This window comes from Anastrepha ludens, chromosome 4 (assembly GCF_028408465.1).
Source record: "Anastrepha ludens isolate Willacy chromosome 4, idAnaLude1.1, whole genome shotgun sequence".
Lineage (NCBI taxonomy): Eukaryota > Metazoa > Arthropoda > Insecta > Diptera > Tephritidae > Anastrepha > Anastrepha ludens.
The window spans coordinates 16,803,418-16,947,596 of NC_071500.1; the positions used below are offsets into that span (position 1 = coordinate 16,803,418).

Genomic DNA, 144,179 nt, shown 5'->3' on the forward strand with positions numbered 1-144,179 from the left:
AAATGAAATGAAATTGAAATGCAGCATGGAGCTCAACACCCTGTCTTACCAAGCAACACCACACACAGATATATGAGGTAAAAGAAAAATTGAAAGAAAATCGACACGCAAGAAGAACATAGCATAGAAGCAGACACCTTGAGGACAAAAAAACACTTTACTCACTTACTCAAGAACTCAAAAAAATCCTTAAAAAAGAACACAAGTCTCAACTCCAGAACTATTTCAGCAAACCCCTGCCACCGACTACTCTATGGAAAGCAACAACAAATTTGAAAAGGCCAACCATTAAAAAGGAAACTAACAAATGGGCTAAAACAGATCTCGAGAAGGCAAATACATTTGCTCGTTACTTAACCCGAGTGCTCTGCCCCCACGAAATCGAACCATCTCTAAGTACTGCTCAAAAAGTAAAATATACCTTAGAACACACACACCAGATGGACCCACCCATAAAAAAATTCTCGAAAAATGAAGTTAAAGAATTGACGAAGTGATGAAAAAAAGAAGTCCTCTGGACCTCATAAGAGGAGAAGTACTGAAACAACTTTCAGAATAAGGACTCACTTTCCTTACGCACATATTAATATATTTTAATTCTAACATTGTTCCCCCTCAAAGGAAAGTAGCTGAAGCAAAAATGATTCTTAAACCAGGTAGAAGCGCTGAAAAAGTTGAATCATATCGGCCCATCAGCCTAGTGCCTGTTGGATCTAAAGTAATAGAATCCCTTTTTTTCAAAAGAATGATGCCTATAATTGAAGACCGAAATATAATTCCCTATCACCAATTCGGTTTCAGGAACCACAAGGCATTTGAACAAACAAAATATTGCACAGCCGCTTTTCTCGATATATCTCAAGCCTTTGATCGTGTTCGGTATGATGGTTTACTCTGGAAATTAAAAGAAATCTTCCAATAATTTATTACATATTTATTAAGTCATACCTGCTCATACCTGCAAAATAAATATTTCTTTGTAAAAGAAAACGAAGAACAGTCTGAGCTATGTGAAAGTTCAGCGGGTGTACCCCAACGCAGTATTATGGGCTTCATCCTATACTTGATATACGCATACGATCTACCAGCTTCTGAAGAAACAATAGTCGGAAAGTTCACGGATGACACTGTCACCCCCCAATGTGACCTCCCAAAAACTACAGAAAGGACTTGATACAGCATATCTTTGGTTGAAAGGATGACGCAAGAAAACTGAGACAAAATCTTTCCAAGTTACTTTTACACTAAATCGAAAAACTCGCCCACCCGTTCGACTCAATAATATAATATAATTATCCCTCAAATTAACGTCACAAAATATCTCGTATGCATCTTGATAGCAAATTTACATGGAAAACCCATATTTTCATTAATGGAAGACTTTAGGAATACAACTCAGAAGCCTATATTGGTGACTACATCGAAATTCACATGTTAATCTCGAAAGTAAGCTCTCACTATACTCAGATATCTTGAAACCGATATGCGCATATGGCATCCAACTTTGGGGCGCTGCAGCTAACTCAAACATCGAAATACTTCAAAGATTCCAGTCGAAAACTCACAGAATGATCTCAAACGCCAGTGATCATGTCACAAATGCTCAAATTCATCGTGACCTGAAAGTAGCTACAGTAATTGAAGAAATTAGAAAGTATGCAACATCACACCACTCTAAACTCAAATGGCACTAAAACATCCTTGTCACAGAAAAAATTGTAAGCCCCATAACCCTCATCAGACTCAAGAGAAAATCTACAGCAGCCCTCCATAATAAATTAGTATATACAGGGCCCGGCACTCGAAGTGCAACCTATTAAAAAGGCCATCAATTTATTTTGGAAAATTACTTTTCTTCAATTCAAAATAATACAAAATAAGGAATCCATTTACTTTTGCTCGATATGATATGCATATGATATGCCTTGCCTTTGGTCTTGAGACGGTCCAGAAACGAATTGTAAGCTGCCCGAATGTGACTTGCAAGTATTTTGGCCCACTTCCGGACGATGACTGTTTTCAGCACCTCGATACTGGTTAATCTTATAGTTCGGACCTTACTCTCCAAAATGCCTCAAAGAAAATAATACATCGGATTCGCGTCTGCTGAATTTGAGATCCATTGTGTGGCCGCTATGAAGTGCGGAATGTTGTTTTTTAGCCATTCTTGATTTACTCGAGCTTTGTGAAATGATGCCGAGTCCTGATGAAACGTCAATGGTCTGCCACCGAAATATTTGTCTGTCCACTGCTTCAAAGTAACCTCCAGAAAACTTTCCCGATAATATTTCGCATTTACCTTGACACCAGGCTCGATGAAAGCGATTGCAGGTTACAGCGGCCCAAACCATTACCTGTGGCGGGTGCTGCCTCTTGGTGGACAATCGGTGACTCAAATTGTCGTTTGAACGGTCCGTCAAATAAAATCTATCGTTTTGGGAGTCTACGAATTGCTCAATTTGAAAAATTTTCTCGTCAGAAAACACAATGTTCGGAAATTGACCGCTTTCGGCTAAGTGAATCAACTCCTTCGCTCTCTCAAGTCTGACTTGTTGCTGCTTTGGTGTGAGATCATGCATTTTTTGGATCTTGTAAAGCTTGACTTTGAGATCATTTTTCAGTATGCGGCGAATGCTACGGTCACATATTTTCAGTTTTTTCGCCATTTGATTGGCACTTCGTCGGGGATTTCGTTCAAGTCGCTTCTTCACTTTCGCACCATTTCAAGTGACGTTGAAGTCTTTTGATGACCACCTCCATGACGTTTCGCGATGCTACCAGTAACGAGTAATGGTGCGATGAACAAAAACTTTATTTACTTTAAGGTGCTCAAGCTCGAAGGAACAATCGCCTGTTGTGATTTTCCAGCCAAATATTATATAATGCAATCACACTATTCGGAATCCATTACTGATTTTTTTTTTTGCATTTACTCTCTGCAAAATGCTTCCGCGCGCTTGTAAACAATACTCTGAACTGTCAGTTAGTCAACTAACAGACATCTGATGTCCGTGCATCAGCTGCGTGAGCGGTCTGAAGTTGTTTGCACTTCGAGTGCTGGACCCTGTACTATTAGTTATCATAAAATTAGTAAATGGTTGCATCAGTGGTGTATTCCATAAATGTTTCTTGAATGAATTAAAGAGCTTGAAATAAAAATATTGCTGAGTGGCTTAAAAAACAGATCGCAAAACAGAGGTGAATTAAAAAAAAGATTTCCTTTGGCAAATAAAACAAATGGCTTGAACCTTTTAAATGATGATTTTATCCATTATTCATTATTGTATATTTTCCGCTACGAATGGATTCATTTCGCAATAATTTCACATTTCAAAATTCAATTCTTTTTATTCAAATTTAACCCATATTTTTTAAATGAAAACTTTACATGTGTATGTATTTTTGATATTTTGCAAAAACTAATTTTGTGCATCCGCGGAAAATGCTGAATTTATAAGTACTTACATATAAAACACGTGTCTAACATTTCACACAACATAATAGAATAATAAACGTTTATTTAAATTTACATAAACCACAGACTTTTAATTACCCTTTGCCACGCACATTGACACCATTAGACAATTATGCCTCTATATACCCAACAGGAAAATGTTCTACTACCGAACTGCTTTGCTTCTTGTAAGTTTGACAGTTGGACTAGTTTGCGGTAATACTCAAGGTATGCATACGTTGACGTTCGCAGAAGTATCATATTTGCATTTTGTTTTGATAGTTCAGAATTTATGCCATATTCAATAGATTCTGATTTTACAAATATCCAGCATTGGTGCAGCTGTCGCATTATGCAACACAAGAGCTATCGACTGCTATCGAAAAAATGGATCTGAGAAGTTGCATAAAATTTTGTGTAAAATATGGAATGAAGTGTTCAAAAACACTTGAAATGTGGACAGTGGCATACGCTGAGTGTACAGATGTCTGAGTAAAACAATTTCTACAAATGGTACAAACTTTTCACAGAAGGTCGGAAGATGTGAATGACGACGTTCGTTCTAGACGCCTCAGCACATCAACGACCGACGAAAATGTTGAGAAAGTGAAGAAAATTGTTATGAAGAATTGTCGAATCACAATTAGAGAAGCTGCTGAGGGTGTCGGTATATCGGTTGGCTCATTCCATGCAATCATTTCGAAAATTTCGGGCATGAAGTGTGTGACAGTTCGTTCCAAAATTGCTGAAACAACAAACAAACAACGTCGCATTAGCATCGCTCAGGAATCAATGATGATCCAGATTTACTTAAAAGGGTCATAACTGGTGACGAATCATGGCTATACTCATATCGAAACCAAATTCCAATCGTCCCAATGGAAGAGTTAAGGAGAACCAACACCAAAAAAAGCTCGCTAAATTCGATCAAATGTCAAGATTTTGTCCCTGTTTTCTTTTTCTACTATGGCGTAGTGCATAAGGAGTTCTTACCACAAGGGCGCACGGTAAATAAGCTATGCGCCATTTGTGTGAAGCAATATGAAAAAAACGTCTAGTATTGTGGAACAAAATCATGTATTTTGCATCATTAAAAAAGCACCTGCTCATTCATTTCTGCTTGTGAGAGATTATTTGGCAAAAAACAACACCGTTATTATGCCTCAACCACCGTATCCACCAGCTGTGGCCCCCTGAGACTTTTTCCTATTCACAAGATTGAAGAGACCCATGAAAGGACGGCGGTTCGCGACGATTCAGGTGATAAAAACTGAATCGCTGAGAGAGTTCAAAGACATACCAAAAAGTGCATATCAGAAAAGCTTCGAAAATTGGAAAAAAACTGGCACAAGTTTATTATATATATCTGAGAGGGACGACTTTGAAAGAGATAAAATAGAAACTGATGAATAAATAAATATTTTTTAAGAAAACTGAAAATACACCTTATTTTTTGATCACACCTCGTTAAGTATAGGATTACTTAAGACAAAATAAAATAATTGTCTGAAAAAGTATACCTACCCTATAACCTCAGAGTACCGGGATTGTTAATTAAAACAAAATAGAGTTAAATTTGAGGCAAATTTATTTGAGCTCCTCGAAAATATGACCAGTCTGAAGCAACACACATGTGCTAACGTTTAACCCAATCCTCCATGCAACCCTGGTAGGCCGACGAAGTGATGGCCTTCAGCTCCTTCGTCGCATTCTCTTTGATCTTTGGTGTTTTTGCACGAAATTCAGGTCCTTCGAAACGAACCTGGCTGGAACGCGTCTCATACCCAAAGCATCAACCGCAATGTGTTGGGCCGTTCCATATGAAATGCCAAGTTCACTAAAAATCTCTCCTAAGCCGGTATGATGATTTTCAATCACGATTTCTTACACTCTTTTCACCTTTTCATCGGTGTTCCACGTCGATGGGCGTTCGAAACGAGGCTAATCTTCCACCACTGTCCGACCACTTTTCAAGTCTTTATACCACTCGTATGCTCTTGTTCTTGATAGAGCGGAATCGTCAAATGCTTTTTGCAACATTTTCAGTGCATCGGAACACGAAATTTGGTTTGCGACACAAAATTTCAAACAAACTCTTTGTTCAACAAAATTATCCATGGTGAAATGCGACAAATTGAAAAAAGTTCCCCGATGTAAACAAACGCCAGTCAGACACTAATGATCCGATGGCGCTAATGGTTAATGGTAGTAAAGCGTTAAGGTATGAGCCTTTAGCACTGCGACCATATTGATCTATTGTGCATCCTATGCTGTCTATTGACTGTTAAGTATGCTTATGAATTGTACCACCTCCTTCTGAGGGAGTGATTGAAGGTCTTCATCTATAAGCATGAACTTGTTTAAAAACTTTTTCCTTCTATGCGTCAGCCCCGGACATTCGATGATGAGATGTTCTATGGACTCCTCATCTTCGCAGCAAAATCTGCAGGTGCAGGTGCTAGTTGTGCCTAATTTATGTAAGTGTTTGTTGCAGGTGAAGTGACCCGTACTACCAACGGTTGATTTAAATTAAACATTCCCGGAACTTTTTTATCATAGGGTATATCACAATAGCCTAACTTACTCTATATTTCGAGTTTTCTTTTAATATACAATCAATTCTCCGAAATTAACGCTTGGTTAAAAAGAGTAGGAAATTTCGTAGGTAATTATAAATATGATAGAGTTTGAGTTTCATGACCATCAATTGCCTCTTAACAGCTTTAAGTCAATAGTCAATCTAATTTCTGACCTTTATTATTGCTCATAAGGGTCAATTCGATGTTAATTTGTGACAACTGTGATACTTTTTCTTCAAATCAAAAATTGCAATACAGCTAATTTTTATACAATTAAATGTTCGGTCACAAATACCTACAAAGCTGGCTAGTTTGTCCTATGCGAAATAATTCCATTGCATTTACATTAAGAGTAGATGAAGAGTTAAATTGCAGGTGAATAAATTAAAAAAATAAAAATATAATATAATAAAACAACACGCAGGACAAAAGTAAAGCAAAACGAAAACCACAAAATCAGCAAAATGTACAAAACAAAGGCACAATAATGAGGGGTAAAAACAACAATTAGTGCATTTTATGATGCAGGCGCAATGAAATGAGCACAACAACGCCAAATAAGGGCAACACATGTGCCTACGCAAAATTTGTTGATACTGGCAATGCTTGTAGGGGTATGCGCATGTAAGGACGTGTATGCTCTTCTTTGTATTTGAATGCATGGCTGAGCTAAATATGTGTTGGAAAGAAAATGACTGAACTGAAGAAAGTACAGAAGAAATGCAGAACTAATGCACAACAACTCACAGCTACAGGGGTCGACAGCTACAAGGATGGCGTAGATGTGTATGTTTGCCTATGCGAACGACTAACATGGACATGTTTTGTGGGCAACAGCTGTGTGCAGAGTTAGTGGCAAATGTATCCGCTCATTTTTATTAAAATTTGCTTTTGTTGTTGCTCTTATTGTCGCAAGCTGTTGGCAGTTGCTGTAATGTTGTTGACAGGAGCACAACCGCAACCACAATTCAAAACAAGTAAGGCGGTACAAAATGCGGCACGAATCGAACTTTATATGCCCGGGAACATTTCAGTAAAATTTTAATTTCGACTGGCATAGATAAAGAGTGCTGTAGGTTGTAACAACAGACGGGTGGTGATGTGGGTTTTTTTTCCGACTTTGATTTCCTCAGACTAATCTCAATGGAAAACCGATTGATCTCTATGCAGAAAATCGGGCCGCAAACTCAGCTGTGACCGGCTTACCTTTAGAAGCTTCGCACACACCTCTGTTATTGGGATTGCAAAGGCAAATTCAGATTATATGGTTCCAGTTACCAGTTTTGGAAAACCGCTAAAGACCCTTATCGAAGACAACGAATGACGCACAGGCTTGGTTAGTGAAGTAGGAACTTGCTTTGATTCTCGGCTTTGGCGAATCTCCTAGAACCACCCAATCCCCTCTTTGCTTCATATTAATATACCTATAGCACCATTTCTCTTCTGACGATTCGGAACAAAACGCGCTGCTTGTGACTGCGTGTTGCTCGATGGCGGGCGAGATGCTGAGCAGCAATTTAAATGCGCATTTCGTTATGTTTTTCGTTGAGCTCTTAAGGCACTCTGTTTCACAATTTTTCGGTTCCGTTTTCTTTCAAAAGTGACTTGAGATATTCTTCATCGAATTCAAAAACCTTCCGCGGTGGGGCGTGCCATCGACGTCAATGTCGCGATTTTTGAACTTTGCAGTTGCGTGCTGTAGACTCGCCTATGGCACCTTCTCTGTACACGCTGCAAATATCCCGGATTGCTTTGGCAGCTTTGTGACTTCGATGAAAAGCGGTATTCTTTGCCAATGCTGATGTTTGCCTCCTGGGTATTCCATTTTCAAGCCACAAAACTTACTCTCCAATCCAATATTTACCGGTTCTGTGTATTTGGGCTCCGGTGCATAAAGGCACAGAGGGGAATGAGATAGTGGACGAAATAGCAAAACAAGGCGCGAGACTTACCGCGGATCAAATAAGTCAGGTACTTAAACCCCCACGCACAATTTGAATAGAACTAGAGAAGCACATGTTGAGAAAGGCGAAAGGTAGATGGCTTAGCTTAACTAATTGCAAAATTGCTAGAATCATGTGTTAACGCGCATATGATGATAGGTTTACTGAATCGGTTGTATCGTTCGATAGAAAGAACTGTAGAACTTTCTAAATTTAACGCTTAACGATGCTTGCAGGAAATGTAAAAGAAACGCTGGAGCATCTCCTATGCTGTTTGTTCGCTCTCTCTAAAACTAGACTATTCTATCTGGGTGCTCTCAGTTTTGAAAGACTACGATGTATCCCTGAATTGAAGCTTGAATGACTCCTAAAATTCGCGAACAGTACGCGCATCTTGGGTGCTGCATATTTTCGCTAAAATAGGACTCTGAGATGGTATCGCTTAGGACCAAAATGTAAAGTGATCTCTGCGTGGTTTCGGCCAGCCAGTGTTACCTAACCTAACCTCAATAATAATCGAATCTAAGTCTGGTGGGGAATAATACGTGCACCAATTTTGGACGAGTTTTATTGAGTGGTTATCCAGATACACAAAATTACACGAAAATGGGTGTGGCTCCGCCCATTTTCCATTATATTTCTTTCTTGATATCTTTTTTTTATTTTTTTTTTTTGTATTTATGAAATTTTTTAGCAGAGATATACAATTTTTTTTCATATAGATTGGCTTTCCATCGGAAGTTGGCTATGTTGCATTGAAGTATGTTTCTGCTCGAGGTGTAGAGCGCACGATGGCTATGTAAATCGACTCCTTTCTTCCCTCTAAGCATATTCGTACACTAACATAAAAATATATTTATCTATATCGATGCCTTTATGCTGTTACATAAAACCGTTATGTGTACAAAATCATAATACCCTTATGCACAAGTGTGCGTGGGTATAAAAAGAATAACAACAAAGCAAAAAAAAACTGACAGATAAGTAGTTGCGAAGGAGGGCAAGCCGTATAAAATATGAGAATTACGTCTCACAGGAGGTGATGCATGCCACATATGTACATTATGTTGTTGACTTTTTCACGCTGTCGAATATTGCACAGTGAGGCGTTTTCGTAGAAAATCTACCTAGATTTTCGAATCAAGCACAAATATGCACAAAACAATGATAATATTTCTATTGTGGTTTGAAATTAAATTTAAACAAGCGTTAAATCAGCGCTCAAAGTTTCGTATAATTACAGATGACGAAATATTTAACTTACTTTTTCTTTATAAACCAAAAGAGGCCAATGCAATTTTTAACAAAAGATCAATGCATCAATCAATCAATCTCATAGGCATTACAGTCCTGGGTGGACTATTGGCTCCTCTAAAATGCGTCTCCATTCTGCTCGACAGGCTGCTTTCGCTCTATGTTGTGAGATTCTCATCTTACGTATGTCGTCTTCTGCGTCTTGCAACCATCGTCGCCTGAGCCGGCCTCCCCTTCTTGCTCCTTGAGGATTTGTTTTAAACATTTTTTTGGTCGCTCTTTCGCTGCTCATTCTTAGGACGTCTTTGCGATTTTATAAACCGCGTTAAATTTCGTCCCGCGATTAAAACACTGAGCTCGTGGTTATACCGTCTTCTAATCGTATGGAGCCGAATATTTTTCTGAGAATTTTTCTTTGAAATCGCATCAGTAAATTCACGTCATTAGCTTTAAGGATCCATGTTTCACAGCTGTAGATGAGAACCATTATTATATTTTGGTGCATCTGGAGCGTTTGTTCTTTTTATATCAATGAAGACTCCAACAGGTTTGACATGACCAAAATTATGCTCTGTTAGTTGCCTGATATTGATAGTTTTGTATTGATAAGGATGGATCCTTGTTTATGCTGAGTACTACGCCTAAGTATTTCAACTCTTGCATGAGCTCAAAAATATAACTTCCGATTCTGATGCGTGTCATGTACTTCGTATTTTCTTCAATTATCTTGTCGCCCACTGGTCTTTTTACATATAATTTTAACTTATAAAAATAAATAACCAAAAATATATTACATTTAAATTCAACCTACAGCATTGACATATTACGTCGTTTGCCGAAAAAAAGATCAAAATTATTTACCTAAAATAGATTGCCTACATCGTAAAGCACCAATAACACCGTAAGACTCTCGAATCTGGATCATCGATAGCGTTCAGCTTTCACATTGAACTAGAGAGTGTTTCTCAAAAGCTGCGTGCCGATACAATTTTTATATGCGGCATCTTCCTAAAAAATGCTGGATTGTTTAGGTTTCATTTAAGTTACAGATGGAGCAGTTTTTCTTAAACAACCAGTTTAGCATAATGCATGCACTCCTAGCCTTAAAAACCAACGAAACTCTGTACCTATTCAAATCGTTCCTAGACTAATTATGCCCTATTTTTGTATATACTTGTGCAATTCACTTGAGAGCACAGTGCATTGGCAAGGGGCTGTTATTTTTTCGGGGTCCCATGTGATGTCGGCTTTTGCTAGATCCTGCCACATCGACCTTCTCCGAGTATTATTTGGCCGACCGCGACCTCTGCTCCCTTACAGGTTCCAGTTCAGTGCCATTCTCGTGATGAGACTTGGTGGTTTTCTAAGCGTGTGATCTATCCATCGCCACTTTCTGCGTTTAATTTGCCATAAAATGGGCTCCTCATTAGTTTATCTCCACAGCGCGTCGTTGCTGATGGTTTTTGGCTAGAATATTCTACAGATAATGCGGAGGCATTTGTTGACGAAACATTGTAGTCTCTGTGTGATGGAGACCACCCATGTTGCACTTCCATATAAGAATTCAGACTTCTCATGTGTACTGAATATTCGCAATTTAGTGGGCCTGGAGATTTACAAACTCGCCCATACTGAATGCATTCGCCCGAACGTCGTCTTTGCTTTGTTTAACCTGCAGTTCACATTTTCATCTGCTCCGCCATTTGTCGAGATAGTGCAGCCGGGCTAGCTGAAGCTTTCGGCAAATTCCACCGGACCCCGTCAACCATTATAAGTTGTCTTGTTGTGGTTGACTCTTGTCGTCTTTGTCCTGGCGATGTTGACCTCCATTCCGACATTTCGTGCCAGCGCGACTAATCTTTCAGCCTTCGCTAGCATGTTAGTGAGACTGTGAGAGAGGAGGCAAAAGTTATCGGTGAAGTCCAGGTCCTAAAAATGTCTGATGAAACACTATACGAAGCCTTTTTTGTGCAGGGTCAATTGGCTCATAACGTTGTCTAGGATGATGGCGAAAAGAAGGGACGACAGGTAACAATATTGCCTTACGCCTGCAGTGGGTCGCTGATGTTGTGATTGTGGAGCATTGCCAGTTTGGAGTTCTCGTAAAAGGCTCTGATGAGGGGGAATATATTAGCGGCAACTCCCTTTCTACTCAACACCAGCCATATTGGGTATCGTTTGATTGTGTCGAATGCCTTTATAAAGTCGACGAGTAGCATGTAAAGTGGGGACAGCCACTCAACTGATTGATCTACTATGAAGCAAAGAGTGTTGCCTTGGTCAACACCGCTATGGTGAGTGCGAAATCCAGCTTGTTTGTTTTTGAGGAGCATTCAACACATATGTGTCCTATTTTAAGATCTCAAAGCTTATATATCCTGCCCGTACTGTTCGCTGCACGTTGCCACATTTCTTCTTTGTTGGCCATTTTAATGCTATTCTGCATTATTTTGATTTCTTAAGTTTCTCATGTCGTTCTATTTTAGGTCATAAGCGTTTCTTATTTTGATGAGGTCTCTAACGCAGAAGATTTTTCGCTTTAAAAACGGAATTTGACAGAATATGAGACATCCTCTCATTCTTGTCTTCGAATAACGTCTTATCAAAAGCTCATTCCAATCCCGTGTGAATATATTTAGATAGTGTCAGCTAATTTGAAAATCTTCTTTATAAATTTACATCTGCATTTTATTTATTTATCTATATACATATATATATAATTGGCGCGTACACCCTTTTTGGGTGTTTGGCCGAGCTTCTCCACCTATTTGTGGTGAGCGTCGTTGTTCTACAAATGGAGGGACTTACAGTTTCAAGACGACTCCGAATGGCAGATATTTTTATGAGGAGCTTTTTCATGGCAAAAATACACTCGGAGATTTGCAATTGCCTGCCGAGAGACGACCGCTATTAGAAAATTGTTTTTCTTAATTTGGTGTTTCACCGAGATTCGAACCTACGTTCTCTCTGTGAATTCCGAATGGTAGTCACGCACCAACCCATTCGGCTACGGCGGCCGCCCATTTATTCATCAACTTCTTCAAATAATCCATGTACCCACCCACACCTGAGCAGCATAACTTTGAGTGGCTCGATAAACAGCCTAGAAAATCTTCCACTTACCGCTTATATCTATTCTCTTTTTTCTGAAAAAGTTATTCCATTATTTTTATTTTCGAAATCTCTTTAAAGAACATTTTTGGTATTAATAACAAGCTGAAATAGCAACACTCATTTATGTTTATTATCTCCATGAATTTTCCCATACTTTAACTGTGAGTCGATTTTCTTCATATTTTTTCGCCATTGGTAAATGGCTACTGAAATATACCCAATTGAGAATCCCTGTCTTACCACTGTGCCACGTTTTCTTCGCTATTCACGACGCTGCTTGACTTTCCATCACCAACCTCATTAAAAGCCTCAAATAATGTTATTATAAGTGTATTTTGGAGAGCAGCAGCTAAGTTGGCAACCTTTTGTCTTGAATGTTGTGCCTGCCAACTGTTTGTGTGTTCCCCTGTTTGTTTTTACATTGTACTTAACTACTTTTGCCACTGTGCAAACGAAACATTCGAGAGCGCCTACGAAATATGCACGAACTAGGCATATTATGACAGTTGAAGTGATTGTGAGTGCTTTCATACGCTCGCGGCGTAAAAGTCAAAGTCAACAGCCGCACTTAACCGACTTGTTGCTGCCATTATATATGTAAACTTGTGCCCCCACTTACATACTTGGATTTACATAAATTTTTCCGCAGCTATGCCCATACGAAAGGGGCACTTGTAGACTCATTGTGTACTTGTGGGCGCTTAAAGCCATTTTAAATACCAGCAAATTATGGCGCTTATGCGTTGCTGCTGTTAGCATAATAATTACCAGTAAGAGTCTCATAATTTTGTAGCTAAGATTGAGCTGTTACGTCAAACACTTATACTCTGGCAAGAAGAAAAGCTGGTTAAAATTTGTGTGCTTTTTTTTGTTCTTGTGTCTGCCTGATTTATTTGTAAGAAGTGTGGTGTGAATCTAAATGGTTATGCCGTAAATGTATGCATTTAAGTTGAAGCAGATCTATGCGCGAGGACTAACGATAAATGTGTGGAAAATCATTCATTGAGTTTCCTTCATTTTAGTCTCTCTAGTCGACATGTACACTGGGGCTTGCGTAACTGAAACGTCTGGCGCAGGTCAAGGACTTACGCTCGGCTCCGATCCCTGGAATCTGAGGTCCGATGAGGCCTTGAGCATAGAAATGCCAAAAGATACATATCTGTTGGGATACGCGGACGTTAAAGTAGCAGTCATACCAGCTCGGGACACTGAGGACACTAGGAGGCAGCTGAACCAAGTTATGATAAGGACGCAAATATGGATTGAGTATTAGGGCCTGGAACTCGCCAATCATAAGACCGAAGTGATCCTTATGACACGAGTTCAAATACCACATACCACTCGAGGTCAGCATGTAAATAGGCGACACGTCCTTAGTGACCCAAAAAGTAGTGAAATACCAGACTACAGGCTTACTTTCCGGACCCAGATACGGCATGCGCTACTAAAGCAGCAAAGATCAGGGGAACGATAAGTAGATTAATGGCAAATATCGGTGGGCGAACGCAGAGCAAGAGAAGGCTAATTATGGTGGCCATAAACTAAATTTTCCTGTACCGCAGCGAAGTATGAGGAATTGTGCTAAACTGTAAACCCAAGCGCAATGCATTGGAGACTGTGCAACGAACAGCGGCACTCAGAGTTGCTTCAATTTACCGCACTGTCTCTGGCGCTGCAGTCTTTGTGAACAGCGGGGAGATACCCGTCGACCTCATGGCTCGGGAATGAATAGAAGCGTGGGAGCCCAATAAGAAACACGTCATCTCTAGCTCCGCGAAACGGAGATGCCAAACCATGTTGCGGTGGCAAAGCCGATGAGGTATTGAGTCCATTGGCAGACGGGCGGCGAAACTTATGCCAAGAGTAATCAAATTGGTGCAAAGGAACTTCGGGGAAGGGAACTATTTCCTAACTTCGTTCCTCTCGGGTGACGGCATATACTTCGAAGCGCCGAGTGATGACTTTGAACACACGTTGTTTAGTTGTGGCAGATGGTTTGCGGAAAGAGGTGCTCAAAGAAAGCAGTTTGGCGACATCCCGCCGAGCAACATAATCAGCAAAATGCGTAAACGCGAGGACAGCTGGAACGCGCTAAAGAAATACATCGAGAACGTACTGCAAAAAAAAAAAGATAGACCTTGACACAGTGCAACAAAGCGAAACCACATATATAGACAAACTAGAAGACGAGACTATAGCATGAAGCTGGCTACATATATGGTGAACCCAGACGTGGGTTAATATATATAATTGGTGCTTCATGGATGCCGTTCTGGGCCCTCGCGAAGTAATACAGCAAGTAGTACCGGGAAGGGTGTCTCTCGAGAAGGAGAAGAGGATTTGTTTTAGTGGCCACACCACTCGACGCAGTAGACGACGGTCACTGTAAGTGCGAAGGCATTTGAGACCTACCTTATCCACCAAAAAAAAAACTTACATCAGTTCCCTCATGACCCTAAAGCTTTGCTAAGTATAAAGTGTTTTTGTAATTTCTGTCCAATACACCCTGGAAAAACAAGTATTTTTTTACATAATCGATGCTCTCTTCGAAAACATATTTTTCTAATAGCAATGGCCTATTGAAAAAGTATGAGAAACTCCTGAATATAGTTCAGAACAAAAACACACCAAGAGTCGAAGGACTAGTGGAGCTAAATATGTATTAGTATGTACAATATATTCACAGCGGCCGCCACGGCTAAGGCGGTGCCTTGGTGTATTTTTGCGCATTACCTCACATAAACGAACTGATTCCAGGCAAATTGAATGCATTTGTCATTAAGTAAGCGTTACGTTTCCTGGAGATCTAACTTGTAGTTACGTCCTAGAAAATCCTTTGAATGAAATTACGGTAGATGGAATTTCGGTGGCCCCTTTTTATTCGATTTTTAATAAATTTAACGCTGACATCATAATCGGGTATCTTTCAATAATTTAATCCTTGCATAAGAGGTAGCCTCTATTAACCTTTTGGCTGACTATATTTAACATTATAAATGTACCACTCACATATTCAGAGGCACAGTCACCCAATTTTGATGCAGTTATTTTAAGTTTACTTTTGAGCCAATAAATGGATATTTCTCTTTTGCCGCCTAAAATTCACTCAATGCGTACGCATGGGAGGGTGTAATAAAATATGTATGAACCAAACCCAACATTAAGTAATGGAAATCTTTGGTTGTTGCCATTTTTAGTAAAACTGCAAACATAACACACTGAAACAAACTTATTAATAAGAAAATCAAGTACCCAGCAGTGAAATCTGAGTTTGTTCTGAGCTACCTTATCACCAATTTGCTTCACCTCACCTTCTCTAGTTTGTAATGAGCAACTGATATTTTTAACATGGCGATGTTTTGCGAAATGTCAATTTTCAGTCCCTGCATCAACATTTTACCAGTTCTTCTTTATCCTTATCAATGCTGGATGGACCACTCCTTCCGCAACTATCATCTTCCAGATTACTTGATCCGCCACCAGTTTTGCTTTATTTGTTTATCTTTTTGAGGACGTTGATAACTGTATCTGCTTATCTTTTCATTGGTTTTCTCTTCGCTCCCTTTCCACACTGCTATGTCTTGAAGGCTCGTTTTGGTGCTTTTTGTTACGGCATTCTTTTTGCGAGTCCAATCCAGCGTATTCGTTGGAATTTTATGTATTTTACTTTATCATGTTTTACCACTGAATGGGGTGCACAAGTTCAGAGTTGTGTTTAAAACAATCCATCACATCCTGGCACCTCCATCTTCCAGGTCGATTGTACCATATAAAGGCTTTACATAACCCCACATTTAAAAATCCAAAGTTGTGATATCATACGATCTTGGTGACCAATCCACTGGTCCGAGACGAGAGATAAATTGCTCACCGAAACGACGACGCAGTAAATCTATTGCTTCACGGGCTGTATGACAAGTAGCGCCTGCTTGTTTTGGAACCATGGGTTGGATGTTGTGGAGAACACGCGTTTCAATTTCCGTCATCAAAAAGTCGTTTAACATGGCGCAATAGTGTTCGCCCTTCATTGAAACATTAGCGCCCGCCTCGTCTTTGAAGAAATATGGGCCGGTAATTCCTTCAGTCCATAGGCCGCACCAAACTTTTGTTTTCAATGGATGTAATGGCTGTTCTGGAATCGCTTCGGGTTGCTTCTCATCGCAGAACAGCTGAAGGTGGCCTAAGCGTGGGATGAACACTTATCACAGAACGTCAAATTTCGTAATCAGCTGCCCGATTTATAAACGTTGTTGGGGCGTAAGTTTTTCCATGATGAATACTGGAAAAATTATGTATTTACAATAGTTGTGACTACTGCAAAAACAAAAAAATAAAACGCTGTTGGAAAAAGTACCTCAATCTGAATACCTTGCTTACTTACTTATATGGCCTGATCAAGGATCACAACCTTACTTATAGGCCTGATCAAAGATTACAACCCATTATCGGATTAAGGCCGACTGTAACAAGTCTCGCCAGGCGTCTCTGCATTGCGCGTGCCTTCTCCAATTTATTGCAGCAAGCGATGATAGTTCCCTCAACTTGATTCTTCCATCGGAGGCATGGTCTTCTTCTGCGTCGTTGTCCTCTAACTTGCCATCCGAACACCTTCTTTCCTGGAGCTTTTGTATCCATATGCTCTACCTGGCCCAGCCAGCACGAGCGCTGAATATTGATGCGCTTCACTATGTCCACCTCGACGTTGAGCTCGTACAGCTAATGGTTCATTCATTCATTATCGCCAACACGAAGAGGACCGAAGATTTTCCGAAGAATCTTTCTTTCGACTACTCCAAGAGCTGCTGCATCAGTCTGCGACACAACCCATGCTTTAGCGTCATAGGATAGCACGGGAAAGATGAGCGTGTTGTAGTCTTGATGGGCTAGAGAGGTGTCTGCTATGCATTTGCTTACTGAGACCATAGCAACTCCTATTAGCAAGCGTGATTCGTCGGTTTATCTCCAAGCGGGCATCGTTTGTTGTTCTGATGGCGGTGCCAGGATAAATAAATTCTTTGACGAAAGGTATAGTTGTTCGCTGAGATGCTGGAACCAAAACGCCGCGTATCTTTCCAAGTTTACAGCATATACTTTGTCTTGCCCTCGTTAACCGCTAGTCCCACTCTATTTAACTCTCTTTCGATGGCGGAAAATGCTGCGGTATCATCTTTCTTGCAGTTCCCTACGATGTCAATGTCATCAGTATATGCAAGGAGCTGGACATTTTTGTGGTGAAAATAGCGCCATTTCGATGAACACTGGCTCTCCGCAATACCCTTTCTATGAGGAAGATGAAGAGGTCGCACAATAGCGGATCGCCTTGTCTGAAATTTCGCTCGGTATTGAAAGGTTCGGAGAGGTATTTTCCTACCTTGACAGGGCTGGACGTGTTGCTCATTGTCATTTTGCAAAGTGGGAATACTGAATTCAGACATTGTGGCATATAGGCGATCCCTTATCGGGCTATCGAAAGCAGCAGAAGAATCGTCCTGGCCACTCCCAAATGACCATCCCCTATCTCAATCTGATTACTCTTTAGTTTTCTAAGTATTTTCTTTTGAATGCTGCTATATAGTTCACGTCTTCATCTTCATCAACCACACTTCACACAACTACATATATAGTTTCTGGTTTCTTGACAGGAGTTTGGACTTGAATAACTTTATATGCGCAACGTATGCCCTCTTTGCTGCTTGTAGTCGGCATTGTATAGCAATATTTATGTCGTCATTGGTGCCAAGCTCCACTCCAATATATTTAAGTTCCTCGACAATTTCGTGTTCGACTGAGTCATGTCGTTCGAATGGATACAAATGCTCCGGCTCTGACAGTATTCGATGCGGTACCAGCTGGAGAGAGCAGTGGAAGAGGAAGGCCCCCTCTGCATTGGAAAGATCAGGTGGAGAAGGACTTGGTTTCACTTGGTGTGTGAAACTGGCGCCGGTTAGCAGGAGAAAGTAACAACTGGTGCGCTTTGTTAAGCTCGGCCAAAAGCGTAAGCTGTTATCATGACAATGGGCATGGCAGCGCCCATCTCCATAATTCTGCTTCGTCGATTTTGTTTTTTTTTTTTTAAATCATTATTTGTATGTACTTATATGAGTAATTTTGCTTATATCTAGGAAACTGTCTAGAAAACTACAATAATTTTTTACTTTACCAATTTTCACTACCGTCCTACCTCGGACAAGAAATAATATGCGACCCAAGTTTCATGAAAATATATTAATTTTCCCCCGTGTTATCGTACGCGGATGCACAGTCGGTTAGGCGTATCAAAAATGACTGCTCTCATCATTCTGAGTGTTTGGGTATATTTATTGTCTATATCTATGTCGATTTTATTATGCTATTACAGGCAACTGTTATATGAACAAAATTACATTTCCCTCGGGTACAAGTGCACTCGGTATACAAACCTTACTAAATGCGAGCACATATTGTTTGTTAACCTTTTTCAACAGCCAACCTTTAAAATCTCATAATCCACTTCATTTTTTACACTCGCTTGTCGCACTTGAGTTGGGTTGACAATAGTGAAGTACACAGCTGGCAAAGGGAACGAGGTCACAAATGTGTTTTACACAGACAAAGAGTCCATACATACATACATATATTAGGCGGGTGCACTGTAAACAAACCAAATCGTCGTAAATTTTTGTTTGACAAAAAAGTTCTATTGTCGGTTCATTTTTATCTCAATTTTGTGGCTCACTTTGTCGGGTATGGTGTGAGTTGTTACTGTAGTACTCATGAAAAAGCGATTTTTTTTTAATTTTGATATACCCGTGCTCATCTACATTTGCTATTTTTTTATTTACTTATGCACCACGTTTACATAATGATTTTAGGTTTGCTATTTAATATGCAAGCAATAAAAACTTATCCCTTCGACGTAATACATAAATTTCATATGTAAGACTGAAACAGCTCAGGTAGTCACCAAAGCCAAAAAAAACTAAATAACCGAATAACCTATGAGCCACTTGTGATAACTATGAGATTTTAAGTTCATTATGGTTAAGCTTTAAAAAAAGTGTGCTCTTTTTACTACAAAAACGCGTTCTTTTATTTAGGGGAACCTGCACTGTCAGCACTGCCTTATGATGGCGCATATCAACAAATTCTCTATGCAGAAATTGTTTCATTTAAAATAAAGAGAAATTGAGCACAAACATTTCAGTCTTCATTGCTCTGTTAGTTGGAGGCCTCTTCCTTCATCTGGTACTCCCCGCATGCCACATGACACCAAATACTTCATTTACGCAAATTAAATTGCAGCATAGCCTATCTGGTACTGTTCTATTATGCCGCAGTCAAGCGAAACTACACACAAATCCTCACATAATATTTATTCAAGAACCGTGGGTACCTAAATGACAAATACAGGGCTCGGGAGATATAAAGTGGGGGTCTATCCTTTATAAAGAGGGAGAGGCCCATCCGCGCACGTGTATTATTATGCCAGAAACGGTTGATTGCACTTTGTTAAGACAACTCTGCTGTCAAGACTTAGTTGCAGTCAAGATAAATTATCGATTAATGGGCAAAGAGGTTGAGACAATCGTCGTCTCGGCTTATTTCCCTTGCGACTTCATTCTCAATCCCCTACGAGGGAGTTTATGGAAGTTGTGAGATATGCTGAACCCATGTGATTAGATCTAATTGTGGAATGTGACTCAAATACCCAAAACACATTCTGAGGTAGCACGAAATGTAATTTCAGGGGCATAAACTCATAGAGTTCATTTTGTTATCTCACTTGGTTATACAGAACGTTGGCACCAGCCCGACTTTTGTGATCAGACAGGAAGTGATTGATATGGCATTATCTCACGATAAAATATCAGATAATATCACTGGTTAGAAAGTACTCAATCAAGATTCCCTGTCGGACCACCGCTATATAGAGTTGAGGCTTGCGGCCGAGACAATCTCGACCCCAGCAGACCGGAATCCTCGAAAAGGGTATTAGACACGATATGAGGATGTCACTAAAGAGGAAATCCGTGATGTTCCCAAAATCCGGACAATAACTGCGATTGAAGAAGCCACAAACTCATTGGGGCGAACTTTAATCGAGTGCTATAATAAGGTGTGCCCGGAACGTAGGAGAAGAGAGGGTAAGACAGTCCCTTGGTGGAACGCCAAACTCTCGAAACTCCGAAAAAACTTCCAGGAAACTTCATAACAAAGCTCTTAAAACTCAGTTGGAAGAAGATTGGGCTGCCTACCGAAAGCTGAGGAAGGAAGATAAAAAGAAAATTAGATCGTCTAAATTGGACTCTTGTAGAACCTTCTGCAGTGAACTGGAGGAACGGAAGTGTTCAGCGAGATTATGCAAGACCCTCCAAAGAGACCGGACGGCTAGGCTTGACTCACTTCTCAAACCAGATGGTACTTATACAGACTCAATATCAAAAGTGTACGATGTTCGCTTTTCAACACATTTCCCTGGTTCCAGGAATGTTGTTGGTCAAACTTCTATCGATCAATCTGATCATGTCGATATAATTACCAGCAGACGTGTTTGGTTCATTGCATTAGGATAGTTAACGAGGAAGCGATAAAGTTCGCCTTCTCGTCATTCGAAAACTTTAAGCCCCCAAGACCCGATGGCTTTTACCCAATCATGCTCAAGCATGGCGGAGAATAACTAATTAAGGTCCTAAAAAGAATCTTTACGGCATGTTTTGCGCACGCTTATGTTCCATTTTTTCGACCATATTTAGGAAGCTTTCAACGATATCGCTTCATAAGCACCCGAACATACGGAACTGCTATAAAACTTCGTATTTCCGCAATTGTGATGGTCCAGTGTGTTTTCAAGACGCGACGTGCCCTAATTATTGATTTACTATCCAAATTGATTTACTTAAAAAAACAACCTTTTAAACTTCCATGGCACACTTATCAACTTAAAAAACTCAAATAATCTGTTTTTAGCATCTAAGAATGAATCTATCTTTATAAATTACAAGCATTGCTTAAACAAATTCAACTGTTTAAATAAACTTTTATACAGGAACTATATTCTGCGGATTGAAGAGAATATTAAGTCTAATCCTAAGGTCTTTTGGCGATTTGTTAAATCTAAAAAGTCAAGCGCTCGAGTCCCTTCTGCGGTTCATTATTGCGACAAATTAGCGTCTAATCCTGTGGACGTAGCCAATTTGTTTGCCGATTTTTTCAAATCTAATTTCACTACGGATGATACGTACTCGTTTTCTCCTAGTCATGATAATCCATCTTCATCTTTGAGTTTTGGCTATTTAAACCTGGTTTTTTTGGACATTGAGAATGGGATTTTGGGTTTAAAACGTAATTTTTCTTAAAAATTGCCCGGCTATTGTCATTCCTCTCAAATTAGTTTTTAATAAACCTCTATCTTCGGGAGTTTTTATCAACAATTGAAAAATCAGAACTATCACCCCTACTTTCAAGAGTGACAAAAAGAATGATATGTCCAACTATAGGCCGATCTCGAAGCTTTCTATTATTTCCAAACTTTTCGAAGGAATTGTAAAAGAAAAAATGTACTTTGCTACTAAGAGCTTAATCTCGCCTAAACAGCATGGATATATCTCGGGTAGGTCTACAGTTTCCAACCTGGCTGCTTTTGGTGAATACTGCTTTGAAACTTTTGCTGAAGGTTTTGAAGTCGATTGTGTTTACACGGACTTTTCTAAAGCATTCGATAGAGTTTCTCATACAATTCTTTTAAGTGAATTAGCCTCGCTTGGTTTCCATTCCGCCACAAGGCAATATTTTAGGGTCTCTTCTCTTCGTTCTATTTATTAATGATATTTGTACCTGTTTTTCATTTGCCAACTTCCTTTTGTATGCTGATGATTTGAAAATATTTTCGGCCATTAGAAAAAATGAGGATGTTCCTATGTTGCAAACGGAAATTAATGCGCTCGTTCGCTGGTGCAGTAACTCTGGCATCCCTCTAAATAGTAAGAAATGTTTTGATGTCATCTTCGCTAAAACTCAAAAGGTTTTCCAGTCATCTTACAGCACTGATAATACTTTACTTCAGTCTGTTCATGAATTCAAAGATCTAGGGGTAATCTTTGACTTACATTTTTCTTTCAACAGTCACATTCTCTTTATTGCGTCCACTTCTTACTCAGTCTTAGGTTTTACTATATACGGCGTAATAGCTCGATGTTCTCGGACTCTTACACTCACAAATTACTTTTCACTTCCTTCGTTCGCTCTAGATTAGAATATGCAACTATTATCTGGAGGCCTTGCCACCAATTTGCTATTGAGAGAATTGAGCGTGTAGAGAAGGTGTTCCTTAAATATGCTCTCAGGTCGTTAAAACTCTCAAATCCTATCCCTTCCCATCATTCTCGTTTGATTTTATTGTAATTAACTTAAAGTCTCTAGAGAGTAGAAGGTCTATGCTATCACTGGCTTTTGTTTTTAGTGTAATTAAAGGAGAAGTGGACTGTTCATCCCTATTACGTTGCATTTACTTCCATATTCCTACTAGATCGTTACGCAATACTTATCCATTTCATCTTAAATTTCTTAACACGAATTATGCGCGTAATGCTCCTATTGCCAGCGCTTTAAGAGAATTCAATGAGATCTCGAGTTCTATTCCGCTTGACATTTCGGTTTCAAAGAATGAATTTTATAAATTTCTAAACCCTTTTTCTAATTTTTTTAATTATTATAATATAGTAAAATAGTAGTAATTTAAGGGGGTAGTATAGTATTTTTTTTTTTTTTCATTTTTTTTTTTTTTTTAAAATTATTCTATAACATCTTAAGATTATTGTGTGAAAGTTTGAAGTGCATTAGAGTAAAATTGACAAAGACACAAAGGATTAAGTATCTACCTCTCCAACCGGATTTCACGCTGTAAAAATCTTCACAAATCTTTAAACGCGTTTTTCTCACACTTGCCTTTTTTACGGTCGGTGTCCACTGTAGATTCATATCTACTGCACCGATTCTTTTCAAATTTGGTTTTTTTGTTTATTTACTTTATTCACGAGGTAATGACGTCGAGTTTTTTTTTTTTAAATTTTGTCATATTTTAAAACAACAAAGTTTTCAAGTTTTTTTTTATGAAAAATCGGTGTTTTGACTTCAAAGCGCTTTAAAAAATTTAAAAAAAAAAAAAAAAAAAAAAAATTCGACGTTGTTACCTGCGAAACTTTATTAGCTGATGAAATCAATTTGGCTTTTTGATTTTAGTTGATCCAGTAATGAGTTCTGAGGGACACCGCAATAAAACTTTTTTATGAGACGTCCGCGAAGATTCGCTGCCACCAACTCATTTCTTCATAAAAATCAATGAAAATTTCACACAATATTCTTTAAATATGACTTTATAATGATGTAATTTTAAAATTTTGAATAAATCAACTGTGTCGACAAAAAAAATTTCCAAAAATATGCTTGTTTTACACCGAATTAACCATACTACCCCCTTAAGCTCATATTAGATCTAAGTGGTCTGTGAAAACAATAATTATGTTTTAGACTTGTAATAAACGAAAACTGTTGAAGTCGATCAAGCGGTTTTCGACATATTTCATAGCAAAAGTTTGAATTCCGTCAAATTGACGGGTTCCGTATACCCAATGTTAACGTTCACGGCCTAGTATCTACAAGTATTCATATCGTATCTGCGCTTACTCAATGCGAAAATATTGCTAAGGGTTGGTGACAAATTCAGTGTTCATTTTTTTCTTTATTCGCTCCTCTCCGGAGCATAGGGCCTCGACAAGACTCATTCTTGCGTTAGTTTCGTTAATCTATTTCGTTTCTGACAAGGTGGGTGATTGGCCTGCCGCTACCAGTCCTAAATAGTGGGAATGCCCACCTGTCGTTGCTTGGGAACATAACATTCTTACTGCTTGGAGCGCCATCTGCGTTTCACATTTTTCTGCCAGAAGGATCGCACAGATGGACTGCTTCTTCTTGCTGGCGCCACTGATGAAATGAGTAACTGTTTGTTTTTTCCTCTGTATTTGCTTGTTTTAGCAGCCACAATGCAAATAATGCGTTGACTATTATGTGGGATTAAGGATAGAAAGGATGAGTTTTTGGGGTTGAGGAATGCTAGGTAGGTAATTTGGAAAACCGCAACCTCTGGGATGGCAGGCTAGTGTACTTACGCTAGACTACAGAGGCCGCTTATGGACATGAAATATTAAATGTTAAAGAGTTTTTTCTGTCGGTAAATCTCCGAGTGGATTTTTGCCTTAAAAAGTTCTAGCTCCTATTAGAAAGTTGTAAATTGTAGTATCCACCATTCCTTTTGTGAAAACTCATCAAGAAATTAAAAAAGAAATTAAGGATAAAATTAGAAAAACATCTAACCGTTGAAGAACTTTGACGCAGACTGATAAGAGGACAAAGAAGTATTCTCTTGATTTTAAAAATAATATTTTGATGCATATAAATACGTACAAACATCCAGATATATTTATGTCTCTATCTCGATTCTTTTATGCTGTTGCAAATAGCAGTTATGTGAAAAAAGTTATAATATTTCTTAATTTTTGATATTCCGCTGCATGTTCCCAGTGAAACGCCCTTCGATTTAGTTGTGATGAGAGATTTTTAATAAAGTGGAAAATCAATTACTACTCAATAAACAAAAGCCGCAAGACCCATCAAAATGTAACAAGAAAAAAAGCAAAGCACAAAAAAAAATAAATATTGCACGTCACTAATATCAACCACTTCGAAACATATCAAATCGACATAATCACTGAAGCGGAACCGAAAAATAGCACCACCAATGCACGCATAACCAAATCAGAGGCGTGCCCAGAAGCAAATACTTGGAAACACAAAAAACAAAACTAAACAAAAATTGGTGAAATTGGGTGGGGGCCCTAAATTATTTGGTTAATATTACTCTTTCGCTTCGTATCGACGCACAGCTGTTAAAATGTTCATAATTACGGTCGTTAGGTTGCTACTAATTGCGCTGAACCTCTTCCCCAGCCGCTATACAAATCGGAAAGTGATGTTCCTCATCTATCTAACAAATCTGGTGACACATGGTGAGTAGCCGTTCATGTAATGTCATATCAAATATAAATTTTTTTCATTTGAATTTCTTTCCGTTCGAGAGTTGGCTAGTTTAGTTTTATGCTTCGGCGCTAATTGCATGGGTAATTAAAAAGCAACATTTTTTTTTCGGAATAAAGGAGCACTTTTCGAATATGATTGGTGAGTGAAGTCATTTTTCAAAGCTATGATATACAAACGTGCTGTAATTAGTGAGTGTTGTCTAATGGGCGAAAAAGTTGAAAGCTAATTTTTGCTAAATTCGAAAAACAGTCATACCTTATTTGATACAGTCACAATTTTTTTTTTGTAAAGTGTTCTATATTTAATATTATAATATTTTGGGAAAATGGGAAAACAGAGTATGAGATATTTTATTTATTTTGTTTTATTTCATTTTCCGACATAAAATAGAAAAAACGTTCCACTCTTTTCATTGTAATGCAAAAAAAACAGACATACAGAGAATTCACGCCACAGCTCAAATGATACATTTAAAAAGGGCAAAAATTCATTTCTAATTTTTAAAACTTGAAGGTAGTTAATACTTTGTTGGATATCCTTTATTGTTACTTACAGCTTGAAGTCTACGTGGCATGGAATCAATCACTTGTTTTGTGTATTCTAGACTAATTTACTTACTTACTTACTTAAGTGGCCATAACAACCCGTTACCGAGTTACGGCCGACCTCACTAGCTCTCTCCAGGCGCCTCTGCTCCGCGCGCGCCTTCTCCAATTCTGTGCACCAAGCGAGCATAGGGTTTCCTCCTGGTCTTTCCACCAGAGTAATCGTCTTCCTCTGCGTCGGCTCCCTTGGACTTCGGCCTCGAACACCTTCTTTGCTGGACCTTCTTCATCTATACGCACGACATGCCCTAGCCAATGTGGCGATGCGTTGAACTACGTCAATGTCAGCGTAGAGCTCATACAGCTCGTGGTTCATTCTTGAACGGTAGTCTTCGCCAACGCGCTCAGGACCGAAGATCTTACGAAGAACTTTTCTCTCGAGCCCCCCAAGAGCGGCTGCATCGCTTTGTGACACTACCCATGCCTCTGCGCCATAAAGGAACACGTGTATGATGAGCTTCTTGTAAAGTGTCAGTTTGGTCATGCGAGAGAGGGCTCGACTACTCAATTACTTACTTAGCCCATAGTAACACCTATTAGCTAGAGTGATTCTCCGTTTGATCTCCAGGCTGATATCGTTGTTGCTGTTAACGGCGGTAAATAAATTCTGGCACAACTTCGAAGGTATACCTAGTTGTCCGCAATGACGTGCGTTCCCACACGCCTTGTGTTCCACGTTGTAGACAGCATATACTTCGTTTTACCCTCGTTCACCGCCAGACCCACTCGTGATGATTCCTTTTCGATAGCAGAAAACGCAGCGGTGACATCTCATTTACAGCGGCCGATAATGTCAATGTCATCGGCGTACGCAAGGATCTGGACATATTTGTAGAAAATAGTGCAATTACGATGAACACCTGCTTTTCGGAGCACCCTTTCCATCACGAAGTTGAAGAGGTTGCATGACAGTAGATCGCCTTGTCTGAAACCTTGAACGGTATTGAATGGCTCGGAGAGGTTATTTCCTACCTTGACGGAGCTGGTTGCGTTGCTCAACGTCATTCTGTAAAGCCGTATGAGCTTCGCTGGTATACCGAACTCAGACATGGTGGAGTACAGGCAATCCCTTATCGGGCTATCGAACGCATCTTTAAAGTCGACAAAGAGATGATGGGAGTCGACTTGTCTGGGTCATGGGTCTTTTCCAGGATTTAGCGTAATGTGAAAATCTGGTCGATGGTGGACTTACCACTTCTGAAGCCGCACTGATAAGGCCCGATCAGTGTGTTGGCAAACGGCTTAAGTCTTCCACATAGGACGCTAGACAGGACCTTGTAAGCGATGGTTAGAAGACTGATGCCCCGGTAGTTGGTGCAGATCGTCGGGTCACCCTTCTTCAGTACAGGACAAAGAACACTGAGATTCCAATCGTCGGGCATGCTTTCTACTAGCCATATTTTGCAGATGAGCTGATGCATGCTCCCTATCACCACATCGCCGCCAGTATTGAACAGCGCCAGCCGCTTTGTTATTCTTGAGCCGCTGAATGGCAACTCTAACTTCGTCATGACTACGTGGTGGAACGTCCAAATTATCGTCGATTGGTGGTATCGGGTCATCTTCTACTGTGGCGGAATTGTGTGCATCATCGCCAGCAAATAAATTGCAGAAGTGTTCCCTCCACATGCCCATAACCAGATTTTCGTTTTTATCTCTGCAGGCTGATGTTTCGGTCTTGAAACCTTCTGTCAGACGCTTGACTTGTTGATAGAATTTTCGAGCATCATTCCTGCCCCTGTACTTCTGTAGCAGGTCACGCTCACGCTTCTCCTATTCTCGTTTCTTGCGTCTGAAGAGGCGCCTCTCTTCCGATCTCTTTTCCCTGTAGTTATATCGTATTTGTAAGCTGAGTTCTTTCTAGACTAATTTGCTTTACTCTTTTTAAGCTCAGAGTTGTTAAGGACGTGACGTCATAGTTTCTTATATTTGTTTAAGAAACTGATCAAAAATTTTAGTTTTAAATCCGATTTTCATACTACGTGAAAAGTTTCATAACACCAGCACCTTAATGCCTTTCCTCTGACGCGAACAAATTTTGTTTTTAATTTTTTGCTGCGTGTCAAATTTTTATTCTATTCTAATATATATAAAAACGTTCGAGTACTTTTTTAACATTTTTAAAGCAATACATACTTAGTGGCCGTTACCAGCACTCGTTTCCTCTAACCTCCCCTAAAATGGTTGGTAAATCGTATATCGGTAACACTGCTGCTTGACTTGCCGCAACAAATCAGTGACGCAATTTAGGTGTTGATCACTCGGCCAAAACACCCGGTCGTGATTCAACCAATCCTGTAGACCATTACTTGAGTGCACCACATTTTAATAGGATATTTAGTACTATAACTGAAGCTAGGCATTAGTTAGTTGACAATTTGAAAAACTGCTTACGGCTCTTTACTGGCTCAAACCTTGACGCTATAGTTGGCTTTGGTGCCTACTGTAAGAAGCCAAAAGTAAGCGTTTCTGCTTCTCTTCCCAATCACTGTAGCGTATCTCGAGCTGAAATTTTAGCCATTAATGAGGTAGGTAACTGTTTGGCTAGGAAAAAATGTGACGTGACTACTGACATGACTTTAGAGAAGTCTAAATTTATTCTGATAGCCAAGCGGTGGGGTTGTCACCAATTCCATCATTGCTTGGAATGCTCGGAATATTTCCGAATCCATTTAATATGGATGCTAGGGAAATTCTAAAACAGACAAATTAGCAAGAGAGGGCACTACCAATCTCCTCTCTCTTGGTATGGAGATTGTAGGTACATATACCCTTCTCCATCTACAAACTGCGTGGTGTAAGTAGCGTTGTCACTTCGTTGTAATGCTACACAAAGAATTTGTGTGACTTTAATCGGTCAAGGAAAAACGTATTCCATGTTAGTTGCTTTGATCACCGACCACTTCTTCCTAGGTCGAACTGGTCAAAGATTGAATGTACCTCATTTTGGCTACGTATTGTCGAAGCTGCAAGAATGTAGAGGAGGAAGATCCTTTCAGACATCTCTTTCACCGTACTGCGTGGCAGGCCATTTGGTTTAGATATTTTCCCTCATCGTTCTTGAATTATACAGATGACGTTAGAGATAAAAGTATCAGCCACATCAATAATATAAAGGCACTTTTGTCTGAAATTTTTGGTGAAACAAAACTCACGCGCACTCTTTATCATGACGCGCAGGTTCCTCGAAACTTGTCGATGTGCGGCAAAACAATGCCGACAGCGGCGAAGGAGACAGAAACTTATGGCTCAGAAGATGTTGAATGACATTAGTTATTACGTATAGCAAATAGATTTGAGTGCTTTGCGTGCGATAAGTTGTACCACCGCATATTATTATTTTAATAAGTCTTGATAGGTGATAGCGGCTTCCAAAAATTAATTTAGGAAAATAGAGAAAAGAATCGCCTTCGTTATTTAAGTAACAAAACCGATTAGCCACTTGACACTAATTCGAAAATACCCTACCTTCGGTAGGTGCCCTTGGATATGCAAAGTAGACTTATTATCTTTTTGTATCATCCAAATCGATTATTATTACGAAGGTTCCTTGCTGATGGTCTCTTTTGTCTTCAAGCTGAACATTTCGTAATGCCAGTTATGAGTGAACTCAGAAATCCTATATGCTTTCCAAGCGGATTCTGGCTGCATATAATATTTCCGATGCACTCACAGATCATATGGCTCATTCTGCTCCACCTGACTATGGAGATACTTCAAAAATCTGAAAACTAATCACCGTAAACCTAATTTATAGTTATCTGTATCGAGTAACAAGTGTAAAAAAGTCATGGACGTATACCTAAAGTCTGTTTCTGTTTATAGTTAAGGCTCAAAACTAAACAGATTTGCATATAGAAGGAGTCCCTCAGAAAAGCTATCATTTTTAAACGAAGTTATCTGAAATTCTTTGCAATGAAATTTGCTAATCTCTCATTCAATGTAGGAGTTTCATAAATGATATTTTCCAAAGGTGCATCATGAGCATGGTCTAGATGAAACTCCGGTGATGTTGCTTGTAGTAAATATAATAGTATAGTATGAGGGCGGGTCAATAAGTCCGTGACTTTTTGCATTTCCGACCTCTTTACTGAAAAATAAATACTGCTCCTGTCAACAAGCATCTGTCAGTTAACTCCTGTCAAAATTTGAACGTGCTGCTTTAGTTAGTTTGTGTTTTACAGCTACCTTTATCAGACTAGCTGTTTCGACAGGTTGGGTCCAGAGAGAGAGGGGTGTTAGATGAGTGGGTTTGATGGGGCATGTGAAAAGGTGGTTAGTGTCGTGTGGGTTGCCTTTACATGCCGGACATATGTTTAGTATGTCGAGGTGGATTCTGGATAAGAAGGAGTTTAACCTGCCACAGTATCCGGAACGTAATTGCGCCAAGGTTACGCGGGACTCTCAGGGAAGTTGAAACCCTTCGTCTGCGATTGGTGGTGGTTGGACTCCGATAACGACATTCGGGGTTGGGAGCTTAAAAAGGTGGTAAGGGTCTCCCGATGAGTGTCGTTTATGGCCTGTCTGTACACTGTCCGATCCAGTAGCTGTCTGTCTGTTTTGTCTTGGATCTCGTCCGCATAGTTGAGGAAATGCCTCCTGGTGTGCCTGGAAGGTGGCTTAGGCTCAAGAAGGCGTCTGCATGGGTGAGGCCTGCGGTAACACCCTAGCAGAAACTGTTTACTGAGCAACTTGTTATGCTCCTTAATAGGCAGCATTAAGGCCTCATCATGTAGATGTTGTATAGGTGACATCAGAAGACATCCTGTCGCAGTCCTTATTACAGTGTTTTGCCAGGTCTGGAGCTTCGTCCACTGCGAATCACTGGTTCCAGGCGACCAGACAGGCGCAGCATAGTTTAGAACTGGTCGGCCTATTACCTTGAAAGTCGACAGCAACATTTTCTTGTCCTTGCCCCAAGTGCTGCTTTTTACGAAACACCTGTCCCCAGGCTCTCACCGCCATGGTTTCCGAAGAGTGCATAGCACCACCACTGCACTCACCGTCATTAACACCCAGGTAAACCGCTAGCTCATCCAAAACCGTCCCTGCCAGAAGACTGTCCTAGTAGCGTTGGATCTAAAAAATGCTTTCAATACAGTCAGCCACGCCACGCTACTAGATGACATTTCACAGTCGACACTCCCGCCAGGGCTGAAGAGGTGGACCGCGAACTACCTGAGTGGTCGTCATTCGTCGGTGATATTTCGAGACCAAACATCTAAACAGTGCAAAATAAAGCAAGGAGTACCGCAGGGTAGTGTCCTTTCACTCTTGCTTTTCAATATCTATAGTATATTTCCCCCAGCCACCAGAGCGAGTCTTCCTGGTCTCATACGCCGACGACTGCACGATAATGGCGTGGGGCAATGATATAGCTGTCCTATGCTTCAAAGTAAACGACTTCCTCGCCCGTCTTTCTCGCTTCTTCACTGCGAGATCTTACAACTTTCCCCCACTAAATCCACGGCGACCCTTTTCACCACCTGGATAAAGGAGGTCAATCTACAACTTAAGGTAAAAGTCGATGACGCACCAATTCCGACGGCTAACAACCCAAAATACTGGAAATTACCTTTGACAGCTTGCTCTCCTTCTTAGCGCATACATTTGAATATATATGTTTATATCTCTTGTGGTGAGAACTCCACTCCATGATAGCAAGAATTTCAGCTTGAAATGCACTACAGTGATCCAGTAGCCGGAATGAGATGTTGGCATTCATTTCCTCAGAGTGAAGGCCTCCGCCTACTTGTTCATTTAGCTTGGAACCATCAGTATAGATACTGATTCCACTTCTATTGTCCATTACCCCATTGTCCCAATCTTTTCTCGTTGGGAAAGTTTTACCACAACAAGGATGTGTTTAAATGCAGCTCTACTGAGCTATAAAAGTCTGTCGTTTGATGTTAGAAGTACGTGACCCCTCCTGTTAGTGATTAGGTTAGAAGATTCTCTTAACTTAAGTGCCGATTTCGCCGCCAGCTGCTTGCTATAGGTCTCAATATAGCAGTGCCATATGACAATCATCGCTGCCGTGGGCGTAGTCTTTAATGCCCCACTTTTGCAGAAACTAGCACCTCTTTGAATAGTTATATATGGACTTAATATATTTTTCGAAACACGAGTATATAATTACTAATCAGATTTTTTTAAGATAAGCAAGCATTCAAAAATTTCTGAATAGCTTTTATTCTTACTTACAATAACATAATTTGAGTATCCCAAGAATAGTGCTGTTGTTGTTGTATCAGCATAAACACTGCCCATACATATACGCGGAATGCTGCTAAAGTGACAGTCCTTGGCCGGATATAAATTCGGGCCGTTCCGATTATGTAGAACTGACTGTCGTGGGCACGCAGAAATATTACTCATACGACGTGTTGCTCCGTTGTAGCCTCTCTATTATTTTTAATTTAATTACAAACTCTCCTTAGAGTATAAATAAAGTTCTTTTAATTTAAATATATGAAGCCGCTTACCTACATTGACACATTTATGCATGCAAGCAAATTTTGATTTCTTGCAGTGATGATGGATGAACCACGATTCGCGCAGCCGATACCAAATGTAACAGTTGCTGTTGGCCGAGACGCCAATTTGCCATGTGTAGTAGAACATTTGGGTGGATACAAGGTAAATAGAAATATATTTCTGTGTTATTGTTATTGCGATTTAGTTCCACTGTTATTGCATAGAAATATTTTCAATATTTCACAATGCGCAGGTTGCCTGGATTCACATCGACCGTCAAATGATACTCACCATTCATAGGCACGTCATCTCGCGTATACCGCGCTACAGCATCACCTATGACAATAGCAATACGTGGTTGTTGCATGTGAATCAAGCGCATCAGGATGACCGTGGCTATTATATGTGCCAAGTAAATACGAATCCAATGATTAGCCAAGTTGGCTATTTGCAGGTTGTGGGTGAGTTAAGTGAATGTGTGAAAATAGTAAAAAATTAGTAAATTTAAAACTCTATTTCCCACTTTTTGTTTTGTAGTACCACCGAATATACTCGATATTGAGAGTACACCCTCCTCAGTGGCTGTGCGTGAAAATCAAAATATTAATATGACTTGTCGTGCCGATGGCTTTCCAACACCGAAAATCATTTGGCGACGCGAAGATGGCGAAGAAATCGCCGTCGAAAAGAAGAAGAAAGGTAGATACAATACAATTACTTATATATAGTCGTAGATGTAGGTAGTTATGTGATGAATATATTACTTTGAGCACACACTGTTTTATAACTGGAATTTATTTCTCCTTTCCCATTACAATTACAGTTTTAGTTTACGATGGCGAAGTGTTGCCATTAACGAAAGTGAGCCGCAATGAGATGGGTGCTTACCTCTGTATTGCCACTAATGGCGTACCGCCGTCAGTGTCGAAAAGAATTATACTGGATGTTGAATGTAAGTATGACGAGGGTGGTTTTGTACAAATTCGTTTCGGTAGATACACTTAGCAGAAGCGGGGAAGTGCTTATGAGCTTTGTCATGGCACAAGTAAATGCTTTAGGTTTAAGTATTTCTAAAAACAAATATATTTATATTTTTCTATTTAAGTCAATATATTATATATTAGTTGATACGCCGAATAAACTACCAACAACCTGCGGACATATCCACAAACTACTTGCCTTACATTAAAGCTACAACAAACACTGCTACCCGAAAAACTGTTCGGAAAAAAGTAGGCTTTAATAGTGATTTTGTAACTATAAACCCCAAGGCGCATTCTTTAAAGGTTGTGACACTAGACCAACAACATTATTTTATACATTTGATTATCAAAGAAAAGTATTGTCGAAGTAGAGAACAAAGAAGAAATTCGCTTCATTCTGGACTGACAGCCACATGGACACGGCGAAAGAAAAAAAACCAAATCAGCTGATTTACCGATACCACCTTTAATAGATTCGCCTTGATAAAATCTGAAATACTCTTCTTTTTTAACTGTATAAAAGCTATCACAGTTTTTGCACACAATTTTAATTCAATTTATGTAATGAACAAAAAACTGGAATGAAATACGAATCGAAAAAATTAATTGAACGTAACAACTTTAAAATCAAGCCCCAAACACAACGAGATCAAGCATTCGACTTGATATGAACCTATATTAATATTGACTTATACATATTTATATTTAAATTGTGCCTGCGCGATTAAGTTCTGCGGCTCGAATGATCCTCTCCAACATTAGGTTAAAGAAGTCACACGACAGCGAGTCACCCTGTCTGAAACCTCGTTTGGTATCAAACGGCTCGGAGAGGTCCTTCCCGATTCTGACGGCGCTGCTGGTGTTGAGCAACGTCATTTTGCATAGCCGTATTAGTTTTGCGGGGATACCAAATTGAGACATCGCGGCATACAGGTAACTCCTTTTCGTACAATCGAATGCAGCTTTAAGGTCGACGAAAAGATGGTGTGTGTCGATTCTCCTTTCATGGGTCTTTTCCAAGATTTGGCGTATTGTGAATACTTGGTCAATGGTAGACTTACCAGGTATGAAGCCACACTGATAAGGTCTAATCAGTAGGTTGACGGTCGGCCTCAGCCTTTCACACAATACGCTCGCTAGAACCTTATAGGCGATATTTAGAAGACTAATCCCGCGGTAATTGGCACAGATTACAGGATCGCCCTTCTTATGGATTGGGCAGAGCACACTTAAATTCCGGCAGGCTTGCTTTCATCCGACCATATTTTGCATAGAATCTGATGCATGCACCTTACCAGCTCCTCGCCGCCATGTTTGAATAGCTCAGCCGGCAGTCCGTCGGCGCCCGCGGCTTTGTTCTTCCTTAGCCGCGTTATCGCTATTCTCACCTCGTCATGGGCGAGTAGTGGAACGACAATTCCGTCGTCAACAATTGGGGTATCGGAATCTTCATATTATCTGTGACATGCGCATCGATCACTGTTTAACAGGCTCGAGAAGTGTTCCCTCCCTAATTTAAGATTACTCTGTATGTCAGTCACCAGTTCGCCGTCTTTGTTCTTACAGGAAAACGTCCCGGGAGAATTTTAGAGCATTGTTCCTATTGGCCTCGCACTCACGTATTTCGGCCTGTCGGTTCTTCTTTCGTATATTACGTCTCTCTTCCTTTTTTAGCTCTTTGTAGCGATCCCACATGGCTCGCGTTGCGTGCGATCGCAGCGTGACTCTATAGGCGGCATCTTTTCTTTCTGCGGCAGCATGAGATTCCTCGTCGTACTAACAGTTTTTTCCGGGCTCGCCGGAAACCGATTCCTTCCTCGGCGGAGGTACGTAGAGAAAGAGAAATGTTGCTCCATTGCTCGTGCATGCTGGTTTAATGGGCAGTACTCTCTGAGAGCAGGAGTGAGAGTCGAGTGGCGAATCTTCTGGCTGTATGTTGTGATTGCAGCTTTTCGATGTTGAACATTCTGTGCGTTGATAGATGTACGTTTTGTGCTGCACAGAGGCGTGCGCGTAGTTTGGCTTGATTCGAGTCGATGTTGGGTCCTCCGATCGTACGTACATCTAAAACTCTGGAAGCGTGTCTTCCATCTATCACAACATGATCGACCTGGTTTCGCATTTTCCAATTAGGAGACAGCCAGGTAGCTTGTTGTGTCTTTTCATGCTGGAATCTGGTGCTGCGGACTACCATGTTTTAGGCCCCGGCGATGTCGATCAGCCTCTGTCCGTTACCGGATGTTTCGTTATGCTGGCTGAATTTCCCGACTGTGGGACAAAAATTCCCCCCTTGCCCACCCTGGCTTTGAAATCGCCATGCACGATTTTTATGTCGTGGTGGAGGCGGCGCTCATAAGTACGTTTCAGGCACTCATAGTAGAAATCTTTGGTCGCATTGGTGGTCCTTCTCTTCTGTCGGGGAGTGGGCGCAAATTAGCGAGATGTTAGAAAAACGGGCTTTAATGCGGATTATTGCGAGACGCTCGTCCATTGGGGTGAACGACACTACTTGGCGATGAAGTCTCTCTCCCACAACAAATCCAATACCGAATTTACGCTTCTTTACATGGCGGCTGTGGTAGAAGTCGGGAGGTCCTATGGTTTTCTTGCCTTGCTCCCTTTATCGCATCTTTTGAATGGCAGTGGTGCCAACCTTTACTCTCACGAGGACATCAGCCATCCGGGCAAAGGCACCTTCCACATTAAGGGACCGGCCATTCCAGCTGTATGCCCTCAAATCGTAGTCCTTAGTTCGTTTGCAGGGGTAGTCATCTACACTGGAGTTCTCATCCGAGGCTTTGTTTGATTTGAATTCCGGGGAATTTTTAAGTGGTGGGTCCTAAACCCAGCGCACAGCCCGCTATCCAGCTGGAATGGGTGTTCGAAAGCAACCCGGAAGATACATAGGCTAATCCCGGGAGTTGTGAGCTGCTTGAACCATATGCAGAAGAATCCTCCTGGCCACTCGCAAGTGAATGACGATCAGTAACTTTCCCCACTGGCGTGGACTGCTACATATGGAAGCATCCTAAGAACTAATCTTATTTATTGAAAAAACTTGACTTTTGGAGGGATTTTCATATCGATCCAGCTAACGGAAGCATTATTATTTTCTCTAGTTAATTTGGCGGAAGTCTTAAAATATGAAACATTTTTTAATTCCAAGCGAAAAACTGTGCCGATTTTTGGTGAATGGTGCATCCTAATATACACAATTGGCTCGTACAATATTTGTTGGGTATTTGGCCGAGCTCCTTCAACGATTTATGATATGCATTTTGATATTATTTTACAAATAAAAAAGACTTACAGTTTTGTGCCACCTCCGAAAGTCGTAGTGGTATTTTCGTGGCTTGCAGTGGGTTGCGAAATCAGCTCTACCGCATGGTAGTCACGCACAAGCCTATGAAGCTACGTCAGCTTCCAATATGTCAAAACGCCAATATGTCAATCTGTCAATATACCAACATGTAAACTTTCTAACATTTTTTAAGCAATCAATCATGCCATGGCCGATCGAAGTGATACGAAGACAAGCAGTATTGAGAGTGTACTTGGTTGGTTGGTTTAATTGGTGATTCACTAAGCATCCAAATAGAGTTTTCGTACCATTTGTTTGCCACATTTTCGATACCAAGATGTTTACTCGAGTGTACTCATTGGCGTGTAATTTAAAACGAAGCAAACAAAATTCCTTGCTGAATAGAAACAATCTCTTACGACATCCCTCCAGCTGCTATAGAAATCAATATGCGGGCATCTAATCTAGTGGTTCTACGTCCATATTTCTCTTTGGTATACCCCGTGGGAGCCCAAGCATTTATTTTTGAGAGCCTTAGGCAGCTTCGTGCTGCTCATTGCTGAAATATGAGCCAAATGCTGTTAGAGATGCTGCAGGTGTTCAAGTTAATTCACCTGCTATTGCTATACTTTTCTCCTCGACGGCCACAGTGTATCATATTTCTCTTTGTTGGATCGTTAATTACCACTATGTTTCGGAACCCAGTATATATTAGATTAACGCTGGGATTTTGGGATGCCCCGATATTGTTGATCATATTTTGGCAATTTTTTTTCTTAGTTAGAAATTCTACTAATTTTTGAAAATTGTCATAATTTGGATGGCGAATTTGGCTACTGGCAATTTTAAATATATATATCTTTACGCATGGTTTGCATCGATGGGTAGTGAGACATGACCATCATCATCAAGTAGCGATTACAGCTCAGGGTGAGCCTTAGCTTCATCCACAATCCACTTCCAATCAGCGCAGTTCCTACCAATAGATCCTCACCTCCTTACTCGTAGTTTTTTCAGGTCGGCTATGACTTGGTCAAGCCAGGTTAACATTGAACGTCCTCGAGCTCAGGTCATTAGACAGTTCGTTGTTCAAAAGATTTTTGGGGGCGACTGCATTCCATGCGCACAGTCTGCCCTAACCATTGAAGCCTTTGGGATTTAATGTATTTCACGACGTCTTCTTCCTGGCATAAGTTCAGCAACTCATCGTTGTAGCATATTCGGTACGTTTCATTATTGCAGCGTATGGGCCAAACAACACTTCGGAGCCCTTTTCGTTCTAAAGACATTCCTTAGCATTTGATTTGTTCGGAACTGAGTTTTGAGCTTTATGGATAAACGCTAGTACTCGTCCAGAACTAGTAATAGGCCAGTTGGTGTAGTTTGCTTGGCAACCCTAAATATAGACATAGCTACCTGCTTACATATATATAAGTGTTTAGACATATTTAAATGCATCTTTTTAATAAATAATCATTTATTTTCAAATTTACCCTAATCTATTTTTCCTGCCTTCTTTTATTTTACTCTTAAAAGTTTCGCCCATGATTTGGGTACCCAATCAACTTGTCGGTGCGCCAGCTCGAACAGATGTCACAATTGACTGCCACACGGAAGCACATCCCAAGTAAGTTTTTAATACGCGTGTGTATGTAAGTGAATGTCTTGTTAGGCATACCAAATTAAATGTTTTCTGCAAAATTTAGCTTTACGCTAATAAGGCGAAATAATAAGGAAACTTTTAATTAAAATATATTTTGACACCAATTTTCTCCTTTATTTAAATTTTTGTATTCCATTAAATATTTATCAGGAAGGAGTAGAAATCATCACATAACTATTTAGCATATGTACTTGTGTAAACTACTAACAAAATAAACGAATATACGAAATTTCTCAATTTTCGCAAAAGCAATTGTAAGAAAAGAAATTTAGAAAAAAAAATAGTTTTTGCACAATTGGCAAGTGTAAATATAATCATACAATTATGTCCAAAAAATGTTTATCATTTGTTAATATACATTTTCTTTAACTTGGTACCGTTAAGTTAGGTTGACGTGGTTGCTCTGTGGCACACACTCAGGCTCATAGCCCATTGTGATGCCACGTGGGGAGCTTGTCACTATCTGTTCTAAAACCAGTGTGAGCTTTTCAGAAATTTTAGAATATCTCTGATTTCTGCAAAACTGAGATCTTCTAACTCATTAAAAAATTGTCTACCTAGAATAGTAAACCTACGTCTAGATAGAGAGGGACACTGGCACAGTAGGTGCAAGTTTATCGCTTCCTCTTCCTCATCAAGACAACTTCTACAGAAGTCATGTGTTCGCAAACCCATCCTACCTATTAGGTAGTGCCCCGTTAAGACTGAAAAAAATGTGCTAAGACTGAGCCTATTTTGGCTTAGCAGAGATTCTGTGCGTTTAGCATTCAGAGTCGGCCACAGTTGGCGTGCGATTCTGCAGGTGGTTTCATTACGTCATCTTTCAATCGCAGCCCTTACAATTTCCTGAAAGATAGATAACTTGTCTCTGTAGGTAGATAGCTAGGTGAAATGGTTGAAGTGCCAGTCTGGCACTCCTCAAGCGCCACTAAAGCGCCGTTTTGATACCATTATGAGACCTCCAACAGGTAGATATCTACAGCCACCCAGAGCTGTTGTTGTAATGGAGAAGATTGATGGGATTTAGGTTGGCGCACCGCCCCAGACTGTCGAAGAAAGGAGCTCCCAGTGACCTTAGTCGTCTCGCTGTCAAACTCGGACATATACAGTGAAAGTGTTCTACAGTCTTCTTCTCTGAAAGGTTCCCGCAGCTTCTGCAATGAGGGTTAAATGGTAGCCCTAGCTTTTCCGCGTGTGTGCCGATCATTAAGTGACCGGTGAACTCAGCTACGAGTGGAAATTGAATGACGAGGAGTCCAAAGAACTTTCTGAGTCCTTCGTATATCGCGTTGAGGCCAAAGGGTTGTTGAAATAGCACATGAAGAAATGGAGCTCCATCTTTTCTGCGCTTTCCTGAGAAATAATTTGTGCAGCTCCCCTTTAATAACTATCAGTGGGAGCCGGTGACCGGGTAGGAGGTCTCTAAGGCCAATTCAGTCCCCTTCCCGACAAGCACATCAGCAATTTCATTTCTCTTTTTGTGCCTATGTCCTGGATCCCAGATCAGAGAAATTTTATCTGCACAGCCAAGAGATTTGATCTCCTCCTTACAAATAGAGAGTCACTCTCAGTGTTCCGCTGTTAATTGTCGCATGCAGTTGTGTCGCTAGAGGTTCGTGAAATGCATGGTCTACGTATGTATGCCGCGCGACCGATTACGTAAGTATTTTAAAATAGGTTTTATGCTAATAGCTAGTTATACTTTGTAAAGAAAAGTGGACTTTTGGCATACTTTTTCATTTTACAATTTTGTGGAACTTTTCTGATAATATTTACATATGTATGCTACTCTGCTGAAATGACTTTGGACGAACAACTCTTGTCCTTCAGAGGGCGTTGTTCTTTTCGGCAGTATATTCCAAATAAACCTGCTAAGTATGGGCGGAAAGTTTTTGCACTTGAAGATGTTCATTACCCCTACACCTATAACTTAGAAATTTACGCCGGCCAACAACCCGAAGGTCCATTTCGGTTAAGCAACGAGAGATTTGATATCGTGATGAGAATGGTGCAACCTATTTCGAATAGACATATCAATATTACTATGGACAATTGGTTTTGCTCTCTGAAAATAGCAAAGCAATGATTTGATAATGGAATTACAATGGTTGCTACCGTTCGAAAAGATAAAGGAGAAGTTCCCCGAGAATTTAGAATATCTAGAGGCAATCCAATATGCTCCTCAAAATTTGGATTTCACTCTCCATATACTCTGGTTTCTTATATACTAAAAGCCAACAAAGTGATAATAGCCATGTCTACAATGCACAACGATACAGCGATTCATTCTGACACCGGAGATCAACGGAAGCCGCAAATAATAACATACTATAATCGCACTAAAAATGGCGTTGATCTGATTGACAAGATGTGTTCTCTTTATGACGCATCTAGGAATTCGAGAAGGTGGCCGCTGACTAAGTTCTATAATCTTGTAAACCTCAGTGCTCTCAACGCATGATGCATTTACACTGCAAACAGTAACTATGAATCTGTCAAAAGGCGTAATTTTCTCATAGACTTAGCCTTGTCTTGGATGAAACCACTGGCTCACCAAAGATTAACACTTACCACGCTACCTAGAACACTGACATTTAAAATAAAAGACTTCCTGGATCTTCCACAAGTTGTAACTCATCAAGGTCCAAAGCACAATAACTACGTCGGTCGTTGCTACGATTGTGGAAGGGCCCGTAATAAAAGCACCCGTAAAGTGTGTAACGCTTGCAATAAACGCATTTGTCCTGATCATTCCAAGGCTGTATGTTTGTCATGTTTGGAAAACAATTAAAACATCTCTATTACCTTCTTATTATTTTATATATATTTTATACTTTTGTGAAGTATCTTAATTTTTTGTTAAAAAATTAACTTTTGGTTTTTATTTATTTTATGTAAGAACAGAAAGTTTATTTATGCTATTTTTGATTAATATTAATAAATTAAACAATAACAAGAATATTTAAAATAAAAGCAACGGAAGAATTAAATATTTATCTTTTGTATTTTGAATTTTAAAATGGATTACATACATATGTAGACCGCGCGACCAATTACGTCAGTTTCAGGGGCGCGACTACTGTAGGGTTAAGAGCAGGTTTTAATGTTTCCTCCTAAACAGTATCAGATTCGTGTTTATTGTTTCAATTAATTAATCAAACATCTCTTGAATCATTCGCTTCAAATGTGTGGAACTCCATAAAACAAAATTTTTCATATACAAATTAATTAATTTGAGTTCTATGTGTGAGTAACTTTTTTATTAATTAAAAGTAAATTGATTTTTTGATGATTTTAAACTGAATTTTGGCCCGTAATTGGAGTAAATGAAGTGAGAAAGAGAAACAAGGATGACAGTAATTGTTTGTGTTTGCTATTTTATAACAAAAATGCTGCCAAAAACTTTGTACTTTGAATTACATCTGAGTATATGTACATGTTTAAAGTTGAAACAATACAACACTCCAAATGTTACACTTACATACAAATACATATGCATCTGAACAACACTCGCACGTGTATGTATGTGTATGCGTGTGTATGCATGAACACAAATCTTGAAGCTAACGAAATACCTTCTGACGTGCATATTTACCTATTATGCTCATTAAAATCGTTTTCTACCAACGTAATTTTGTTTGTTTTTATTCTTCTTCACAGAGCCATCATCTATTGGGTATATAATTCGGTTATGGTGTTGCCAAGCAAAAAATATAAAACGGATTACACAGAAAATTCATATCGGTAAGCTTCTACTCCAGATTTCTAGATGTGAATAAATTTTAAATATTTCTAAATATTAAAAACTTTTTATTAACATTTACCTTTGCTTTTATAACAATGGCAGTAGTTAGGTGAACTCGATTAATACATACGAGGTTGCTCAATAAGTTTTGCGGTTCAATAAGAAGAGTGAAATTTTATGGCGTGAAATACACTTTACTATTCCATTCAGTATAGTCCTTCTGAACATTAAGCGACTTTTCCAATTTCTAAATCCATGCTTGAAGTGAACATCTGGAAGGGCTGCAAAATACGCTGTTATTACCTCATCATTTGATGAAAAACGCCTTGCACGCATCATTTTTTTTTGGGTCTGCGCACAAATGGAAGTCTCCAGGGGCCAAATCTGTTCAACAGGGCGTATGCTCCAACAATTCGAACTTCAATTCATGGGTTTTAGCCATTGTCGAAATACTTTTGTGACGCGGTTCATGGTCCACATGAAAAAAAAATTTTCTTCTTTGTCAAACTGGGTCACTTTTGACGAATTTTTTCCTTTAACTGATCCAAAAAGTTAGAATAATATTCAAAATTTATTATTAAACCAGTTTGCAAGTAATTCACAAACAAAATTTCTCTCGCCTGCCAAAATACTGATGCTAAAACCTCCATGGCCGATCTCCGGACATGAAGTCGTTTGGGAGTCGAATAACCAGGTTCACACCACTCTTTAGCCGCTTGTTTTGATTTAGGATCGTGTTGATAGAGCTCAAGTCTCATCCATAGTGATTAATTGATGCACAAACTTCACTTTATCCTCTCGAAAACGCTCCAAATGTTGGTTGAGAAATTCGCATTCGAATGTGTTTTTTTGCCATTGTTAGCGAATGCGGCACCCGTCGGGCACACAACTGTCTGAAACCCAACACTTCAGTTAAAATATTGCTTACACTCTTCTCATTCGATGACTTTCCAATACAAGATATCTTTTATTTTTTCTACGGTTTCTGGTGTTGCTGTTTTTGGCCGCCCTTGGCGTGAATCGTTTTCTAGGCTTGTACGACCACGTTTAAATTTAGCATTCCATCTTTCTACCAATTGATGGCTAGAAGAAGTACGCGATTTTCAACATTCGTTCATAAATTTCCGTTTCTTTTAAACCTTCCAAAAATAAAAATTCTATCAACGCACGATACTTAATTTTTTCCGTTGTGACACGTCGATACTAAATCGCTTGTAAACAAAGAATGAACTGACAGACTGAAAAGAAAAATTGCATAATTTTCATATGAAGAGTGAATACAAAAAAATATTTGCTAGTAGCTCTTTCTTACCGAACCGCAAAGCTTCTAGAACAACCTAGTATGTATTAAGTACGTTCGCTGTAGCTATCAAACTCGAAATAGATTCCACATGGCCACATTTTATTCAAAAAATACGAAATCATAGCTTTTGTTACTTATTTATTTAAGGAGTTAATTAAAGGGGATTATCTAAAAACAAAATAAAACCAAAATTGCAGTTATAAATGATACAGGTTGGTTGAAAAGCTTGAAAGCAAAAACTAAATAACGCGAATTTTTTAACTAACTTAGTTCTTTCGTTCAATGCAATCGCCCTTAAATTGCGTACATTTACAAAGAACGTTGAAGTTCTTCCAGTTAGCCTGGAATTGTATACCATTTTTGTAATGTTAAATACATTTTTTTGAAAGTTCTGCAAAACACTGGTGCACAATGCTTTTGCTGATTTCCTAACTAGTGTGATACTAGGTTAGGTTTGGCAGCCGCATCGCATATAGAGACAACGATCCCACTTAGACCACGAAATGGGTCCGTTGTGAGCCACGGGGGCTGGGTTACATTTCCCTCTCCATATTGAACCATCCTGAGCTTTTGACAAAGCGTAAAAGGTTGTTGATACCTAAAGTGTATAGATTATCTATATTCGTTAAGAAGTAGGATTTTAAAAATCGGTTCCTGCTTCTGGCTAGAGCTGGGCATGTGCAAAAAAGGTGTTGAATTGTTTCCAACTCCTCCTCATTTCTGCAGCTACGACAGAAATCATGCGTGTAAACGCCTAATCTTCTTGCATTATTTCCTATGAGACAATGTCCTGTGAGGGCCCCTACTAAGGTCCCGATTTGAAGTCTACTCAGTTTTATAATACTCTTTAACAGACGTAAATGTAGCCTTGGCCATGTTTTCCTAGCAATTTCAATGGTGTTAACACTAACTCATCTTTGATTTGCAGAACTGATTAGTGCGTCCTTAATCAGAAGCTCACAAGTTGCGAGAGGTATCTCCATAAAATTATTTATGTCTGGTATACAGATACCTTCTCTTGCAAGTTGGTCTGTCCTACAGTTCCCTGGTATGTCTCTGTGGCCTGGGACCCAGCATAAGATTGTACGATACTACTTGGCCATCTCACTTAGAGATTGACGACAAGGTAAGACACTCCTTGATGTTGTTTGGAATGCATCCAGGGCTCGTAGGGCAGCTTGGCTGTCTGATAGAATGCAGATATCCGTTGATGATATTCTGTTTATCTTTAACCATTTTAAGGCTTCATGAATAGCGTTTATTTCCACTTGAAAAACACTACAGTGATCCGGTAGTTTAGAGGATTCACTAATAGAAAGCTCTTCGCAAAATAACCCTGATCCTACACCGGTGTCCATTTTAGATCCATCCGTGTAGATCTTAACGGGTGTGTTGGGTGTTGGATCTTCTTCAAGCCATTCCAGTCTAGAAGGGATTTTCATTAGGGAATTCCTTTCGCAGCAAAGAATGGTTATCACCCACCACAGTCACTGGGTATATCCGTGCAGGAGTCTAAGATGATTGAATGCTCATGTGAGACAGTCCTCCACTGTGAGCTCGCTTTGAGCCTTAAAGCGGAGCAGGCCGCTGAGTATTTGCAGAAGAGATCTGGGGTGACAGATGTAGTATGATGTCCAAAGCCATGGATGGCGTGGTTTTCATGACGCCACATATTGCTAATTCCGCTGATCTCTGCACCTTATTCAATAAATTAGAATAGGTTTCTTTCTGCATAGCACACCACCAGACAACATTTCCATATAGAAGAATGGGTCTGAAGACAGTAGTGTAAAGCCAATGAGCTACCGTAGGTTTAATTCCCCAGGTCTTACCTAAAGCTCTTTTACAGGCATAAAAAGCTAGGTTCGCTTTCCTGACTCTTTCAAAGATGTTTGTCAGTCAGTTTCCTATCTGTGTTTAGTCCCAAGTACTTGGTTTCTTCCGAAATCACAAGACCTTCCTCTTGAGCATAATTGGACTTAGCTGAGGGATTCTGTGTTTCCTAGTGAACAATATGAGTTGTATTTTGTCTGGGTTGACTCCTAGACCACACTTTTCTGCCCACCTAGAAAGTATATCTAGAGCATTTTGTATTAGGTATCTCAATGTAGATACAAATTTACCAGCGACAGCAATAGCAACATTATCGGCGTAAGCTAACACCTTACAGCCCACCGATTCCAGCATTAACATAAGTTTATTTACAACTGCGTTCCATAAAAACGGTGAGAGGACTCCACCTTGCGGTGTACCTCTACTTACCAATCTCCTGAGCACCGATTCTCCTAGTTTCGCTTCAATGATTCTACTATTTAGCATTTTGCTAATGAAGCCTACCCAGCCCGGTTCTACCCCAAGATCAGTAAGTGCTGCAGTAATTTTGCCACAGTGCCCGCCCAACTATTATCCATTTTCTTAAGGGTTCAAGTATATAAAAATATTTTAGGCTTAGTTAAACTCACATCTTCACAAACAATATTATGCACTCGTTACAGCATGCCAGGAAGTGATCGACAGAACTGGTTTCAGCTATCTCCAGTTTAGAGGTGGGTGTCCCCTTGACCGTTGTTAAAGGGAAACTGCACAATTTCTTTCTTATAAAAATGCTGATGGAGTTCTATCTTATCGTATTCAATCTCAAGCAGGACATTTAAAGTGCCGTCATTCATTTTCCAAACTCATAGCGGTATTCACCGGTTACTGGGTGATCGGAAGTCATACGTAGGTAGAAACTTGGACTTCCATACAACCCCAGTTGCAAAAGCTGTGAGAATCCTGCAAAGAAATACACTGTTGACAACTTTATTTGTAAATGTCCAGGTTTGTCCGCTAGACGTTTGAGGTTTCTTAAGTTGCTTTTCGGGCATGCTCTGAGTCAGTTCTCCAGCCTATATCTCATACCTCTCTTTCACTACATCAACAGCACTGGATGGCTGTAAATGGCTTTTCTTCCTTTAAGTTTTGTAATTTTTCACAGGTACTGAACTCTAGCGCTCGGGTGAGCTTCTGAGGTTGACAAAATATCAGCTCTCGAATCTCGTGAGTTTTCTCACAGGTCACTATGCGCGAAGAATGCATGGTGTGAGATTCGGAATTACCTCAAGTCGTTTTTGCGATGGATGTAGGGAGGATGAGATGGAATTATCTCAGCACCTTCTCCTTAGCTGCCCTGCTCTGGCGGCGCTAAGATCCAGACATCTTGGCTCTTATTTCTTTGCTACGCTTGCTGATATAGCTGGCGTTGGCATTCAAAATCTGATGAGTTTCATCAGCAGCGCAAAGCGGTTGACGCAGCAGAGTCATCACTCGTAGTTCACACACTCTAAACCCACCCTCCTAACCATCCCAGTATTTATCATAATTTCCTTCACAACTTTCCTTTATCAATTGGACAAATTTTTGTATATCATATTTCTCCAAAAATAATAGCAGATTATCTGTAAAACTAAATTCCTTTTGTAAGTCTTTACTTAAACTAAATAAGAAATGATTACAGTAAAACTATTCAAGAATAAGTTTTAGAATATTTCTTGGGGAATACAATCTTCCTCTGCTCAGAGACAAGAAGGTACTTCGGTCTTATCCCGCTGGTCATCTCATATAAAAAAGGAGGGAGAGCGGAAGGTTTGCAATCTGCAAAAGGAAGCACTAGATGTACTCGTATGTACTTCTAGAAGGAGTTTCAGGTTCTGGGTTGCTTGAATTCAATTGAGCGAACAACCTTCAAATCTTTATAGAACTTAGCCTAAGAAGCGGCTATATAATTCACGGATGAGTTTGTGGAGGAAACATTTGGGAAGAACGACCCATTAATGAGTGGTCGATTGGCTGCACTCTAGTGTAATGCTGTTTAAGAGATGGACATCTATTCTTACAACGAGGTGGCGACCAAGATCCTAGACTCGGGGGTAAGGCCACCAGATTCAATCTACAACAACCTGTTAGAATTACTGTAATGATTATAAAACTACTTCTTTTTAATTCCATATCATCTTTAAATTGATTTAGGTTAGATCTACCTATCATTGGTTTTTATTGCGATAAACCCAGTAGATTGTCCCAGTATGCTATTTTTGGTATTTTGTCAACTTTCCGAACAAGAAAGGTGAAAATACCATTTCTTAGGACACAAAATGGCTCTTGGTCTGTAAATCGAGGGCCACCCTTTTTCTGGCTAATTAATTTGCCATTTCGTTGCCAGTAATTCCTATGTGCCCTGGACGCATAAGATACGCATTTGATTGTTCTTACCTAAGATGTTCAGCTTTTTATGATATTTGAATGTTGCATGAGTATCAGTAAGGACATCTACATATGTCTATGTTGTTATAAACGCGTTTAAGGTTTAAGTAAGCGCATCTCTCTATTGCGTAGACTTTCACTTGAAACGTACTTGCATTCTTGCCTATATTGCTTACAAGTATCTTTCGCCGGTCCGAAGACACCTGCCCGTACACCTTCCTCTGTGAGAGAGACGTACATGCATCATGTCATCATATTCAGATTTATCTTGGAAGTTTTAGATAACCCTTCCAAAGTTTATTTAAGTATTCATAGAATACGATTGTGCGTATTTTCATTAAGTGTATTTAGAAGTGGGTACTTTATAAGATATGAGTTCGAGATTAAATGCTCTGACTTAGAAAATGATGACAGATGAGAACATTTCTGTTGAAGTTGAAGTAGATTCCTCAAAGTTGTTGAGATCTGATTGAGGATTGTATGAATCGGACACTCTTAATATAATATTAACAATTTTTCAGTCATCTGCATATAAAATAAACTCAGAGAAATGGAAGCAGTCAGATATGTCATTAATAAGAATTACGAAAAGCAAACAACGCAAAGTGTTGCCCTGAGGGATATCGGAAGAGGCAATAAAATGATAAGAAGATACGTTATCGACAATATTCACGATTGAAAAGGTACGACCTTATCCGTGTAAGGAAAGTAGTGTGAAACCCAAATCTGTTTAGTCTGAAGATGAAGGTTAAAACGCGTGGCATTGATGTTTCAGGCACCTAGGATTGCGGTGAACGCCTGAACCAATAGTAGCTTTGGTTATTCTTAGGTTAGCTCTTCTCGCATGGAATTCCATATGAATGTGAAGGGGTGTGAGTTCTACAGGAGTATAATAGATGGACAGGAAATCAGATTATTTATTAAAAAAAGTACTGACCAATTGCTTTGAATAACGCTTATAAGGTACAAAAAAACAGAAACACTCCAAAAAGTTTTATTTGTATGTTACATATTTGTATATAGGATGTGAAATCAATAATATTTTTAATTTAGTCAAAGAAAAATTTACATTCCTTATATTACGTACTGTTCACTTGCGCCTACTCACAATTGTTTGCTGTTATTACTAAATTTTTTTTTCTTCTATTTACTTCCATCTCACAACAAAAATTGACTACGACAACAACATTGTTTGGATACTACAGAGCTCACATGAAACTGACAATAAGAAATTTACAATACGGTGACTTTGGCAACTATCGCTGCATATCTAAAAATTCGCTCGGCGAAACGGAAGGCTCCATACGTGTCTACGGTAAGTGAAAATGATAAGGATATGATTTCGTATTAAACTTATTCTGAGAGGGTACACATCTAAAAATAATACAAATAAATGTTGTGTTTTTAGAGGTAAAGAAAGAAGAAGATATTCACTATATTTGAAATTTTATTATATACTTCAATTATATATTAAAAGTAATATTGGCCAAAATGCACACCGCGGCACCTGCCAATTAGGTGAGCATTGCGCACAACTTCTTAAGAAATAGTCGTAATCACTTGAAAATGTCTGAGCATTTTGTTCGGTTATTAGCGATACCTGAACTAGGTTGCGGAATAAGTTCGTAGCGTTTTTACCGAAGAAATAATTATATCAATAAGCTAATCAAAATATGTTCGCCGTTACTCTTTACAACCTATTCCCACTTCTCCACCAATTTGTTGATGCGGTTCCGCCAAAACTCGCTTGGTCTGGTATCAAAGAAGTTGTTGAGCCAGTTTTTAAGGACCTCTTTTACATCACAGTTAACCCCTTTTATATGATTTGACAGGGAGAAAAAAAGATGGTAATCAACCAGTGCAAGGTCTTGAAAATACGGCGGATGCTCAAGGACCTCCCATTTAAGCTCTTGGAGTGCGGCTTCGACGACTTGTGCAACATGAGGTCTGGAGCTGTCTAGAGGATTCTAGTTTGACCTTGTCGATCATTCACGCCGTATAGCTGAGCAATTTTGTTTTTTCTGGAAGGAGTTTGAAATCAAAATGTCAGAAACATCTCAGAAGTGCCGTCACACCAATGGTATGTGGGGCATGAATACCATAACTTTCCTCCACTTCGGCTAATTCTACCCTGGGAACACAAAAGTATAACTTCTGAGTAGATGCATGTTTATTTTCGAATACACAACAGGTACCTGCGTCCAGGTTCCTCTCCTGCAGGCATATGAAGGCTTTACACCGTCGATAGCTGAGCAATTTAGAACTCCTTGTTGACCGTGGCATTCTTTTTGAGCATTTCGCAGTGCACCATGCCCTCTCAGTCTCATCTAACATATACTATATCTTCTTTGGATGCAGATCCGGCTTGACTCTCGGCTTTAGTGTATCTCTTGGAGCCACCCATTCCTTTCTTTGCTTCATCTTGATGTATAGGCACCATTTCTCATCTTCCGTGACCTTTCGATACAAAGAGCGCTGTTTATGACCGCTTCTTGCTCGATGACGGGCGAGATGCTGAGAAGCAATTTGAAGGCGACATTCTTTATTTTTTTTGGTAGAGCTCATGAGACAGCCAGGCTCCCAATACTTCGCTACATCCCATTGAATAAAGGTGATTGAGAACCGTTTTATAACCGCAGTTCGTTCCGCGACTGGTTTGGCGACTGCTCTCCTTCAAAAGTGATTTGAGACGTTCTTCATCGAATTCAGAAAGCCTTCAGCTGCGGGACGTGTAATCGATGTTCTGCAGCACTGTCCCCTTGTTTGGTAATGGCAAAACTCCGAGTGTATTTCTGTCATGGAAAAGTTCTTGATAAAAACCATTTGCCATTTGTAGTCGGCGTATAAACTGTAGGCACCTCCATTTGTGGAAGAACGTCAATACGTACGCCATATACAGGAGCTCGGCCAAACTCCCAATAAAGGAGGGAAAGCGCCAATGTTATAAGTGTGTATGTATTTAATTTTTTGTCTTTTTTGCCTGTTATTTCGATTAGATATCTTCTTTTTCATTATTGGCGCGATAACCGTTTACGCGGGTTTGGACGAGTTTAATAAAGTGTGCCAGTCGTTACACTCCCGAACTTACCGGCCCCAGTTGAAACCCAGCAAGTGAACCCAAGTCCTTCTCCATCTGATCTTTCCAACGTGGAAGAGACCTTCCTCTTTCTCTGCTACCACAAACAGGTACCGCATCGAATACTTTCAGAGTCGGAGCGTTTGTATCCATTCGGACGACATGACTCAATCAGCGTAACCGTTGGGTCTTTATTCGCTGCGCCTTGTCTATACCATCGTAAAGCTTATACAGCTCATCGTTCCATCGCCTGCGATATTCGCCGTTGCCAACGTGCAAAGGTTCAAAAATCTTCCACAGAAACTTTCTCTCAAACACTCCAAGCGTCGCTTCATCGGATGTTGTCATCGTCCACGCTTCTGCGCCATTCGTTAGGACGCGGATGATGAGAGCCTCATAAAATGTTAGTTTTGTTCGTCGAGAGAGGACTTAACTACTCAATGGCCCACTTAGCCCAAAGTAACGCTTGTTGGCAAGAGAGATGCTACGTTAGATTCAATATTTATAATGGCTTTTTTAAAACCATTACATGATTAAGTCATGCACATCATCTTGTGAAAAAAACTTAAATTATTTGGTAGAAAATTGATATATTAGCTTATCATCTGAAAGTTACATGGGCCCCTAGAGGGCTGGTTGGTTTGTTGGTTTAAGGGTGACCCCGCATTGGAGTGCCACATAGACTGCGAGTTGGGTCTGTTGTGTTGCCCTAGCCTCATTATATTGTATGATTTCCCCACCTAACCGAGATTTTTATTATAGATTTTGGTCAAAGATATTAATTCGTTTCGAGAATTTGATGAGAGATTCGATTTTCAGATCCGAGAGTACTGAAAGATTGTCAATTGTTGGAGAGCCTAGAAGAGCGAGTCGACTTCTGGCTAGACCGGGACAACTGCACTCGATACTTCCTCATCTTCGTCCTCGCAGTATCTGCACAGGTCGTTTTGAGGAACCCCGAGCCGACGTGCGTGAGTGCCCAGTTCGTGTATGCCTTAGTTTGTGTTTCGAAAGACTTATAAGGGTTTTTGTCTGTTTGTCTGGATGGCCAGATTTGTCTGGTCGTAACGCAAGCAGTTTCCACTCGCCACCTCCGATCAGCAATGCTGTGAAATTCTCTATCAATGATCATTTTACATGTTGCGAGCGGAATGTGGATTGTGGGTAAGTTACTAACATTTGATTGCGCAGCTCCAGCTCTTGCGAGCTCATCAGCTTTGCAGTTATCTTCGAATCCACTGTAGCCCGGTATCCAGATAACTTGGACAGAATTCTGAACACTTATCTCGTTAAGAGATAAGAGACAGTATCGAACCACATCTGAGTGGGTATAAGAGGAGCTGAGTGCTCGAACGGCCGCTTGACTGTCAGTGAAAAAGCGGATATCCTCAAGTGATATTCTCTTTTCTAAGATAGTTTTCGCAGCATACCAGATAGCGCATACTTCTGCTTGGAATACACTACCGTAGTCGGGTAATCTAAATGATAGATTGATGTGAGGGGAATTGGAAAAGATTCCAAATCCCACTTTACTGTCTTGTTTTGAACCATCTGTATATATTATATAATCAGAGGGCCATCGATTTCGGTAAGATTTGTCTTCAATTCTTCCCTGGTTGGGAGTGAACAGGAGAATACCAACCCTAGAGGGTTAATAATGACATTTTAATCCTGAATTGAAATAATTCCGTACCTAGGAAATGACTCAGAATTTGTTGCACGTGCTTACTTACCTTTACTTGGTGATGTCTCTTACTTTTTAGCGATTTGTGTTTCATACATAAATTATGTGTTATTCTCAGCGGTCACTCGCTGGCACTCAAGTTTATAACTTTTCTATCCATTTGCAAGAAGTCTCGGAACCGAAGTTAAGTATGTGCATAAGCATATGCGGAGTGGAGAATGTGTAGTTTTTTTATTATACCACCACTATTGTACTTGTGTATTATTGCACACCGGTCTATTTTAGTACATATGTATATAAGTACCTACGGATGAGCACACTGTTCGTGTTGTTCCGATACCAAAGCAATACATAATATAAAATGTTTTACACTCCTCTGCATGCGCATATTGAAGGTATATTTATCAGTCCGCATGCTCCAACATTTTTAAATCCTTTAAAAGCTTGCTTCACATTCAAAGTAAGTGCTTCAACTTCAACTTGAGGGGATTACATTTCTTGTTCGGTATAGTATACTTACATATACTCGTATGTATTTTTGCTTACACACATACGAGTATGTATTCATTTATATGCCCGCAATAGTGGAGCGAAGTCGGGTGCGCCGTACATATGGTTTGGCATTGTACTCGTACAATGATTTTATTTAATTCTTTTTACTTGAATTTTAAATTTCATTTTCTCGTTTCATTTTGTAAGTAGTTTTACAAGATTGCTCAAATTTTTTATAGATGCACACGAGTCTAGACAGAATAGTTGTGGGATACGGATTCGGTGATTCACAAACCAGTGTACAAGTATAAGTGCACATACCTTGCCATACTTATTAAATTACTTTAAGTGTAAAATTCAATCGAAGATGCTTTAAACTCTATGGTAGGAGTTATGTAAGGTACCAGAGGAAGTCAATAATTCACTGAAAATTATATTTAAGGGTTGCATACGTCCAGCAGCGCCAAAAATGCATTAGAAGAATAAATGTTTTTAGAAGGGATAACAATAGAAATAGATATAAAAAAAATGTACGCATTTTTTATTGGTACTTAAACTTTATAAAAAAATTTATTTTATTTTTTCTTTACAAAAAATAATACACAAAAAATTACGTGACCCAAAGTACAATGAAAAAAAGTTGCTAAACTCTGCATCATTTCTCCTTGAAATGTTGATGGATCTAAAGTATTGTAATATATAAAAAGTAAAAAAGTTCTTATAAAATAAAGTTGTTGTTATAGTCTGTCGAGCCGGATTTTTGAATTTCAAAAAAATTACAATAGCAATTTACTGCATTTAAAAAAAAAAGTATGTCGTCACAAAGGTCCCAATTTAATTATGTTTATATAAAAATGATAAAACTATTATAAATATTATAAAATTTTGTAATAAAACAACCAAAAATCCGGCTCGACAGACTATAGAGAAAGCACTTCCGAATATTAAAAAATAAACCGCATCAAAAAATATTAAGAACTGTATGAGTCATCATGCGAACCGTGCCGGAAAAAGTAGTTTCGGGCAAAAAGAGTTTAAACTTTCAAGTGCATTTCGCTACAGCTACCTGTGCGCATCAAACTTCCGTCAGGCAGTTACATCTTCTACCATAACTTTGTATCCATAGGGAATTTTTGCAATCGACTTCCACAGAAATACGCCTAAAATTATAAAGTATAAGAATCTGTAAAAAAATCGATTTTTTGAAAATTTTGAACTTATGTAATCCCTTAATAGCGCTGCCTTCACAATTTTAACTTTTTGTTTGTCAAAAAGCATCTTTAAAGAGAAATCACATCCATTTCTGAAGTGAAACCCTGTAAGGGCTGCAAAATACGCTTCCACAGCTGTTATGACGCCATCATTTGATCAAAAACGCTTTCCAGGATGCATTTTTTTAGTTCTGTAAACAGGTGGAAGTCGTTTGTGGCCAAACCTGGTGAAGAGGGCGGATGCTCCATCAATTTGAACTATAACTCGGTGCTACAGTAAATCAGAAATTTTAAAGTGACATGATGAGCACTGTAGATCTAGAGAACGACGCGGAACCGTGTTAAAAAACATTTTAACACCCTCAAATTTTTTATTTATCGTTAAAAAAACTATTTTGGGTGTTTTCCGACACTTAAAAATTCGTAGCTCGCCTGCATTTTATCCGATTTCCAATCTTCAAACAGTTTTGTTGAGGTAAATGTTAGTCCTTTTGACATATGTCTTCTATTTTTCACGCTAAACAAAAATAACCACTGATTTTTCAACGCAAATTGTAGTCAATTTTTGCGTGTTTAACGAGATGTTGTCGATAATATTAAAATGAAAGGTTTATTTACTAGTAGAAAGACTTATAGCTCTGTTTATTTCTAATGTAAAAAACAGTTAATTTCAAAAATCGATCAAAATGCGCCGAAGTAACGGATTTTTTTGTAAAACAAAAAAATCAATAAACTGAAAGTTTTGTTCACTACCTTAATATTTGCAAATTTAATGCGATCCTCCGTTAGTTTTCGCGAAATACGTGTATAATTAATTATATTTACTCATATCTGTGACCATTCCGAATCTAGCAAACATTATTTCATCAAAATTGATAAGCAATTTTCCAAGTGAAGAACGTTTTTGTAGAAACAAAATAAAAACAGAACATTCTCGAGTCGAACAGAGACCGTAGAAGAATATTATAACGTCAAAAAAAAAAACAATAATGCAAAAAGTAACGCAATTTGCTGACTTACTTCTGCAATTTTCTGTCTTACCCGGACGTAGTATTACCTAACTAAACCTCACCTAACCTAATGTTATCGAAATCAATCCAACCGTACACAATGTGAGACAATTGAACCAATTGTGCTGCTTTTCTGCATTGCAAAAGGAAGTCATTTTGATTAGTTTGCAATGCAAACCTATCCAAACTCGACAAAATTTACAAGCTCTGTGAAACATATTTTCGCTCGGCACTGAACACACACTTTACTTCATTGTCTAACGTTTGTGTGTATATTAGCTTAATTTAAATAAGGTTAGGTAAGGTTAGGTTAGATACACTTATGCTAAGTTTTAATAGGTCTTGACCATTCAAGAGTGATGATTTTTTACACTCATTAAATTGTACATGCTTACCAGCAAATTGCAAAAGGTTGTGCTGTGTCATGCAAGCTTCGGTTGGTAAGCTTGGGTTATACTCGTAATGATTTTTGATATCTTAGATGTATTCATAGTTATGTAAACTTATTGCTGTCTTTCAAAATTAGCCATAATGAGCAGTAAAGCACTATCGGTCATGCGGTATTCTCTCGCAGTCTCGGTTAAGCTTGATTTTTAAAAATGTGGAAAAAAATATAAAAAAAAAAAAAACCGTACCCTTTACAGTTTTCAATGTATGAAGATAAAAAATAGCTTATTTCCGCACATTTTATTGGAGTTTAAAAATATGTATATATTTGTGGTGCCCGTTGGAGAATAGTGGCCAAAAAATTGCATCACATTGAAAAAAAAAATGTGGAAAAATTGCACAAATCAGAGCTTGCTATTGAAAATTTCTTTTGAACGTCAATCGTTCAATCTCAGAGTTACATACACTCATAACGCACATACTCTCCCCTTCCCAAGATCATATGGAAATAAAAAATTGGTTAAAAATGGGTTAGTTATGTATTTTTACTTTATCAAAAACACCATAAATCGAGTTTTTAACAAAAAATTAAAAAAAATTGAGGGTGTTTTGAATTTTCTAAACACAGTTTTGCGTTGTACTGGTCTTCACCTTGCACTATATTACTTGAAGGGTTCTTTTGACTTTTTTTATTTTGTAGCATTCATGTATTTTAACCATTGTTGAAATGCTCTTGTAACGCGGTGCATTGCCTGTTGAATAAATTTCTTCTTTTGCAAACGGGGTGCTTTTTCATGAATTTTGTCCTTCAGCTAGTCTAAGAGGTTACACTAATATTCAAAATTTATTGTCTTACCAGTTTGCAAGTAATTCACAAACGAAATTTCTCTCGCATGCCAAAAAACTGATGATAAAAACTTCTTGGCCGATTTCTGGACACGAACTGGTTTCGGAGCCAAATAACGAGGCTTACGCCACTCTTTGGCCGCTTGTTTTGATTTAGGATAATGGTGATAAACCCAAGTTGTATCCACAGTGATGAATCGAGGCACAAACTCCAATTTATCTTTTCGAAAACGCTCTAAATGTGGCTGAGAAAGTCGCATTCGAATGTGTTTTTGTTTCATTGTTAGCGAATGGAGCACCCATCAGGCAGGCACCCATCTAAAACCCAATGCTTCAGTCCAAATATTGCTTACACTGCTCAATGAAATGCCTGGGGCTTCTACTAAATCTCTTTCAGTCATTTGACGATTTTCCTATACGATTTCCTGTATTTTTTCTACGATTTCTGACGCCTTTAAGAAAAGTTACTCTATTTCTCGCGATTTTGACAAGTCTGACGTCAGCTCCCTTCGCAATACAAAATAAACGAACAAAACAAACAAAAGGAGAAGCAATTAGATGATTGTGAAAATTCCGTGAGTGGCTTGTTAGTATTGAGATTTGTGAGATTTAAAATAAACCAACTAATGAAAGCGAAGTGGTGTGTGTTAAATTATGAAAGCTTAAACTAATGTAAAGCCTCCAAATGCAGTTCCCTTGCGTTTTTATGCGGAAGACACCGTGGCAAGAAAGTGTGTGTGTGTGCGTATAATTTCTTGTGCTTGGAAGTAATAGAAACAACGCTTTCGTCTACCATTTCTCTTCTCAAACAAGTAATTTTCCTTCCTTTTGCTTGTTTATTCAAGGGCTCTTACGACACGAACGAATTTGGGTGATGCAATCTTGTATCCCATCAATCTTGGCATAGAGCGATATTACGAAAATCAGCTGATACTGAGAGCAAACGCAGACCGCTACACGATCGGCACCACTTGAATATTCTCTCCTTCGAGCTAAGATATTACATATTTAAATTACTTTACCAATATAATTTAAAGAGAATTAACCAATTCATTTATTTTTACACCGGAGGGATAAAATGAATTGTCCTCTTAATACACAAAATAATAATAGGTATGTGCCCCCAGCACGCAGTCAGTTGAATTTTGTGTGAATATATAATATTGGTCTACGCAGAGGAAATACTCATGTATAGGGTTTTCCAAACAGAGGTGTTATTTTGATATTCAAAGAAAAATGCTATTTTTTTAATATAAATGATCGGATGTTTATTTCATTATAAAGAGGAAGGTATACCGTTAATAGTGGAAAATAACATCAGGCAAATGACCAACATGACCACGCTTAGAGGACCATATCCTTTTCATGAAATTTTCCATAACCGAATTGCATAGTGACTGCCCTATGTCCTCGATAGCCTCACGAATTCCATCTTTGAGGTCTTAAATCGTAGACCTTTTCTTTCACGTGACCCCAAAGAAGAAAGTCGCAAGGTATTAAATCACAAGATCTCGGTGGGCAATTGTGATCACCTCTTTGAGAGATAACACGGTCCGGAAACTTTTCCCGTAAAAGATCAATGGTTACGTTGCTTGTGTGGCACGTATCGCCGTCTTGTTGAAAATAAACTTTGTCCAGATCATTACCATTCAATTCCGGGCATAAAAAATCGTTAATCATCTCACGATAGCACAATCCATTACAAAATAACACCATTTATTGGAAAACCCTTATTTTTAACAACTTCAGGATAACTCTTTTCTGCCAAATTCCACGTTTTCCTTCTATCTTTCCTATCGTTTCCTAAGCACATTCCCTCTCAAACATCGCATAACTTCCAAGTGATATTCCTTGTTTACCGTAGAACCATTTGGAACGAATTCCGAGTGCACAACACCATGATAGTTAAAGAAAACGAGTAGGAAGACTTTCACTTTTGGCCGACTTCGACATGGTGTTTTGGGTTTCGGCTCATGTGGATAGCACCATTCAGCTCAGTTTTCGGTAGTCCAGCAGTCTAAATATTTGAAATTTTGCACTCGTTGTATATTTAAGTCGCCAACGGTTGTTAACCTTCATGTGCCCGGGATATAAAACTTACGTACCCGGTCGGCTTACTACATTTGTAGTAACTACGTTATTGCATGCAAAACCAATGTAATGTTAAGAAAAAAAGACTTGTATGGTGTTTTTTTTTACTTGTACGTGTGTAATAACCTTTTTATTTAAAAATATTGAATTCAGGTGATAATTTTAACATAAAAAATATTTTAATTTTCAGGAGTTGAACAGCATTTTCCCAAAATATATGTTTCGGCATGTGCATTACACACTGCTTTTTTGCACCAACTACAGATTTTTCGTGTGTTGGTACGACTTCCTATTTCACAGCATTGACAAGGTACAGGATATTTTGGTTGTTTATCGTTGGAAATATCAGGTAAAATAGATGAATCAACATTAGATGTAGCAGAAAGGGATCGATCCAGTGCAATTTCGATAGCTTTACGTGTTTGATGGAATCCCAGCACCCGGGGAACTTGAGAGCGCTGTTCAATTACTTTCATAAAAATCCGCTTAGACAAGCTCCGCAAGAACTTTCGCGCGTCTGTGCGACGGTTATATGGATTGTTTTCCGAGTAAATGATGAATGATGCAAGTGCACTTATGTCCAGCATGTTATAAAACATGGCCAAGGGCCATTTTATCCATTGCATCGACGCCTCCTTTGTTTGCATCGTAATCAAGGATGTATTGCGGTTTGTTTTTCTTTTCAGCTACAATTGAATTTGTCAAAGGTGTGCTGGGAAGTATTATAACTGATCTGCCTCTTTTTGGAACATAAGATACCAAAGAAAACTTTCCATCGAGAAACCCGAAAATGGAAGATTCTTCAGCACGATTGCGGTCAGCCTTCATTTCATATGGTACAAACGTTTTATTTTGACGAACAGTACCAAGAATAGCAAGACCTTTGGACATTAAATACTTGCCTATGTTTAGCGATGTAAAAAAATTGTCACAAATAAAAGGACGGTGTTCTCCCAATGGCATACTAACCTTTGCACAACACCTTCACCTACGTTATTTGCTCGACCAGCATTTGAGTTTTTTCCAGTATATATTTCACTTTTGAGTGGATAGAACGACTTAGCATCGCATGCAAACCAAACCTTTATCCCATACTTGGCAGGCTTAGAGGGTATGTACTGAGTTAACCTAGTTCGACCGCGATAAGCAAATAATTGTTCATCCACAGTAATTTCTCCTGATGGTTGGTAATATTTGCGCAGATTTGCGTTCATTTGTGTCCACAATTCAGATATTGGAGCAGCCTTATCGGCTTCTAGCCTAACTGCTCTTGTACGCTCGCTGTCAAATCTAATGAATCGAACAATTTCTTTGAAGCGTGACTTAGGCATTACTGCTCGATAAAAGCAAATGCATTCTTGGCCCCATAGCACATCCACATCTTGGTCATTTGATTTATTTACACCTGCTAGTAACACAAGACCTATAAATGCTCTTAGTTCAATTAAGGTTAATTTCTCCCAGATTCTTTTATCTCCAGTGCAGTTTTTTCTCGTTCCAAGTCTCATAGGCTTTCCGTGCTTTTTCATTCGTATCTACTAGAATTTGTTGAAGCATTGATGGAGTGAATATCAACTCAAAGACGTCACACTCAATTAGACCTTGGGTAGCCCGAGTTGGACCCATAACAGTGCTCCGAAATACATTATGGCTACTTACGCGAACAGCTTGGCTAGGAAAGTTCTTAAGCCATGCAGTTTGATCTTTAGCGGTCAACGCATCATGTCGTTGGGTAATGGGCGGTTCGCCTGAATCAAAATCATCCTCGAAATATTGCACCCTCTTCTTGCTCATCATTGCGAATGTCGTCCTCTTCAATAATTAATTCACTTTCAGCGTCGGATTCTTCTGTATTGATACCAATCAAACCACCAGCGCCAATATCGTTCGGGTTGGAACTCTCATCATTGGCGGCATTGCTATCACCCTCCAAGTCGAAATGCTCTTCCTCCTCATTAAGCTCGGGCAATATGCTTTGCATATGATCCTGAAGTTCTTCGTACCTTATTCGGTCACTAAGCGAAGCGACAGTTATAAAAAATCGTGTTGCGACAAGCTGAAGTCAACTATAAAATACTATTTTGCATACATTATATATGGTTACTACAAATGTAGTAAGCCGGCCGCAAGATGATGTTTTTTTTCAAGTAGGGTCTAGAGGTCAGGCAAATAATAGTTCGAGTGTTATTATACTCTTAATTGACTTTGATTTGATAATCAGGAAGCTACTAAAAAAATCGGGCATTGTTGTTTCGGAAAATTTTTTTTTATCACACTTTTTTTCACAATTTACTACAAATGTAGTAAGCCGGGCACATGAAGGTTAAGCTTGAATTTACGTAAGCGTTTCTTCTGCTCACTATTATTCACTTCGTTTGGTTAGCATTTATTTTCAAGCCATAATTCTTGCTGCAGAACGCAACAAGGCTGGCCAGTGCTTGTAATCCACTCAGACTGTCTGCTAGAAGGGCAGTGTCGTCAGCATAACTGATATTATTATGAATATTAATACCGTTTACTTTAATACCGACATACGAATTTTGTAAGGCTTCATGGAAAATTCTTTCAGAGCAGATGTTAAACTGTAAAGGTGACTTCTGTCTGACTCCTCTTGGAATAACCTTGTCTGACTCCTCAACTCCTCTTCCGTACTCTTATTGCTTACGCTTACTTCTGCAGTTTGCTGTCAGTAGAGGTTCTTTATGCTTTGAATATCTTTAGTATCAATATTCATTGTTTTTAGAATATTAATAAGTTTAACGGGCTGCACAGTGTCGAATGCCTTTTCATAATCAATGAAACACATAAATACATCTTTTTGAACATATCTGCAATTTTAAATTTTTTTCAGAACAGAGCTTCCCGTGTTTCCATGCCTGTTTTGAGGCCAAATTGATTTTCTCCCATTGCTAACTCACATTCCTTGTATATTCTGTTATGGATTATTTTTAAAAATACTTGTAATGAGACTTATAAATCTATAATCACAGCACTTCTTTGCAGACATCTTTCCTGGAAGGGCAATAAAACTAGATTTTTGCCAATCTTGGAAATTTTTCCCGTATCATAAATATAATTGAATATTATTTCAATATACATATATTGTCATCATCAATAAACTTTAATAATTGAAATGCTATACCAAACCTTAATATTGTTGAGGAGTATAAAAATTACAAATATAACTTTTTTATTTTAATAATATAGTAAAATGTCTCTGATTAAAGTATTAATATTATTAATTAAAGGCCACTTATAAATATAAGCCTACTTAATTAGCGCACTGCTGATTAAAGTAAATTTTTATAATTATTCCTTTTCAGAGATTCCTTTACCATCGACACCCTCAAAGCAAGTCACACATACCACCATCGAAACAAGAGAAAGTGAGTACAGACTTACAGCCGTTGGAAGATACTTAAGAACGACGAGCTGGCAAACATATACTCGTATACGGCATATTCATTAAAATGCATTCATTTACCTATTTCTCTTGAAGGGTTCACATTGATTTTTTGCGTTTTAAGAGAGATATATAATATATTTAAGAACGATTCGGTCTTCGTGCAAAATTTTGATAATTATTTTCTGTTTCATATTGTAACTGGGAAGTAAATAAAAAATTAAGTATATGAAGTATTCTGGGAGCCCTTTACTTCAGGTGAAACGATTTAATAATGTCGAAAGGGACAAACTGCACCGCAGCTCTCGGAAAAGCAATTATAGAGCTGTAACAGACTTGATTATTTTACACTACTATTTTAACACAAATTGGAACGATTACAAAAAAGATCATTTTTGTAGGTAGGTAGGTAGGTAAAATGGTTGAAGTGCACCTGACACTCCTCAAGTAACACTAAAGCGCCGTTTTGATACCATTATGAGACCTCCAATAGGAAGATAATAAGCCAGTCAGAGCTGTTGATATAATGGAGAAGATTGATGGGATTTAGGTTGGCGCACTGCCCCAGGGTGTCGAAGAATGGAGCTCCCAGTGACCTTAGTCGTCTAGCTGCTAAGCCCGGACATTTACAGAGCAAATGCCCTACAGTCTTCTTCTCTGAGAGGTCCCCACAGCTTCTGCAAGGGGTGTTAAATGGTACCCCTAGTTTTTCCGTGTGTATGCCGATTGTCCAGTGACCGGTAAATACAGCTACGAATTTGGAAATTGAAAGGCGAGGAGTTCAAGGAACTTTCTAAGTCTTTCGTATATGGTATTGAGGCCAAAGGGTTGTCGAAATAGCACATGGAGAAATGGAGCTCCATCTTTTCTGCGCTTTCCTGAGAAATAATTTGTGCAGTTCCCCTTTAACAACTGTCAAGGGGATGTCGATGACCAAGTAGGAGGTCTCTGAGACCAATTCAGTCCCCTTTCTGGCAAGCTCATCAGCAATTTCATTTCCCTCTATGTGCCTATGTGCTGGAACCCAGATTAGAGAAACGTTACCTGCACGCCCAAGAGATTTGATCTCTTCTTTACAGGAGTTTACTAATTTCGTTCTGCACCATGGCGTCGTCAGAGACTTGATCGCGGCTTGACTATCTGAGAAAATGTTAATATCTCCCTCGCTCCCGCGTTGCCAAAGCATTTTGCGTGCCTGCAATATCGCAAATACTTCTGCTTGAAATATTTAATGCTTTGATGTATTTTTCTGGGTATAAAACAGAAGAAAACGTTCGAAAAATACAAAGCGCGAAAGACTGCTAGGAAAATCGATAGAATGATCGTCAGACTGTCAAAGTAGGATTGCGGGAAAGAGTGCAGCTGGCATCTATTGAGGACTTTGAGTTCACCTAGAAATCCGAATAACGAATCAATTGCGTTTCAGTTGTCAGAAGCAGGGCTACTCGATCAACTGGCACAGAAGAAACCATTGGTAACAGCATCGCAACGATAACGCCGCATTTGGTTTTCTCGAGAGCACATATCCTGGACTCAAAATCACTGACGTTATATTTATTGAGTGATTAAATTGAAATAAATAGAGTTATTCCAGATAGTAGGAAAACCGTGCGTCATCCAAAAGTACGCCTCACCCAGAGAAGGACAGAAGGAAAAGAACAAAACAGGTGGAAAAAATAAGAGGACGCTTTGAATTAGAGCATGACAACCATCAGTGGTTAATTACGTATGTATTAACCGCTTCAAGTTACTGATAAAATTCAGCTGGTTTGTGGATCTGTGAAACCCGTAATATCCGCAGGTGTAGCAATTAAGAGAGAGCCCAAAAATCTAAATTTTTGCCCGTCGAGAGCGGGACAGCTGAGAAGAAAGTGCTGAGATGATTCTCATCTCATTTTCCAGACAGGTTCTGCAGAAAGGACTTGAAGCAATTTGAAGATTAACCGCTTGGACATCTCACGGACAGCGTCCGGTAAGGATACCTACCAAATTCGAGAGCTGCGGCTTTGTTAGCTTTAGAAGTTCTCTCGATCGCCCGCGATCTACTCGTGGCCAGAAGGATCTCGCGATTTTGCGCGTTTGCGCACTATCCTAGTGCTCGCTGGGTTGATGCGAGGCCCATCTTTCCGGAAGTAGAACACAAGTTCTCAGGGGCATCCCAAGCCTCTTATATATAATAATACGAAGCACACTTCGCGTGTGTCAAACAAGTTTTGCGAAGACATTTCGATCATTTTGCTAGTTTGGGCATCTTCGTGTGCGGGCTTAAAACCAATTTTGCAACGGCGTAAAAATGCACTCAGTACGCAGAATATCATAAATTTCTAACAGTTATTTGAAAAGGTCATGGTAGCATGGAAATTCATTTCTGTTGCACTTTGTAGGGTTTAATAATGTCAATGTCAGGCGCTGTGCAGCAGTAATAAAGCAAAAAGGAATTCCCACCAAGTATTAATTTATACTTTGCTTTTCGCCTGCACTTTTTCCGATTTGATTTTATTTTGTTTCGTTCGTTCGTATTTTTCTCAAAGGAATTTTGCATTGGATTAACTTTTGCATATAAAGTAAAAAAAACACGGTTTAATTTACATTTAAATAAATTAATTGAAAAAGGTCACAAATGGAGTGAACTGGCTATCGTTCTTAAGTCTTTTTTCCAACGGCTGTACATTTAAAAGTTCTAAGGTAAAAATTTAAGTACTCATATTTGCATATTAAATTAAGTTGTTTAATGTGTTTGCATTCATTGTTTTCATTGCTCTGTGAAAATCGTATTCTAGGGATCAAAATAAGAAACTTTGCGGAAGGAACCATACCTCTAAAACGAATTCTGATGTCCCCTAATTTGGGTCGAACGAAAAATCCCACTTTGACCCATTTAGAGTGCTCCAATCGAGTCCAAATGTATGACCGACCCCCACTAACTTTGAATGGTCGATCCACCCATGCCAGTGGCACACCCCCTGGAACTCCCCTGGGGGGTTCCCCATACAATCATTTCAAAATATCACCATTTTTGGCCTTTACATGAGAAAAGAAACTAAAAAATTCGACCCAAATTGGGGGATATCACAATTCATTTTAGAGGTATGGTTCCTTCGGCAAAGTTTCTTATTTTGATCCCTAGAATATGATTTTCACAGAGCAATGGGCGATTTTTTTGCCTCCCCTCAAATCGACCCGGCCTAATGTATATGCATTTTTTTTTTAACCAAATACAATATTTTTTTACACTTTATACTTGGTTTTTTAGATAATATCGTATCTACCCGCAATGATTCAACGAATGCTTTGCAAAAAGATGTTATTTCAATGAAAGCTGATCTGCTGGGTGGTGGCGTATCGTCAGCTTCACCCTCAGCTACTGCTTCCATTTCTGCGGGTAATGGAAATGGCATGTCGGCGCTAGGAGGGGCTGCCGGTGTAAATGCAGTTGATCGAAAAGGCACGCTGGCAATCGGTAAAAGTATGTTTTACACTGAACATCCACCGAATGAGTTGGAGGGCTCTGCAGGTGAGTGTTGTTCGTAAACTTAAAAAAGAAATAACTTTGAGAAATTATGAGAAACTCAAGAAGGAAATCCAGTTCTTTATCAATTAACTGTGCGCTTATGTCCTCTGCAAAGGGTTTTGTATGCCTTTTGAAAGTTTCTCATAACTTTTTTCTCAAATGCTTAGAAACGAATGTGCCCTTTAATGAGTTGCATATTTGCTTTTATTTTCTTGAATTAATACATTTTTTTGTTATATATTCAATATTTTCATGCAATATATTTGTGTGAAGAATATATTTTTTGGAATCAAATCTAATTCATAAATATTTGTCTCTTTTCGATTCTACTTTCTCGATTTGCATACGGAAAACAATGCAGCTGGCATATTATATAAATCTCCTAGCATTTTCTACATATTTAGATTTGCGCTAATATTTCTATTACTTAGAAATCAATTATAAAATCATTAGAAGTAATGCAGAGATAAAAAAGTAAAAAATTATAAATATAATTAAAATAGTGACTTAAAACGCAAAGATAGTAATACTAAATATATATATACATTATTATTATTTTGTTATGTGTGTATGTTTATCAAATTAACATATTGCAGAAATCATTTAACTATTACACAAATCAAATTTATATTTTCTCAAAGATATATACATACATACGTTTAAACTTGCCATGATTGAAGTTGAGGTAAGCGGGTGTTTCGAATTCAATTTTGAATAACACATTGGAATTTCTTTTTTTATGAATTAGCTATTATTTCGTTATACGAGGTGTGTACAACAAATAAATAAGGTGAATTTTAATTTTTCCCAAAAAAATATTTCAATTCCTTAATCGTCGCAAAACACCGTCCTTTCATGAGTCTCTTCAATCGGTGTGGTTTTCGGCCAAATACAAATCTCTCACAAGCAAAGATGAGTGAGCTAAGCATTTCTTTCCCCAATTAAGGGCTTTTTTTCGTATTGCTTCACGCAAATGGCGCATAACTTCAAGGTAAGACTCCTCATTTACCGTACGACTTTTCGTAAGAACTCCTGTTGCCCTAAAGCGATGCAATTAAAAAAGCAGCTGACTGGCTACTTACTTGCGTAACAACTGTTAAGAAGGTAAATATTTACTTCGATAGCCAAACGGCAATTAGGGCCCTAGGCTCTATTATGGTACAACTGATCAGGGAATGCCTGGTATCTCTCTCTCGATTGCATCAGAATTGTTCTATATAAAGATAATTTGGGTACCTGGTCACAGTGACATTACTGGAAACTGCGAAGCCGATGAGCTGGCCAGACAAGGGACCGGTGAGGAGAGGAGAGGATCGGGATTTCCTTGACAACCTGCACTCTACTCCTAGAAGAATGGGCTTTGCACCAACTCAGCGAGCGCTGGGCAAGTACACGAACGTGTAAGGTCGCGAAGTTCTTCTGGCCACGTTTGGATAGGAGGCGTTATAGGGATATTTTGAGGATGACAAAATCTTATCTCTCACATTTCGTGGGCATCCTCATGGGGCACTGTCCGCGAGGTATACATGTCGTGAGACTCGGAATTACTTCGAGTCTTTTTTGCGTCAGCTGTATGGAGGATGAGGTGGAATCATCTCAGCACCTGCTCCTCAGTTGCCCAGCTCTCACGGGACTAAGATTCACGCATATTGGTTTTCACTTCTTTTTTGCGCCTGCTGATATAGCAGGTCTTGAAAACAAAAATCTGATGACCTTCATCAGCAGCATAAAGGGGTTAACACAACCGCAGACCAGTCACCGTTCATAGTCCACAAACACTCAACCTTCCCCATCCCTTTCCCTTTCGTCCGTTTTTCCTTCACGTCTCTTTCCCCTCTAGCAATGGTATCACAAAGGATGCACCAAACTTCTTTCGTGCAAGTGGGCCCACTCTCTGGACAACCATCACTATCGAATCTAACCCATGGTAATCGAAGAGAACAGTGAGCCTCGGCATTTGCTATTCATATTCTTGGTATTGTCTCTCCTGGCTCCTTGGCTCTTTCATTGGGACGATTAAGCTTTGGTTCCAAGGTCAGAACCTTCCGCGTATACCCACGATTCCTCACCTTTTAAGTAAAGCTGGATCATCGTTGACGTCATTCAACAATTCCTGAGCGATGCTCATGCGAGGTTTGTTATTTTAGCAATTTTGGAACGAACTTAGTTGCCACACGCTTCATGCTTAAAATTTTTGATATGATTTGGCATGAGTCAACCGATGTGCTGATGTGCCGAAACGCCGACATCCTAGGCACTTTTCTCAAATTGTGACTCGACGATTACAATTCTCTTCACTCTCTCAACACAAATTTTAATGCAACTTCTTTGATCCATGTTTTTCCATAGCAGAAAAGCTTATATATTCACTTTCCCCCCCCCGGTCTTAAAATCTTTTGTCAGCCGCCGAACTTTCTGGTAGAATTTTCGGGCGTTGTTCCTACTGGCCAGCATCTCAAGCTCCTCGCACTCACGTATTTCGGTCTTTCGTTTCTTCTTTCGGATAATACGTCTCTATTCCTTCCGTAGCTCTTGGTAGCTATCCCGGTATCTTTTCTTTCTGTGGCAGCATGATATTCCGCGTGGTACCAACTGTTTTTTCGGGCTCGCCGGAATCCGATTTCTTCTTCGGCGGCGGTATGTAGAGAACGAGAAATGTTGCTCCATTGCTCGTGCATACCGGTTTGTTGGGCAGTACTCTTTGAGAGCAGGAGTGAAAGTCGAGTGGCGTCTCTTCCAGGCGTCTGCTGTGATTGTACCTTTGCCTCGTGAAGAAAGTTTATAAACGATTACAAAACAATACGATGTTGGCCCAAAATTAAAAAAAAATTATAATTTTTCAGATAAATTTGTATCTGAAGAATGCGCGTTAAATGGCAAATGTAATATTTTAATAGTTAAAAGTTCAAAGTTAATAGTAAAAGTTCACCGCTGGAAGTGATTTTGGTTATGCCATTGTGAATGATCGTACCGGTTAATTGATTTTTGGGTGAGTTTAGATGAAAATTTCCAAGCTATCAATCAAATCTAAACTGTTTGAATGAGCTGTAAAGAACAGAATTTATTTTGCCCATCAGTCTTTAAGTAACCAGCCCAACATATTTTTGTAACTGTTCCTTCTACAGCTACTAATCTTGCTGTTTTTAGCGAATTTTGTATTTCATCGTTTTTTAAAGGGCTTCGAGTGGATTACGTCTACACTGACTTCTCTAACGCATTTGACAAAGTGTCGCACGAGATTTTAGTAAACAAGTTAGCTTGCTTGAGCTTTCTCCCCACCTTTCTGCAATGGTTTAAAACATATTTGATGGAGGGGTGGTTTGTGCTAAAAATTTATGGAGTTTTATCGAACCACTTTGTTGCTGCTTCAAGTGTTCCCCAAGGGAGCTCATCTGTTAAGGACTCAGTGGGTGCTCTGAAGCTTCAACTCGTCTTGAACAATCTTCATCGTTGGTGTAAAAGATCGCGACTGTCCTTAAATTTTAAAAAATGTTTTCATTTAACATTTTCGAGGCGTCAGTTCAGGTTTAGTACATCCTACACCATTTCTAATGATATACTACAAAGTGTGACAGAGTTTAAGGATCTTTCAGTATTATTCGATACAAAATTTTCCTTCAGTGGCTATATTACATCAATTTTATTCTTTCAAAATCGTATTCGGTTCTAGTCATCATCCGTCGCAATAGAATTTAATTTTCTGATCCGTACACCTATAAACTACTGTGTACGTCTCTTCTTCGTTCTCACCTAGAGTACGCTGTTATTATTTGGAGACCTTACGACCAACTCTCGATAAATACAGGGTGAACGATATGAAGTGTTACCAACTTCACACTGCTTGTATCTGTAAAACAGCACATGACATCAACATCAAAATTGTTCTAATGGCAGTTCAATATATTGCTTATAAGCCATCAAAAGCATTTGCGTCTCAGTTTTGCTGAGTTTTTTCTTTTTTGTGATGGAATTCAAATGCAATGGTGTGATTGCGTTATATTTGGCTGGAAAATCACAATCAGCCCTTGTTCGTGAGCTCAGTCACCTCAAAGTGAATAAAATGTTTGTGTATCGCACTATAAAACGTTACAATGATACTGGTAGCATTGCAAAACGCTATGGAGGTGGACCAAAAAAAAACCGCAACAACGCCAGAAATGGTTCGAAAAGTGAGGACTCGACTTGAACGAAATCCACGTCGAAGCGGATGAAAAATGGCCAAAGAACTGAAAATATCACAAGACAGCATTCGACGCATATTGAAAAATGAGCTCAAGGTCAAGGCGTACAAGTTCCAAAAAGCACACGATCTTTCACCCCCGCAAAAAAAAAGTTCGGTGCGAAAGAGCAAAGGAGTTGTTGCGCTTGCACAAACGTGGCGAATTTCCTAACATTGTGTTTTCTGATGAAAAAAAAATCCCAATTGAGCAGTTCATTAACACTCAAAATGATCGTGTTTACTTCACCGAACGCTCATAAAAGAAGTTGAGCCTACGTATGGCCACTCGAAGCAATTTCCGATCGCAGGTAATGGTTTGGGCAGCAGTGACTACTGATGGGCGCTCTCCAATCGCTTTTATAGAGCCTGGTGTCAAAGTGAATGCGACTTATTATCGGGAAAATGTTTTAGAAGCTGCTTTAGAGACGTGGACATGCAAACATTTCGGTCGTAGACCATGGACGTTCCAACAGGACTCGGCACCGTCTTATACAGCTCGTGTGAACCAAGAATGGTTAAAAAATCATGTTCCACACTTCATTTCGTCCACACAATGGCTTTCGAATTCGCCAGACGCAAATCCGATGGACTATTCCATCTGGTCCATTGCAAAGCAAAGTGAGGACAAAAAATATGCCAGTATGGATGCGCTCAAAAAAGCGATTATACGAGAATGGGCCAAAATACCTCCAGATCACATTTGCATGCAACTCATTTTTTGACCGTTTGAAGCCGGTTAAAGCTAACTAATCTAGAATCTCTTGAAAAGAGAAAGACAGTCCTTTCACCTTTGTTTATTTCCAGTGTTGTTAATGTCATCGTCGACTGTCCAGATCTACTTGAGCGGATAAGCTTTAATGTTCCCCAAAGAAGTCTTCGCAATTTTTACCCTTTTTATGGGGAAAACTTTTAGACTGTATTTGCGAGTAATGCACCCATGGCTCGTGCACTGCGTGACTATAATTCATTATGTAACTCTAATCTTCCCGCTTTTGCATTATCCAGAGCTAATTTTGTAAAAAATTTAAATTTAGTTACTTAATATTGCATTTATTCTGGTTGCTAATATTATAGTTGCCAAATTTGGCTTGCTTTTCTTTACATTTGCGTCTAGTCTGTAAGGTAATTTATACTGTAGATTATTAAAATAAATAAATAAATAAAATTTCTCAAACCTAAGGTATGCAAATGAGGTGGAGCTAAAACTGGTTAGGAAATCGGATTGCTCAGCTTACTTCTGTGTTTTCGTTAGATCTAACAAGCAGTTTTTCAGTTGTGTGCAAGACCTGATTTTATTGAATGATTTGGTCTTTAAATTGTCTATTGTATTTATGTATGTTACATCAATGGCTGGCGGAAGAGCTCCAATATTTTGCTCGGTAGTTTATTTAATCATTCTTCACAGCATAATGCTTTTCATCGAATTCTTAGGCATTTTCAATTTCAAGTTAATTTTAAAATTTAAATATTATAAAAATAAAAAAAAATCATTTTGCTTACCTTACCTTACGTTCCATTCTACTCACCACATACCTCGATCTCCATTTAAATGGCATGGCAATAATTGGTTTGCTCAGTTTTTGTAAATTTTACGAAAAAAAAACAGACTAGCTCTTATGAGACTTACATTTGTATAAGTATGTATTTAACGTTTGTATATAGACCTTGAAGCAGCATAAATGTTAAAAGCTTATATGTATGTATGTATGTAAGCTAGGCTTATCGAATGTATAGCATAAACATAAATATTTATAAAGGAGTTGTATGTATGTAACTGCCGACAAGAGTCTTAGTCTAATTCTATTATAACGCAAAAAATACACAATAAGAAATAATAAAATGCATTTGGCTATTTAATCGTATACACTGCGGTGCATCACTAAGTATAACGCATCTTACTTATACTGTCTTAAAATGCAAATCCTAAACTTCTTACTAAAAGTCTAATGCAGTTGGAAGCAGTTCGATGCATTTATTATTAAACACTTTTAAATAACATCCATATTTTATTTCATCATTAGCGCATCGCCACAGACGTATGTACATATAGTCGTACACATACAAATGCATATAAGTATGAAAGACAAATAGCTTTTAAAAATATACATTTTTTATTAAATTTTATTATTGCTAATGCTTTGGAGCTTTACTATTTTCCAGCGCATACTTTCGATTGGTTTGTTTTTATGTTTTTATGGATTAGTTTTCCACACAGCACCAACACTTTGGGCATTGGTATTTGGCACACATCCATATTCCAATTGAATTAGAATCGGCGAACGAGTCGAGAAGTACCACTGGAATGCTAAGAAGTGTGAATCCATTTGTATTGGGTGTAATATATATACACATTTGGCTGAGTTCCGCCTCTTATTTGTGGCAAGCGTCTTAATGTTGTACCGCAAATGGAGGGACCTACAGTTTTAAGCCGACTCCGAACGGCAGATAGTTTTTATGAGAAGCTTTTTCATGGCAGAAATACACTCGGAGGTTTGCCATTGCCTGCCGAGAGGCGACCGCTATTAGAAAAATGTTTTTCTTAATTTTGGTGTTTAACCGAGATTCGAACCAACGTTCTCTCTGTGAATTCCGAATGATAATCACGCACCAACCCATTCGGCTACGGCGGCCGCATAATATAGGAAATCTTATTTCAAGCATTTCGTGTAGCAAAAAATAACTTCAAACAACAAGTGAATCACTATAAGTTTTTCTTTTTGAAAACATGGTTGGTTCTATGCGTATACAGCGGAAATATACATAAGTTACTTAAGCCCATCAAGATTGAGTTCACAGATCATCACTCTGTTCATGGAGAGCTTGAAGTTGGATGAAGAAGTATTGTGAGAGAAGCCCCCCACTGCCTAAAATTCTAGCTACTGGATCACTTCAATGTATTCGAAAAAGAGGTGGTAACAATTCAAAAAGCAGCTGACTGCCTGCCCACTTGTGTAATAACTATCTTCTTCTTCCTGATTGGCGCGATAACCGCTTAAGCGATTTTGGAGGAGTTTAATAAAGCACATCAGTCGTTACTTTCTCGTGCTAACCGCCGCCAGTTGGGCACATCAAGTGAAGCCAAGTTCTTCGTCATCTAATCCTTCCAACGGAGAGGAGGCATTCTTTTTCCTCTGCTACCACCAGCTGATACCGCATCGAATAGTTTCAGAGCCGAAGCGTTTGTATAAATTCAGACAACATAACCCAGCCAACGAAGGGATCCAGTCCCTGCTCTGCCTATGTCGTCATAAAACTCATACAGCTCATTGTTCCATTGCCTACGATACTCGCCATCGCTAACGTGCAAAGGTCTAAAAATCTACCGCAGAATTTTTATCTCAAACACTCCAAGATACGCCTCATCGGATATTGTCGTCATTGAAGCTTCTGCGCCATACGATAGGACGGACAAGATGACCCTTATAAATTTGTTAGTTTTGTTCGTCGAAAGATACCTTTCCTACTCAATACTTCCTACTTAGTCCAAAGTGGGAGGTTAGGCGTACGAGTTGGCCAGGTCGATAACCGAGGAGGTAGTTTCCCCCCGAAATAAGAGGATTGGGATCCAGTTGACTACCTGCGGCCTGACGCTGGAAAGGTAAGCTTTGCGTCAGCTCAGCGAGCGCTGGTCAAACACAGAAACTTGTAAGGTCAAGATAACGATCTTCTGAAGTCAATAAAATCTCAGCTCTCGAAATTCGTGGATGCCCTTAGAGATCATCGGCAGCCATGGGTCGTTTTTGCGTCAGTTGTAAGGAGTGTGAGGTGGAATCATCTCAGCACCAGTCCTGCGCCACCACCAATAAAAACGCATTTTTTTCTAATACCTTTAGCCTCTTAGTAGACAAACCTCCAAGTGTCTGCCATGAAAAGCTTCTCATAAAAATCAATTTGCTAATTTCATTTATCTTTTCAAAGACGCGTTTTTGAGATATGGGCAAAACATCTAATTTGCAAGTCTTTATGCAGGTATTGTAAATTGAAAAGTGAAAGGTACATTCGGCCTCTTTGCTCTGATTTATTGTTTGTACTGTTTAGGCTACAGGCGTCTGTATTTTAAAACAATTGAGATATTTTCAAACTTTTTCGAAAGTCTTTCATGTTTATTCATAATTCTTAGTTTTTAAACTTTGTTAAACAACCTAGTAAAATTGAAGACAAATTTATTTTACAAATCGGACAGAAAATGTTAAAGTTGTTGTCACAAGGTTAGGGTTAAAAAGTCCATTGTATGCGAAGCTCCGGAAAGTAAAAGAACCAAGGAGGAAAAGAAGGAAGTGGCAGAGAGAAACAGATAGGTTAGATTAGAGCCAGAGAGCTAGTTCTATGAGAATTCCCCAGAGAATTCTTGGGAAAATCTGAAAATAGCCTCCAGTTTGAGAAAACGAAATTTACTCATTCTCACGACATCGGAACCCAAAGTTCGTAGCCTTGCCCTAGCAAAGGCAGGATACTCACAGAGAAAATGCTCAGTCCTATCCGCCTCCCCTAAACAAGACCGGCAAATCAGGTTCTCAGGGGTCATATGCTGACGCAATTGGTGTGTCCTGTTATAATACCTAGTTTTAGAAGAAAGTGCGACAGATTTCTGTTCGGACTTGTCATAAAACACTTTGCAGTTCTGCATCGTTTTAGACTGGACCATCGCTTTTTACGTAAATTTCATACATAATCGCTCATACAATTCATGATTTCGGTAGAACTGATTGCGGTTATTAGCTCTGGTCCCTGTGGGGTAGCCACAGTTGGCCAATTCATCGGCATTTTCGTTTCCTTGAACACCGCATTGTCCTGGAATCCATATACAGGTAAGTCAATCTTATTCCATCTTGCAACAAAATTGAGCCGCTTTTTGCATTCTTGATGAGTCTTTGAAGTTTGCTTTGCGTTCTCCAGCGCCTTCCGTGCAGCCTGACTGTCACTAAAGACTCCAATCTGTTACTGAGACTTCTGCGCTATTACGACTTCTGCGCTTAAACTGCGAGAATTAATGTAGCACTGAAATTATACTTACATAATTTAGGAGTAGAAAGATTTTTACAGATTTAATGTATCAGATTCAAATTAACTGTAAAATTTGTTTAGGAATATTATAAATTTAGACTTAGACGAAAACAAGTGAAAGGCTAAAGCATTCGAGAAGGGGTTCAGCTCTTTTAAGGTTACCAAAATTGGGGCATTTATAGCATAACTTCAGAGTTATGCAACACAGTGTGTACTTGCTTAGGTGTTATTTGGCAATCATTACGAAGACTTCTGTAGGTAGGGTATTAATGGAATATTATATTTAACGAGTGTATTTAAAATGAATGCTATGTGAATGCTCTGCTTTTTCTATGGGATTGCGCGCGGCAGTAGTAAGCTTAGTTTTTCATATTAATAAAAAAGTGATCTTTATAGCATAAGCTCTTAAGCTCAGAAGCATTGATATGCGTTTAGAAGTTTCTTTTATTTATTATATAATATTTAATAGGTTTAGATCCAGTTTTGTTTGTAGTTTGAAAAATTTGAAACTTGCTTGTACGCGCATTCGCTAGGTGGTCGATGGAGTTGAGAGATTTCGATAAAATCATTTATATAGAGAATGAAAAAGAAATACAAGAAAAAATGTGTTTGCTGAAAGTAGAACCGTTAAGAACTAGAAGCGTGGCCGCTATGAGAAAAGCAATGATCATGTGAGGATTCATGCCCACAGTGAGCTTTACACCTAGGCTCTTCCGAATGCTGGTCAGACTCAACCACTTTCGACTGCGTGAGTTCTCTAAACAACTATAATACCAATGCCGCTATGACCTGCGATTGAAGGATTTTTGGTGCTAATTCGAGTCGAGTCGAGTCCAGTGTGTGAGTCCCATATTCTTTTTGTTTGTTCTTGTATATACAGTCAACGTCAAAAGCAAGTGTACACTATATATTGCGAATTCTAGGACACTATCATCCTCTCCAAAATCAATTATTTCATCATTCAAACCAAATAAAAACTCTTGAAGCTCGCTTTCATTTAGAAGCCGACTTCTAGACCCCTTTGCCATTATGGCTCTAAAAGAAAATCACTGCTTATGGAAATGCAATTAAAAAAGATGAAAATTCGCCTCGAATAAAACGAAGCTTAATATAATATATGTGCGTACATAAAGTTAGCGTCAGAGGAGCGTAGTGATAAGTTTTGACTATTTATTCAATTTATTTTTCAATTTTAATTATTTTATACAAAAACTTTGTTTATAATACTACAAAAACCATATAATGCAACTAACTACCCGGATTTCTATGTATACGGCCAAGGACTGTCATTCCAGCAGCACTATTGCTCATGTATGGGGAATGTTTCCTGCCACATCAACAACAGCTACTAACTAAATTAATAATCATTCACTAATTAAACTTTTGTGAATTTGCTACTTTTCCAAGGTGAAGTCCAAAATACACAAGACTGAGCTAAACTATGATAGAAGCGACAGGGGCTTTGTTTTGATAACTTTGAGTTTATTTATTCAAAATAGTCGCCTTTGGCCTCGATACACTGTTTTGCGCGATCTAAAAGCTTTTCGAAAGAGTGTTTTAGGTCACTCACCGGAATCCGGAATGTCCTTCAGGACGTCGGTACAACCCTTTTAGACGGCCCCTATGGACGCAAAATGTTTTCCTTTCATAGCCAAATGTAATTTTCCGAATAAGTAGAAGTCACAGGGAGCCATATCAGGCGAATACTAGGAGAGTGATTTATGGTTGAAATGTGATATCTAGTAAAAAAATCAGTCATAAGAGTGGATCGATGATATGGTGCATTATCATGCAATAATCATCGACGAATGCGATACAACAAACGATTCAAAACACCAAGATAGAACATTGCATTGACGATTTAGCCGTTGGCACGAACCCCTTGTGGACAGTTCCCCTGAAATTGGAAAAACAAATGAGCATCGACTTCATTTTTAATTTCTCCAAACGCGATTCTTTGAGTGGTGGCTCGTCTGTGGCCTCCCAATCGGCACTTTGATGCTTAGTTTCAGTTTCTTGTTGGAAACACCACGTTTCATCACCAGTTACGCTGTTGTAAAGAAAGTTCTCGTCTTTTCTCGCCTCTTTAACGAAGTCTTTCGAATGTTGAGTTCCGAGCAATTTTTGGTCCTCAGTTGTTTTGTGCGGAATGAATCGTGCACAGACCTTTCGTAAGCCAAAATGATCAGTTAGAATGCGATAAATCGATGTTTTGGGGATATTCAACTCCGATTCCATGAGTTTCAAAGATAATTTCGGTTCATTTGTGATAAATTTACAAAGAATTTCAATGAAGTTTTCGGTGATTACTGATTTCCTTCTCGCAACCATCTCTGAAACGTGAAAACCACTCATGAACTCTGGCACTTGTCTATATCTCCATATCTCATCGCCATAAACTCTTTTCATCAATTCAAATAATTCGGTAAACGTTTTACCGATTTTGAAACAAAATTTGATATTAGCTCTTTGTTCAAAACTCATTTTTGTACCGATGACACAAAAATACTGACACTTTAGACGCAATAACTTCGCTTCCACTGAATCGAATGCCACTAATCTTTCACTGGAAGTCATTTGGTGATGTAGGGATTAATACTTACAAAAAAAGTGGAAATAAAACTTAACCTCTGTTTGTGCAAAAAAGTTTATGAATTGGCGTGAAACCCCAGTGTGTCGGTGTCTTCAAGAAAAATAGGTGTGTCTACCAAAGGTTAAATTTCTCTTCACAAAATTTCAAAAAATTATACCAAAATAAAAAAAAGGGATAAAGAAACGGAATTCAATTACTGAAACAATTTTTTTTTTGTTTTTTTTGTTTTTTTTTTTTAATTAATTTAATTTAATTTTTTTTTTAATTTGGCGTGTTTTCAAGTTTGCTATAAAAAGAAAGAGGTGGTCTGTAAAGTCGGTTTACTGACGATAGTTTAACGTGACAGCGTCATAAGAAAATACTCATGGAATGGTTGCATTTTTCAAAAGAAAATTTTAATTTTATTTGTTTGATAGATATTTTGTATGGATATAGAGGAGGAGGTAAATGGAATTGCAATGGAATAGGTCAAGTTTCATTTACACAAACGTGAAAAATTGCGAAACATTTATCAAATTCATCAAAGGTGTGTTCAATTTTGATTCTGCATCCGACGTTAATAAGTCCACAACACTAGGAGGCAACATCATCGATTTGACTTTTTCAAGACACACTACACTCGAAACACTCCCTTTCATTTCCTACGTTTCCTATCACCTCCTATTCGCAACAGAGAAATGGTTCATTACCATGCACACAGGAAGAAGGCATATACAAATAGAAATATGTGAATATACATACATATATATGCTCACTCAAGTAAGAAAGAGCCAGATGTCGAACGTTGCCGAACGCGGGGGCCGATTGTGCCTCTTTGTCGTTCGTTCCGCGCTCTCGCTTGCAGTTCAAGCAAGGTAACGCCGCATGAGCAAGGTAACGCCTCATTTTTTGGTGCGTGCAGCCGGCTACATCGAATTATAAGGCGTTATCACGTCAAAAACGATTGATTTTTTTTTAAATGAACCTTGGGGTGTCATTTTTTTGGACGTGTGTGAGCTGTGGGGAAATTTAAAGGTCTGTGAACATTTTATTCCAAATTTACAAAAAATGCTAATTGTCAAAGCGCTGATGGCACGGGTAAATATTAAATGAAAAAAAAAAAAATTAATTAAAAAATTTGAAGCTAATTAAAAAACATTATATGAATAAACAAATTTTAATATTTTAATTTACTTAAAAAAAAATTTAAATAAAAACAGGTGTTAAATTTGTTTTGGCTATATAAAAATGCTCCCCCGTTTTTGCGTCAAAAGTTAAAGAAAAAAAAAAACGTTAAAAAAATAAAAACAAGTGTCTAATTTATTTTAATTTAATACAATAACAATTTATTTTAATTAATATAAAAATTACTTTTTTTTTATGATTCTATTAAAAAACACATGTAAATATGTATACAGTTATGTAAACTATAAATAATCATAGTGTTAAGATAGGCCAATTATACAACAACACAATCGCTACGCTGCTCTAAACCATAAAAAATCAACAGATAACAGAAAAAAACAGCGATTGGCTTGTGTACGATAAATCATGCGCGATTATGTGAGATTGTAAAAAGTTGGATGCAGAAAAATAGTGGTGATTGAAAGTAAATCAATAGTAAGGAAGAATGAGATCAAAAACACATCGTTAAAATGTAGCAAACTGAGGGTAATAAAAATTGCCCATGCAAACATAATTTACACGTACACATACACATACAATAACAATTATATTTACAATCAATCGAATTACATAATAGGATAGGGTAAAAACGTGAGATGCATGCAGATACGAGAGTGTATAGAAGACAAATGACAAATTATAATAATTACGTAAAAGGCTCGCAATGATTTGGTCAAAGTGAATGTGCGACAGCATCACCACATACTCGTATGTATGTATGTGCACAATTATATGCGAGAATGCACTTGTACACATTTAGTAAAAACATAAAAAATTTGTTTTGCGCTTACTTGCAAAAATACAAAGTGATGTACAGAAGTATCATTAGCAAGTACATATTTTCGTTTTAACGATGGCATTTGCAGCTTATAAGAAAAATAAAGAAGCAAATAAAAAAGGTTACAAAGTACTTGAAAAAGAAAGCAAATTAAAGATAATTGCATTTATTGTAAAAGTAAGTAAAACTTAAAGCAAAATATATAAATGCATGCCATAAAAAATATGGTTATATATACACAACTATTTATATCTGGATGTAACACGATTGAGCAGTAAATAAAAGTTATATGCGTACTAAGTTGGCAAATTATCTCGCTTTCATGGAAAAAACAAAATTTAAAATGTAAAAAAGATTTATTATTTTGCAAGTTATCAGCATGCGTATAAGGAAGGGGGCGCTAAATTAATCACCCTAACGTAGGATTTGCCATTTTTGCAAATCAGGACGTAAGTACGTCAATCATATCTGACAGCATGCAGCGCCAGTATGCAAACAGACAGGCAATGAAGCGCGTTAAAGTCAAAATAACGATTTTCAGCAATCAAAGTGATTTTAATAAATAAATAAAGTAAATAAATAAAAATAAAAAAATTATTAATAATGAAAAATAAATATTTTTTTTTTTGTTTTTTTTTTGTTTTTTTTGCCGGGACAACTAGCAAGTGCAGCACTCAGACATTAATTGAGTCCATTGTACTACACTTGGATTCCCCTTTAATTTCCTTTAAATCTACCCGATCTCCGAAGAAATCTGAGTAGATCTTGTGGAGCCAAGGAGCCAAGGTGGTCGCTTCTTAACACATCAGTGCCAAAGACCTCAAACCTGATTCGAGCGAAGGCGGGGCAGACACACAGGAAGTGATCCGCCGTCTCATCCTCCTCTTCACAAGCTGGGCAGAGTACACTTAAATAACTTAAAGAAAAAACAATAGAAATAAATAATAATAATAATAATTCATAACAAAAAGTAAATAAATAAAATAAGAAGAAATAGAAATAAATAAAAAAATATAAAAAATAATAATTTAATAATAAAACAAAATAAATAAGATAAAATATAATAAAACTGAGTAAAATAAATTTAAAAAAATTAATAATAAAAAATAAATAAATAAAATAAAAATTAGAAGAAATAAAAAATAAAGAAAAATAAAAAATTAATAGATAAAGTAAGTAGATAAAGTAAAAAGTAATCGAAATCAAAAATAACAAAAACAAAAAAAAATAAATAAATAAAATAAAAATACATAGAAATAAAAAATATAGAAAAAAAATGTATAATAAAAAATAACTAACTAAAATAAAAAGTAATAGAAATGATCACATAGAAAGTATTAATAATAAAAAATAAATAATATAAAATAAAAAATTATGGAAATAAAAAATATAAAAAAATAAGTAATAATAAAAAAAATTAATAGAAATAAAAAAAAAAATAATTAATAATAAAAAATAAATACATAAATAAAAAAAAAAAGCCAAATTCTAAAGGGTTTTCCAACAACAGGTGTTACAGGTGAGTGAATTGCGTTATCGAGAGATGATTAACGATTTTTTATGGCCGGAATTGGATGGTATCGATCTGGGCAACGTTTATTTTCAACAAGGCGGCGCTAAGTGCCACACAAGCAACGAAATCATTGATATTTTACGTGAAAAGTTTTTAGACCGTGTTATCTCTCGAAGAGGTGATCCCAATTGGCCACTGGGATCTTGTGATTTAACATCTTGTGACGTTTTTCTTTGGGGCAACGTCTACGCCACCAGCCCAGGGCCGATTTAAGACCTAAAAGATGGAATTCATGAGGCTATCGAGGACATAGGGCAGCCACTTTGCAATTGGGTTATGGAAAATTTCATTAAAATAATATTGTCCTGTAAGCGTGGTCGTGGTGGTCCTTTGCCTGATGTTATTTTCCACTATTAACGGCATACCTTCCTGTTTATAACAAAATAAACATCCGATCATTTATATTAAAATATAGCATTTTTCTTTCAATATCAAAATAATACCTCTTATTGGAAAACCCTTTAGTTAGAGTTCTGGAAAGAGGGTACATAGTCAAGGAGGGAAGAAGAAAAGTATCAGAGACAGAGACAGAGACGGAACAGAGACAGAGACAGAGACAGAGACAGGGACAGAGACAGAGACAGAGACAGAGACAGAGACAGAGACAGAGACAGAGACAGAGACAGAGACAGAGACAGAGACAGAGACAGAGACAGAGACAGAGACAGAGACAGAGACGGAACAGAGACAGAGACGGAACAGAGACAGAGACAGAGACAGAGACGGAACAGAGACAGAGACGGAACAGAGACAGAGACAGAGACAGAGATAGAGATAGAGACAGAGACAGGGACAGAGACAGAGACAGAGACAGAGACAGAGACAGAGACAGAGACAGAGACAGAGACAGAGACAGAGACGGAACAGAGACAGAGACGGAACAGAGACAGAGACAGAGATAGAGACAGAGACAGAGACAGAGACAGGGACAGAGACAGAGACAGAGACAGAGACAGAGACAGAGACAGAGACAGAGACAGAGACAGAGACAGAGACAGAGACAGAGACAGAGACAGAGACAGAGACAGAGACAGAGACAGAGACAAAGACAGAGGTAGTTAGTTCTGTAAGAATTTTCCAAATTCTTTGGTAAATCTGTAAATATCCTCCAGTTTTAGAGAGTGAATATTATTACCCAAAACTAGTAGCCGTGCTCTAGCAAAGGCAGGACACTCACAGAGAAAGTGCTCAGTGCTACCCGCCTCCTCTAAGCATGACAGGCACATTGGGTCCTCAATGATTCCAATGGTGGTCATATGCTGACCCCATGGGGTGTGTCCTGTAATGATACCGACCATCAACCGAATGTCTTTCCTTCTACGTTTTAGTAGAAACTTTGACAGTCTTCTATTCGGACTTGTCACAAAACACTTTGCAGTTCTGCAGCGTTCTAGACCGGACCATCGCTCTTTATGTAAATTTCACACATAATTGCTGATACAATTCATGATTTCTGTATAACTGATTTCAGTTATTGGCTCTGGTCTCGGTGGGGTAGCTGCTGACCCATAGTTGGCCAATTCATCGACAATTGGAATTCCTTGAATATTGCAGTGTCCTGGAATCCATATAAGTCAATCAGATTCCGTCTTGCAATAGAATTAAGCCGCTTCTTACGTTCTTAAACAATCTTAGAAGTTTGCTTCGCGTTCTCCAGGGCCTTCAGTGCAGCCTGACTGTCACTGAAAACACCATCTGTTCCCCGTTCCATCTCCTCCCGACGATCCATTCGGCTACTATCAGAATGTCAAAAATTTCCGTTTGGAGAACAGCCATTTCCCCCATAGCATACTGATACTTACTACTATTTCTTAAGTACCATCCGGCTCCAGACCCTATTTCATTCTTCGACCCATCGGTAAAGAAAATATCCGTCAAATCTCCCAGAATGCATTCTGGATTGCTCCATTGTTCACGCAATGGAAATCTGCCTTTAAATTTCCTTCCAACTGAATGGGTATCAGGTCGTCTTTAGGTGCCAAAAACAGAGGATATTGCTCAGATAGCAACCTAAAGACTTCTATGTGTTCCGAAGTTCCGTCTTCGTGCCAGACACCATAGTTATGGAGTCTACACATTGCTTTTATTGCTTCCTGTTGTATCTTAAGATCCAGGGGGAGCAAATCAAGCATAGCATTTAGGGCAAAACCTGAGGTTGTACTCATGGCAACCGTGATGCGTAAACAAACACTTCTTTGTAGCCTGTATAGTTCCCGGATTGTGGACTTAACCATGCTCCGTCGCCTCCAGACCACAGAGGCGTAAGTGATTATTGATCTGATAAGTGCTGTGTATATCCATAGGACCACTGCAGGTTTCAGACAACAGGTTTTACCAAAGGCTCTTCGGCATTGCTGAAAAATCCTCAATGCGCGATTTACCTTCAGTGAAACGTGTGTCTCCCAAGTCAGCTTCTTATCCTAGATTACTCCTAGATATTTAACTTCATCGGAAGGACCAAGTGTCACACCTTTCAGTGTTGGAAGACTGAGTCCATCCAATTTCCGTTTTCTCGTGAACAAGACTATGGTGGTTTTGTTTGGATTGACGGAAAGACCTTGTCTCGTGTACCAGTCATCGATTTTGTCCAGAAGCCTCCGCACTTTCGTGCAATGCTTTCCTTAGGCATTTATCCGATATTAGCGCACCGCATATGCTTGGACATGAAAAACGAGTTCTTGCATCTGTGCTAGTAGAGAGCCTACGACCAAGCACCGCAGCAGCGGAAAAAGAACACCCCCTAGTTAAAATAAAGAATCTTAATAATAACAAATAAACAAATAAAATGAAAGTAATATAGATTAAAAGAAAAAGAAAATTTAAAAAAAGATTAAAACAAAATTGGATGATTAATTTTGCGCCACCTTGTATAAGTTGAATATCTATATACTGCTACACTTATTTTCGACAATTGTCAATTGACAATCAGAAGCTCGGCTTTATCTTATCATTTTCTTCTGCACTCGTAATCAAGTGAAATGAAAAATCCTTCCTTATACAGTCTTTCAAGAACTTTCAAGAAAAGAGGATTTTTTCGAGTTCACTTTTCTTAGAGAACAATTCAAATATTGAATCATTTTTTTTTATTTTCTTTTGACGACTCTGAAAATAAATTTGACAGTAATAAAAGTGGAAAGTATTTGGCCTGAGGGGGATGTACAATACTTAAGAAGTGCAATGTCACAAGAACGGTTATATCTGTTACCCCAATAGATACCCAAATTCTCATGACGGAAAAAATTCCTCTTCTTCTTGCGGTCCTTAATCCCTCATCATTTGTGCGCGCCATTTTGTGCGATATTTAGCGTCCGCCGTAGCCGAATGGGTTGGTACGCGACTACCATTCGGAATTCACAGAAATAACGTCGGTTCGAATCTCGGTGAAAAACACCAAAATTAAGAACAAACATTTTTCTAATAGCGGTCGCCCCTCGGCAGGCAATGGCAGACCTCCGAGTGTATTTCTCCCATGAAAAAGCTCCTCACAAAAATATCTGCCGTTCGAAGTCGGCTTGAAACTGTAGGTCCCTCCATTTGTGGAACAACATCAAGGCGCACACCACAAATACGAGGAGGAGCTCGGCCAAACACCCAAAAAGGGTGTACGCGCCAATCCAGCTCTTTCCGATGATTCCAGCTTCCTTTCAACTGTCCACCTCCAAGTTTCCTTTAGTCTACCAGACTTGCGACCAACATTCGTGAGTGGGTTCCACTCCACAGTCTTTGGCGCTATGCACTTTTTCAATTTTTGTGTAGAGTGTGTCCAATCCATCTCCATTTTTGGCGTTGTTTTATGAGCATTTCGACTGGCTCCATTCGCGCCTTTTTCAGAGCTCGCAATTGTTTTTTTTTTCTGAGTTCGCAATTTTTTTGAGCCACAAAATGCGAAAGATGTTCCTAAGGTAGCGATTTATAAAAACCATCATAGTAATGGATTTGGTCACTTTCCATGTACAGCACGCTAAAGTTGAACCGATACTACGTTGGATTTGAAATTTCTTATTTTGGTGTGAACGCTGATGTTGTTGTAGCGCTGCACAGAAAACAGCATACCAAAGGCAGCTCTAGCTTTACCATTGCGCGATTTGAAATCTTCATCGGTACCACCAAAAGTTGCTGCCTCGCTTAACACATTCCACTGGCGCACGAAATATTTACAGTTGCAGTTGAGTTTCTAGACAAACTTAACATTTTTGTCTTACTGCAATTAATTTTTAAGCCGCATTTAGGCATTTTTCTCCAATGACTCAAACACACCGTTCAATTCCGATATTTTGCACGCTAGGAAGCATATGTCCCCAACATAATCGAGATGTTGAAGATAGCTCAGTTCCATCTCAGTTCGCACTTTCGATGCGGTTGCAGCACAGCCTCCAAGGCAGCACCAATAACAAGCAGAGACAGTACAGGAGATAGGATACACCCTTGGCGAACGCCGTTTGGATATCAAATGGGTCAGACAGTTTCCTTTTATGTAGCACGCGGCAGGAAGCATTTTCGTTTCTTGCCCGTATTTTTTTCCCCTTTGTTCACTCCACTGGGGAGCATGGGGTCTCGACAAGACTCAGTCTTGCGTTGATTTCGTTAATCTGTTTTTGATTTCTGACATGGTAGGTGATTAGCCAGCCGCTACCAGTCCAAAGTAGTGGGAATGCCCACCTGTCGTTGCTCTTAGGATAAATGCCTTCTTATTGTTTGGAGCGCCATCTGTGTCTAAGATTTTTATGGCAGAAGGATCGCACAGATGGTTGAGGACTTCGGTAAATTTGGTGTGTCTGCGCTATTACCGCGATTGCCCGCTTCCTCTTGCTGGCGTCAGTGATGCAATGTGTAGCTGCATCTTTTTCTTTGTTGTTTTGCTTGTTTTAGCAGCCACAATGCAAGTAATGCGCTGACTTTTTGTGCGGGAGTAAGGATTGGAAGGATAAGGTTGTTGGGGCTGAGGAATTAATTTTTTTTTTTTTTTTTTTTTTTTTATAGAAACCAGGAAAGTAATTAAGTTTGGAAAAGTGAGGGTAGCGTGCTTTACGTGTGTTTCGAACCCACAGTCTCTGGGATGGCAGGCTAGTGCACTTACGCTAGACTACCGAGGCCGCTGTATTAGAGATAATAGATAATTTAGTACGTAATTTTCTTCGTGGTAAAACCGCCCAAATGAAGTCCAGCTTAAGGGGGGAAACCGGTTTAGGAGGCCAAAATTTTGGTGTTTTTCGAGAATATTTTGAACAAAGAAGGAATAATCAGAAATTGTTTCAGTTTAGAGGATATTTTATTTATATTTTTAGGTACGCTTTTAAATTTTTTTTAAAGCTATTTCCGCGGGAAAGAGTGGCGTTAGAGCGCGCTGTCCATGGACGATCGCCACCCGAGTATCTGGCTGGTGGGAGTTACTGAAGTTGCAATTATCTTTGAAATCAACAGCAACTTGTTTTTTTATTGACAACTTATTTCCTTAGAAAATGAACCTAATTGTGGAAAAAAATATTGAAAATTGCATGCTTTTGAGGCGCTTGAACCCAAAGTAGTTTTTTATACCATATTTTTTCATTTATTTGCCTTAAAAAACATATTCTAAATAATAATATAACCCCAGAATTATGTTCATATATATTAGAATTAAATAAAGAAAAAGTTTCGAAAAATTTTAGAACGATTGGTCGATAACTTTTTGAGCTAGAGTGCCCACCAGTTGAAAAACGGGCAGTCACTTAAGTGCTCATGGAATCGGGAATAATGCGAATTTCGCTTTAAATTTTTTACCACATATTCTTGAGTAGCTATACTAACGATTTATGCAATAAAAAAAAATCGATTTTTTTATCGATCTTAACCGGTTTCCCCTTAACGCTGTCAAAAGCTTTCGTAAAATCTATAAATGCCACATGCAAATCTGTGTGTGGAAAGAATAAAGAAAAAGTTGCTGAAAACAAGTGTCGAGTTAAAATAAATTTAGAATTTTTAACATTTTTATGGGACTGAATTCACTCATTTGTTTCATTATCATTTGACTTTAATTTGCTTTCTTAAAAAAAAGCTGTTTTATTTTGCTATTAACTTTGTTCGATTATTCTAGCGCTTACTTGCAAGAAATATAATATGCAAATAATATATTTTTGTTTTTCATAAATATACAATTTATCTTTATTTTTAAGTCTCCCATGCTTTTTATTGCTCATTTCAACTTTTGCTACTTCCAAACTTAAGTTTTCTACATCAGCACCAGTTAACTACCCGACCAGTTGGCGCTTTGCAGCAAAAAGATTTATTTTAAATGGCTTTGAATTTCCTTTTCAATAGCCTTTATTTTAAAATGTTTTAGAAATTGTTTTACAATTGGCTTCCATGGAAAAAAACACCATCCGACGAAGAAATACAATAGTTTTGTAAAATATATTTGAAAATTGCAATAAATCTGTTCCATTAATGTAACCGAAAAAAGTGCGGATTAAGAATAATAAACGAATAAAATTCATTCATAGGACTACTGTTATTACTTTGCATACAGTTATATTGCGTTCCTATGACGAAATCACGGATTTGTTAGTATTTATAAATAAATTAAAGAAAATGTGCTCAATGATATTATTTTTATGTTGCTTTTCGCATTAATTAAGATATAGTAAATCGTTAAAAAAAAAAAACACAAAAACACACACAGTGTGAAAAACATCAAAAATTAAAGTTGTATAGACTTCATAAATGGAACTGAAAACTAAAATGTTAAAAGTAAAGCATTCCTTTAAATCAAAGTATCGAATAATAAGTAAATTGATCTAAAACATATTGGCGTGCTTCACTTGCATAGAGTTACTTAAGCAAAGGCAATTCATATACATAAGCAAGTGCATACAAGTATTATATGTATGTATGTAAACTGGATAATAAGATTGAATATAAATATAATAATAACCTTAATATTAGATTGAATATGTTAATATGAAACAAGAAAACTTATTTAAACAACTGTAAATGAAAGCTAATATAATAAAGTTTTTAAAAATGAAAATTACTCTGCAGTTAAATATTCATTAAAAGTAAGGAAAGTCTGAACAATATTTGAATTATTCAAATGGGTAAGTAAACATATTTATTTCAGTTATAAAAAGTGCATTTTTATTGAAAAATCGAAAATATAAAAACAACAATTACTATTAAACAAGGTGTTTAGTGGCAGAATTTTTTTAACCTTTTGTTATTCTTTCTATTTCAACTCAAAATATTTCCAATTTTTATTTCTTTTTGGGTTTCAATTATATTTAGAAGCCAATACCATTACATTGATTTAAAAAAATAACTCGTTATTTAATCGTATATTTATTCATTCTTATTCATAAAAGTTTAACACCAGATCAGTTGATCGTTTGCGCTTTAGGGGGTCCTCTTACCACTAACTTCAAAAAAAGGTGTTTTTTCTCAGTTTTTTTTTCGAGGCGAAAAGAGCGACAAACAGGAATAATCTTTTGCTTTTATTTGACGGCATGATTGAAGAGTAATAAACAATTTTTTAACATAAATAAAAAAACCAAAATGGCGGACATATGAGGGATCTCGCACAGCTTCTCGGTGCGCGCTAGTAAAACGGCGTGTAAGACTGCGGTCGTAGTTTTCACCTGAAGCACAAAAGAAAACTATTGTCTCATTCAGAAGGCTTTCCCGCATATAATACACTACTCTTGCATAAAAATATGAAAAAATGAGCACACAATTAATTATTGAAAAATCGAAAAAAAGGGCTTTTTTTGCTTTTTTTTCAAAAAAGGTCTTAAATAACATTAAAAAATTATTTTTTTTTGTATTTTGTTAGCTAATTAGTTGCGCATTTAAATTATCTTTATATAGTACAGATTATCGGTTATCGGTTTTTTAAATCTTCCACGCCATTTTTAAAAACATGGTTTTGAGAAAACGTGTTTCAAAGTTTTCAGAAGGTAGACAGTACCTGTATACTCACACGAGGGACGGTACACAGGCCTGTAACTCCGAAATCACTCTGAATTCCGCTATCAAATTTTGAGCGCATATTCTCCTATAATATATCTATCGATTGCAATAAAAAAAAATCGATCTTTTGAAGCCTACTGATAACAGGCCGGCCCCTTTAAGTCTCTTCGTCTCGGTTTCCCCTTTTAATAAAAGTTACCGAATTTCCTGTTGTTGTATAGGGTTTTTCAGTAAGAGCGCATCAACTTTTGAACTTTTTTGAATAAAACACGAACGGTTTGATTTTTTTAACTATTTTTTTCTTATTATCGAGTTTGAACATTCATGATACATTTAAGTATGAAATTCGATTTCTTTTGCATGACCACCGCGTGCACGTTTTACGAAGTCCAATCGTTGCACCCAATTTTCGACCACTCTTTTGCATAAATCGGCCGAAATTCCAGCAATTTCGCGTTCAATATTGGCTCTGAGCTCACAAATCGTCGCCGGCTTGTTACTGTAGACCAATGACTTCACATAACCCCAAAACGGGACGCTTGTTAAATGGACCGTAAAATGGCCGTAACGCTCTTAAAGTAGCAGCAACAGAACGATTATTTTCATAAAAAATTTGCACGATTTGCAATCGTTGCTCAAGTGTGTAGCGTTCCATGATGAAATGTATACTAATGAAGTTTACAAATGACAAGCGAAAAATAAAAAATATTGCGTCGTTCGCCCTCCCTATAGGAAAAAAGTTGAAGCGCACCTATTGAATAACCCTTTAGTAATCGATTTGTGTGCCTTAAGCTGCTGTTGCGTTTTTTTTCATGAACTATTTTTACTTTAAGGTCTCGATGAATATTATCACTAAGTATATAACGAGTGATTTTTTAGCTATTATCTTTTTAAACAGTTGGTTTAAGCAGCTGACGCACTTTTCGTGTTTTGTTTCACTGTCAAACATCTTCAGTTTGGTCTATAATTTAACCATGAATCGTCTTACAAACGAACAACACTTGCAAATCATTGAACTTTATTCTAAAAATGCGTGTTCTGTTAAGAAAGTTTATCGCGCGCTTCTTCCATTTAATGACCAGTTTAATTGACCCACTGAAGCAGCTATTCGAGCTATTGTGACTAAATTTAGAACCAAATTTACATCATTGGACATCAAACCATCATCGCTTACGTAGAGCGCGAACTGAACAAAATATCGCAGCTGTATCGGCCAGTGTTAATGATGACCATTAATTATCGATTCGTCGCCGTTCGCAGCAATTGGACCTCTGTTACTCAACAACGTGGATGGAATTTTGCGAAAGGCTTTAGGTGTGATCGTTCAGTGACTGTGAGTGAGTCCTCCGTTGATTGTGTTGGGGTCAAAGGGTTTTCGAAATAACATATAAAGAAATGGATGTCCAGCTCTTCTGCGTTTTCCTAAGAAATAAGTTGTGCAACCTTTAACAACAGTCAGGGGGATACCGATGACGGGGAAGGAGGTCGTTGAGACCAATTTAGTCTCCTTGCTCGGAAGTTCATCAGTAATTTCATTTCCATCTAGGTTCCTATGTACTGGCACCCAGATCAGAGGAATTTTACCTGCACACCCAAGAGATTTGATCTCCTTCTTATAGGAGCTGACTAATTTGGACCTGTACAATGGCGTTGTCAGAGTCTTGATCGCGGCTTGGCTATCGGAAAAGATGATAATATCTTCCTCGCTCCCAGTTTCCATGCATACTGCAGGATCACAAATACTTCTGCCTGAGAAACGGTAGGAGTATTCAGCAGTTTTTAGGAAATAGAAAAATTTGCTGATTAAGAGAAACCGAATCCCGATTTTATCGTGGAGCCGTTAGTGAAGACAGAGACGAACCACCATCGCTACAGATTTCTCACTCGTTCAAATCCTGCCTACTCGGATAGATTGTCCTGGCGTTACCCTCAAGCTCCAGTTTGCAGGGGGAGATCTGTACGAAGTTCAGAGAAATAAATAAAGAATAATAAAAGTGCTAAAATGCCCCTTAAGAAATTGCCTCCAGAGGCCAATCTCCTTTAATCTGATTGGACTTCGAGCAGCGATGGAAATAACGTAAAAGTCAATGGGAAGTAAGTGCAAAACGACATTCAGAGCAGCATTGGGGAAAGTTCTACATGAACCGGTGATGACAATACTAGTAGTTCTTTGCACCCTTCCGCAGAGCTTCCCACCAAACCAGGTATCCGTACCTTAAAATTGGCATGCAAGATGGAACTCGGAACGGTATGGTAGATGGACAGCGAGACTAATACCCGACCTAGAAAAGTGGGTAGAAAGAAAGCACGGTGAGGTTAACTATTACCTCAGACAGTTTTTGTCCGGACATGGGTCCTTTCGCAAGTATTTGTGGCGAATGGGAAAAGTGAGCCTACCAAACTGCTTATATGGAGATACTGAGTATGATGATACGGAGCACATCTTCTTTAAATGCGAGAGGTGGAACGTAGAGAGAACAGGTCTGCAACGAGCTATTGTTTACACCTGAAGAAATATAAAGAAAATGATGATAGACAAAGGAAAATGGAATGGCGTCGCAAATTTCGTGGAGGATATTATCCAAGAAAAGATGCGTGAAATGGAAAATTATGCTGAAGAGCATTGAGCATAGTTTTCTCAGAACAGGTGACGCTGGACGCAGGGTGAGTAAGCAAGTGCCCTTCTTAGGACGCCGTCTTGGCCCCCTACCTCTAAGCAATGCGGAAGCAGTCCCGGGGTGGAAGGAAAAATCCAAGAGAAGGGGAGGGATATTTTTAGTGGAATCACCACACACGTAGTAGCGACGGTTACTATATGGTGCGAAGGCATTTGTAACCCAACCTCACTGCCAAAAAAAAAAAAATTAAAAAATACCTTAAAATTGGCAGAACCACTACGTTGTACAGCCAAAACACGACCTGTGGCTTGAGTCCCCATATTTGGTCGAACATAGATTGTGGACCTATTGCCGTCCATTTTTTCTTATTTACAATTTTCATTTCCTTTTACTGAGTCTATACAGTCTAGATTCAAAAATTGCTACTTAACTAAGAATGTATGACTAAGTGCACCAAGAATCAAGAATCACGGAGCGTAGCCGAATCTGGGGAATGCATAGATAGTCCAAATCAAGGTTACTCCATATGCTATTGAATTAAATGCAAAGGTGCAACTGCAACAGTGGATTCAAAATTCTGATAATTAGCCTGACATGGAGCGGTTGCCGTGTGGCGAGTCGCCCACAAGATTTCCCTCAAATTCCCTCCTTCTAAAAATTTACAAAAAATATGAACACTTGGAAGAGGAAACGTGTTGAATGATGACTACTATCATGAAGCGCGTAAATCAATTGTACGTACCACATAAGTTATGATATCCATTTCATTGTTCAGCCAGATATCTGTGTAAATACAAAAATATGTGCACATCCAAATCCAAATGAGTGCGAAAAAACTTTGCAACATTTTTGTGAGATTTAATAGCCAGTTTAAATAAATATTTTTTACGCAGATTAATCGATACTTTTATATGCAAATAACGGCTCATGCAAACACACATACGAGAATATGCAATCAAGTCACATATTTACACGTACGTCTCATTTTATTCTTTTCGATTTTTTCCACACCGGCAAATTTGCATTTTTAACATTTTATGGTCGAAGAGCACACACACATATGTATGTATGTGTGTATATGCAATTGAAATCACTGTGCATAGTAAATATAAAAATAATAATAAAACGAAAGCGACAAGCTCGTTGAGATTCAAATTGTACTCGCACTAAATTAATTTGTTGAAAACAACGATTATATTTTGCATTTAAATTTAACACACCAACCTTTACTTTAATTGCAAACTCTGCTTATGTACTTTAGTTTGCTGGGGTAGAACGAAATTGAAAAAATCTCAGCGATATATTTTTACAATTATTTGTGGGTATGCGTGCACAGTTGCGTGCAAAAATTTACGATCGCTACGATAGAAGCCAAAAATATAATATTATATGTAGGTGCGCAACTAAGTTCTCGCTGTCATTTTGATGAAAATACAAATTTATTCTGAAAAAATGGTTACAAGTGAATCATTGAAAGTATTGCCCACCGCTGCCTACTACTTTTTCCCATCTTTCTGGTAGATCTCGTATACTGTCGCGGTGAAACTGTTCATATTTGCTGATCAGCTAGACTATGTGCCATTGATCGGAACAGGTGATAAACGGACGCCACAATATCTGGAAAATACGACGCGTGGGATAGAATTTCCCATTTCAGTGTTTCCAGGTAGGTTTTAACGGGTTTGGCAACCTGAAGCCGAGCGTTGTCGTGCTGTAAAATCACTTTTTCATACATCTCCGCGTATTGCGGACGCTTCTCGCGCAGTACTCGGCTCAATCGCATCGATTGAAGTCGATACCAATCCCCATTGATGGTTTCGCTTGGTTTTAACAGTTCATAATAAATAACACCAACTTGGTCCCACCAAATTCATAGCATAACCTTCGCAGCGTGAATATTTGGCCGAGGCTACGACGTAGAAGCATGACCGGACAGTCCCCATGACTTTGTTTTCCTTGCATTGTTGTAATGAATCCATTTTTCATCACCCGTCTCGATGCGATGTAGAAAATCATTTCTGTTTTGCCGCTGGAGCAGTTGTTCACATGCGAAAAAAATTATCTTCAACATCCCTTGGTTTTAACTTATAAGGATCCCAAGCCCCCTGTTTCTGAATCATTCCCAAAGGGTGGAATCGCTTGGAAATGGATTTCGGGTAACTCCGAATACTGAAGCAATCTCTTCTTGCGTTTGACACGGCTCCTCATTGAGCAATGCCTCCAATTCAACGCCTTCGAAGGCTTTTGGCCTTCTTTCACGCGGACGGTCGTCAACATTAAAATCACCGTCTTTGAAGCGACGGAACCAATCTCGGCTCGGTGTTTCACTTAAAGCAGTATCCCCATAAACTTTTTGTAGCTCTCGATGTGCTTCAGCCGCCGTTTTTTTCGAATGAAAGAGGAAAATAAACACTTCCCGCATATGACGATTATTGGGCTCAAAATCAGATATTTTGACAAAACCAAAAGTATAGAATACCAAAACAAAATCACTAATGTGTCGAAGCTGTTTGTTTGCCATATGTCTAAGCTTGGTTTACGACGTTTAGGTTATGTTAGAATCGTCTAGCACACACTGCTGGCGGCATCTATTGACAAACAACGCGAACTTAATTGCGCACCTAATATATTTAGTATCAGCTTGGAGAACAAGACTTACGAGACTTTTTACCGAAGACTTTATGTAAACAAAACACAATAATTATGTCAATAACTTAATATATCCACCGTTGCTATTTACAACCTCTTTCCACATCTCGATCAATTTGTTGATGCCGTTCCGCCAAAAATCGCCTGGTCTGGTGTCAAAGAAGATGTTGAGCCAGTATTTAAGGACCTCTTTTACATCACAGGTAACCGCTTTTATATGGTTTGACAGGGGGTGGAAAAGATGGTAATCGGTCGGTGCAAGATCTGCAGAATACGGCGGATGCTGAACGACCTCCGTTTTGAGCTCTTGGAGTGTGGCTTTGACAACTTGTGCAACATGAAGACTGGCGTTGTCGCGATGGAGTATGGTTGATCATGTCTGTTCAGTCGAATAGCGTCATTTTTGCAGTGTACCTAGGCAATGTAGAGCTCCTTGTTGACCGTGGCATTCTTTTCGAGCATTTCCCAATACACCATGTGCTCCCAGTCCCACCAAACACATATCATGATATTCTTTGGATGAAGATCCGGCTTGACTCTCAGCTTTGGCGTATCTGCTGGAACCCCCCACTCCTTTCTTTCTTCATATTCAAGTATGGGCACCATTTCTCATCTCCTGTTACGACTCGGTACAAAAGGCGCTGTTAATGAACGCGTGTTGCACGATGGCGGACGGATGCTGAGAAGCAATTTCAAGGCGACCTTCTTTGTTTTTGTGTTGAGCTCCTGGCTCTCAATTTTTCGATAAATGCCATTGAATGAAGGTGATAGAGAATCGTTTTATGATCGCAGTTCATTTTTTCCGCTAATTCACAACTGTTTTGGCGACCGTTCTTCTTCAAAGTAATTAGAGATGTTCTTCGTCGAATTCAGAAGGCTTTCATCAAAATGAGGATAATGAAACAGCAAATGAGCCAACAAGAAAAGGATGATTCGGAACTAGACATAACAGAGGGAGTGGCAGTTGCTACCCCATTCAAAGCAATAAAAACATCTATTGATTTACACTACATACTAAGCTTTAACTGAAAGAAGGTGAAAACAACTAACTGCTTGTATTACAACAAAAAACACATGCCTATCGTAGAGCATCCTGAGGGCGAATTAAATAAATGTTAGTATGCTCTAATCCAAACAACTCACTTACAGGCCACTGGAAGGCAGGGAATTATGCAGCCAGGCGTAACCTTTGCTTCAATCCCATCTGCAGAAGCTGTCAGGCGAAGTCTTTTCCACTATTTAGGCGCATGTCCAGGTCTAGCTAGAACAAGACTTCGCCCGTTATACTTGGATCCCGTGAAATGGATCTGACTCAAACAAAAAATAAAAAACAAAAAACACAACAAGACATCACACGAGAACAGAGGTAGTAAGACGGCTGGTCGCTAATTATGATTATTTAAATAGAAATGCTCAACCACCTCACCAACCGCGACAACAGCAATCGCCCCTCGGCCTACAATAAGTGAATTTCTCATAAAAATATTTGGCTTAAAACTGTAAGGCATTCCGTATGTAGAGCAATACCAAGGCATGTGCCACAAAGTGGAGGAGGAGCTCTGCCAAACAGCGATTGTTTTAAACAAATGGCTGATCTTTAAGAACAACATATCGGAAAATTCATGCTTTTTTGGTAGAAACACCAAAGTACTGGCTCTACTCAGTCGATGGGCTGCCAGTTGCGGACTTATAGCCAACTCTGATAAAACGGAGTCGATGCTATTCACCGAAAAACTCGAACCTTCAATTTGGCTTCCTAGGCCGCCGTAGCCGAATGGGTTGGTGCGTGATTACCATTCGGAATTCACCGAGAGGTCGTTGGTTCGAATCTCGGTGAAAACAAAATTAATAAAAACATTTTTCTAATAGCGGTAGCCCCTCGGCAGGCAATGGCAAACCTCCGAGTGTATTTCTGCCATGAAAAAGCTCCTCATAAAAATATCTGCCGTTCGGAGTCGGCTTGAAACTGTAGGTCCCTCCATTTGTGGAACAACATCAAGACGCACACCACAAATAGGAGGAGGAGCTCGGCCAAACACCTAACAGAAGTGTACGCGCCAATTATTTATTTATTTTAGATGTAAAAGTTAGTCTCTTTCGCTCTGCTACTAAATTAGAGAGGGTGCAGAGGACTACATATATTGATATTACTGGGGCGTGGAGAACATGCCCCTCTACCACTCTCAACGTCTTTCTGCACTTACTTCCCGTTGATCTTCAGGTTTAATCCATTGCTGCTCAAAGCGATATTAGGTCGAAGGAGGTTGGCCTCTGGAGGTAATCTCCTGTAGGATATGATAGCATTTTCAGGCAGATTTATCCTGTCTTCTTCTTCGTACAGGTGTGCCCATCCGTAAACTGGGTTCTGAGGGTTGTGCTGAGGCTATCTTCCCAAGTAGGATTGGTGGGAGGGAGAGTCTGCACGAACATAGGTAACTCTGTTTTCACCAGCGGATCCTTGATGGAATCTGGAGTTGGAGCAGGCGTTTTCTCTTAGTTGGCTAATATTTCAGTCTCATTTAAACTGCCGAAAAATAGTAGAGTTTTTCAAGACATTTTGCGATCCTACCGTCATGCAAAATGCTTAGGCATCTTTTCTGATAGTCACGCTGCTACCGAGTCCCTGTCGTAGTCATATTCAGGTTCTATAAGGAGGAATTCGATAGGAAACATTTCTTCCCTCTGAGCTCCAGGGCATAAAGGGAAATAAAATTATTGATGAGCTTGCCAGGAAAGAGTCGACAGAAATGGTTTCAGTAGTCCCCCTCTCAGACATTGGTGTCATCTTGACCGTTGTTAATCTATGGGAAACTATGGCCGAACTGGAACAGCGGTCGATCGAAAATTTTCTCAAGATTTAACAGAGTATAAGAAAATGATAGGGGTATTACCTGGCCATTGTTTAATAGGCAGCCACGCTAGAAGGTTAGGACTCCGGTACTCCGATTTCTGTAGAAGCTGTCTTAATGCAGAAGAAGAGGAAACAGTCAGACACCTTTTATGTGAGTGTGAAACCTTAGCTATGAGAAGGCTGCGCACTCTTGACGCAACATTTTTAACCGATGTAGCAGACATAGCCCATCTAAAACTAACGAAGCTCTGCTCGTTTATTAAAGTTACTGGATGGTTTGAAAAGGAACACGTAGGATAAGGATAAGCTTCAGTGGTATCACAATGGACCTGCGGAAGGTCTAAGTGTGTCGCTAGGACAACCACCCAACCTACCTACCTAAAGGGAAACTGATTAGTTTCTTTCTTGAAAAAGCGTAAATGAGTTCTATCTTATCGTGTGCTATCTCAAAAACACTTTGGCCTCAGTACGGCAGAAGCAGGACGTTAAAGGTGCTGGGGATCCCCCACCATTTAATTTTCATACTTATAGTGGTATTCACCGGTCACGACGCTATCGGAACTAATGCTGAGAAGCTTCGACCTCCATACAATCCTCATTGCAGAAGCTGTAGGAATTCGCCAGAAAAAGATACTGTTGAACCCTTCCCTGCAAATGTTCAGATCTGGCGGCCAGGCGTTTGAGGTTCCTCAATGCCTCTTTCGGGGATAACCTGATATAGTTCTTCAGCCTAGATATCTTTTCTCTTCTCTACTACATCAACAGAGCTGACTGACTGTAGTTGGTTTTATTTTTCCTTTCAGTTTTGAAAATTTTCGCCGGTAATGGTCTACATTGGGATATCAAAACGTCGCTCTAGTGCTACTTGTGGTGTACCCCTGGGTACTGTTGTCATCTAACCTACCTACCTACCTATTGCGTTTTAAGTTGTTCAGTATTTTGTAAACATGAAGAAGCTTATATAAATTACATTGATCTTAAAATTTTGCTCAAGACTGTGCCATATGACATGCCATATGTCTGTTTTTTTGTATAATAAAAAATTTAAATGTAATTCGCTACTGCGAATCTTATCCACTGCAGTTTATAAATGTGTGTGCACTTATATGTACGATAAATCTGAATGAAAAGGCCCTACAGAGTTACGGATATTTCAGGTAATTAAATTTAATTAATGCTATGAAATATCAAATCAAACACAGTGCATTTAAATGGATAAAATAAATCGCATTTATAAAAAGAGTAAATTAAGTGTGGAAAGAAAATATGTTTCAATTGTATCATTTTTTTTTTTCGTATGAGTGGAATTGGAAACTCTTCATAATCTTACGTTTTTGCCGTTTGTATTTAGGGTATTTTCAGGAACTCGATATTACAATAAAAAAATCAAAAACGATATTTAAATGTTTTAGGCTTTTATTTAACTTCTTTTACGTTCAAAAATGAAAAAAACAAAATTTTTTTTTAATTTTAATACTATTAAAAATGGCGTTGATCCTCCGCAAAACTGGGCTTGGGCGGTTTTGTCAATTTTGGCTTTTTTTATTTACCTGCAACACAAAAACCAAAAAAAGTGTTAATCAGTATGACTGTAGCTAAGTCTACTGGATTAGAATAAAAAACAAAAATTGACAAAATGGCGCGGATTTGAATTTGATTCTCTAAAAATCAGGGTTTTTCCAGTTTTTTAAGCAAAAATAACGAAATAAATGAAATAATAAAATGATTTTAATACGGGCGATAGCCATTGATGTGGTGAACAACATATTAAAGTTTCAGATGATTCGGTTGCATAGTGTGTTTTGTTTTTTTTTTTACAACACCAGACCGAAAAAAATCGTTCGAGATAAATGAGTTTAAAGTTTGAGTTACAGGAGCGCGCTGACCGAACTCTACCTAGTTAATGGGCTTAGAAGCAATAATATTGGGAATTGCCACATAAAAATATTGCTTTGTTTTTAGTTTTTGTTCTGTTTCTTTTTTTTTTTTTTTGTTCTTAAGATACAATACTTTCGAAATATCGAAAAGAAATTCAAGTTTTGGAAATTTCTAGACAGGGTCCCCTTAATTTAATACTTTTTGTTCTGCTTCCTTTAAAAAAAAAGAGGTTGTCTGTAAAGTCGGTTTACTGACGATTGTTTAACGTGACAACGTCATAAGAAAATACTGATGGAATGGTTGCATTTTTCAAAAGAAAATTTTAATTTTACTTGCATGATAGATATTTTGTATGGATATAGAGAAGAAGGTAAATGGAAACGCAATGGAATTAATCAAGTTCCATTTACGCAAACGTGAAAAATGACGAAACATCTATCAAATTCATGAAAGATATGTTCAATTTCGATTGTGCATCAGACGTTAATAAGTCAACAACACTAAGAGGCACCATCATCGATTTGCCTTTTTCAAGACACTTTACACTCGAAGCACTCCCTTTCATTTCCTACTTTTTCTATCATCGTCCTATTCTCAACAGAGAAATGGTTCATTACCATGCACACAGGAAGAAGGCATATGCAAATACAAGTATATGAATTTATATACCTACATATGCGCATATACATACATATATATGTATGCTCACTGAAGTAGGAGAGAGCCAGATGTCGTTCGTTCCGCGCACTCGCTTGCAGTTCAAGCTAGGTAACGACGCATGAGTAAGATATCGCCGCATGAGCTAGTTAACGACGCATGAGCAAGATAACGACGCATTTTGTGGTGCGTGCAGCCGGCTACATCGAATTATAAGACGTTATCACGTCAAAACTATCGTTTCGTCCTAATGCTGATTTCAGAAGAATTTTGATTTCAGATGAATGAAACACTTAAAGTTGTTGATGTTAGAGCTTATCACAAGAAAGGTTTGAAAACGGGTATTGTTATTTAAATTTGGAGATACAACAACACTAAAGTGAATATGTTAAATGTACTCGTAATATTGCCATCGTAAAGTTCGATATATTTATTGGTAAGTATACTCAGAACGTTTCGTCTAAATGAAATTAAACGCGAAATATTTTCATGCGATAATTTTCCATGAACCACAGCCTAGGAATTAAATCGCTTTGACTTTCGGCGATGAAGCGTTTACAGCCCGGTTCAGGGTTGAAGTGTTTCTGATAATTCAAAGGAAATCCGTAATTTGCTCAAAAAGAAATAAATAATGCATCAAGATATTATTGCATCTAACCGTATTTCGTAGCAGTTGTAATATTGTGCCTGATTTTTTCGCTCAGTTTACCTACATTGTGAAAGGGAGTTTTTTTTGAGCATTTATTGCGTCTTTTGAATTGTAATAAAATGGTAAAGCACAAAGGTTTAACAGATCGCGAAACAGAACAAATCGTTATTTTAACCTCAAATGGACTTTCAAATTACCAAATTGCGTAGAAGATTTGTAGGAGTCCAAACTTTGTGGATCTTTACTTGAAACAAGGTGCCCCCTAAGCACTACAAAAGCAGAGCTGCGATGGCTTTAACACTGAGGAAAACCCGCAAAATCCTAAGGATATCATCGAATTCCGCCCTCCCAACAGCAAAAATTATAGAAATGACAGATTTTGCAGCACGAAAATGCGCTATTCGAAGGGCTATTACATTATGCTGGTTTTCCGAATTCCTTCATAGTCGCACTTCGCTTACAAGACGAATTTCGTGAGGGTCGTGTAGTGTCAGAAAAACTGAACTGATATTCCAATAGCATCATGTGAAATGTCGATAGATTGTGCCACTCTAACACAAATAATATTGCATTAATAAATCTTGTATTAAAAGGATCTCGCCAAAAAGATTTGTTCACCTCGGAAGACGCATTATTTTTGGCATTATGTATGTAAGTTTTCTTGTCGCAGTCCACCATGCTAAGATCCCATACAGCAATATCGGTCTAACTACTGCCGTGTAGCACCAATGCATCAGAGAGGGTGATAGACCCCAAGTAACGCCCAGCATTCTTTTACATGCGTACAACTCGTTACTGGCCTTTTTCACCCTTTCCTCAACATTGCGCTTCCAATTTGCTGTCTAGTATTACTACGAGGTACCTTGCATGAACTTTGAGAAGTAGTTCGTTGTTGCCTAGTTTCGGGAGGTTCCACGTCGGGCCCTTGTAGTTCCTGGTAAAAGTACAATGACCTCTAATATTAAGTTACGGTGAATTTTTGTGTGGATATGCTCCACCGCATCTCTTCTTCTTCTTCCTTTCCTCAATCTCTCGTGGAGCATCAACCACGCTAGCGCGTCTTCTTCTGAGATTCTTGCCAACTTTAAGCCGCTTTAGATCTTCGCGATGCTTCTAACTTCCTTTTCGACTGTTTCCCTTGGTCTTGGCTCAAGCTTGCTACCAGTATTCGCAAGAAGTTTCCACTCCAGTGCTTTTAACGCTATACATTTTTCGTTTTTGCTTGGAAAATCAACCGCCGGCATTTTACACTTAGCGAATCTGTCCATATCGCCATGTCCACTAATAGTTGGACCTCCAAGTTTGAGCTTACTTAGCATGCCGTTTATATTGGTTGGCTCTTGGGGCAGCATGATTTATGTGCGCCCAATAAGTTAACCTTGAGTCTAGTTCCACTCCTAGGTATTTGGCAACTCTTTTTGTCGATAAAGCGTATCTTACCATATGCTTTGGAAGTAGTCAGTACTTGTTCTATTGACTGATACTACTACCTTAAATATACAGGTTCGGCACTTGAAGTGCAATCAATTTCAGACCGCTCGCACAGGCATCAACTGTCTGCTAGTTGGCTAAATGACAGTCCAGAGTATTGTTTACAAGCGCGCGGGAGCATTTTGCCGAGAGTAAACGCGAAAAAAGCAAATTAGTAATGGATTCCCAACGTAATAGTGTGATTGCATTATATTTGGCTGGAAAACCACAAACGGCGATTGTTCGTGAGCTCCAGCACCTTAAAGTAAATAAAGTTTTTGTTTATCGCACCATTACTCGTTACAATGATTCTGGTAGCATCGCAAAACGTCATGGAGGTGGTCATCAAAAGACTACAAAGTCACGTGAAATGGTTCAAAAAGTCAAGAAGCGACTTGAGCGAAATCCCCTACGAAGTGCCAATCAAATGGCGCAAGAACTGAAAATATTTGACTATAGCATCTGCCGCTTATTGAAATATGATCTCAAAGTCAAGCCTTACAAGATCCAAAAGGCGCATGATCTCACACCAAAGCAGCAACAAGTCAGACTTGAGAGAGCGAAGGAGTTGATTCGCTTGGCCGAAAGCGATCAATTTCCGAACATTGTGTTTTCTAACAAGAAAATTTTTCAAATTGAGCATTTCGTAAACTCCCAAAACGATGGGGTTTATTTGACCGAATGTTCATACGAGAATTTGAGTTCTCAATTGACCACCAGAAGGCAGCACCCGCCATAGGTTATGATTTGGGCCGCTGTAACCGCAGATGGGCGCTCTCCAATAAATGGGAAATATTATCGGAAAAGTATTCTGGAGGTTGCTCTGAAGCCGTGGGCAAAGAAACATTTCGGTGGCAGACCATGGATGCTTCAACAGGACTCGGCACCATCTCACAAAGCTGGAGTGAACCAAGAATGGCTAAAAACAACGTTCCGAACTTCATAACGTCCAAATAATGGCTCTGAAATACACCTGATGCGAATCCGATGGATTCTCTTTGGACCATTTTGGAGAGCAAGGTCCGAGCTAAAAGACTCACCAGTCTCGAGGCGCTGGAAAAAGCCATTGTCCGCAAGTGGGCCAAAATAACTGCAAGTCACATTCGGGCAGCTTGCGATTCGTTTCTGGACCGTCTCAAGGCCATAGTCAAGGCAAAAGGTGGTCATATCGAGCAAAAGTTAATTGATTCTTAATTTTGTATTATTTGGACACATCTTTTACTTTGAATTGAATAAAATTAATTTTCCAAACTAAATTGATAACCTTTTTAATTGGTCACACTTCGAGTGCCGGTCTTTGTATTACGACATGTCCTCTGCTTCAGATTGGGAATTAGTTGAAAGTCAAATTCTTTCAGTAAATTTTCCGGGTTGCGGGCAAATTTCAGAAAATCTGACACAGGAACATTCTTGATTTCATTCGAAACCATTTGATCTCGTTCAAATTTGTTCGATTTCGTCTTTGCCAGGCGAAATAAAGTTGCACAAGATCAGCTCTGTGGTTTCATCATCCGCCAGACAAAATCTACACTCTCTCTCATTCCCAATGTGAATTTTTAAGGGTTGGCAATTGAAGTAATAGTGGCCTGTCAGAAAACCTACTATTCTCTTTATGTCAACTCCACGCATTTCATGAAGCTCCCTCTATTCCAAGTAAAAGCTGTAGAATGCAGCCACCGTCATTGATATGCATGATGAATCAACCTATTTTGATATACTCGTACATAATTGCGCGTTAACAAAAAATGCGTAAAAAATCTATTTATTTTGGTATAAAAATAAAGTTAGAAATTTGTTATTTTGGCAGCACAAAATAGGAAAAGTTATTTTTCAAATATTTCCATTATACCGATTGAAAACGAAATATATTTTACTGGTATTTACATTCATTAAATCCTTATCTTACCTTTTGTTTGATTTTTATTGACACGCTTGGATGTGCAATGGCACGAAAACACAATCCAGGACTATGCATAAATTGATTTGAAATTATTAAGTAATTCGAAAAATTGTAAAAAATTGAACAAGTAAATAATCTGCGGTGGTTTAGCTTTAAAGTGCACTTGAATAAAGATTAATTCTCATAAATTATTAGGTGCGCAGCTAAGTTCTCGCTGTTTTTTTTTTTTTGATGAAGATACAAATTTATTCGGAAAAAATGGTTACCATCTTTCTGGTAGCTCTCGTATACCGCCGCGGTAAAACTGTTCATTTCTGAGGCTATCCCCGGATCAAGCCATTTTTAATGTCTTCATATGAATGGAACAGGTGATAATCGGACGGCGCAATATCTGGAGAATATGGCGGGTCGGGTAGGATTTCTCATTTCAGTGTTTCCAAGTAGGTTTTAACGGGTTTGGCAACGTGAGGCTTTCGTTTCTTTGGATTGCTGTAATGAATCCATTTTGCATCACCCGTCACGAAGCGATGAAGAAAATCCTTCCTTTTTTGCCGCTGGAGCAGTTGTTCGCAGGCGTTCAACATCCCTTGGTTTTAACTCATAAGGAACCCAAGTCCCCTGTTTCTGAATGATTCCCATTCGATCATTTAAAATGGCGGATGTACACTCAATTCTTCCAGGAAGGTCGCAGCGGGGCTTCTCAATCGGCCGCATTGTAGCATCGGCGTCAGTGACCAGAATGCAAGACACCTAACATTTTTTTGTTTGTTATTGTCAGAATTTCTATATGAATTAAAAAAAATAGGGGAAACAAACTTCGGAAAAAAATCCTTAAACAACAATGAATTTTGGGGCGAATTTTCCTACAATTTTTGCTTCGAACAAATTATTTTTTCGAAAAATTTTCGAAAACTTGAAACACATAAAAAGTGTATGCAAATTTCATAAAAAAGATATGTGCAAAATTTCAGGGAGATCGGTTAAAAACGTTTCGAGTTATCGTGTACGCCAATTCGAAAAATATAGTTTTGAGAAAAACGCGTCTAAAGTTTGAATACATAAAAATTCAACCTCTCTCAGCGCTCCAACGCAAAGAATAGAGTCGTCACGGTTGACGAACTGGAATATAAGAAATACTTAAATTTATGTTCTAAACAATTGTTGACATGTTTTTAAAGCATTATATTAACATTTTATGAAAAAAAATTTTTTTTTCCAAATTTTACAGGTATCTGTCCCTTTCAACATTTTAATTTCACTGCAAACGATCTCGAAGTTGAAGAAATGGTATGGATACTTATAAATCTAATTGTGTATGAAATCAGTACAATTTCCCAGAAAATCTATAATGCCCAAAAAATGGTGACAGCACATATTTAAGTTAGAAAAATTTCAAGTTTTTTTATATGACCTCAAAATTGAAAATAAGCGCATTTTAGATATTCAAGTTCCGGCATGTGCAGTAAATATGTGAGCAGTTTTCCACTTACATACAATTCAATGTTTGCGCGATATGATAAAATGCATGAAGTGCACCCACTTTGCTTTTTCGCACTCCACATTATTTGCCAAGATTCACTTTAATCCACTGAATGCGGTTAGACAGCGTTACCAGAATTTTTTACACCTCATCATATACTGGGTTGTGGACACCCCAAAAAAGCCCTCCATTTTTTTCTGAACAACTATTTAAATCCCCATTACTCTGGTATAAGAAAAATATATATTTTTATTTCTGTTAGTTCATTTTAATTTTATATTTTATTGTAAGGACTTTCAGTTAATTTCATTTTTTAATACTTTTCTCAATTACCAGCAACCCGCAACTTGTTTCACACAGGGTTAGCATAAACTTAATGCTAAGGGGATATTATAAAAAAAAATTTTAGTGGAATATTTGAAACAAATTAATGAACAGAATCCAAAAAAAAGTTATGTATATGAAAATATTCATATAATATATAATTTATGTTACTTTTTATTAAGTTTATTATAAAATTTTGGTGCATAAAATATTCGCAGTTTTTTCATCAGGAGCCTGGTAGCTAGGTAGGTTAGATGGCAAGAGTTCCACGGCTACACTACAAGTAGCGCTAGAATGTCATTTTGATACCTTTATGTGACCACTAGCGGCCAAAAATTACAAAGCTTAATGAAAGAAAACCCATCTACATTCATCCAGAGCTGTTGATGTTGTGGAGAAGAGAAAAAATATCTAGGCTGAAGAACTGCCTCAGGCTATACCCAAAAGGCAACCTAAGGAACCTCAAGCGTCTGACTGCCAGGCCTGAACATTTACAAAGTAACAAATAGTCTCTTTCTCTGCAGTATCCTCACAGCTTCTGCAATAGGGGGGCTCGGTTTCTTCGCATTAGTACCGATCACCCGCTTTGGTTGACCGATAAACTCCGCTGTGGTTGTGAAAATTGAATGATGGGGGATTCCCAGCACCTTAAGCGTCCTGCTTCTGTCATAATGAGGCCAAATTCCTTTGAGATAACACACGTTAAGATAGAGCTCCGTTTATCTTGCGCTTTTTAAAAAAGAAACTACATAGTTTTCCCTTTAACAACGGTCAAGGCGATACCGATGTTTGAGATGTGGTCAACTGAAACTAGTGCTGCCAACCCTTTCCTAGCAAACTCACCGGCATATTAATTTCCCTTTATATTCCTCTCCAACTGAAATCGTTTCTGCCGACCCTTTACTGGCAAGCTCATTAGGAATTCCATTTCTCGCTATGTTTCTATGACCTGGAGCCCAGTTAAGAGAAATATTTCCTGCACGTTCGAGATGTTTGAACTCCTCCTTTTAGGAGCTGAATATGACGACGACAGGGCCCTGATCGCAGCTTGACAAACGGAAATGATACTTATGTCTCCATCCAGTGCTCGCTAAGCTTTTTGTATGCCGACAGGCTCGCGAAGATATCTACTAGAAAAACACTACTCAATTTCGGCAGTTTAAAGGAGACTGAAATGTTAGCTAATTTGAAGAAAGCGTCGGTGAAAACAAAGGTACCTATGTGTGTGCAGACTCTCCCCTCCTTCCAATCTAGCCTGCTTGGAAAGGTAGCACTAGCCCAAACCTCAAAACCGAGTTTATATTTAGATGGAGAGATCTGTATGAAGTACATAGAAAGAAGAATAAATCTGCTAGAAAATGCTACCATTTCCTACAGGAGATTGCCTCCGGAGGCAGACACCTTCAAGCTACTAGCGCTCCGAGCAACAACGGATTGTGAGCAGCACTTACCAACAACGTTTCTAATTTCAGGGTATAGTGTTTCCTTTTGGGACCGTCAATATTTTGAATCAAAATACAAATATTCGTTAGATCGGTGTGTCCACTTATAATTGGGAGCTGATCGCTACCCGGTAAGACTTCTTCCTCCAGAACTTTTGAACCCAAGCGCTGCAAGTTGTGGTTCGTTCTTCTAAATATATCTATATTTTCACTAATTTGAGTTAATTGAACTTTACTGCTTCTTAATCTTTATTTGTGTCTGTTACAGTAATCTAGAAATTTAAGATGAGTAGCTGATTGGCCTTCTGACTCCGAGCCTGGGACCGGGACTGCCGGCTAATTTACCCAAATAATGTTAAAAAACTATGGACCTTCTTCTGCTTACAAAAGTTGCCAATTATTTCCGAAATAAAAAGACGAAAATAAAATTGGATGGAGTATGTCCACTCTGCGCAGAGAAGATGATAAGAAGAGGGGGTTTTCAATGAATTCCGCAGCGAAGTCGACGCCAAAACTGGATGCGCACAATCTCCCACGAGGTCTTTCCACCACCACCTGGAGCCAAATCAGGCACATACCGACTGACAAAAATCTTTGGCATATATTCATTTCCGTCCTATGTTCCGACTAGGAGCGATATAATGCATTGTGAGGTTTTTTTCGTAGTTTGTTTATTTTCAATTGAGAATGCCATCTAAATGTATAATTTGTCAAGGAATAAAAAAAAAATTCTAAAATAAACAAAACATAATCAAAATAATGGAAATGCGAAGCAAAATTGCATGGTATTATTTTTTTGGCCGAGTTCAACAAAGCGCGCCAGTCGTTTCACGTAATAACCGACGATAATTAGAATTGGCAAGTGACGCCAATTCCTTTCCCATTTGATCCTTCCAACACAGTACAGGCCTTACTCTTTCTCTACTACCATTTTTGGATATCGTATCGAATACTTTCAGAGCCGGTGCGCTTGAGCCCCTTTCACTGCCTTTGATATTCACCGTCGGCAACGCTTGAAGGTACGTAAATCCTTCGCAGAATCTTTGTTTCTGTTAACATCAGAAGGACTTAAAAACCTCCGATTCGAAAAATCCCCCAAAACAAGGCGAATTCCCTACATCTGGCAGCACTGCAGTTAGTAACTGGCAAAAATAATAGGCAGCGAGAGTAGGCGGTAGTACAAGCAGTCTTGCATATGTGTGTGTGTGCTTTCAATCTGAGAAGTACTGCGTTGATACGAAAGCCAATTAAATTAAGATTCAAGTACTTTGTTCAGTGACTCAACACTAATGCTGCGCTGCTAAGCTGTATAAACTGAAATATGATGTGATATGATCATCACTGCAGTTAGCAATCAACAAAATTACAAGCAAATATACTTGACTGACAACTAATTTGAAGCGAATTTGTTCTTTAGGGAATAAGCCAGCTAGTCGCAAGCCATGTTGAATGACATGCCAGCGTTAAAATCCCTTTCGCCCGAAGAAAATCGTTTTATAAATCTGACAAATGCAAATAGTTTAAGAGCATTTCGAAGAAGACTTGTACGCTACTGAGAGTGCAGATAAAAGAAAGTATGTATATAAACACAGGGTCATGCAATAGAACCACTGATTAGGTTTTTATAACTAAAACACAAAAAAATTTTTCTAAATATGTTTTTTTATTGAATGATGTTATTTGGTCTATGGTCTATGGCACATCCATGAAACGCCATGCCCGCTAAATGCCCTCCATGTCTGCTCTAGTAAGACACGATGCGCATATAAACATTTTTCATGACTTTTTTGCATAACTCATTTATCTCGCGTATGATTTCGAACCTCAGCTATGGAATGGCTTTGGCATAGACTATACATTTAAATTAGACCTAGAGAAAGAAGTCCAATGGTATCTGATCGCAAAATCTCAGCGGGCCATCTGGCTTCGTTATTTCGTAAAGTAATGCATCCTGAGAACTCCGTTCGCAATACGACCATTGTTTCGTGCGTCAAGTGGTAAAGTCCTTTTGATACTTGAACAATAAAGTCTGTGCCGACTAATTCAGAACATAAAAAGTTTATTATTATGTAACTTTCACCATTTACGGTGACAGCGTTTCCGAAATCATTTCCGATGATGATTCCGCCAGCCCAAAACTCATACCATACAGTGGACTCGTTGTGTGTGCATAGTTTATCCTAAAATGTATATCTCGTTTCAGTGCCCTAAGTGCGACAGTCTTGCATGTTAATGTTTCCATTTAGGTGCAAATACGCCTCATCGCTGACGACTAAAAAATCAAGCAATGCGCGAAATGAATTTCTCACAGAACGCATTGTTCACCTGAGCATCGCTCCTTTTTTTATTGAAATATTAAATGCATTTCATTCTATTACACCTAGTTTACACTATCAACTAATATTTTTCTATTAAATGCGCCAGTCTCTTCTTCTTAATTCTTTTAGAGCCGAAGCGTTTGTATCCATTCGGGCGACATGACCCAGCCAACGAAGCCGCTGGATCTTTATTCCCTGCGCTATGTCAGTGTCGTCGTCAAGCTCATACAGCTCATCGTTCTATCGCCTGCGATATTCGCCGTGATCAACGTGCAAAGGTCCAAAAATTTTACGCAGAATCTTTCTCTCAAACACTGCAAGCAGCGTTTCATCGGATGTTGTCATCGTCCACGCTTCTGCGCCAAACAATAAGACGGGAATGATGAGGACCTTATTGAGCGTTAGTTTTGTTCGTCGAGAGAGTACTTTAATACTCAATTGCATACGAAGTCCAAAGTAGCACTTGTTGGCAAGAGAGATTCTGCGTTGGATTTACAGGCTGACTTTATTATCGGTGTTATTGCTGGTTCCTAAATAAACGAAGAATTTTACAACCTCGCAATCATAACTGTCAACAGTGACGTAGGTGCCGATACGCGAGTGCGCCGACTGTTTGTTTGATGACAGGAGGTACTTCGTTTTGTCCTCGTTCCCCACCAGACCCATTTGCTTTGCCTCTTTATCCAGTTTGGAGAAGGCAGAACTAACAGCGCGGTTGTTAAGGCCGATGATGTCGATATCATAGGCATTCGCCAACAATTGTACGCTCTTATAAAAAATTGTGCCTGAGCAATTATATTCTGCGGTTCGTAAGATACTCTCCAACATCAGGTTAAAGAAGTCACACGTTAACGAGTCACCTTGTCTGAAACCTCGTTTGGTATCAAACGGCTCGTAGAGGTCCTTCCCAATTCTGATGGCGCTGCTAGTGTTGAGCAATGTCATCTTACATAGCCGTATTAGTTTTGCGGGGATAGCAAATTCAGACATCGCGGCATACAGGTAACTTCTTTTCGTACTGTCGAATGCAGCTTTGAAACCGACGAAAAGATGGCGTGTGTCGATTCTCCTTTCATGGGTCTTTTCCAAGATTTGGCGTATTGTGAATATTTGGTCGATGGTAGACTTTCCAGGTCTGAAGCGACACTGATAAGGTCCAATCAGTTGGTTGACGGTGGGCTTCAGCCTTTCACACAATACGCTCGCTAGAACCTTATAGGCGATATTTAGAAGACTAATCCCGCGGTAATTGGCACAGATTGCAGGATCGCCCTTCTTATGGATTGGGCAGAGCACACTTAAATTCCAATCGGCGGGCATGCTTTCATCCGACCATATTTTGCATAGGAGCTAATGTATGCACCTTACCAGCTCCTCGTCGCCATGTGTGAAAGCTCATCCGGCAGTCCGTCGGCGCCCGCGGCTTTGTTGTTCTTGAGCTAAATGCGACAGTATTTACATGAAATAGATATATAACTTTAAGACAGCTGACATAAATTTACAAATATTTGCCAGCCGTTAGAATTTCTGGAACAAGACCATTTGGTTTGTTTTTCGTTTAAGTCTCCGGCATTGCTCATCTGGATTGGCAAGTTGCCGAGCTCTTTGTTGAGTTGGTACGTTTTTCGAGCCTTTCGACATGAGCTGCAGTGAAATGGTTCACAACTTCTGGTACCGATGACATCTTGAACTCACGATATAAATCAGAGTTCCTCACATACCGTGGTGCGTTTACTGCGCTTTATATGAACTTGTTTTGAAATCCTTGAATTTTTTCAAGATGCGTTTTGTAGCACATCTTTATAGCTGTATGCCATAAGTCCACACGGGTTTAAACACTTCGTTATAAATTAAAAGTTTTTTTCGCATGGAAAGAGGCGAACTTCTTCCAGTTTAATTTTTGCGTTTTGAGGTTTAATTCCGTATGTTTTTCTTTAACTTGCGCTTTCCAACAGAATTTAGCATCAAGCGTCATTCCTAAGCACTTCGCAGTATTGGAGTATGGAATTTGCGAGCGGGGACTATATTGAATTTTCTTCACCGTAAAATCTACATGAAGTGATTTTTCTTCGTTAAGTTTTATACGCCACTTTGTAGTTTATTCGGTGATTTTGTTAACATTTTTCTGAAGTTTACGAGTGGACTGTGTCTCAGGATCTCCGATTGCTTCTTCTATCACGCTTGCGACCCCATTCACTGGTTCAGTTGTTGAGTGCTTTGCTCGAAATCCGAACTGGTGAGTAGGAATAAGGCGTTTGTTTTCAATCAGAGGCTTTAACCGCTTCAGAATTATTTTTTCGAGTAGTTCGGACATTATGGAATGGGGACTTTTGTCAGGTTTTTCGCATCATTATTACTTCTGACACTTTCCAGTATGTTGGCACATGTTTTAGCTTAAGAAATGCGTTTGAAATTTTTGTTTGCTTAATTAAAGTTTTTTGAGGAGAATTTTTTAAGGTTTCTGCGGGATTAGATCGAAGCCTGGGGCTTCTGGTGAACTTGTTTTCAGCTTGATAAATATCTGGAATCAGTGGTGCATAATGTGCTTCATGCGACTTGAATGTTTTTTTCTAACTGATCAGCAAAGACCTTCATTTTCTCCGCATCGCTCTTAGTCCATAAGCCATTGTGTTTTTTAATTGGAGGATTTTGTATAGTTGGTCTGTTTAGCTATTTGTTAGATTTGCATAGAGAGCAGTCAGTACTTTTTTCCGCTTTTAGTTCCTTTATAGAGTGATTGGAAGGTGCACCTTTCAGTTTATTCATTTTGTTTTCTTAAATGTTGAGTCATTTTATTTAAGAAAGTTTTTGGCCATGGTTGTCCGGTTCGTTGCCACTTTTTTCTTAATTTCTTTTTTTTCGGCGATAAGGGAAAATATTTCATTTGGATAATGAAGTCCAACTGGTTTTGCTGTTTGCGTTGGTGTGCTATACCATGCGGCATTTTGGATTTATTGGGTAACCAATAGTAGATACTTCTTAATCAATTTCACCATATGACGTGAGTGCATTTTGTTGTTCAATATTTCGGTTGAGTTTATATAATATTTGAGATACTCCCAATTAGTAAAATTTTTAGTCGCTCCGTGAATAAGTTTTCCCATTCCATTGGCCCTAATTGCCAGAAAAATATTATAAGTTAACATATATATATGTTAGGGCGGGTCGATTTAAAAATCGCTCATTGCTCTGTGAAAATCGTATTCTAGGGATCAAAATAAGAAACTTTGCCGAAGGAACCATACCTCTGAAACGAATTCTGATGCCTCCCAATTTGGGTCGAACGAAAAATCCCACTTAGACCCATTTAGAGTGCTCCAATCGAGTCCAAATGTATGACCGACCCCCACTAACTTTGGACGGCCGATCCACCCATGCCAGTGGCATACCTCCTGGAACTCCCCTGGGGGGTCCCCCTTACAATCATTTCAAAATATCTCCATTTTTTGGCCTTTACATGAGAAAATAAACTAAAAAGTTCGACCCAAATTGGGGGACATCAGAATTCGTTTTAGAGGTATGGTTCCTTCGGCAAAGTTTCTTATTTTGATCCCTAGAATATGATTTTCACAGAGTAATGGGCAATTTTTTTGCCTCCCCACAAATCGACCCGGGCTAATATATATGTATATAATTGGCGCGTACACCCTTTTTGGGTATTTGGCCGAGCTCCTCCTCCTATTTGGGGTGTGCATCTTGATGTTGTTCCACAAATGGAGGGACCTACAGTTTCAAGTCGACTCCGAATGGCAGATATTTTTATGAGGAGCTTTTTCATGGCAGAAATACACTCGGAGGTTTCCCATTGCCTGCCGAGGGGCGACTGAAGGTTAAAATATGACTGATAATTTTTGCCACAGATCTGCATGCCCTTGTATCACCCTGTATATATGTATAGGTATGTAGTTACACATTTGGTTTGACATTTTATGCGTAAATTGGCAAAGTGTGTAAATAATGTGTGCTACTTCTTTCCAGGTAAAGTGGAGTATAAAGTAGATAAGTAAAGAATAAAGTGAAAGCTATATAAAAAATGTTGAATGTATTGAACATACATACAAACACACATACATATATATGAACTTATTGATGACTAATAGTGTAATTTCTTCAAATAAGCTACGTAAGAACTTAAAGCTGTCACATCAGCTAACGTAACCAGTACATCTGCATGTCAAATAAATAAGAGCATACAATTTTTTGATATCTTTTCTTTCTCAGTTTCAATGAGTTCCATAAACACTTCTAACAAAAGTTTCCTATTCCCCGTAACTCGATCCTAACCCTAAATGTGATCTCCTGCTCTCCCTCAGCCAAACAATATTAAAATAAGGTACATACTTATGGTAGATATATCGTAAATATCGTTCATAGTTCAGCGGTGCCTACTATTCGGCAGCGCACAGGTTCGAGTCTCAAGACATGAAACATCAAATGATAGAAAAAGTTTTTTCAAGCAGCGATCGCCACTTGGCAGTCCAAGAAAAGTCTCCTTGCGTATGTCTGACATAAAAAATCGGCTTAAAATTGTAGGTCGCTGCGTTTGCTTGGCGGAACTTGGCTAAAAACACAATAAAGGATATTACACATGGGCTGAAAAATGCCGGACATATGAGGCACTATTTTATTGCATTCACCTCTTTCTCAGTTAGTACTAACCTTAAAAAGACATCTGCTAAAATGCTCACGACATTTATTGGTTCGTGAGCTACTGTGCCAAGGGTCACGCTACTTTTGTTATTTTCAAAACAATGGATAAAAAAAAATGTGGTAGTTTTATTTTACCCTGCTTCCTGATGAGAGAAAATACCATTAAAGCGAAGCAATAGCTTGAAAAGTGTTATGGGGACTGCACTCCATCAGAAACAACAATAAAACGATGGTTTGCTGACTTCAAACGTGGTCGTAGAGCCACCGATGATGAACACCACAACGCAGTGGGCATCCAAATGAGATGGTAACACCAGAAAACATCAAAAAGACCCACAAAATTATTTTGAATGATCGAAAAGTCAGCTTGCGTCAGTTAACCGACATCGTAAAGATATCAAAAGAATAAATTATATTCTACGAACATTTGACTACGAGAAAGTTCTGTTCAAGGTAGGAGCTGCGTTTGCTTACTTTCCAGACAACGCACCGTGTCACAAGCCAATCAAAACAATGGAAAAATTAACTATATTAATTGAACTTTGAATTGCTTTCACGTCCCTCGTTTTCGCCAGATTTGGCTCTCAACGACTAATGCTGTTCGCAGACCCAAAAAAAAAATGCTCGCCGGTAAGAAATTTCGCTCGAATGAAGAGGTTATCGCTGAAACTGAGATCCATTTTGAGTAAGAGATAAATTGTTCTACAAAAGAGGTATTGAAATGTTAGAGAGGCGCTAGAATGATTGTGTTGTATATATATTGCTCAAAACTAGCCCAGACCTAATAACTTTACAACGTACTTCAAATATGGTTTTAAAGATGTTCATGCGACACAAATTTATGCAAAAGATTAATATCACATACAAAATTCTGAATCAAAAAGAAATTCAACATATGGTAGCACGATTATATCATTGCACTTACTTTACAAGATTTTCGTAACTTAAGAACTCAAAATCAAAATCTCTCTTAGTTTGTTAAGGCTGAAGTAATCATTTACACAATTTTCCTATTTCGCAAGTTACTCCTAAGTTTGTTAAGTTACGTTTAAGTTTAGTGTAATAACACTAAAAGAGGTGAGAAAGAGAGAGAGAGTGGTTGCTATTAAAGAGAGACTTATTCCTGCTTTTACTAGTGAAATCCGCGATGAGCAGAGTGGAGAGGTGTGACATTAGACTTTCAGCGATATTGAAGGTGCCACCTGATTGGCTGACATAAGTGGAGTGATGAAAGGGGTTTGCTTACGAAAAAACTGAGATTGTGCTGATGACATTCGAAAAATATCAAATTGCCTAGATTACTTCGTTGCCATCTAAACAACGACTGATTGGAAAAGTGTGTGAATACGCGTGCAATGAGCGGGCATAATTCTATTGTCATGTCCCCTGTGACGTGGCAGCCAAAGTTGCTCCCACAATTTTTCTTCGGATGACCAAGCCTGGCCATCTGACATTCTTAGTTAAACCACTTTTTACTTGCCAAGTAGTTTCGTAGTACGAAACTGAACTTATAAAGCCAATTCTGTTGTATGGAGTCATTGACTACTGGAAGCTCGTGGAAAGGATGGTGTCGGTGAAGAAGCTGCTGAGGCTCTAAAGGTCTGCTCTCATTGGAATCAATGGGGCGCTTACAATGTTAAATGTGGTACTTGAAGACATAGCAGGCAAAGTTGCCCTTTCACGTGGCGCTATCAGACTGAGAGGCTCGCGCTACAGGCTTGACCTCAATTACAGACTTTCAAGTTTCCTTTGAAACTTTAGGTTCATCTCCTTGGTACTGATGAATGCATATCCTCGCTTAGTCTAAGAGAAACATTCTCCACGCACATTTCTTCAAGGGAAGAGTGGGCAGAATTTGGCGGCAAGGACTGGTTAACCTCTTCTCGGATAGCTTGAAGTTAAATGGAAGGATTAGTGGGGGAGTATTGTGCGAGAAGCTCTCCAACATGCTCATGTTCAGATTACCTGACACTGCAGTGTGTTCCAAGCAGAAATGGCGGTAATTAAATAAGCATTAGCTGCCAACTTGGATAATAACTATTACGGAGGTTAATATCTACTCCGACAGCCAAGTGATATTCCGGCCCTTGGTTCGATGATGGTTTATTCGAAACTGGTTAAAGAATGCCTGACTACGCTTTCGATCGCATCCGAATTAGTTGATATAAGACTCATCTGGCTGCCTGGTGCAAGGCAGAGCTGACCAGACAGTTTGGACCTGTGAGGTAGTTTCCCGGCGAAAGGAGCGCATTGGCATTCCGTTGACTACCTATCGTTTGCTCCTGGAGCGATGGGCTTTGCGTCAACTCGGAGCGCACTAAGAAGTACACACACTTGTTAGGTTGCGAAATCTATCTGGCCGCGTCTGGATTGGAGGCGTCCGAGAGACCGTCCGAGGTTAACAAAATCTCAGCTCTAGAATCGTGGGAATGCGAGGTATGCATACTTTAAGACTCAGCATTTCCTCGAGTCCATTTTGCGCCATTTGGATGGAGGATGAGGTGCAGTCACCTCAGCACCTTTTTCTTAGCTGCTCTGCTAAGATTTAAGTATTTTGCCCCTCATCTCTTTGCTACGCCTATTCATATAGTAGGCCTAATACCACCGTAACTCAGTCATCGTTCTATCGTCATCAACAAATACACATTCCCGTCACTGCCTTCTTCCTTTCAACCTAGCCCTCTTATCTCCTTTCGCAGTGTTACCACAAAGGGAGAATTTTTGATTTCCGTCCAAATCTACGTTTACTTTCTCTGGGCAACCATTTCAACCTAACCTGACGTAAGCATTCGATATAAGCACTGGCTTCGCAGGCAAATTTTGCTAAAGTTGTATTTCCACTTAATAAAGTAACTCTCTAATGCCCTTAACATAATATTTGCTATAAATATTTCACTTACACCGAATGACATAATTGCTCAACAACGTACTTGTATTTCTCTAGGAATTTACTCAACGCCTCAATACAATAATTAACATTAATCCAAAACACAAATATACTCAATTGCCTACATATGTATGTGTGTAAATTCATTAGTAAGTATGTACTGTAATACTTGAGTACAGGTTAGACTGCTTTGCAAATCGACAGGCCACATATAAACTGCTAAATAATCAAATAAATCAGGACATCAAATGGACCACAGCTTAAGGAAGAAGGTGTTGAATAGACTACGGGCTGACGAGTAGAAAGAGGAAGAGAATAGGGAGGGCGAGAAAGATATAAGCCAAAAGGAATCGATCTCAAAAGGGCAGTGTATGATAGATAAATTGCCTGCCTTGTGAACAAACAATGGAACAACTTCAGGTGCGCGCGGTAACATTCCGTCGCTTGCACCAGAGTATGCAATTAAATTTAGTCAATTATATATTAGGTGGAGTGGAAAGTTTTATATACTTTCTGCTAGATGTTTTCCATGTCGAAGCTGGCATACATTGCAATGAATCACACTATACTGCGACTTAAAGGTGACTGTATGTTTTAAATTTGTCCAGGATATGTGCTCGACCATCATTAAATGGGACGCCGTAAAAACGTTGGCGGCTATAGTCGTGATGAGGCTCAACCACATTGAGTGAGGGAAAAGCGCAGAAATCACAGCAGCAGTTGCAACTACAGCAACAGCAACGGCAGCAATAGCAGAAGCAGAAAGTTGGGTTAAGTATTTAATACCTACTATTAAAATATTTAATTGATTAGGTAGCAAAGCCAGCCAGATTATTTTTTACGTTACGTACTTAATCCAGCTAAATCTACATACAAACCGTTGCTACCTAAATTCAAAGAAGGTGGTCGAAGGTAACGCCTTTCATATGGTTTGACAGTGAGCTGAAAAGATGGTAATCGGTTGGTGCAATATCCGGAGAATAAGGCGGATGCTAGAGGACCTCCCATTCGAGCTTTTGGAGCTTTTACGACTTGTGCAACATGGGGCTTGGCGCTGTCGTGAAGGTTTGTCCATGTCGATCAGGTCTTTTTTATTGAAAATAACCTCATTCACGCGGTGTGGCTGGGCAATGTAGAGCTCCTTGTGGACCGTGGCATTCTTTTCGAGCACTTTACAGTGCACCATGTCGTCTCAGTCTCAGTTTTCGGATGAAGATCCGGCTTGACTCTCGGCTTTGGTGTATCTGCTGGAGCCGCCCACTCCATTATTTGTTTCATGTTGATGTATGGGCACCATTTCTCATTTCCCGTGACGATGGCAGCCGAGATGCTTAGAAGCAATTTCAAAGAGACTTTATTATTTTTCGCTAAGCTCGTGAGGCACTCAGTGTTCACATTTTTCGGCAAATCCCATTGAATGAAGGTGATTAAGAATCGTTTTATAGTCGCAGTTAATTTTGTCCGCCAATTCACGGCTGGTTTGCTGTTCTGCTTCAAATGTGATTTGAGACTTTCTTCATCGAATCCAGAAGGCCTTCCACTGCAGAACGTGTCATTGATGTCAAAGTCGTGAAATTTGGAACCATTTTCGCGCTGTAAACTCATGTATGACACTTCCTTCATGCATGTAAGAAATGTCCCGGGCTGGTGTTTGCTTCGGCAACGTTTGGCCTTGATGAAAAGTAAAGAACAGCAGATGTCGAAAATGTTGATTTTTGAAGTGAAACTTCTTAGGCGTCGATGAACTAGCAAGAATGGAGAGTAACATTTCAAGGCCATGCAACGTTTTCGCCATTTACGTTCCGCGAGAGAGAAAAAAGATATAACTTAGAGGAAAAGGAGAGAGAGAGGTATACCTTATATATATCTTAGATACACTTTGGGCTATTTTTCCGAGTTCGTCCTTGTGGTTGCTTATTTCTAGTGAGAAATAACACTGCCTACTGTTTGGCGCTTGTTTGTTGGTGCAAACTTGTAGGAAATATATTTTTGGTGCCTACTTTTCGGCGTTGTATTTCCTTGGTGCCTACTGTTTGGGGCGTTTTGCCTACTTTTTGACGTTTATTTCCGTTTCTTGGCTAGTGCTTGTGCGTACTATAAAGTGCTATCCATTCCGGCGTCGGATTTATTGGTATTCTTCTTCTTAATTGGCGCGTATTGGTATTGCCTTGCAGTAATTTGTGCCGTTGCTGCGGCCCTGGAATCACTGCGTTTGTGCGGGTGATAGACGCTCGGAGTAGTGCGCGTTGTTGCCACGGTTTGTGTCCGGTGCTTACCTACACCGGTCGACCCTTCTCCGTTTTTTGTAAATTTTGTCTATTTGTATTCTCTGCAAATGTTGTTAATTTATTTAGATATATATTCTTTCTCTCCCTCTCTCTCTCTCTCTCTCTCTCTCATTCTCTCTCGGGTCTCTCCCTCTTTCTCTGTCTGCCTTGAAAGTTTCACTTCTGTTATGTGTACTGCGCTACACGCATTTTTTTCTTCCTGGGTATTCCATTTTTCAGCCTCAGAAGTAATAAAAAATTAAATAACTAAAAAATAAAAGTAACATAGTTTTGGAGAGCAGAAAGAGTTCTATCTAGCGAATACTTGCCCTTAGCCAAACAGCAAACAAATCGTTTTAAAATAAAAGAAAATATAGACGCTACGAACTTACTCCCCAACCTTAAACCGACGTCTAAGTGTGTCGCTCTTTGAAATAGGTATACACATGAACGATTGCGTAATTTAAAACTTTTTACCAAAATAAAGTTGAAGGTGCTTAAGTTGTTGATACAATGTGGCACAAAATTAATCACCCTTTGGGAAAATTTATAATTTTTATAAATGGTTTCGTACGTCAATCATCTTTGACACTTCTGAGCTAGACAGCGAGGAAGGATGATGAAGTGTTTGAGAGAAAGATTCTAAGGAAAATTTTTAGACCTTCGACGCTGTCGACGGCGACTACCGAAAACGATGGAACAATGAGCTGTATGAGTTTTACGGTGACATAGACATTGCGCAGCGTATAAATATCCATCCACAAATAAAGATCGTTGGTTGGGTCATGTTGTCCGAATATATACAAACGATTCGGTCCTGAAAGCATTCGATGCGGTACCTGTTGGTGGTAGCAGAGGAAGAGAACGGCCTCCTCTGGGTTGGAAAGATCAGGTGGAGAAGGACTTCTCTTCACTTGGTGGGTCCAACTGTCGCCGGTTAGCACGAGAAGGTAACGACAGGGCTTAGGTTAGGTTGGTATGGTTGCCCAAGGAATGAGCGCACTTGGACGAGGAAAAACGGATTCGTCCTTTGTGATACCATTATGAAGGAGGCGTGGTGAGAGAGGAAGGCCGCCACAATTGCGTAGGCGGTCATCGCGCCAATCAAGAAGAATAAGAGCTAAGAGTATACAAATAGACAAGCTATGGAATGCATCTAAAATGGATCAAAATAAAGATTTCAAAAACAAATTAGAAGGTTTTTGTATTTAGTACCTACGAAGGCAATGAGACTTAGTTTGGATCGAACTATTTTAGCACCAAATAGAGTTTCATTCTTGCTCTAAGAAGTTACTAAGAAATAGAAAAGAATTATAAGAAGGACTTACAAGTGTGTGTACGTATGTACTTTCAAACTTTACTGAATATCCCTTTCGCTATAGTCTTGGCATTTTTCTGTAGAGTACAAGCATTCCGGAATTGTGATTAAAAGCCTTGTAGAGCATGAAGCATATGCTCGTATGTATGTACGTATGTATGTATGTATGTATGCACTTTGCTAGCTGACTCGGCAAGTGAATAAGTGCCAACTCACACATGCATAAAATCTGAAATATATGTACACACATACATACATGCATCGAGATATGTATTTGAATAAATTGCTTTGAATATATGAAGAAATATGCGATAACTTACGAACACAGAAGACCTATACACATACGAGTGTGTGTGTGCGTGTGGGTATGAGCCAAAAATATGTGCTTGTTACACCGAAATGACACGATGGAGTGCATGTCCAAAAGGATTTATGACTCTCTTCAATGCATTGTAATTGCCAATCGACATGATGGGAAACTCATTGCAAAATTGAGATGCTACGTACATATAGATAAGTGCTTACATCTGTGAAGATTCACATTTGTATGTATGTGTGGACGTATGCACTTGCATTTTGTACAGACACAATCATATATGTATGTACATACGTTTCAGTTTATATGAACTTCTGACTTTTGTGATTACTAGCATAAATTCATATAAAGAGCATTATACTTACATACACACACACACACACATACACAATTGATGAATAGTTTGCAGAATCGATTTAAATGAAAAGCAAAGCATTAACTCAAATCGGATAGATACGTACTTTATTTATTAAATTATGCAAAACGCCAAATACTATTGAATAAATTATATATACATATATTTATGAACAAGAGTACAGTGAATCAGTAATTTATTTTTAACGAAATACCCTGGCAATTCACTCTGATTTACTGTAACCAGGTTACCTAAATATCACCAAAATTGAAAAAAAATAAATATAAAAATTACTGATGTTGATGTGAATTTTCGCTAGTGACTTTTAAATTTTAGTTCAATTATATTTTTTATATACAAATATTTAAAATAAAATACTTATATATCCAAACAGATTAGCTTGTTTCCTTTTTCAAGTTCCCATTGGATTGGGCGCTTAGTTCATAGCGTTTCTATATTTTCTTTTATTTCAAAAGTATTTGTTTGCTGTTTTGCAAAGGGTAAGGATTCATTCGATTCAATTATTTATTCAATTTTATATTACCTTTGAGGCTTAGAAATGGAATACCCAAGAGGCAAAAATCAACATTTTCGACACCTGCTTTTCTTTGCTTTTCATCGAGGACAAAAAGCTGCCGAAGTAGTCAGGGGCGACATGCAAGCCGCAGGTGTCATAGGCGAGTCTGGGAACTGGTTTGCAAAGTTCAAAAATGTCGACTTTGACAGTGATGACACGTCGCGCAGCGGAGGGGGATGAAAAACGTCTCAAATCACATTTGAAGGAGAACAGTCGCTAAACCAGTCAACGTGATTTGGCTTGTTATCAAAAAATATATGATAATAAACGGTTCCTTTCGAAGGTGGCTTTATTAATGAATCCAAGGTTACATAATTCTTACAACTAAGTAAACCTTTTGGGTTTGCGGGCTATTATAAATAGTTTTAATAATTTTACGTTCAATTCGCTGCGTCTCTTTTTTTGTTCTGCCCGTAGACCCTTTCAACTCGAGTCTTTCTTCATTTTCAGCATAGTTTATTATATTATATACAGCTTTAACACTTAACCGGTATCGTGGGGGCCGCACAGACCCCACGCGTTTTATTGTTTTGAATTTCTTAAAAACTACGCATAGTACGCGGCTGCCATTTTGAGTAATCTCATTACGTCGCGACACGCGGCGGGTGTCGGACGTTCGGCGCTGAAGCTTTTACCAGAGCGGAGCTACGTATGTTGCGGGGGCCGTGCGGACCCCACTATACCAGTTCCGTAAGTTTTTAGTAAATATTTTATTTAACTTATTTGTTTGTTTTACAGTTATTTTGCTAAGATGGCGAGACCTTTGAGTAATAGGACTATAGAAGAAATACTGAACGAGGATTCTGACTCCGAACCAGTACTCGGTGGCCATCTAGAAGAACAAATCAGTGACAATGATGGAATTAGCGATTGTGAGGAGCCGCCAACACAAGACTGAGATAGCAGTGAGGATCTGGGTCCAGAAATTGAAGCATGTTCTTCAAAGAGTGAAGATGAACCTGTTGCAGGACCGAGTCAGAGCAGTTACTATGGAAAAAATAAATAGAAATGGTCTAAAAATCCACCAGCAGCTTCACGAACTCGTCAACATAACATTGTTAGACAAAGACCTGGATTGATTGGTCCAGCAGCGTCAAAAAATGAGATGACTACCAAAGAATCATTTGAACTACTTATAGATGGTAATATTATACAAATTATAACTAACTATACAAACGAAAAGATTACAGAGAGTTCAGAAAAGTATTCCACAGTGGCGTTTTGGACAAATCATGTTTCTGAAACAGAGATGAAAGCTTTTATAGGACTTATGTTACTGGCCGGAGTATTCAAATCTGGGCATGAAGATGTGGAATCTTTGTGGGCCACAGACGGAACTGGTCGCGAAATTTTTAGAACAACCTTGGCATTGAAAAGATATTTGTCCATTTTGGCAAATCTACGGTTTGATGATATTGCATCAAGGGAGGAACGAAAGACTGTAAATCGGGCGGCATTGATTTCTGAAGTGTTTGACAGATTTATAGAAAATTGTCAGAAGAATTACAGTTGCTCGGAATATATAACCATTGACGAAATGTTATGTCCATTTCGAAGCCGATGTTTGTTCCGGGTTTACATGAAATCAAAGCCAGCTAAATATGGCATCAAAATATTATGCCTATGTGATGCTAAGACTCACTATTTATATAATGCTTTCATATATACTGGGAAACAGCATGATCGTACCAGGTGTCAACAATCCATACCTACACAATCCGTACTACAGTTAGCTAATCCAATTTTTGGATCAAACAGAAATATAACAGCAGATAATTGGTTTTCTTCAGTGGAGCTGGTAGATACATTGCTGGAAAAGAATTTGACTTATGTTGGGACATTGAGAAAAAATTAACGTGAAATCCCCTCCCAATTTCAACCAAATAAACAACGTCAACCTGGAACAACTATCTTTGGATTTACGGCGAGCAAAACACTAGCTTCTTTTGTACCGAAAAAGAATCAGAGTGTAATAATGATTTCTTCAATGCACCACGACCAAACTGTCAATGAAAGATCTGGGAAACCTGAAATAATAGAGCTTTACAATTCCACAAAAGGTGGAGTTGATGCTTTAGACCAAAAGTGCGCTAATTACTCTGTAGCTCGCAGAACACGACGTTGGCCAAGTGTAGTGGTTGCTGGAATGCTAAATATTGCTTGTGTTATGGAAAAGTTCAAATACTGAAAAAAAATGAAAAGGAAGAACTACATAAAATCAGCTGGGATGGAATTGATAAAAGAACATGTCATAAATCGGAAAGCTGAGTATTCAATGTACCCACGAGAACTGCGAGAAAAGATTGATCATTTAGTAGCATCTTATAATATAACTGCAACATCTGTGACTAATTCCACGCCTGAAGTCTCCACCTCGAGCCGAAATGATCTAAAAAGAGGGCGCTGTTACTTATGTGATAGAAAAAAAGACGGGAAATTTGTTACAAAATGCAATAATTGCAAGCATTTCATTTGCAAATTGCACAGTAGCACAAAAGTACTGTGTGATAGTTGTAAAGACTGAAATTAGTCCACTTACAATGTTCCTAAACACTTCGGTTTATAATTTTGTGTTAATTTTTTTCTAATACGTTGAAATACTTATGTTTTAGTTTATTTTTTCAAAGTTGATTTTATAAGAAATAAGAAAGCATACATATGTTAGCTAAAGACTTTCGAAATAATATTTTTATTTTATTTTCATAGTGGTAAGAAAAAAATACCAAAAAATTGTCCAAATTTTGTGATCTCTTGTAGTAAATAAGTTAAAAGAAGTATATGAATAAAAACTTATTAATTTCATAAAACAAGCTTGTTATTTGTCCTATCAAAATAATTCTAATCTAATCTAATTTTAATAGGGCCCACAATACTAGTTTCGTTAGTCAAATATACGATACCAGTTAAGGGTTAATTTTGAGGGTGAACATATCGGCGATTTCTCTGGCTGATTTGCCTTTGTAGTGATGGAAATACACTAATTCAATATTAGTTTTTGAAACTCGTTTTCCTGGAATTTTTTATTCAAATCTGAGATCACTTGAAGCACTGAAGACAATCACTTTATAACTAAATAATTTCCTACCCCTTTCACATTCTATACCATTTGCAAAAAAACCCCAAATGAATGAAATTCGCGAAAAATAACTGCATTTTTTGTTGTTTTCATCAGTTATGCTAAGATTTTTTTGACCCTTTTTAAGGGGTTACATGGGTTTCCTCGAGGAAAAAATGGCCTTTTATCAACAATTTTTTTGTCATATAAATAACGAAATTTTTTATTGCAATTTAGTATTCCTATAAAGATACATGCTTCAACAACTATCCCTGAAATTTTTGTGGAAAATATTCAAAACTCCGCCATTGAGATGTGACTTTCGGTGACTCCTCAAAAAAAAGACGCCTCCGCGTTGGCAGAAGAACTTTTTGAAGTGAAAAAACAAAAATGCGTTTTTTGGTTAAGACCATAAACTAGAAATTGGACGAAGGAAAAAAAAAATCAAAATTGGATTTTTGGCAGACTTTTTTACAAAAAAATGCCAATTTTGCGGAAAATTTCGCTAAATTTTTTCTTTTTAAATAGTTGTAAATGAAAAAAATCCTTCGTCCAAGTCCTTAAGAATTGTATCTCAAAGACCTGTGCAAAATGTCATCAAAATCGGTTCAGTAGTTCTCGAGAAATCTAGCCAACCGGCTTTGAAAACACAGTTTTGAGAAAAACGCGTTTGAAGTTTTGAGTAATGAAAAAAGTGAGAAACAATTTTTATTTTGCTACTTACATTGAATCATCTATTCCAGGGCCATAAAGTAAAGAATCCTCTGCAACTGCAATATCCATTGCCTCCTTTTGGTCTTGTCTATGTCGAATTCTAGCTTCACGAGTCTCGCTGGTTGATTTTCTCTCTGCTGCTTACACGCGGTTTTCCTCCATTATTCGCGCATATTCGTGGGAATTATGGCCAAGTTTTAAGTCCATACCGTGCATAATTAATAATAATGATGATATTCCTGCATTAAAAGTACAAGCAGCAATGAATGCAGCAACTGAAACGATTTTTGAGCCAGCAGGAAGTATTTTGGGAGTAATCTTCCAGATCAACTGGTTGAAACTTTCATTGTTGTTTTGTGTGAAACCACCAACACATCGCTCCAAAAGCTCAGTTTTACTTAGATCTTCATAAATAGGTTTCATTGCAGTCAAAACATCCTCTGGTAAGGGAGCATAATCGTGTTTGAACGATACAAGAGTATTCGTTGCCGATGCTCGCTGCCAGGCGCACCACGAGTCTGGACCTGCCGTGCAATTTTGGTGTTGAGGATTTTTGTCTGCAGAACTGTAGCGATAGTAAATAGCCCATATAGCCTCTTTCATTTTTTCCACTGAATCACAGTTTCTTCTTATCGCCAAACCATAATGTATGGTTAATTTGTCAGTTAATTTGCCAGTTAATTTACTTTTGCCAGAAAGAGTTTTTTTTTGAGTATTTTTACCGTTGACAATTTTGTTTGCAACTCCAAAAATGGTGATATTTTGAAATGATTGTATGGGGAACCCCCCAGGGAAGTTCCAGGGGGTGTGCCACTGTCATGGGTGGATCGGCCGTCCAAAGTTAGTGGGGGTCGGTCATACATTTGGACTCGATAGGAGCACTCTAAATGGGCCAAAGTGGGATTTTTCATTCGACCCAAATTGGGGGACATCAGAAATCGGTTTAGAGGTATGGTTCCTTCGGCAAAGTTTCTTATTTTGATCCCTAGAATACGATTTTCACAGAGCAATGGGCGATTTTTAAATCGACCGGCCCTAATATATATATAATTGGCGCGTACACCCTTTTTTGGGTGTTTGGCCGAGCTCCTTCTCCAATTTGTGGTGTGCCTCTTGATGTTGTTCCACAAATGGAATAGAACGTTTAAATATTTCAATAACTGAAAATACTTGCATGTTCCTTGATGCTCCAGTGTGATTGGCAGTACATTGATTTGTTGATTTGTGTTCCTCTTGCCACTCTTCGTATTTGATTTTTTCTTCCAAGACTCACATAATTTACAGTAAGAACATTTCACAATCAAATCCAACACTTTTCCAGAGAAGCCACGCTTTTTCCATGTCCCATCCCCTGAAACCCTCACATCTGTCGTATCTTCAAGGTTGTTTTCCAAAATCGTTAATTTATTTTTTTGTTAAGCAGCAGAGGAGAATAGTTTCTCAGCAACTGTCTCGATACAGGCATCTATTTTATCAATATAAAAATCGTATGTTGATTGGTTCAGAAAGGAGCTGCTTATATCCATCAAACCGCAAAATGTCTTACATCCGACAAGACCCAAGCCTAATACTCGCATAACAAAAATGAACCGTCGATTTAGTTCATACATTCTGCCAATTTTTTGGCATGATTAAATATACTTGGGATCACATCGTTCACATGCTAGCACAATATTGAATCCCAGACCGACTTTGTAGCACTGTTTAACCCTTCGTTAGGCACGTGGATTTTTGTAACGTGGTTAGGCACGTGGTCTACAATCGTAGACCATTTTAATATTATGACTAAAAGTGTTATTCATTTGCGTTTCTTAATAATACTTCATAAGTATATTCTGTGATTTAATGTGAGGAATATAAACTAATATTTTCACTAAAATATTTGTGTATCTTCTGTAAATTCAATAAAAACATGAATGTATGTGTTTTCTAACATTTATTGCAATTCATAAAAGTTTTTTCTTATAACTAATGGACGATTTACAAAAGAGTTTTTATTATTCCTAAAACTTAAAATAAAAATATGTAAAATTCACTTCTTTGAATAAAAAAATAAAAGTTCAGTACAAAACTTATATGTTGTGGTTTCTGAAAACTGCTTATATTTCCTCACTGAGACATTCCGTGCAGCTTTCTCTCATATGATTTTTGCAAGCAAATCTGCCGCATTTAGTACACGACTTTCGGGATGATTTGTTCATATTGCGAGGGCAAATATGACAACGTCCGACATAGTTACTTGGTGATTGAGTGGGTTGTAGTGCAATGCTTGGGATGCCAAGAAGGTTGTGGGCTCGCTGCCTCATTTCCCTGGGTAGTCGAGGATTCTTTGATCTAACTTTAATTTGTGGTCGAATGAGCTCCCAAGCGCATTTTTCAAGAAAATCACTCCGTTTTATATTATTTTGGGGATTATTTGCTTTATATACACAAAGAGCGTTTATACCGGAGATATTTAGTAAATTGTAAAATATTACCATTGGCCAACGACACGTATTCCTTGCAACATTATATTTCTGACATAATTGGTCAACAAGATCTACACCAATTTTTGTGTGATTATAATCGGTTATCATAATTGGTTTTTTTTCATCATTTGTTTGCTCATCTATTGCGTTATCATGGTGCGTAGATTATATCAGGATCACTGACCGGTTTTTTTCGGGCAGTACGACACTAGTGTACAATTTTCTTGGAAACCAAAAATACTTGACTTTTCTTTACGATTCTTCCTGGGAAGGAATTCTTTGGGAACTTCGCGTTTATTTTTTCTCACAGTTCCCAAATATGTAAGCTTTTTTTTTAGCAAATTATTAACCAACGATAAGCTGCTGAACCAATTGTCAGCAGTAATATTGCGATTAGTTCCTGCGACTGGCTCTACCAATCGAAGAGTTATCTCTTCCGCACTATTGCTAAAATTGTATGGTCCGTCCGGCTGAGTTCCCACATAAGTTTCCAAATTAAAAGTGTAAAACGTTTTTGCATCCACCATCGCGAAAGTTTTAATGCCAAACTTGACCGGCTTACTAGGAATGTATTGCTTAAACGCGCAACGTCCTCTAAATGCTAATAGTTGTTCATCCACAGTAAGAAATTCACTACCAATAAAATTACTTTGAAAGTTGACCAGGAATACTTCAAAAAGTTCTCTTATAGGCGCCAATTTATCAATTGCTCTTCTCTGCTGTCTTGTATTGATGTCATCAAATCGCAGGCATCTTATCAGAAATCGAAACCGTTTCTCGCTCATCGCTAGGTAGCACGATTCAACCCCGTTTCCTTGGGAATTGTCCCAAATTTTATGAAGACTTTTTCTCGAGCTTCTAAGAGCGCCAATCAAAAACAAAATGCCAATGAAAGCGCGAATTTCGGTGTCATCGGTTTCTCTTGCATCTTGATTCATTCTATCTTCTTGAAAGTTAACCCGTATTTTTTGAATATACAAATTTGTGGAAACGGTTATTATTCTTATAACCGAATCACTCACAAATAAAATTAGGCACTCAATTTCTGTTTCAATACTGCGCGCATTACCTTTTGTACCCGGCAAAATTTTGATTATATTGTGCGAACGAATACGTACTTGCAAATTGGGTCTGGTTTTCTTCCACTTAGTGACATTGTCTTTTCCTAAATAGAAATTTTGGGGATGAGATGCACCAGAATCGTCTGAAAGAATTTCATCATCGCTCGATCCTTCTAGTTCCGATTCGGTCTCGTGGTCACTCTCTTCAGCAGCATTCACATTGATATCCGTATATTGGTCAACCTCCGTCTCGTTTTCTTCATCCATAGCACTTTCTTCACTACTTGATAGTTCGGAGAGCCATCTTTCCCATACTTCAGGATTTTTGCTGCTTTCCAATCGTTTTTTTTTTTGAATCAGACATAATATTATCTGAAACTAATTAAATTAGCACACTTTTGTAAAAAAATATAAGCAAAACTTACCTGAACTTAATTCAAACATTTAATATATCAAGTAATATTTCCGCAAGAAAAAGTAACGTCGTTAGTCACGTGGTCTACATATGTAGACCAGCACTGTTCAGACCTTGATAAAATTTACAACTGCACGTCAAACCCGCACTGAATGCACTAATTGGATAAAGAGATTAATTATAAACAGCTATTAAAAAGCTTAGGTAATTTAAGAGACAAATTTAAGGAGTTGCACGACTTTGAAAAGAAGTGGTCTACGATTGTAGACCACGTGCCTAATGAAGGGTTAAAATCTACTTTTCCCTTACACAAAACACGAGAGTGTAGAAAAAACCATAACAAAGTATAGGATTGAATATAGAAGCATGGGTTTCTCTGCCACGTGGTCTTTATCGTCATCTTTTAATTTTTTTGCCGAGGCACTCGTGAAAGAATCGTCATGCATCTCAGGATTTTTCAGATTAAATGACTGTTTCCTTTTCCTTATATGAAATAAAATTTACAACACAGACTTATAACTTCACTTATAACCTCAAAATAAACCTCGTGGTTCAACATGAAATTATGCACTAAAATATTTTTAAATTAAGTGGTTGCCCTTACTGAGTGAAAGACAAGAAGAACGGACTAACAATAGACGAGCAGCTGCTCCGGTATACCAGTGGTGAACTGAGCCTTGAGCACTCGACTTCTAAAAGCTGTATCTCCGAAACTATTACTCGGATCGATTTAAAATTTTAACACAATATTCTAGGCGGCCGCCGTAACCGAATTGGTTGGTGCGCGATTACCATTCGTAATTCACAGAGAGGTCGTTGGTTCGAATCTCGGTGAAAGCAAAATTAATAAAAAAAAAAAATTTTATAATAGCGGTCGCCCCTCGGCAGGCAATGGCAAACCTCCGAGTGTATTTCTGTCATGAAAAACCGCGTCATAAAAAATATCTGCCGTTCGGAGTCGGCTTGAAACTGTAGGCCCCTCCATTTGTGGAACAACATCAAGACGCACACCACAAATAGGAGGAGGTGCTCGGCCAAACACCTAACAGAAGTGTACGCGCCAATTATTTATTTATTTTTTATTTTTTATTCTAGAGATATTGTAAAATTTAATAGGACAAAAAAATCGATTTTTTGAAACCGTGAAACCCATGTAACCCCTTAAGGCCGGCGGGCCAATTAGATGTCCTAAATTCAGTAGTTTTCGCGAAGAGTTGTAGGATGAGAAAAAAAACAATTAGCCAAATGAAGTTTTGGGGATAGTTTAATATATATTTGAACCAAAAAAAAAAATTTCTACAATCTGCAACAATATATTGTAAGCCGAGTTATCAATAGATTCCCAGAGCGCCTTGCCACTGAAGTATCCAACTTCCGTACAAGATACAACTTGCAATTTTCATCTGAAAACAAAAAAAAAAAAAGATTATTAATTTTGATGTAATTATCTTCGATGTGAACTAAGAAAATTGGGAGAAACACGTAAAATTCGAATTTTTGGGGAAGGTAGAAAAAAAAGTGGTTTTTCAAGGAAAAAAAAACTCTTCAACTGGGTAAAAAAGTCGCTTAAAAAAAGTTTTTGGATGTTTTTTTTAGTTCACATAGAAGAGAAAACAATACTGAAGATAACGCATTTTGAATGAAATGGATAGCTCGTTTAGTTTTTTTGCAATCGGGTACATAAATTAGGTAAAATCGTGAAAATGAAAAGCCGAGAAAACAAACACTTACAGAGACGTACACAGAAACAATACACTACAACAATAAGCGCACGGTTGCTCGACGCCGCACTACGCTCGGCTCTGTAGCTCTGCAAATACTTGAAATTTAACTCTGAAAATTTGTGTCTCATGTTCTTGAATATCTAAGCTATTGATTTCAGGAAAAAAAAAATCGATTTTTTTGACCTTTTAATTGGCCCGCCGGCCTTAAATAGAGTAAACATCTTTTTTTGTTGTTGTTTTTGTAATGTGTTTAATTATTTAAAAACTGTTGGCGCCTAATAGTCGTAGACAAGTGTATGTGTGTAAATGTGTGTATACATTTTTTGTTTGCTTTTTATTTGTTGTTGGAATTCTCGATCAAAGCTAAAATTTTAAATTTTTCTTCACTAGCAGATATTCTTGAAAAACTATATGTGTGCTCATTTGTATCAGTTGCTTCATCTATTCGCCACTTGCTAAGATATGCCTTAAAGGAAGATGCCTTATATGAACACACAAAATTAGTACGCAATACCTATAATTTAACGGAACGTATTTCATAAAAAAATTTAATATGAAAGGCATGATAATGCTATACTTTTAGCCAACACTGTATTTATAGTACATGTGTATATTGACGTCTTAACTTTATCAATTAACGAGCACCAATGCAGCAAAATAAATTAATGCAAGCAACATGCAGATTAGGCACTTGAAAGATCAAATTTCAAAATTTCTGTTAAGTCAAAGAGTCGTCATATTTTATTTTATAATCAAAGAATTTAAATCAGATTGCAAATGTGTTTGCAGATTTGTTATGTGTAATACACAGCAATAAAATATTGAAGTTATAATTAATAAAATTGCAACTAAGCCATCTCGTCATTGCAGTCGGACTGACATTTCTCCCCGGACAAGGTTGGGCATTTGCTTTGTAGAAAAACTTCGTTCATGTGTTAAATGGTGAAAATTATATGGTAAAAGTTATATTTACTTAAACTTTGTTTTACTAAAATTTAATAAGTTATAAAACTGCATAACAAAATTTTTTCTGGAAATTTTAATTAAAATTTTGAAATTGGGATGAAGTTTGTGGAGTTTTTTTAGTCTTTGCATAATTTGAGAATTGGATTTGCATGGGTTTTGGCTAGACAACGGGCTAGAATTCTATATCAAAATAATGAATGTTCAATAAAAGGACGAAAAATAGTCGAAATTGGTCAAAATATTGACGTGCTACCATTTTATCGCGGGGTGTATATACTATTAAGATCAAACAAAAACCACGCCCCCTCTCTTTTTTAAGACCACATTTCCGTCCGTATGTCTACAATTAGTAAACTCTCAGCTTTAGTTTTTTTGTTTTGCTTTTTGTCAAATTTTTGTAATTAATTTTTTCAATTTTGGTCGCACGAATACGCACGGAAGGGGGCAGAACCGGCAAGTTTAACAAGTACCTGGCTGAACATTACTCTATCAAAATATCCTGGTCTATAACACTGAAGTAGTATATACGTACTGTATTTTCTTCGCTTATTGTACTTTAGAAACACACTGAACTATAAATAAATCCCAGCTTCAGAAAAGCAGTAATTGAACCGCTCAGTGCACACATCGATTAACTCCATAAAACGAAAGTTGAGAAACGCGATGATGTAATGTGTATTGTTTTTAAAAATTCCTCTGCTAATATGAATTCAAATATATAATGTGGAGGAATCCATAATTGCAGATATAGCTTTCATCTAACGGTATATAAAATTAATAAGAAAGAATAGCCAACAAACAATCGTCAGTAATGTTACAGTTTTTATGTGACTGATAGAGTTAATCGATTTGGGAACTGAAAAAGTAATATAGTACAGCTAAATTTAGTCCTTTCATTTTTAAGTTTTTGTTGCAGAAAAAGTTAGTTATTATAAATTTTTATCACAGCTTTTCCATAAAAATGAATGTTGGAAGTTCGGTTATAAAATATTTTTCGTAATTAATTTATAGCAGCTTTATGTTAGCGGCATTATTCCTTGGGATGATTCTGCAATATTATAAATAATGTCTTCTTCATCAGCTGTATGCGAGGATTCGTCATTGCGATTTGTTGTCAAGTTCTTAATCTTCTTAGTAATCGTGTTTAACAGGAGGAATGAATTTTAGCAGGTTCATCATGTCTCTCCATTTTCCTTTGTGACAGTTCTACCTTTAGGATATAATAAAGGCTGATCTATATTTTTGAAACTTTGCGGTCTACCCACTAAAAATTTTCTTATATTATATTAATGGCTTGAAATTCTGTGTTTTCATTATAGTCACATTTGAATTATATGAGATAGGGTTTGGACCTTTCTAACTTTATTCAGCGTATTTTAACCCAATTTACTGGAAGCCATGTGCCTGTTACTTTTCTGTTAATGATAGACTGTTCTAAAGGTTTTGTTGACAAAAAATCTTGGTGAGTCATTTGGATTAGATGAAACGGCGCTTTCTCTGTACATGTTTTGATTATACGGTACCAATCATCTGGTGAAAAAGTGTTTTGATTTTTCGCACATGACTCAATAATAGCAAAATCTGAGTAATTGGGCAAATAGCTGTGTCCACCCACTTACCAAAAATTTCATGTCAATTGATTCAGCTTTGATTTCCGTGCTTTGAAAAAGTTTCAAAAAATTAAATATTTTTGTTTTGACCGGTAGACGAATCCGAACATGTTATTATATTTTCGAAGTTTGCAGCGTAAGTCTTTATGTACGAAAACGATTTGTAATAGAGTATGGAATTAATCGAAATGGCTCCTGAAATAAATTACTTATCATTCAGTTGCCAAAAAAATTTGCTATTTAACGGTGCTAATATTTATTATTCAGGAAAGTTATTATAAATAAAAAAGTGATGACTATAACAAAGGGCTTTGACACTTAGATTTTTCAAAAAGTGGAGCTAATCGATGTGTGCATTGAGCGGCTCAATTGCCGTATCAACAGTACGCGAATAAATGACTGACTGAAACAAGAAAAGGTGAGTACGTTCCATGCCAGGTGTACCGTTTTCGGTGCCCGCCTCTTCTGGTGGAGAGTTTCAAATGCAGTTTTATTGACAATAAGAAAACTGTTCTCAGAGTAAAATGTTTGGCAGGGAACGTATTAAAACAAGTTGCGGTAAAAAAAAAATTGACCGCCCCACGATCAAATTAACGCATCAGCAATAATTTAAGATGCCCATAATGGACTGTTTAATGATTTTTAAAAAATTCTTCATTTTACAATGATAATAATATCAAATGGCTTGAACGGAAAGTCCATAGTGTGGCGCATATGTCCCACACGGCAGGGAACGTGTTAAGGCACTTGCTACAACCGACCATGCCTCGGCATCGGAGGGCATCGTTAACGACTGATTATTTAGGCACTACCCGCTATGCAGCTCTCGGCACGGCTACCTCAACGCTTTATCTTTACCGGTCAAATACCTCAATCACCTCTTTATCTCCAAATTTACCACAAGTGGCATGTATTTTTTACACCATTTTTCTGCACGCTCTTCTACAGAACGCATCTACCATGTAAAAAGGTTATATTGTGATACTAAACCGTTAGCTTTTACCTCTATTTCTTCAAAGCCAGACCATATGGGGTTATGCAAGTTGTGGCCCTCTCAAGAGTTAAATATAAATAAATTTTCCAAGATAAGAGAGCCAACACTCTCTGTGCACGTAAAGTGCAGATAAAAAAGTGGGCAAATACTCTTTTAAATTTTTCCTCTCAATGATCGAATGCTCTCATTTATTAACTGCAATATTGAAGTGCATCCATGTAATTCAAAACATATTATTACATAACAACCAGCAAGATTCTCTTTAAATTAATGCATGTAGAATTGCATAAGTACTCCTATATCGACAACAGTCATACAATTAAACTAACTACAGTAAAAGTTGAGTTAGTGTATGTGTGAGAATATTTGAAGCGAAAGGAATGTATGTTTATAATTAAGTAGGAGCATATGGAGCAAACCATAATAATTTATTGAACCGTAATTAATATTTGCACAAGGAATGATATATTGGCATTCCCAATTAGTTTGAAGGAGGGACCGTAACAGCTCCAATTCTTGTACGCGCGCGCACATTTGCACAATGGTACCATATAATGATTTTAATCACATAACTTTTAAATATGCAAAAGTGTAAAAGAGTCGAGAAAGTTATGGACAGAGCCATATACAGGGTTGCCCATACTCGACGGACCCCACGGATTTCGACGGCTCTTTGGGCCCCTTCCCATCGACGAGGCTTGTCCGCAGGCAACAATCTTTGCGTCAATTGAATCTTATACGGGAATAAATGCAAATCAATGCGGATAATTCGTTGTAAAGTGGTCTGAGCAATGCCCAACTGCTGAGAACGGCGATTTCGGGATGTCCTTGGCGGCGCCTTGGTCAGTTTTGATTTGGCCTCTTTGAATTAGAAAGAGCATCACCAGTCGAAAACCTTTCATACAAACGTTTAATGGTGTTCTCAGAAGGCGCACTTTTCACATTATTTAATTTTTTATACGCAAGTTGAGTTTTCACTATTGACTTCTTTTGTTGAATGTAAATTTCAACAATTTGAGAGCGCTCGCGTGGCGTGTACTGTTCCATGGTAAAAATTTGACGCTGCCAACGCAGTATGTCATTAAGCGATCTGATGTCTCTGTCAAAAGATACAAGGTTGCCAGATGGGTCCGCCGAATATTGGCGACCCTGTATAGAAAAGTGGTAATAATTTTGAGAGGCGTTGATTTACCCATATACCGTATGAGCCAAAACGGAAAAAGCTATGCAGAAATAGCTGAAATGATGATGTGCTCTCGGAAAATAGTTTGTAATGCTCTTAATTTAGTTAAGAAAGATTCATCCTATCTAAGCAAAAAAAAACGGAAAGAAAACCAAAGCCGCGAAAAACTGATATTAATGTCGGCAAGGCAAATAATGCGTGAAATAAGCCAAGAATCTGGTCTACAGGTATCCAGAAAGCTTGTAGGAAGGCGACTTAACAAAGCCCAGCTGTTTCCCCGCATAAGCAGAAAAAAACCACTCCTCTCAAAAAGACAAATCAAACACCGACTTGCCTTGGCAAAAGCCTACAAAGAAAAATCTATTCAGTTTTAGGAAAACGTACTTTGGGCCGACGAAACCAAAATAAAGAGGGTGGGACCAGATGGGAAAGCTATTGTACGTCGTCCAAAAAATCAAGCGCTAAATCCTAGGTTCACAAAAAAGACGATTTAACACGGCGGCGGAAGCATCATGATTTGTGGAGCTTTTTCCTGGCATGGTGTTGGGCCAATTGTTCGCGTGGTTGGTAAATTGGATAGCTTTCAGTATCTAGATATACTCCCGAATAAAATGGAGCCATTTGCGTTTGAGTTTATGCCATTAAATTGGACATTCATGCAGGACAATGATCCAAAGCATACTGCAATGACAGTGAAGCAATGGCTCAGAAGAGAAAAAATTAATATACTGGATTGGCCGGCGCAGAGCCCTGATCCCAATCCAATAGATAATTAGTAGAATGACGTTAAGGTCAAAATCGCTAACAAAAATTTTAAAAATTTGGACTGGCCGGTGCAGAGCCCTGATCTCAGTCCAATAGAAAATTTGTGGAATGAGTAGTCCAATAGAAAATGTGGAAGGTCAAAATCGCTAACAAAAATTTTTAAAATTTTGTTGATTTGTGGGCCCTAGTTGAGGAGGCTTGGTACTCGATTCCAAAGGAAAGCTGCCACAAGCTTGTAGAAAGCATGGAGCGACGGCTTTAAGAAGTAATCAAAAACGGTGCATATATGCAGTACAGAAGTCTAATCTGGTAAAACAATATTGTTACTTAACTATCTGATTTGTTTACTATTTTTGCTTTTATTTGGATGTTTTTTAAATGTGCTATTTATGTGTCCAGGAGGTTTCGTGAGTTATCAACGGTCTCGTAAATTAAATCAGAACTGAAATTCTTTTGACAATTTTTTTTGTTTTAAAATGGAAGCAAATAAGTTTTTTATATTTTATGTTGTTTTTTCCCCGAATAAAAAATAATTATTTAAATACATATTCAACTCTTTGCTTTCAAAGTAGTCTAAATGTGCTATTTATATGACCATGGCTGTATATTACAAATGGGGAAAATCAGTTAAAAACCACGCCCACCTCCCATAGAACGCTAAGAAATGCTTCAGAAAAGAAAAAAAACGTGACATCTCTCTTATAAATAAAACAATATTACTGAAGAGCGGTTCAAATGATGAATCCGAAACAAGAAATGCTGATGTTATAAGCTTACCGCCTGCGAGCTTACTTGATTCCGAAAGCCCACACTACATTTTACTAAAATGTGCGCGGCCATATAAAGTTCGGTCCGGACCGAATTTAGCTCTCCTATTTTCGATACCTGGCTTGCAGTGTATTTGCTCGGAATGTTGTGTTGTAGCAAACTTAACTAAATATCTAAGTGAAATTTAACTCAGCACAACAGAATTTCTTAATCCTTATGCACATATCTGTATGCGTATTAAATTATGGAGGCCTAAGAAAATATTTGTGGTATCAAATGGTCACTTGTGGATGGTAGGAGTGGGAGGTGGAGATCTTCAAAACATTAATGAAAATAATAATTCCATTTCAATGGAGTGCAATAGAGTAATGATTTGTATAATTGAATATTTGTGGAGCAGAGAAATTAAAGGGTGGTCTGCAGTCACCACGAAAGGAACAGAATGCCGAATTCTTTTTAGTGCAGTTGAAGTAGCATTTCATTCGAGCATACATATTTACATACGAGTACAAGTTATTGGAAACTCCTTTTCATCATTTTTCGTTTCCGACCGACTTTTTACATTCTTAATGAGTCTTTCCTTAGAACCCTTTCTCCATCAGTGTATAGCTGAAAAGGTCGAAGTACTACTCTGTACCGTTTTGATACCATTATGCGACATCCAACAGGGAGACATGTACGGCTAGCCAGATCAGTTGATGTGGTGCACTACTTTATCAGTAGTAAATATTAATATTAAGCCAGTATTGTCACTTTCGAAGCGAATTAATATATAGGCGAATTTAGCAGTCTCGAATTGTGAGATGCGAATCACTAGCGAATTCGCATCAGAATAGCGGACGAGTGCCAAATGATTTTTCTGTATTGCCATTGGCGAAAAATACTACAATAAAACACTGAAGATGGAATGCTTGAGCACGATTTTTTAGATTTCCCTTAACTCCGAAAAGCCGTGGAAATTTTTATTTATTTGCAGCTAAAAAATATCAAAATACTCTGATACTTTGATCCCAGTAAACAACACATCCCAGTCTAGTAAAAAAAATTTGCATCATTAACTAAATCCAAATTGCAGTTAATGTAACAACAAATGTTTGATCTGAGTATTTGTGTAAATAGCTTTGGACTCACAAGATTCCAATTGCAAGATAAGCGGAATAAGTTGGCTGTCGATGCAGGGTTGAGGTGTTCAGGTAATGCAAAATTTATGTTACTACTAGTAAAGATAAGATCTAAAATTCGGTAGAGTTTATTCAAAAAGCTATTTACTAGACAAATTATCGACTACATAGTATTCAGAGAAACTATTAACATTTTTCGGATCCAATGCAAAGCTTTCATCCATAGATGACCACCCAACACTAGGTAAATTGAAGAGACCGATGATTCGAAAATTACCTCTGCAAGATACTAAAGCTAAAATATTCTCGGCATGCGTTTTATATAGTAAATCAGTGCTGTATTTAATTTTAATTTTTAATTTTTTTAAATTTAATTAGATTTTTGAAGTGAAAACTTCTTTAGAATCGTTGGGAGTGATTTGAGAAAAAGTGAAACGAAAAAAGCGACACTCTTGGCTACGAATATTACATATACACGTAGCGACGAACTAAATAACTTTTAGGCCAGCGCCGGCAGCATGGCGCGATAGCCGAGCGGCTAGCAATGTGAGCTTCCGATCCAAAATCCTTGGTTCGAATCACAAGAAAAAAATATTTTTTATACATTTATTTTATTTTTTTATTTTTTTTATGATATGTTTATGAGGAGCTTTTGAAGTGAAAACTTCTTTAGAATCGTTGGGAGTGATTTGAGAAAAAGTGAAACGAAAAAAGCGACACTCTTGGCTACGAATATTACATATACACGTAGCGACGAACTAAATATGTTTTAGGCCAGCGCCGACAGCATGGCGCGATAGCCGAGCGGCTAGCAATGTGAGCTTCCGATCCAAAATCCTTGGTTCGAATCACAAGAAAAAAATTTTTTTTATACAGTTATTTTATTTTTTATTTTATGATATGTTTATGAGGAGCTTTTTTTCATGGCAGAAATACACTCGGTGTTTTGCCATTGCCTGCTGAGGGGTGAGCGCTATTAGAAAAATAGTTTTCCTTAATTTTGGTGTTTTCACCGAGATTCGAACTGACGCTCTCTCTGTGAATTCTGAATAGTAGTCACGCACCAACCCATTCGGCTACGGCGTTTGTTTAATTTTACTGATGCAAAAATGAGGAAAAATATATGAATAAAGTTTGCTTACTGTTTACACATTTTCCAAAGGTGACGGAGAACCAAAAAAAAAGTCGATTTTCAAACAAATACGAGTGCATATGTGTAATTGTGTTAGAGTTTCGGTCACGCCCCAGCAAAACCTGCGCGCATATGTGTTTGTAACATTCAAAAAAATGTAATTGTGTTAGAGTTTCGGTCACGCAGGTTTTGCTGGGGACACTCATAATAGCAACCGCGTGTGTATTTTTATATTCGTAAATATTTTCATTTTTAAATATTTCCCGCAATTATGCCGAAAAATAATGCAGAAAAGTGTCGTGAATATCGACAGAAAAAAAAATCAATAAATAGCATCACGGAATTCATTCACGAAAATTTAATAAAGTATACACCAGAAGTATCGCGGATACTTAGAAAAGATTACAATAAAGTTCCAATGATTTTAAGTGGCGATTTTAACGTAAATTTTGCATTGGACACAGCGGTTCCTTTAATTGACGTTCTCAATACAACATTCAATTTAAAAATGTGTAACAATCGCACTGAATCGACAACACGATCAAAAACAACCATTGACGCGGTATTTCAAAGGCATGTTGACAACATCGAAACCAAAGCATTTGTATCATATTTTAGCTATCATAAGCCACTCGTATCATTTGTTGAAATTGAAAACATTGAGGATGAATAATAATAAAGTGAAGAAAATAAAATATGAACTTTATAGCAATATTATAATGAACCTATAATTATCTTGCTGCTAATGCTGCTTTCGTCTTATTCTCTCTCAGTTTGTTTTACGGAAGGTTTCACTTCTATCGCGTCTAACCGTTAGACGGGTGTTTTTTTTTTAATATTGTTCTTGAAAAACCAAAATACCATCCACGGTCACATCCGGCGAAAACGAAAATATTTATAGCCACTTTAAATTCGACACAACACTCAGTGCGTTGTTTGACTCAATGTTCGTTTGACTCAACGACACACGGCTGTTTAAATTTTCGGCGACTATTAGTTGACACCGTTTTCCATTCAGTGATATGAGAGATAGTTGCCATAACTCTATTGACGGTGGTTTCATTGGCAGCAGAAGCTTTATGAACGAGTCAAGTGAAAGAGGGATCTACGACATTAACAAGTGATGCCGTATTAGGCGCCACTGCCTTCGAACCACGACATTAGCAACACTTGATATCAGAGTCGACTTCGACGTCGAAGGCGTCGTATGCCTGTACGAATAATAGCAGAACTAAACGAAAAAGCTGTTCGCGCCGCAGCACTGGGAAAAGCACGAGAGTTCATCTCAGTAGAGTAGCCAGCAAGTACAGCGTAATGAGATGAGAAGGAAGGTGTAGCTGTTAGAACAGACAGAGAACTCAACTAGAGTTAGTTATGCCCGTGTTGTTGTTATTGTGCACAACAGCCGTGAGCATTGGGTTTTGTTTGTGGGCTCGACTAGTAACGATGCATTTCAGATACTTGATTTCGGCAGTAAGTGCAGATACGTCGGAGTGTGTTTAGAGTGCAATAGGTAACCTCTTATCGTCATACAAAGGGATCACAAGAGAATGTGAGCATTTTCTTGTCTCAGGCCAGCAATTTCCATAGCAACAGTAAACAAAGTTACTTGTTTCTCACAAATTATTGTTTGTGGATTTTCAGGACAGGAACGGGGGAAGGGGCGAAAGCGAATTGAAGTACGCCTCTCAGCTGAACGCGATTTACAAAGTAAGTAAGCAGAGCGGAAGAGTAAGCAACAACTGAAGGCCTGACTGTAACATACCAGCACACTTTAAATGAAAGAACCCTTCACATTTTGCGCACAGTACTTTCGGTAGAACCCGATCAACTTTGAGATGAGAGATGAGAGTTACACGGCATAGTAAAGATTATTAAACTAAATTAAAGCCTGCGATTGTTATAATGCATATAAAAAATTAATACTTAATACAGAGTCAGTGTCTCAATTACTATTGTAAAGCCTATCTTGTTATATGGAGTCACAGTCTGGTGGAACTCACTAGAGAAGACGACATTGGTGAAGAAGCTGGAGTGAGTTCAGAGGTCGGCACTCATTGGAATCAGTGGGGCGCTTCGAACGACTCCTACTTTGGCGCTCAACGCAATGTTAGATGTGGTACCCGTAGACATCGCAGGCAGAAATGCCGCTACGCGTACGGCAAACAGACTGAGGGGCTGGAGCTATGTATAAGCTCATTTACTCCGACAGTCAAGCGGCAATAAGGGCCCTTGGGTCTGTAACGGTGCATTCGTAATTGGTCAAGGAATGCTTGAATTCACTTTCGACTGCGTCCGAATTCTTTGAAATCAGCCTCATCTGGGTTCCCGGTCACAGCGACATTGCGGGAAACTGTGAGGCGGATGAGCTGGCCAGACAAGGGACATGTGAGGCGATTTCCCCGCGAAGGGAGAGAATTGGGATCCCCCTGACTACCTGTGGTCTGCTCCTGGAAAGATGGGCATCGCGCCAACTCAGCGAGCGCTGGGCAAATACACAAACGTGTAAGGTCGCGAAATCCTTCTGACCACGTGTGGACCGGAGGCGCTCGGGCGAGCTTCTGAGGCTGACAAAATATCAGCTCTCTAATCTAGTTGGTTCTCTCACAGGAGACAATGCGCGAAGAATGCATGATGTGAGACTTGGAATCACTTCGAGTCCGTTTTGCGCTGGATGTATGAAGGATGAGGTGGAATCATCTCAGCACCTTCTCCTTAGCTGCCCTGCTCTGGCGGGGCTAAGATCCAGGCATTTTCACTCTTACTTCTTTGCCACGCCTGCTGATATAGCTGCCGTTGGCATTAAAAATCTGATGAATTTCATCAGCAGCACAATGCGGTTGACGCAAACATACTCATCGTTCATAATCCGGACGCTCCTAACCATCCCATCACCACCTCTCCCCGCCCTCTCGCTGCATCCCATCGGTCTTTCCCTTTCACCTCATCTCCTTCATAATGGTATCACAAAGTACGAATCTTTCTTCGTCCAAGTGTGCTCACTCCCTGGGCAACCATACCAACCTAACGTAACCAGTGTCTCAATGCCTGATTAGTGTATCTTGCGGAAAAAAGTATCGCTACCAAGTACCAAACTCGAAAGGAGCATCTACTTGCTTTGTGAAAAAGTTTCGACTATTTAGCTGCAAGTGCAGGTATCGTAGAATAACTAGATAGTAAGTGCTTTTTAATAATGAAATAATACTTGATTTCTTTTAAAGTAGTGTAATTTATCTGGGAAGTACAAATATAGACCCTCGATTTATGGAAGAGGATTTCATGCACTTAGCGGACATTCCTTTTTTCGCAGCTGCTGGCAACACCAAATTCTCCAAATCTTGTATGAACTGAAGTAGGTATAAAAGTAATAAATGAATATATGGGAAATCTTCTTGACAGAATTCATTAAGAATCTAAGAATGAGTTGGTCGGAAACGAGAAATGATGAAAAGAAATTTTCCACTCACTTGTATTCGTATGTAAATATATATGCTCGACTGAAATGCTACTTCAAGTGCACTAAAAATAATTCGGCATTAATTTTCCTTTGGTGGTGACTGCAGACCACCCTTTAATTTCTCTGATCCACAAATATTCAATTATACAAATCATTACTCTATTGCACTCCATTGAAATGGAATTATTATTTTCGTTAATGTTTTGAAGATCTCCACCTCCCACTCCTACCATTCACAAGTGACCATTTGATACCACAAATATTTTGTATGGACCACATAATTTAGTACGCATACAGATACAGATGTGCATAGGGATTAAGAAATTCTGTTGTGCTGAGTTAAATTTCACTTAGATATTTAGTTAAGTTTGCTACATGACAACATTCCGAGCAAATACACTGCATGCCAAGGACCGAAAAGCTGTTGGAGTTATTCATGAAAAATGTCATTGAAAACTTCTCATGAAGGAAATGTTATGCAGTTACGCATATCAATCGATTGCTTGTTTCATCGGTAAACATACTTTTTAATAAATTTGTGTATAATATAGAACATGATTCGCAGTTTTTCGAAAGAGAACGCATTCTGTAAAAAAATGGTTTCTGTAAATAATCTACAAATAACAGTTATTTTTGATTTTTATAATACTAAAACATGTCTTATGATAAGAGTCATTGGAAACTTTTAATTATAAAAATCATTCATAGAAATCATAGAAATCTTATGTCTTAAGCCATAATTTTCGAAGTCATTTGTGTAATTAACAGTAAATGAGACACTAAAAATTAAAATTGGCGTATGCTGATTGATGGGCTTATGAAAGTGAAAACGTATAGGCATGCAAAGTATTTTCTAATCCTTGTTTTTGCAATTTTCATCACCGCATACACATTGCATGTCCACTATGTGCTGCCACCCAGTGTACTAGGTTGTTCAATAAGTTTTGCGGCTCGAAGGCAAAATATATAATTTTACGTCTGCAGTGCACTTTTTATTCGATTCGTTATAATCTCCCTGAGTATCAATACACTTCTTACAACGAGACCTGAATTTATGAATTCCATCCATTCCAATATTTTTTTTTTTTTTTTTCATAAAATGTTAAATTTCAAGAGCGGATGTTGAATGTGAACCACACCTAAACGTCAACGACACCGTTGGACTTCTTTCTTTGGGGTTATTTGAAAGAAAAGGTGTATGTCGATAAGCCAGCAACAATTTAAGAGCTAAAGGATGAGATAATTCGGCACATTAACGGCATAGAACCTCAATTATGCCTCAGCGTCATCGAAAATTTTGACCATCGGATGGAAGTGTGCTGCCGAGGCCGTGGCAGCCATTTGGCCGATATTTTGCTTTATGCGTAATTGAACCATACCAATATTATCAAAATAAAGAGAAATGGCAATAATTTCCTAAAAA

At 38.4% G+C, this 144,179-nt stretch overlaps 1 protein-coding gene across 1 annotated transcript; it reads left to right on the plus strand.

Annotated features, from left to right (window-relative positions):
• The first annotated feature begins 24,906 nt into the window (after window positions 1–24,906).
• Window positions 24,907–65,944, plus strand: LOC128861201 (lachesin). Its single transcript, XM_054099155.1, has 11 exons — window positions 24,907–25,384; window positions 32,553–32,659; window positions 32,751–32,958; window positions 33,035–33,196; window positions 33,321–33,449; window positions 38,318–38,408; window positions 42,105–42,188; window positions 48,940–49,049; window positions 61,855–61,917; window positions 65,188–65,448; window positions 65,807–65,944. Exons 1-11 carry the CDS (start codon window positions 25,270–25,272, stop codon window positions 65,887–65,889), a joined length of 1,413 nt encoding a protein of 470 aa, XP_053955130.1. The 5' UTR covers window positions 24,907–25,269; the 3' UTR covers window positions 65,890–65,944.
• The last annotated feature ends 78,235 nt before the right edge of the window (window positions 65,945–144,179 follow it).

What these genes read in the sequence shown, in the direction of transcription:
- LOC128861201 (XM_054099155.1), top strand. Translation starts at nt 25,270, where the DNA reads ATGTTCATAATTACGGTCGTTAGGTTGCTACTAATTGCGCTGAACCTC. An exon ending in TGGCTATTTGCAGGTTGTGG is followed by an intron (nt 32,959 to 33,034) that starts GTGAGTTAAGTG and finishes TTTGTTTTGTAG; the next exon opens with TACCACCGAATATACTCGAT. An exon ending in AGGCTCCATACGTGTCTACG is followed by an intron (nt 49,050 to 61,854) that starts GTAAGTGAAAAT and finishes ATTCCTTTTCAG; the next exon opens with AGATTCCTTTACCATCGACA.